This window comes from Cynocephalus volans, chromosome 1 (assembly GCF_027409185.1).
Source record: "Cynocephalus volans isolate mCynVol1 chromosome 1, mCynVol1.pri, whole genome shotgun sequence".
Classification (NCBI taxonomy): domain Eukaryota; kingdom Metazoa; phylum Chordata; class Mammalia; order Dermoptera; family Cynocephalidae; genus Cynocephalus; species Cynocephalus volans.
The window spans coordinates 33475767-33619945 of NC_084460.1; the positions used below are offsets into that span (position 1 = coordinate 33475767).

The following is a 144179-nucleotide window of genomic DNA, read 5'->3' on the forward strand; positions in this document are numbered from 1 at the left end:
ATTCACTTCAATGATAACACTTCATTTTCAGGATTTCTCTTCCTTTTTTTTTTTTTGAATTGACACATTGTAATAATACATACTTATAGGGTATAATCTGATGTTTTGATACATATATATGTTGTATAATAATTGGGTCAGGGTAGTTAAAGTATCAACCTCCTCATGCATTTATCATTTCTTTGTGGTAAAAACTTTCAAAAGCCTCTCCTCTAGTTATTCTGTAATTTACAGAACTTAACTGTTAACCACAGTCACCCTACTGTGCAATGGAACATCAGAACTTATTCTTCCTATCTAATTGTCATTTTGTACCTGCTGGCCAACCACTCCCTGTTCCGCCCCTTTCCTTGCCCAGTCTCTGATAACCACTGTTCTACTCTCTGCCTCTATAATATCAGCTTAAAAAAAAAAGATTCTACATATGAGTGAAGTCTTATGGTATTTGTCTCTCTGTACCTGGCTTACCTCACTTAACATAATGTCCTCCAACTCCATAGGTTGCTGCAAATGACAGGATTTCATCCTTTTCATGACTGAATAGTATTCCATTGTGTACATACACCATATTTTAAAAATACATTCATTCACTGTTGGACACTTAGGTTGATTCCATTTCTTGGCTATTGTAAATTGTGCTGCAATAAACATGGGAGTGCAGATATCTCTTCAACATCCTACTTCATTTCCGGTGGGTATATACCCAGTAGTGGAATTGCTAGGTCAAATGGTAGTTCTATTTTTAATTTTTTGAGAAACCTCTATACGGTTTTCCACAATGGCTGTATAGTTTTCACTCCCAACTACTTAGTTCAAGTGTTCTCTTTTCTCCACATCCTTGCCAGCACTTGTTTTCTTTTGCCTTTTTATAGTAGCCATTTTAACTGGAGTGAGGTGGTTATCTCATTGTTGTTTTGATTTGCATCTCTCTGGTGATTAGTGATGTTGAGCATTTTTTCATATGCCTGTTAGCCATTTGTATGTCTTCTTTTGAGAAATGTCTATTTAGATCCTTTGCTCGATTCTCAATTGGGTTATTTGTTATTTTGCTGTTGAGTTGCTAAAGTTCCTTATATATTCTTGATATTAACCTTTTTTCAGATGTATAGTTTGCAAATATTTTCTCCCATTCTGAAAGTTGTCTCTTCATTCTGTTAACAGTTACCTTTGATGTGCAAAAGCTTTTTAGTTTGATGCAATCCCACTTGTTTTTGGTTTTATTGCTTGAGCTTGTGAAGTCTTATTTAAAAAATCCTTGCCCAGTCCCATGTCATGAATTGTTTCCATGTGTCTTATTCTAGTAGTTTCATAGTTTCAGATTTTACATATAAATCTGTTATCTATTTTGAGTTGATTTTTGTGTATGGTGAGAGATACGGGTCTAGTCTCATTCTTCTGCATATGCATATCCAGTTTTCCAAGCACCATTTATTGAAGAGACTATCTTTCCCCCAATATGTATTCTTGGCACCTTTGCCAAAGATCAGTTGGCTGTAGGTGTGTGAATTTATTTCTGGGCTCTCTATTCTGTTCCATTGGTCTGTGTGTCTATTTTCATGCCAGTACCATGCAGTATGGGTTACTATAGCTTTGTAGCATACTTTGAAGCCAGGTAGTGTGATGCCTCCAGCTTTGTTCATTTTCCTCAGGATTGCTTTGGCTATTCGGGGTCTTTTTTTGTTCCATATAAATTTTAGGATCATTCTTTCTATTTCTGTGAAGAATGTCATTGGTATTTTGATAGGAATTGCATTAAATCTGTAGATTGATTTGGGTACAATGTCCATTTTTCCAAAACATGAACCTTGGATATCTTTCCATGTATTTGTGTCCTCTTCAATTTCTTTCTTCAAAGTTTTATAGTTTTCATTGTAGAGGTCTTTTACCTCCTTGGTTTCAGGATTTCTAGTTGTTTCTTTTTCACATCAGCAGTTAATTCTGGGGCTGGCCTGTTAGCTCAATTGGTTAGAGTGCAGCCTTATAACACTAAGGTCATGGGTTTGGGATCCTAGCACCGGCCAGCACCAGCCAGCTGCAAAAAACCAAACCAAAACAAAACAAAAAACCAGTTACTTCTGTTTTTGTTTCATAACTTTTCTCTTTTTACAAGTCATTTCTTCTTTTGCTTTTGTTAGGCTCTTAAACTTAAAGTCATTTCCAGATTGCTCTATTATTTGCATTTCTTATGAGTGAATCCATCTGTTAAGAGATGAGTTTATTTGTTGTTTTTCTTAGTGTCAGTTTTCTTCTCATGCTTTAGAATTTGGATTTACAGGTTTATTTAGAAGAGGAATATTTCTGCTCTTTTCTTTCTCTGCATATGTCTAAACCCTCAGGACCCCAGTCCCAAATCAAGCTTCCTATTGGCAGCTCAGCATTCCTAGTCTTTGGTAATACCAGAGATGTCACAGATACAGTTAATGAGTCAGGGTGGCTTGGCTCAGGTTCCAGTTGCCAGACCCATGTCTGCTCCCTTCTGTTACATAAGAAATGGTGAATTTGATAGCTAGATTTCCAGCTCTATTAAACCCTTTTGGTCCCCACTTATTCTGTAGGACTTGAATCCCTGGTCTTCTGCCTGTTTCCAGGTCCAAAGTTGGTAGGCCTTGAGGTTTCAACCTTCATCTATCTTTGTATTTCTGTTCCTTTTCTGTTCCAAAAAGAAGCTTATCTTGTTTGTGAGTGTAAATCTTATTTATTTAAAAAATAAAAATTATCTGTTATCACAATGTACAAACAGAGGTCATTTCCCCCCATTAACTCATGGACACTGTTTTTTTTTTTTTACATCAGTTTTATTGAAGTATGATTTACATGCAATAAAACCACCAATTTCAGTGTATAATTCAATGAGTTTTGATAAATATATACGGACATGTAACCACCATTACGATCAAAAAAAATATTTTCATCACCCCCAATAACTTCCCTTGTGCCCTTTCAGCTAATCTGCTTCTCCAACCCCAGTTCTAGGTAATGACTGATACACTTATTATAGATTAGTTTGCCTTTCCTAGAATTTCATATAAATGGAATCATATGGCATGTATTCTTTTGTGTCTGGTTTCTTTCACTAAGTGTAGTGATTTTGAAATTCATTCATATTGTTGTGCATACCCATAGTTCATTTCTTTTTGAGTATTATTCTGTTGCATGGATATGTCACAATTTGTTTATCCATTCTTCTATTGATGGACACTTGAGTTGTTTCCAGTTTGGAGGTGTTATCTATAAATCTGCTATGAACATTCATATACAAGTCTTTCAGTGGACATATTTTTATTTCTCTCAGGTAAATACCTAAGAGCGGGATTGCTGGGTCTGGTAAGTGTACATTTAACTTTAGAAGAAACTTCCGTACTGTTTTTCAAAGCGTCCAGTTGAGGAGAAGAGGTTATTTTTAAAGCGTGAACTCAATGCCTTCCTGACTGGAGGTGATTGTGAAAGCACTTTAGAATAAAATGCCAGGAATGGCGATGAAGGTTCTGTGAGGGCACAGACTCCAGCGTCCTGCTTCCTGCTGCATCTCCAATGCCTCGTGCAGGGCTCAGCTCCTGGCACCCACTCAATAAACAAATCAATGAATAAAAGATTTGTCTTTGACAGACATTAACAGCTTATAAGGGTTGGGTCAAAGTTTGGCTCTATTGCATCTTATTTAATCAAAGGAAGTTTGGGGGCCCTGTTTTCTCCTTCCTCACATTTCACAAGAGGCTTTGTTTTGAACTAGTTGGCATTTCTACCCTATTACTACAATATCTGCCGACTCTTCAGCCTGCTTCTCTTCACAGCCCAAGATGGCCACTCTGCTTACCCATGCTGGGTCTGCATTTCAGCCAGCAGGCAGGAGGAAAAGGTGAGAAGAGCACACACACCCTCTCTTTAAAGATACTTGCCTGAAGTGCAGATCATTTCACTTGTCTGTCATGGGCCAGAACTTAGTCACATGGCCAACTAGTTGCAAGAGAAACTGGACAATGTGGTCTTTATTCTGACTAGCTGTGTACCTAGATAAATACTAGGGTTCTTTTGCTTAGAAGAAGGGAAGGATAGACATGGGATCACTTGTAGCAGACCCCATCCTGAGCTTGACTTTGTCCTGAACTGCTCTAGGTGTTTCAAGCTCAAAATGTTATTTATTCAGAAGACACATTTATTCCTCAACTCTAGGGAGAACGCTTTCAATTCATACACAAAAGAGAGCCAGGATGGTGGGTATAGGATGCGTCTTACTCAGCACCTCCTATCCCTGCCCCCAGACACTCAGGCCAGACACTTTGACTCCTCCCTCAAGGTCTGCTCCAGCTATAAGGGGTGGGGAGCAGGTGAAGGATGGTGCATTCAGAGAAGGGGGTGTTAATAATGGGACTGACGGATGGGCACACACCACTGTCCTCCTTGGGATCTGAGTGGCTGCCTTCTGGGTGACCTACTTAAGGAACCCCTTGTGGGTCCCATGGTTGGTTGAGTTAGGTGCAGAGAGCTGGGTCCACTTGGGTACCCTTCCCACAGTCCATCAAGCTTGGCTTCCAGAAAATTTAGCAGCCTACAGGGTGTAGGTTATGTCCTAGGAGAAAAAGGGGAGAAGAGCACACACTTTCTCTTTAAGGATATTTGCCTGAAGTTGCAAATCATTTTGCTTATCTATCATGGGCCCAATATGGCAGCCACTAGCTACATATATGTGTTTAAATTTACATTAATCAAATCAAATAAAATGAAATATTCAGTTTCCTAATTATACTAGCCACATTTCAAGTGCTCAATAAATGCCTGTGGCTAGTGCCCACCATGTCAGATAGTGCGGATCTACAACATTTCTATCACTGAAGGAAGTTCTACTGGACAGCACTCCCCCCCAAGGAAGGCCATCTCAGGTCCTGCTAACAGAGGCAGAGGACCAAGAAAGAAGTAGGTGATGGGCTGGTCTACACCATGCGAGGCAGACCTCAGCCGGGCCACCATGGTCCATGGACCCACGCTCTGTGAGGGAAACAAATGAAAGAAAGGAGTCCAGGCAAGGGTAACCAGGATGCAGAAAGGGTTTGAAATATATCTGTTTGTTGTTTCAAGGATGTCTTAGTATGGGTTCCTCCAGAAGCAGATGCTGGGATAAATATTTGAGGGCAAGTAGTTTATTTGGGAGGTAATCCCACGGGAGCACCAGCAGGAGAGTTGGGAAGTGAGACGGGTAAAGAGTGCATGGTCAAGCAACTTATACCACTGTGCACAAGTGTGGCTCAATCCTACTGGGGAACTCTGGGAGCTGGCATAGGCCATGCACCTCAAAGTTACCCCACGCAAGGTTGGAGAGCTGGGGATTTTATGCATCAACTTCTATTAGCCATTGGCTGAGAGCGGTCCCGATTTCTACTTAATTGGTCAGGACATCTGGCCTGCCAAGTGTGGAAACAGAAGGCCTTCCTTACATTTAGAAAGCCCTCAAGCAAAGACATCAAACAAGGGGCAGCTAGAAGTTGGCTGGAGGACACTGAAGTGGTAAGGCCTGAGAGAGATGGGCTGGGCACTGAAGACCAATATCCTTGATCCCTAGTCTCATCACACATACTCTCACACCATATACACACATGCATGTGCACACACACACATTCCTTCCACATTGTTCACCCCAGACTCTTCCTTTTTCCTGAGACTCATCCTGTTTGCTCCCACCACAGGACCTTTGCATATACTATTCTGGATCTCTGAACCACTCTTCTGCTCTCTCCCTTCCCCCTTCACCTAGTTAAGTTCTACCTATTCAGATTCTGGCTACCTTCGTCTAGGTAGCCTTCTCTGAGAGACACCCTACCCCCACCCCAGGACGTGATCAAGTCCTGCTATTGCACATCGTCCCTGCTCCCTGTCCTAGAAGTGTGTCATCATATGTTTGTGAGGTTAGTTGATTAATGTCTTCCCCATCAGACTGAGGAAGGGATCTTGCTTATCTTGTTCGCAGTGACACACAGCAGGTACTGAAGATATGTATGTTGAGTGAATGAATGAATGAATTCCAGTCTGAATGACTAAAGCCCCAAGTAGTCAGAGGGAATTTACCAGCTAAAGATCCCAGGAAGAGGAGGAGACTATTTAGCAATTCATTAGGATCCATTCTCACATCTGTAGTCAATGCTAATCACTTGTTTGTTTAAAACAGGAACTTCTGCACTCATTAAATCCATTAGTAAATGAAAATGTTTCTGGGGAAGTCTGGCCTCCCATACTGGGGTGTAAACTCAAGGATTGCACCTCTTCTTTTGTGTAGACTTCCCAGAAGTCAGCAAACCAGGTGCTCACAAGCTGGAAATAACTTGGACTAGGACCCTAGTCCTCCCTCACAGTGGGACCTTAGGAATCTGCCCCTTCAGCTCTCTGAGCTCAGTTTCCGCCCCTGTAAAATGGGCACAATAATCAATCTCATGGCTGGTTGTGTAGACAGGATTGTCTGCTCATATCTTAGTAGTATCCTCCCTGATAGCCTGTAGCAGGTCTTATTTGAGAATGTAGCTACCCAGCAACCCCATGGTCTTGAACTCTGTTGCTCTTGTTAACAGTCTCCTCTCTCCTTATCAGCAGCCCATGATTCAAGGGTGCTCACAGGCCATGCTATGCTCACTCTTGCCTTGCATTAGCTCATTTAATCCTTACAAGCAAGACTAACCAGGTAGCCATTATTACCCGCATTTGCAGATGTGGAAACTGAGGCTTAGAGAGAAGAGGCCCTTGTCCAGGGCCTTTGTTCCTCCTTACAAGGAGTCATCTCCAGGAGACAGAAATGGTTGCTCTCCCTTTTGCACCAGTAGGTGGGGCTGCCCTTCCCTGGGTCTTACTCACCCTCCTATTCCTAGTGATCTGGTGCTCTGCAGAAATGGAACAGATGCCTTTGTTTGAATGCTAACTACTAGCTTTAGTGATCAGTGCTTTTCATGCATGAAATCATTAAGTTCTCCAACAATTCTATGGGTGTGAACTACTAGATTATCCCCATTTTACAGATGAGGACACCGACTTGTCAAAGATCACATGACTGGTAAGTGTGATAAACGGCAAAGCCAGGGCTCGGACCCCGGCAGGCTGTCTTCAGAGCCCATGCACTTAGCCTCTGTGAGGACTATTCGGCCCCACAACAGGCCTCACCAGGGGTGGAGGGGAAGGTTTGGGAGTAGCCTGGCAAGGGTGAGCTCCACCCCTTATCTGACCCTGCAGAAGAGCCCCTGAGAACAACTTCCCCACGGCCATGCTCCCAGCCATTCCTCAGGTACCTACTGAGTGTCCACCAGAAGTAGAGCCCAGGCCCACTTTGGGGTATTGAACAGACCAACCTCCCTTCCCAAAGATTCACCCTTCTCTTCCTCTTCATTGCTCACTGCTCCCACCTCACATCAACACGAGCACACCCTGATATGCTCTGTGAACCTCTGCACCTGCTGTTTGTTCCCTCTGCCTGGAGGGGCCCTTCCCTTTGGGCCTGATGGGCAAATACTACAACCCTAGTTTGATGGCCTCTCCCCCATTAAGCCTCCCAGTCTTCTCTCAGCACAATCTCTCTGCTGCTGCCATTTATACCTTTGAATATCATCTTCATCATGGCATCCAGCTCCTACAGAGCACTTCCCTGTAGCTAGCCAGCCTCTGAGTCTGACACTTTATCAGTCAAGAGAGACTTGCCCAAGGCCACACAGCAGGGTCAGGATTCATCATGGCACCCAACTCCTACAGAGCACTTCCCTGCAGCCAGCCAGCCCGAGTCTGGCACTTTATCAGTCTAGTTTCCACCATGTTCTCAAAGAGGTACTATTTTTATTCCCATTTCATTGAGGCTCAGAGTGATCATGAGACTTGCCCAAGGCCATCCAGCAGGGTCAGGATTCAAAACCAAGCTGTCTCCAGAGCCCATGTGCTTACCTGCTGCTCCCCACCTCCTCCCAGTGAAGACTTGCATTGCTGCCTTCTCATGCTCACTTACCTTGTTTAGCTCTTCTCTAAGCCTAGCTCCTACAGGCAGCACATAGTCAGCCCTCCGTATCTGTGGTTCCCAATCCACAGATTCAAATCACCATGGATAGAGAGTATTAAAAAAAATAAAAAACAATACAATAATAGAAAAACAGTGCAGTTTAACAATAATTTACATAGCATTTACAATACATTGTATTAGGTATTATAAGTAATCTAGGGATGATTTAAAGTATACAGGAGAATGTGAGTAGGTTATATACAAATACTACACCATTTTTTATCAGGGATATGAGCATCCACGAATTTTGTTATCTGATAGGGTCCTGAAACCAGTGGCCCATGGACACCGAGGGATGACTGTGTGCCTTTTTGTCACCTGGCTTGGCACACAGGAAGCCTCAAAAAATGCTTGTTGAATTAAAGCTTCCAACCAGCAGATTTCAAACCCTGTTCCATAAACCCTGATGTAACTGATCATGTAACTGATCAGGCAACGTTAGCAGCATCAAATTCGAATCCTGTCTTTGCTCTTAATGCCTTTGGGTCACTGGATATCTCTTTCTGTCATCTTAACTATGAGACAAACCAGCAAGACACAGCCCTGTCCGAGGTGCTGAAGACACAGGAACAAATACAACCCCTCCATGAGAAAAAGGCTGGAAGCCCCAGACAGAACTGCGGTGGGATCTGGAGCAGAGGGTGGCATTGCACTGCCCTGAGAGCACTGAGTGAGAGCCCTGAATTCAGACTGGGCAGTGGGGAAACCGTCTGAGACCGGTCTGTCTCTCTTGGTGTTCTGAGTGGGCTCAGATGAGCTAGGGCACAGGATGGAGATCGTCTTCCTCCATGGCCATAGGGGTCAGTGGGTGGCTGCCTGCACACGGTCAAACCATTCAGAGGGTCATCATCTCCAAGATCCCTTTGCTTATTTGGATTAAGCATTGCTTCCCCTCTCCCCTGGTTCCCTTGAGAAACACAAAGCCCACGTGAGGGGTCCCCAGTGATGTTAGGCCCCTAACAACAAATGTGAGTTTACCACAGAATTATAGATTCACAAATGCCTTCTATTTTAACAACAATTTTTTTTGTGTGAGCGAATAAGTTGCACACGTATAGGGTGAAAAAAAATGTCAACAGTATAAAGGGTACTTTGTGAAAAGACTCCTCATCTCTGTCCTGCTGCTCTCCCTAGAGGCTGCCACTTGAGTGTCCTTTAAGAGAGATTCCACACGTAACATATTCCCCTCCTCCATAAACAGTAGCACTGTTCCTTTTTCTTTAATAATATATCTTGGAGCTATACACAGAGAACTACCTCATTCTTTTGAAAGGCCACATAGTACACTACACGTGTTTGTGAGGCACTTATGTAGCCAGTCCTCTCCAGATGGACTTTTAGGTTGTTTCCAATCTTTTATTAATGCAAACAATGTGTCAGCGAACACTTTATTCATCATCTTTGCACATGGGCAAGGAAACCTAAAAGCAAGATTGCTGAGTCAAAAGTATGTACATTTAAAATCCGGATAGCTATTGCTGTTTTATTCTTTTAAAATGCTGCATGGCGTTTTGTTATAAGGATGTACCACAGTTCATTTAACTATTCCATCCCTTTCTCCCTCCCTCAACCCCTTCTCTTGCTTTCTTTTTAATTTTGTTACTTTTAGGAAATAGTTAATGGTAACACTGCATGACTTTTGATGTACTGCTCTTCAGTATAATTCAGTAGATCCCACGTTGTGAGGAGGACACAGCGTATTTCAGTCTCTTCTGGATGGACAGTTAAGCACCATGATTAAGCTATTTCCTATCTTTTGTTTTCAGTCTTTGAGATATTAATGTAATGCAAGATGCCTGGCACATATCGGACATTCAATATTTGTGAGGTTTTGTAAATTAGGAACAACATTGTGGTGAATTGCCTATGTGTGTACATCTTTGTGCACATGTGTGAGTTTTAAACACTTAGAGGCAGAATTGCTGGTCAAAAGGTGTGTGCATCTAAATATGGTAGCTATAGTCCAATAGATCTCCAAAGACCTTGTACCAATGTACACGCCCATCTCCCCATGTACTTGCCAACACTGTATTATCAAATCACAGATGTTTTAGGAGGTGAAAAGATGCTTGGAGACCTATTGGTTTAAACCTTTCACCTAGCAGACAGGGAAACTGGGGCCTGGAGAGGGGGAAAGAGTGCCCAAGGTCACCTGTGAACTGCGGCACAGTTTAATTTCCATTTCTAGCCTCTTCGACCTCCTTCAGGGAACTGGAGCAGTGTGCAGGACGGAATGTGTGAGAGCACTGGGTGGGGGCCACCAGGTGGGACAGGACATGAAGATGGCGTCAATGGGGGTCGGGGGCGTAGAGGCCCGTCTACTCCATGTCTGTGCCGAGAGAATGCAACGTGTTTTATTTCATGAAGAAACTTCTGACTCTTCTCCAGTACTTCTTCTCCCCACCTTTCCCCCACACGCCTCTCCCCCCATCTTTTCCCTTGGAAACGGCCTCGGAGATTCTGAAAGGTGCTTTCCTTCCTTCTCAGCCCGCCTGTGTGGGAGGAAGCTGAGGACGTGAGGGTACTGATTGAAAGAGCAGGTTGAGACCCGGGAGCTGTTGTGCAAAAAGAATGGCAAATTATATAAGGAGGGAAAATGAAAGGGGGTGGTGGATGCAGCCATGCATCAATGCTTTTTAACCCTTTCCTGCTGCAAAAGCAGGCAGCCCCAGACGCTGGGATATGGCTGCAGTGAGAGACATTTTCATAAATAGTTGGTGCTGAATGCTTTGAAGCAAGGAGTGTACTGCTCCCTCCGTGTCCTTTGCAGACAGGCTTTGTACTCCAGGTAAAACTGTCGGAAAAGGTAGAGCAGCTCGTAATCTAGGAGATGATTCCTGTGGGAAATCAGGCTGCTTTTCAAGCGTAATTTGAAAAGCCACTGCCTCCAAACTTCAGCGATGGTGGGGTGCGGGTGGGGGTGTGGAAAGAAGCATGCCATTTATAAAGCAATCAACGCTCTGAGAGAGTCCACCATCACTCAGAATTATTTTCTGAAATGTGGCCTCTATTCCTTACTCTGGAGGAAAGGCAATACGGGCACTTGGCTTCCAATCAAGCCCGACACAGAGGACTGGGGTAAACCACACAAAGGGAGAGGGACCCTGCATTGTTCATCACAGCTGGAGCTATGGAAAATCATTTCTAGGCTCCTCAACTCCCCTGAACGAGCCGGAGGAAGCCTCATCAGAGGTTCCATTCATCTCACTTCTTAGTTTTAAACTTTAAAGCATATATTTATGTGCCTCAAGTTGCCCATGAACCACGGCATGTCAAACAGTTTGGGGTTGATGAAAGAGGTACATTTTCTCGTCCTGGGACTTTCAGAAACACAATTTCACTGCGAGTCTCTCTTCCAATTCCTCCCATATGCTACCACAAGATGAATATTCCTAAAATGCCACTTTCAGTGCATTACTCACTTGTTTAAGAACCTTCCAAGGCCACTTTTTGATCCCTTGAGGCTGGGATCCCCAGATTAGCATCCAAGGCCCTCCATAAATGTGGCCTCAGCTCCCACAACCTCCTAACACACACCCTCCCAGATTGCCAGGCCACACTTGTTACAGGCCATAAATGTGGGGTGGCAAATCTGTCATTTTTGCCCTTCCCCACCCAGCATCTCTTTTCCTGGTAACCAAATACAGCACTTCCTTCTGGGGGAAACCATTCCATCAACTCTTTCTCCATGTGGTTTGGGTGAGCTGACCTGAACCTCTGCCTCCAGGTCTGCCCATGAGAATGCTATAGATCAGGGGATGGCAAACCAAGGGGGGGTGGGGAAAAAGCCCCTGGCCTATTTTTTTGAGGCCCTTGCACTAAGAATGATTTATACATTTTTAAAATGTAAAAAAAAAAAAAAAAAACCCAACAAATCAAAGATGACACAGAGACTCTATGCCCTGCAAAGCCTAACACATTTGCTCTCAGGCCCTTGCCAGAGAAATCTGCCAGCGCCTGTTGTAGATGAACAATGTTTGGTTTGGGGCTGGACAGAGAACTGGCTGAGCTGATGAAAACAAATCCTAGGACTTTGCTGGAGCTGTCAGAAGGAGGTGCACATTCTCCTGGGTTTGTTCAGTGGAAAGACTAGAAACCTGAACTACTGATGACCATCTTTAACACTTTATGGTGAGAGGCTGCTGGAGAATGAAGCCAACACTTGGGAAAGCAGAATCAAAGGACAGAGACAGGCTGAGGGATCTGGAGCCAGCTGGGCCTTATGGGTCTGTGTACCAAGACGCTTCTTTTTGCTCAAACCAGTATGAGTCAGGGCTCCTGTCACTCCAGCTGAAGGACTAGTGATGAGTATGGATATTGGCAGGTATGCTTGGATGCCTTTGAGCATATCATTTTCCCTGTCTGGGTCACCCTTTATCCTGCTGCCTGCCAAAGTCTACTTGTCCTACAGGATCTCACCCCCTCCTGGAAGCCCTCTTTAGTTCTCCCTCACTACTGTGGTCTCCTTTACTTTGTGGATGGCTCACGCTGAGGTCTAAACCATAAACTTCCTCAGCTAAAACTGTCTGGAGAAGCATGTATTGCATCCCTGACAAAGCCATGAGCAATGGGTCGAGAAGTGGGAGGGAAAGACACTGTTAGAGCCTCAGGCACAACCCTAGATGCTTTATAAAATCTACAGCATTTATTCTTCCTGATGCAGCTAACTGAAGAGGCAAAGGCAGCAACTCCATTTTAGAGATGGGAAAATGAAGCTCAGAGGCAAAATGACTTGATCAAAGTCACAGTTACTAAGAGGTAGAGTCAGAAATAACCCCAGCTCCGGCGACCTCCAAATCATCCGTGTTCTTTCCACAATACGGTACCTCCTGGGGACCACAGCCAACCCTTCTCCAGCTACCTTCAGAGGATCCCCTGCATCCACCTCTGCACTTTCCTGCTCCCTCCGGGACCTCCTACTGCCACAGATTACTGCTCAAACATTTCAACCTGAAACTTGAGGCTTTTCATCCTTTCCCAACCTCTAACTCCAAACCAATACTCCAAGTGCTGGTGTACCCTGAAAGGAAAGAGAAACGCTCATTGCACCAGCAAGTTTTTTTTTCTTTTTAAAAGATGATCGGGGACCGGCCCCGTGGCGCACTCGGGAGAGTGCAGCGCTTGGGAGCGCAGTAGCGCTCCCGCCGCGGGTTCGGATCCTATATAAGAATGGCCAGTACGCTCACTGGCTGAGCGCGGTGCCGGCGACACCACACCAAGGGTTGCGATCCCCTTACCGGTCACAAAAAGACAAAAAAAAAAAAAAAAAAAAAAAAGAAAAAAAAGATGATCGGTAAGGGGATCTTAACCCTTGACTTGGTGTTGTCAGCAACACGCTCTCCCAAGTGAGCTAACCGGCCATCCCTATATGGGATCCGAACCTTTGGCCTTGGTGTTATCAGCACCACATTCTCCCAAGTGAGCCACGGGCTGGCCCTCACCAGCAAGTTTTAACAGAGGGAAAGGATCACTTTGTGGAGCCTACATTAGCAAGGACTAGATTGAGTCAGCCGGACAGGTTCAAAATTAAATTTACTTGAATATAGTAATAACTGGAAAGGTGCTCTAATTAGTGATTTTGTTTTGTTTTTTTAAATCAAGTGTAACACTCTGCCTGCAGGAATCCAAAAGCAACTCAGGATAACTTAACTCTTTGAGGAAGAGGTGGGTTTTTGGAACACTGTGGCAAATCCTCCTATGCGGATTCTTTCCTGGAGAGCTTTCCCAGAGCCCAAGTTTTATGAGGATGTGTGTGTGCATCTGCCCCTGCCTCGGCCCACCCTCACGGCCTGCCACACCCAGATGCTCTGGGAAGGCAGGCTACTTTAATCTCCTTGGCAGCAGCTATGTAATGCTCAACAAATCACGCCACCTCACTGACCTGTTTTCTCATTTGTCAGGACCTAGAGATTGAATTAGCCTATCACTTTGTGTCCCCAGTGGAATTAGGAACAATGCTGTGAATCCTTTTACATTTCCTCAATTAGAGGGCATTTTCCTCCTTTCCCCAAAGGAAATCATCTGAGAATTTTAAAAATGAAAGAGAGTTAAGTGATTATCTCATTCTTTCAGGGGTTCTTAACTTGGGGTCCCTGCGGGGTCACTAGTGAAGTCTCTGGGATTGTACATAGAATTTGGTGAGGTCAGCTAAGCAGACCCAGCAGATGAGCACTCCTGGGGGTGACAATGGAGGAGCCAGAGCTTGTTTTGAGGAGTCCAGTCCTCAATTTCATCAGATGCCTAGAGTGGCCCAGAATCCCAACAGATTGAGAGCTCATCCTTCTAGCCTAACCCCTCCATTTTATAGGCTGGGGAACTGAGGAACGAAGAGAAGGGCTTCCTGAAGACTCACTGGCAGAGCCAGACCCGAGCCGGACACCCTACTTCCCTGGCAGGGCAGAGCTTAAAAGGAAATGAATGTTGCCCCTCCGGAAGTGGCTGGGGGCCTTACTCTCATAGGTCCCTATGCCAACCACCCTCTGGGTTTCTCAGAGCTTGGGATTATCTCTGTCACTGGAAGTTATCTAGACAGTGCCTCACCACGCATCTGGTGAGGAAGCATTCATCATTCCTGGGATCCTTCAGCACACGTATGTGTGTGTATGATTTACATAATCTGTGTGTTTTAAGTTCCTCAGCTAGAATAAATCAAGTATTTATCTTGCCTCTTCTGTAGAAACTGTACATCCAGGTTACCAAATGGCTGATGAAGAGAAGATTCCCTTACACAAGTACTCTGTCTAAAAGCAAGCTGGCAAGGTGGAATTAGAACAGCATTACTCCATAATCCCTAATGAATGAGTGAATCCAGGTGAGATCACCAATAGCTGCTAATATCACCAGAAGAGACTTGTTGGGATATACCTCCTGATGGAAGTAAATACCACCTATGAAAGGGTACTGCCAAAAAACAAAACCAAAAATATCAAACCTGATCAAGACTCTTGCTCTGCCTCCCAATTTGCAGGAAACACAGGTGCCAGGAGGAGCCTGTGAAATGACCTCTACAGGGATGCAATCAGTAAATCCAGACTGTGGGAAATGCTGTAGAATGGCCTTGCTTCCTCGTCAAAAAACACACAAGGAAGAGAAAAGGAAAGAGGAGGGGGAAATCTATAAATTAAAAAAGATTTATTAAAGGACATATCCATACCAGCAATGTACATAACTGATTTGGATCCTGAATCAAACACAATAGGGATATTTAGAGACTGACTATTTGACAATAATAAAGAATCATTGTTAACTTTTTTAGGTGTGATAATGGTATTGTGGTTGCACATTAAAAAAAAAAGTTGGGATGTGACATCTGGGATTTGCTTCAAAATAATCCGAGGTGGGTGGGAAACCAGATGGCTGGGAAATGAGGAGAGGGGAGATTTACTTTTCATGTTTTCTTTTTTGTACTGCTTGGGTTTTATACCATGATTCTGTATTACTCATTCAAGAACATAAACTCATTTTTTAAAAATCATCCAATTTAAATAACAAACTTCAAAGTGAGCTCTTGATCACACTTTTCATCCATGAAGTGACTTTATTTCATTTTCTTCTGAAAAACAGGTTAGGTGCAACAAATAGTACCATCCCATTATTTGAGAGGGGGGTGTGTGTTTGTTCAGGAAGGGGACTGATCTGTGTGAGGGTGTGTGATGGCAGGGCTGTATTCTGAAGATTCTTACATGCGAGATACTTAAACGTGGCCCTCAGGGTCTTGGAGGACACACACCATGCGTAGTTCAGAACTCTGCCCCACGCATCTTTATGTGCTCAGGGAGTGTGTGTTGGGGTTTATGCCTGTGGCCAGTGAGATAGCTAGAGCCACCTGACAATGTCATCTGAAAACACAAGGAATGAAATATAAATAACAGTCAGCTACTTTCCTTCAATCCAATTTCTAAGCAGTTGTGTGATCGATCAATTTATAAATCGATTGACTGTCTAATCCACCTTCTCTGCTGCCGTTGCTATTGCCTTCGGCCAGGCTGGGGTCAGCCCAACTTCTGGCTGGGAGGGGAGGAGAAGCAGGTGACCTCTGCAGTCCCTGCCTGCCCGGTGGGGAGAGCGGTGTCACTGCAGCTCTCTAAGCAGGTGGAGCACGTTGGCCACGTAGGGGTTCTGCTGCCCAGTGGCTCCCTGCAGACGAACATGGTGGAGGCTGGGGTGGGGAGGTGTGAACTGCACGGGGCAGTAAAGTTCATTCAGGAGGAACCAGGTGGAGTCGGGGTCTACCTTCATCAAGTGGAGGAAGACGCTGTGGGGAGATGGAGAGGAGTTAGTGGAGGGTACAGGGAGGGGAGAGAAGGGAGGAGTGCTGCTGTTTCACCCAAGAGGCTGTTTACTGGGCTGAGAAGAAATTGATAATACTATCAAATCTCTTCAAGTAGCAGAACAAATCCACTTTAGTTCATAAAACAGGGCCACTGGGATGGTCCCAAAACCTACCAGAAGTTAGAGGTAAACAGTTCCACATCCACTGACATGGAGAAACAGAGTAATTAGTTTGAACAGAACAATATTGACATCAAACAAGCTCTTGGTGAAGAAACAGGTTGAGTTCTTGGGTGCAAATCAGGAATTTTCAAAAAGGATGACGACAGGGCCCACCCTTCACTATAGGCTCCGTGTGGCTCACAGGCCCAGCCCGGGGTGGGGGAGGAAGGCCTGTGGGGCTGGACCGGTCCCAGGGTGGGGCCCCATCCTGCTGGGGACCCTGGGCAGGCCTCTCAGCTTGAGTCTCCAGGTCCTTGTTATGGGTCCTCTAGCTTGCTGCTTTATCTATAGCTGGACCTTTCTGGCCTCTGAGAGCAAGGGATTTTCGGTGGTCTGGATACATGCTAATGACTCCCCTGTGAGGAGCCCATTTACCCACAGTGATCGGATCCAACACAACATGCTGCCTGTTGTGGACTGATTGAATTGTGTCTCCAAAGTTCATATAGTAGAAGCTTAATTCCCACTGTAAATGTTGAGGGTGGGAAATCTTATTACGGTAATTGCGAAGTGGAGCCTTAAATAGGTTATTAGATTCTGAGGACCATGCCTAGTGAATGGACTAAAAGTGGTGATCATGGGCATGGTTCTGAGGGCTTTAAAAGGAGAGTGCATGAGGAGCGCTCTCTCACTCTTTCTGTTCCACCATTTTCTACCACCACCAAGACCCTCACCAGATGTGTTCCCTGGACTTCAGACTTCCTAGCCTCCAAAACTGTAAGCAATAAATTTTTCTTTATAAATCACCCAGTTTCAGGTATTTTGTTATAAGCAACAGAAACAGACTAAAATACTACTCTTCGCAGGCTGCCAAAGGGCTCCTTTATTCTCTGGGGGCATGACCAGCTGAGCTCTCCCTGCCCCATGACCTTTGGCAGAGACAGAGCACTGATGTCCTATACACTACACAGACAGAACTCAAGGGCCTGGGCCACTGGCCACCAAACATCCACCAAGGGTGAGGTTATTTATCTTGGCCTAAACTTTGGGGTCACAACCCTTGCCTCTTATCTGCTCAAATCCTGTTTCTGAATGATTAGTCTCATGCCCAGGGCCACTGTACGGGGCAGTTCAAGTGTAAATGTCATACGTCTGGCTGACAGGACTACACAACAATTCAATGCCAGGCCAGATGAGGGTCCCTCCCTCCACACCTGGCCAGCCCCCTCTGGCCAGCCTGCCCACCTCAGCCCATGTGTTGGCTGTTCAGAGAGGCTGGCTTTCCTGGACCATTTTGCCCGCGTGGGTTGCCCTCAGTATTCTTCTTCAGGACACCCTTCCCAGCACATATCACCTACTTGTTTACTGGCTACCTCCCTTCCTCACAGTATAAGCTTCCTGAGGGCAGGGACCATGTCTGTTCTGGTCACTGCTGTATCCTGGGTACCTGGCATGGCACACAGTAAGCATCAGTAAGTATTTGTTGAGTGAACAGGTCCTCATTTTAACAAAGACCTAGTGATTTATTAGCTGTCACAGTAATGACTTAAGATGACATCCCTCTCTGGACTATTTACATTCTATGAAAGGATCTGAAAGAGAGGCCAACTGGTCACCACCAACGAAGGAACATTATTAACAGGATTCACAGCATCAGGCATCACTAGCTATGTGGCTGTGGGAAATTATTCAACTTGTTTCGGTCTCAAGTTTCCTCATTTCTAAAAATGGAGGATGTACTTCATCCAGGGTTTTGCTGAGGTTTAAAACACAGATCAAGCCCTATGCAGAGTCTAGCCCATGTGATCCCTATTTACCAACTAACTTAGTATCTATTTGCTGTATCATATTTTATTCTTGATAATTACTCCTAGAAACCTCTAACATACTTTTTAGCACCAAATAGGAAATTAAACGCTTGCTAAACAGAAATAAATACTGGATTTTAATTTTGTTAATTGAAAAACCTGTGCCCTGAAGGGATTTGGGTCTTACCTCAGTGAAGTGTTTTGCATTCTTCTTTGGGTTTAACAGACATATGCTGAGAGGGTAACGGGGCACTTTGAAAATTTTCCTGGACTGTTTTGTGCCTAAACAATTTAAGTTTTCTTTGCTCAGGATAATCTTGTGTTTATAACCTCCACGGTGGTTGCTGGAGAAGTGATTAGAATATTCTGATTCACAGTTTCCACTTCACCACAGAAAGGAGATAGGGGCTGTGTGGGAGACAATTTTTGTTTAAAAACAAAAATATCTTTGATAATTAGAGTGGCAAGGGAAATTATGAAAAACATATCAAAAATGGGAAGCAGATTTCTATTTACACGTGACAGACACAGTTGACAGTTTTCCCTGGTGCCAAAGACTGTTAGAATGCAAATGGTTTCATTTGATTTTTTCCCGCCTTCAATCCTTCAAGAACTGGAACAATTTCTCAAGCTACAGCACAGCACTCTCCCAGCTTCAAGGAATATTTTTATCTGGCCATCACCCAGCAAAGTGGTGCCACGGCCCAGTTCAGTATAGCTTTGCTCTGACTTACAGGGCACAAAAATGTTGTAACGTTCCCTTTTGGAGTCCTTTTTAACATGATAAATGTGAATATTATAGTCACTGGCAGGAAGCAAAAGGAAAGAAGCCACTCTCTGCTCTGTGAGATCTCCTTGTAAAATGCTAACAGGGATGCACAGGAAAAATGTGTGCAAAGTTCACCTTCTTTTATTAAGAGCCAAACTCCTGGAAGAATTATTTTGGGTCTGATTTCTTCACTCTTAAAGAGGTAGAGGCCCCAGAATGGCAGGCATCTCCTGCCTCTGTGGCTTGGAGCAGATTCTTTTGCCTTATGAATCTGTTTCTTCTTTCTTCAAAGGAAGCTGATCATACCCAGCCCACCCTCCTCACAGGTTTTTTCTCAGGCTTCGAAGAGATGAGGTGCAGGAAAACACTTTGAAGTGTATAATGAAAACACTGTTCCTTCCAGAGAGAGAGAGGGAGGGGGAGAGAGAGAGGGGGGAGAGGGGAGGGGGGGGAGAGAGAGAGAGAGAGAGAGAGAGTCTAAGGAATAATTATCACTACTAACCCAAGCAGCACCACCATGCCATGGATAATTCTCAGACACTCTGAAAAGGGCAAAATGTTTGTCTTTTGTCTCACTCATAATTTCCTCCATACTGCCTTGGTGGGGGTCCCAGTTCTCAGCCAATGGCGTTCTAATTTCACCCATTATTTTCAGAAAGAAAAGAATGCAATATACTTTGCCCTCAGCATGCCTGAGGTGGGAGCAAATACCGTGCCATGCAGCCAGATGGCTGGCAGGCGGAGCTATGCTTTTGCTCAGTGAGCAGCATGCAGCCCACTGAACTCTAAACACGGACAAATTCTGAACCTGGACCCTCAGTGGCTTTAAGCCCCTGGGAGCTGGGCCTGAGGCCCAAGAGGCCTGGTCTGAGTGCTCAGTAGTCAGGCTTTGTTCCAAACTCTGGTACCACTTCATCCTGGGTCAGTTCCTGTCCAGCCTGAGCTGGGAGGAGGGACCCCCAGAGAGTGAACACTGAAAGCTGAAAGCTGAAGTCTCAGAAAGCCTTTTCTGCATAATCGAAAGCCAGAAGACAAAGACAGGACCTCTGCTTTAAAGTGATTGGGGTAACTGCCTGGAAAATGTTCCCAATACATCTTGAGACATGGCAAAGATGGCTGTTGAACATGCCAAATGGCCAGTTGCATCTTTTTTCAAACCCAAAGAGAAATACTCTTCAAGAAATATATGTACACCATTTAACTCCTGAACAAAAATTTCTTTCTCCTTCCCCCAGGCCCAAATCAGTGGCTCCAGGGAGCGTGGTTATCAAGAGATGATCTGGTCTCCAGAGTGTCGGGAGGCACTCAGCTGTGCCTTGTGCCTCTGAGTGTCCTGAGGCGAGTGATTATCTCTCAATAACCTATAGGGCCGTGTAGCTTAAATGATAACTTGACTTTAAAAAATTTAGAACTTGCTGTTAGGCAGTTTCTAAGCAACCTCTGTTTCCATGGCAAAGAAGCCTGGTGTTTATACGGATTTTTCACTTAAAATGCAGTTTTATTGAATTTCACTTCATGCAGGCAGCCATTTCCCCGTACTTCAGCCCTATCTACAATTGACGGGTATCAGTAAGTACCTAATAAACTTCAGATGCCAAGCCAACAGAAGTGGCTCATTCCTTTACGATCAATATTGGGGTGCTCTAAGTGAGCAAGCTGGGGGCAAGGTGGGCTGGGGAGGCAGGAAACATGTCACTGGAATCTGGCCAGCTGGGTTTGGGTCTTATCTCTTCCTGGTTCATCAAATATTTACTAGCACCTGGTCCAGCCCACTGTGCAAGGTGCTTGGTACACAAAGATGGAGGGACAGAGGCTCTGGCCTCAGGGCTCCCGGTGTGGTGGGGAAGACAGACGATCAGAGGCCCATGATGCAGTATGGCAAGGGCCATCCTGGAAGTTGTGTGTGGGGTGGTGCTGGGGAAGGATTTCTGAGGAGGGGCATGGCGAGTTGCTTCTCTGTAAAGAAGGGGGTGGATTAGATCAGTTCTAAGGTCCCTTCCAGCTCTGACAGTCCACAGCAGTCCTCAGTCATGGGTGCTGGATCATAATCCCCTCCCCAAATATGGCAAAACCAAAAAGAAGCACCTCTGCTGTAAAGTATTAGAGTGTGTCCTCACCATCTCTGTCTAGACAACATCTGCTCAAAGGGAGCTCTAGAAAACCACCAGCCAATCAAGGCCCAGTAAAGCTAAATAAACTGTAACTGAAATGCAGGGCTTCCAGCTCTCCTGGGTGACAGGCTATTCTTTCTCTGTCAATTACTTGCTTGAGGGATCTGCTGTTCCTTGTCTCTTTCTGGATTTATAAAATGCTCTCATGAGCTGTCAGGGTAAATGCCAGCAGTAAAGAACTTGTGCCTTTGTGATCTGTTTGTTTATTTATTTACTTGAAGCTTCTAAAGAAGTTATTCAGGGCTGTCTCCTTAGGAACATGATACAGGCTATCTCTACACAGGCATGACTAAATGCAATCAGAAAATAAACTCTCTTGTTGGAAAGCAGGTGTATCCACAATGTTATTTTAACTTCCCTGTTGTTCTGTCTCCGGCAGAACAGCTTCCACACTCTTCTTTTCTTTGGCCATCTTTTCTCCCATTACTCCATACATGCTGATGCTGCAAATGAGGCTGTGTATTTCCTTTCAAACAAATGGATACTCAACGTGTCAATGTGTCCTAGCCAGCAAGCAGTGGGGCAATGTTTCTACACTCAGTAATTTACTCTAATGGGTCTCGGTTCATTGGTTAACCAGTATTTCAAGTTCGTCCTTTCTTGCTATTTAATTTAGCTATCTTTCTCTGCTCGGAGGTCATTTTTTGTTTCTAAATGTTGGAAATGGAGGATTATGATGATTCACTTGCTAAATAAATACGACTAATTACCTTTGCAGTTATACAAACTCGTTAGACTTAACCATATTTATCTGTTCAAAACCATTCATTTATTGATCTAGCTCCAACGTGCATATTCACACAGAGACCCATGTTAAAAAAATCTAAATGAAATGAGGACAGGATTTAAAACCACAAACAGCAGTAGAAGCATACAATGCTAACTGTGCCCCTAAAGCACCACAAGACAAAGTATCATAAATGCGTGGAATGACTCCATTGCTTTGTGCATATTTAAAAGGATATGGCACTGAGAGGCCCAATCTGTTATAGACAATACAAAAATAAGCCAGAACTTAGAAGAGTTTAAATCCCACTGGGGCAGGATTTAAAAGCAGTCCCTTCCATCTGGCCAGTTTTCCTGCCTCCAGGCCCCCTGCAAGCCTAGATCCCATGACAGTGCTGCTAGGCACAGGTTTCAAAGTGGCCTTCCATGCTGAGCACCACGGTGGATGACACAGGTGTTGGTCCTGGCTGGCTGCACTCAGGCCACATTCAGTGTTTACCGCCCCTCTCTGGACGTATGTACCCTTGAAGATAAAGACATCTTCTAGCAGCCTACCTATTTCCCCCCATTTTCCCTGATCTATTCTCCTGTAACGTGTGCTTTGGCACTAAGCCAGCAGCCTCCACTTACAGATGGCTTAAGAAACAGCTCTAGAAAATGTACTTCTGTACATGCTGCAAGGACGCTGAGGATATCAGTCACAACAGTACCCAGTGTTCTTCTAAATGACCCATAGAGAGATTTTCTTAAGGTTCAGTAACAGGGAAAGCTGTGCTTCTTTCTGAAAAGCTTTCTTTTTTATTTTTTAAAACTTTTATTCCAGTATTCACTAGAAATTGCACAACAGATTACATTTCCCTCTTTGCTGTCTGTTAGGAAGCACACAGAAAGCTCATCTCTAGCAAGGGTGCACAGCTTTAACTCTGCATTTTATATATTAACCTCACCTCTAGCTTCATCTTGTTTTTGCTCTTATTATTTCTTCCTTTTATAAATTCTCTTCACTTAGTTCCTTTTTCCCTTGTTGCATGCACTTAGTTTATAAGATGCCCCATGTTGTTTTTGGAATAAGGGGGAAGTTTAAATAATGATTAATGACTACTATTACTGACTATTTATTTTTTTTAAAGATGTCCGTTAAGGGGATCTTAACCCTTGACTTGGTGTTGTCAGCACCAGGCCCTCCCAAGTGAGCTAACCGGCCATCCCTATACAGGGATCTGAACCCGTGGCCTTGGTGTTATCAGCACCACACTCTCCCAAGTTAGCCATGGGCTGGCCCTCTATTACTGACTTTTTTACTCTGTGGTGGTATTTTGTGCTAAAAAATTAATATACATGACTTTACTTCATCCTTATAATAATTTTATTAGGTGGAAAATAATAGATACGCCTATCAGTCTTGCAGATGAGGAAACAAAGACTTTTAGAAGTAAATTAATTTGCCCAAGGTTACACTGCTATTGAACAGCAATGTGAGGCCAGCTCTAACTTGGTATTTATCTTTGAAATCTTCCACTTTCCACTCAGTGCTTGGTTAATAAGAGATCCAATAAAAATCTTTTAAATAAATACACATAAGACAATCATGACCATTTCCCTGGCTACTTTACTCGGTACTGAGACCATCACATTCACTCCAGCCTCTTAGGTGTTCAGAACAGACCACAGGCCTTGCAAAGTGCTGAAATGGCTACCCTGTGCTATGCCAAGGCTTTTGACAGCTGAAAGCCAGTTTGTGCAGGCAGTGAAGCTACCAGGCTCGATCTGCCATCAAGAGCATCCTGTTCCCAACCCAGCACACCCCATGCTTGGCTTTCCCACTGGGTGGTAAAACGGTTGACCCTGGCAGATTATCAGTCACATGACAACACCGAGGAAGGAGAGAGGATTGGTAGCATTTGATTTAAGTAGCACAAAGGTCCTTCAGATCTGAAACCCAGCAACCCACTTTGTTTGTAATCTGCATGGCAGATGTCTCTTATCTTTGACACCATGAAATCATGCCTATATATGCATAGTGAACAGTTGCAGATCTGAGTGTATTTTTAGAACAATGGAACTTGAAAAGAAAAGCAGCAATGCCTGTCAAAAGATGGATAATAGGAAAGCTAACTACTAGGTCTGGATTTGTCAACTATTAATCAAGTGTCAAAAGAAAAAATATTAGGAGTGCTGTCATTTCCATGACGGGTGCAATCCGAGGGGAAAACAGCTTTGCAGTTCAAGCTCAAATAAACTGCCCACACCATTTAAGGGGATGAGCTACTAATTTCAAGCTCAGGTGAACTAATGGATCACCCCTGTGGTTCCTGATCCATTCAAATAGAGTAGGCTCCTGTGTGGGTAAAGAGAGGCGCTAGGGCTCTGACGGGGATGAAATGAACGAGTCTGTGCCAGTCTGTGTTTGTCCAGGGTTTGAAGGCACTGGCTGGTTCTTTGATGGTTTGGGATCCTACTGCTACAAAGAGAGCAGGGAAGTCAGTCTGTAAACGAACCTTCAAACCTAGTCCTGACTTCTCCTGCAAACAGGGGTGGGGAAGGTGGCACAATTAACAGGAAAAAGATCTTTCTGAGGTGAAAACCGCTATTCAGATTTCAGTAAAGATGAAGCAGGCTTATAATAAAAAATACCCTGCTCAAGTTTATGTATATATTGGGAACACATACATAACACATCATACATTCAGTAAATTTATATGTATTCCACATAGATGTGTATACATATACAGGTATGCCTTTGGAACATAAGCACCGTGAGGGCAGAGGCCTCCTCTGTCTTATCCCCTCTATTTTCAGTGTCTAGAACAATGATGCGTGCCACAGGAGCTCCTCAACCGATCTGTAGAATGAATGAACACTGAGTGGACTCACTATTCATATTAAATGCAATTCATCCATACGAAGACCCTCAGAGGAATGTGTTATCACCACCCCCAGTTTATAGAGGAAGGAAATGAAATGCAAGGAAACTAAGTCACTTGCTCAAGGTTTGAACCTAGGTCTGTCCAACTCGAAGGCTGTTGCCTTTTGCCCTCTTATGCAATGGCTAGGCAGAGGAAGCTGGAAGGGCAACCCCCCAACACACATAGCAAGGATCATGGCAATATGGTATACAGTACCTGCATGACCAGAAGGTGTACCAGCTGGTCACACCTGCTGGCACCTTGCATCCTTACCTGGGCTCTGGGCTTGGCAGGTGGGAGTAGGACTACAGGTGGAGACCAAGCAGCCTAAAGGCTTTGTTCCCCTGTCATGAGAATTGTCAGGCATGGACTTCATCTTTTTAAAAAATAGGTATTGCTTAGTTTTGTTTCCTTTGAGCCCGGGGTGGAAGTCTCACTGATTGATATAAAATCTCACTGCAAAAGAGAGGGAGTCTCAGAGGCTGCTAAAAGATTGGCCCAGGGAGTGTAGTTTTAATCAAGCTGAGTTAAACCAGGCTGAGTGCATGTCCTGGCTTGAGGAAAAACAGAAATTTGGGGTATACATTCTCATCTCAAATTCTTTTCATGTATGGAAAAGAATAGCTCCATGGCCAGAAAGGCACAGAACTATGGAGGCCTACTGCATGCTGGGAATTATCTTGGATTCCGGGCTACCTGAGAATTTAAACCAGTTAAGGTTGCCTCTGTAATTGCTGAGATGGAGGTGTGGTTGAGCTGACCTGTTATTCGTAATCCAGCGCTTACCCTCAGGGACTCTGCCTTATTTGCAGTTCCTGGTATGTTGACTTCTCCCACACCCCAAATATGATTTACTCATTTGTTATCCATTGATGTTATTTTACTTTGGGGGAGCTGGTGTTTTTTTTAGCATTGCCAGTTAACAGTGACACCTGGTGGTTGCGTATAGCAAGGTTATACCCTGCCCCCACCTTCACCCCTCCCCCAAGTTGCAAGATTTATACCCCCTCTTTACAAGGCACATTTGCTAGATAAAAGCATTAAACTGGAACGGCATGTCCGTCCTTAGCATTTACAGCCTTGGTTATATCAACCACCCCTTGATCAATTTCCATTTCCAAAGTTTACAGCCTAGATGTAAAAGCCTGCCACAAAGGCTATATTTAATATGACAAATTAAAAAAGCAAACACAGACTTGGTCTTTCTTTGGAGTCAGGAGAAACAAACAGGAGGAAGGAAAAACCCATCCATAATGCACATAAAGCGGAATTTTCATGGTGCTGCCAAGTTGGCCTCTATCCCAACATGACAATGGCTGTCCTCTGAGGTCCTGACCCCCACCTGCCACTGGCCGCGGTGCTCATCCATCTCTCTCCAGAATATGGGGGGCCTCAGAGTAGCCCCTGCCCTCACAGATTCCCTAACCAGCCCTCTGGCAGATGGAGGAGCCACTTCCAAAGCAAGCTGTTCATCTGCCCACGGTTGGAAACTCTACCTCTGAAGGGAGCTGCGTCATCTCTGGACAGCTCTGACTTTCACTGGTTCTTATGAATACGAAGCTGAGGCTTGACTTTTTGTAAACCCCTGGCTGCAGGGCTCTCCCTTGGGCCCTTGCAGAGAACACAACTGCTTTGTCTTCTCCTGTGATAGTGAGTGAGTAAGTGTGTGTGTCACTCTGACCGCTGTGTGGAAAATACTTGGGAGGGGGAAGTAGAAGGGAATGGTGAGGGGGCTTCTGTGGTTCAGGTAAGAGAGGATGGTGGCCTGGCATAGATTGGCGTGGCTTGGAGGTGAAGAGAAGCAGACAGTTTTGAGAGAGATTTTCTGAGACAGGCTTTACTTTTGGTAATGGATATGGGGTGTGAAGGAAAGAGAAGAATGAAGGACAAACAACAGACCAATGGTGGGGCCATTTACCGAGATGGGGACTCAGTCTCCTTCAGGAGACCTGGTGCATCAGTACCAGTAGGCGTGACTTCAGTACTAATCGGGCACCCCCACCTCCCTCTCTTCACACACTAACGAGGCTCACAAAGAGACCGGGTTTCCTATTGTCTCAGGATTCTTCTTCCATTTAGAGAGCTTATTAATTTCTGAATCAAGATGCCAAATCGGCTCTTGATCAAGGGCAACACTGATTTTTTTCCTGACTTCGAAATAAGTTTGCAGATGATGGGTGTGTGAAGCAATCAACCTTGCACTTCTCCACCTCCCATTCCTGTTAAGGGAGGTCACCTGATTCAGCTCCAAGAAGGGAGCACAGTAGAGCAAACGAGGGCGAGCAGCAGTCAGTGCCTGGCTGCCCTGTCCTCCTCCTGTGGCACCTGGAATACCAGCTCAAGATTCAGCAAGGCCCAAATCTGGGTTTAATTGCTTTCAGCAGCAAAAAAGAGAATTAGAAATGAAAAGATAATGAATTGAGAATATTAGCTTGTTTGATGGCTCTAAACTTGAAGGATGGGATGTGGAGTGTGTAGAAAATGTAAAATGAGACAGGGAATGTGAAAATGAGATCTTTGTAACTCTTGGTTGTAACAGGCACCTCAAAGAATTTACTTCAAGATAAATTCATTATGTTCTTGGTTTAAATCACAGCCCAATCAGCTTCAGGGTCACTGCCCAGGGAGGACTATTTTTACCCTATGTTGGTTCTTTAAGGAATAAGAATGCCTGGGGACAAGAAGTTCATTGGGATGCGCCCCTGTGCTCCAGAAACTATGACTGATTCTGGGCCTAAGCGATGTGACGAGAAAGGGACAGAAAGAAAAAAGGGAACTGGGGAAATCAAGAGTCAAAAATTGCAAAGGACAATAAATCAATTCAAAAAGATATTCCCATCACTCTCAGGGAGTGCAAGGTTTATAAGGGAGTAAGTGAGCTCTCCCCATTTCACAGTCAGAGCAGCCTCTTACTGCTCAGGGAATGAGTTGACTACTAACTCCTACCCCAGCAAGGATGATCAGGGATGTGTCTCCAGAAGCCTAGGAAAGTGGAAGGATTCTATTCTAGGACATGGAGCTGAGGAACTGTTGAGCCCAGAGCAGCACACCTAGACAGCCCAGCTTTCGCCCCTGTAGCAGGTATCCAGGAGATGGCAGTTCCAGGGTGCAGGCTGCTCCCAGCTGGAAGAAGGGCTGGGAAATGGGGGCCAGAGTGCATTTTTTGGGTCTCAAGTCTGGGGAATGCTGCTGTGTTCAGAGTTTCAGCTAAAGAGAAAAGTCCTTAGTACTCAAGGAACCATAAATAGCTTCTTCTCTTTGAGGTGGCATAGCTATTCTCTAACAGGCATGGTCAAAACTCTTGGAAATTAGAATCACATAATTTCAGAATCAGAAAAGGCCCTGCAAGCCATCAGTCCAGTGGTTCTTAATGGTTTTTGGGTCACAGACTCCTAATAAAATCGGATGAATGGTGTGGATTCTCTGTCTACAAAAATGTACATATGTGACTGCTTGCACACACACCCAATTTTGCTACAATTTGTGAAGGTTCATGGCACCAATGCCCATATAGGACCCTCCGTTGTGCTGAGGTATGCCAAATCAGTAACTCAGTGCTTTTGCTTTGTCGTTGAGGGAGCTGAGGCATGGTGAGGTGCCAGGGTCACCCGGTTGCCAGAAATAGAGCATAGAAGTGAATCACCCTCTGACCAAGAGAATGCTTCTTGCCATTAGCAAATCATCTGTAATTTAGAACAAACATAAAGAGATGTGGGTGATCAAGCCAACGTACCTCCTGGCAGCCTCTTGTAATTTCATGGGCTGTTTGGCACTGAGGTAAATCACACAGGCATCAGCCACTTTATTCAGGTCACCCTCACCTGCAGAGAGGAAAAACAAAACAAACATCGGCCCTCAGACTTCATCTGGGACAAGCAGTAACCAACTGTTGTCTGGGAAACTGGAACAGCTAGGCAAGATGCCCTGGGCTCTTTACTCCATCCTCCAAGTCAAAGAACACATCAAGATAAATGGACAAATGAGGCCAAAGTAAGACTGAAGGAGGTACACATGAAGGGAGATGAGGGGGCAGGACTAAGTGCAATGGCAGGGGTGAGACAGAATGCAGAGTGTGTGTCCAGGTGTCACTGGTCGATACCCACCTAGGTCCAGTCTCTCACAGAGGGGGCCCAGGCCCTGCAAGACAGCCAGCTGCAACTTGAAGGCCAGCGTGTGCGAGTAGACTGGTCCAGCTCTGGCACTGATGGGAGCCTGGGTGACTAAGGAGCCAGCCAGCTTTGGCAGGACATCTTTGCAGAAGCGGCTACGTAGAAAATCGCCACACTTGCCTCCTAGTGTACGTAAAACCTGTAGAAACAGCCCGACCTGGTGATTGAACAAGGCAAAGCAGCAAGAGAGCTAAAGAATGCTTGGTAATTCAATTTCATCTAGGTCTCTGCTTGGAAAAAAAAAAATAGAATTACTGCTGTTAATTCCTTGCCCATGGTTTGTGATTCTGACAGTTATGAATTCAGAGGTCTTTGCTCCCAAGGCATGTCTGCTTCTATCCATAAATACAGATTACACAGAGAATAATTCAAAGGAATCTTGGGTTGGATGAATAATATGATTAATATCTTGATTTTCCTCCCTTTTTTTTGTTTAAAAAAAAGAGCTTAAAGCAATTCACATAGATCATCTCTTGAATCTTCCTAACATCCCTTGAGAAAAGGCTTGTGCTTTTAACTCTAGCTAGCTCAGCAAACACAAACACTAAGGCCCAGCTGCTGCCCTGTGCAGGCATCAGGAGGGCAGTGACTGGGCGAGATTCCTGGGCTGAGCCAGGGCAGGTCCCCATGTTTGGAGCCAACACGGTATTCCTTCTGTTCAATTGCACAATCTCTTATGTACATCACCCTCATTCTATCTTTCACGACAGGCAGTTTCTTTGCATGTTTCATTTTAAACTTTCTGTAGTAGAACATATTGAAACGTTTTGCCCCGCTGCACAAGACTGAGTACACAGGATAATAGGAATTTCTTTAAAAATTGGTAAGCAAGGCATAACCAGCACATACGGTGTTTGCTGACTTTGCAAAGAATAAGGCACTCATTGCAGGTCCCTCAGCTGGACTGCACAAGGTTTTACAGACCTCAGGTGTCATCAATGTGTCTGCATGTGAAAAAACCAAACTCAATTACAGCATACACATCTTTATATTTTTTCATTTTTCTATGCTGGCTGTCATTTCAGATAACCTATTAATTTTCATAAAGGAAAACTGCACATCTGAATAAGATTTAGCAATCCTGCTAAATCCTCTCCTCCTCCCCCAACCTCCCTCCTTCCCTTTCTCTTTTTACAAACATATATACACACACATAAATACACGTGTCATTTTGTGCATTTTGCTTTGGAAAAAATATTAACAATTTTATATGTTTTAAATGTAAGCTGGTATTTTTGGCCCAGTATATGCTGAAGAATCTTGAAGAAAACCAAACTACCTTTGCCAAGTATATCAGCTGTATTCCTGGCTTTGTTTTACATCCCTGCATATCTCTTTCCTCTGCTTCATCTAGCTTGTCTACTTCTAACTATAGAAATGTATCTCTGCAGGCTGCCTTAAGTGCATTTTAGAACAGAAAAAGATATAAATAAATAAGCTATGTGTGCTAATATAAACCAAACCAAGTCATGGAGAATAATACCTTACATACATAAAGAGCTTTTAGCTTTTCAAAGTATTTCACCAAATAGTCCCATTTTATCCTTGACAACACCAAGAGAAAAGTGGGGCAGGTGTTCCTCAGGCCACCCTGAAGATAGGTGGTCGTGGGCTTTGCCCAAAGTCACTGGCTGGGCAGAGGATGCCCACTGCCAGAATTGAGGCCCCTTCACCCTGACTCTCAGTGCAAACAACAAGGGTGTGAACTTACAGATCTGGATTCTATAACTTACTAGCTGGATGATCTTGAGAAAATTCCTTAACTTCTCTGAGCTTGTTTTCTCCTCTGCCAAAACTGGAAATAACATAGCTACATTGCAAGGCTGTTGTGAGGAGATGAGCTCATGTGGGCCAAAGTGCTGAGCTCACTGTCTGGCTCATGGAGGTACTCAATAAGTACTGGTGGTCCTTTTCACCTACTAGTTTACTCTGTTTCAAATTCAAAAGGAAGTTGACTTTTATTTTCTTCTTGGTGCTTTCTTAGTTTTCTATACTTTCTTCAAGGTATGTGACATTGCAATCAGATAAAAAAAAAGTTGATCCGAAAGGCCCTAGTGAGCTCAGCGCTTACTTACTACCTCCACCCTTATTACAGACATTAGAGGTGTCAGGGCAGTACCTTGAAGGCTCTGAGCACTGCCAGGGGGTCATCATTTGTGAGTCGGTGCACAAGTGAGGGCCAGGCCCGATGAGCCAAGGGAAGGAGCTGGTTCTTGTGGGACTGCAGAACAACCACACACAAATCTAGCACATCCAAGATCTGAAAGAAAAGATATGATTTCAGCAGATGGTAAAGGCTTGAAACCATGTATCTGGGATTGAGTCACCATTTTAAAAGAATAAAATTTAGAAACTCATTCATTGGATAACTGTTTACTGAGTGCTGACTACATGCCAAGTCCTGGCTAGGTACTAGGGGAACAAACAGGGACAAAATACACTTTTCCTTACCTTCATGTGGTTTACAGTCAACCAGGGAAAGACCTTAATTAGATAATCCCAAATAAAGGGATTATTATCAATTGTGACAAGAAGAAAAGTAAAAGGTGAAATGCAAAGAAATTAAAGAAGGATCTAAATCATACAGGCTGTTGGGAAGGCTTCTCTGAGGAAGTAGCTTCTAAAAGAAGACATAAAGGATGAGGAGGAGTTAAGTCCTGTGAAGAGTGACTGAGTGTTTCTGCAACTGGAAGCTGTAACAAGTAACACCCAGAGGTGACAGGGTTCCCAGTGCTTAGGAAATGAAAACAAGGCAGTGTGGAATGCTAGAGAAGGGATAAGATGGGGCTGGAGCATGGAGCGGTCACATTAGGAATGTTTTATTTTGTACTAAGTGCAGTGGGGAGACACTGAAGTGTTTTAAGCAGGAAAGTGACATGATATGATTCAAGTTTTTAAAAGGTCATTCAGGCTGCTGAAGAAAGAAGGGATTTGAAGAGGGAGAGAGAAGTGAGAAGGCCCTTTAGGAGTCCACAGCACATGTCACATGAGAGGACCAAAGTGACGGCCAGGTGATGGCAGCAGAGGTGGAGAAGTGAAAGAATTTGTTTTGGAGATAAAATGGCTTAAATTTTTGAAGGACTGGATATTGGGGAGAGGAAAAGAATCAGAAAGAGCTGTGTGGGTGCAGGTGTAGCAAATGAAGAGATGCAGGTGCCACTGAATGAGAAGGAGTCATGTAGGAGGAGCAAGTTGAGAGGCTGGGTGAAGTCAAGTTCTGTCACTGCTACCTGACAGGCTAAGCAGACAGCTGAGGTACCGGCCAATTGCATAAGGCAGGTTTGGGCTAGCTGAGATATAAATTGGTTTTTTACCTTCCACATCCCAAAGCTCACTATAAACAGATGGCCTGCATCAGTGTTTTAAGGCGGTGGTCAGTATGATAACCAATGAGGGCTTCCCTCCCACACAGATGGGCAGTCTTCACAGTTGCATGTTTGCATCAGAAAGACAGAGCGGAGTCTGCCACATGAAGCAGTAAACCCTTATTGGGTACCTGCTACACACTGGTCCTCACTGAGACTGGAACTGAAACAAAAGAACAGAAGAGGCCCTGCCCTTGAGTGGTGAATAGTTATGCAGGGGAACAAGAGAAAATTCAGTGGTACACAGGAGAGCAGAGTACTAAAGTGGAAATGCCTTTGGTATCACTGACTGGCTTTGAATTTCAGTTCTGTCATTAACTGGACAAGTTACATCATATTTTACTGACTCAATGGTGTATATGCCCCCATCCCCCTCCACCCCAACTGGAATGGTCTTCTCCTGCCTTTGCACCTTTGCATGGCTAGCTCCTTTTCAATCTTTAGAAATGTTACCACCACCTATGCTATCCACCCTAAGGGAATCATTGTGCAGCATATGCATATATTAAAACAACACACTGTACACCACAAATATGTACAAATAAATATTTTTTAAAAAAAGAAATGTTATCACTTCAGAGAAGCCTTCCTAGACAGCCTAGTCTAAATCAGTATGTAAACTCTGTCTTATTCAACAGGGTTTGGTACAGAGTAGATTCCCAATACATATCTGCTACATGGGTGAATTACTGAATTACTATTTTCCATCACAGAACCTGCTTATTACCTTTATAGCATTTCCTCGACTTGTATATGTGAGTCTGTGTGTTGCCTCTCTCCCCCCACAACAGACAGGAAGTTCCAGGAAGACAGACATTATATATGCATCACTCCCTTTCAGACACCTTTTGCCAGACCTATAGCAGTCCTCAATAAGCATTCAGTGAATGAATGAATGAGTGTATATGCCATACCTCATGCTAATTGTTTTATATTTATTATCAACAACCCTGAGAGGTTCACCTCCATTTAACAGATGAAGACACTGAGGCTCAAAAAGGTGAAATTAACTTTCTCAAGGTCACATGGCTAATAAGAGGCAGAGCCAGGATTTGAACTTAGGTATGTAGGTCTGACTCCAACACTAATGCTCTTAGTCACTATGGTGTGTATACAGCTGCTACAAAGCCTCTATTAAAAGGAAGGTCTTAAAGGGTACGCAGAAGTTTGCTGAATGGATCAACAATGCACCTACATTAAAGCCTTGCATGTAACAGGCACTTGAAAAGTGCTTGCTGAGTGAAACAACAGATGAATGCTAAGAGGTATCTTGGGAAGACTAAACAAATTCCACAAAGCACAGATCCTGAGATTTGGGATATTCTGTGGATCAGAGTTTCTTAGCTCACCATCCCTGGGCAAGACAATGCTTTCTCATCACTAACAATGAGTCACTAAGGGAGTTGAGTTTCTTACTCCTGCTGGGGGTGGGGAGGAGTGTTGTTTTCCTTTGGGTATAAGATCTTCTTCTGGGTAATTCTGAAAGCCCTGCCCCCCACTACCACCTCACTCTACTGTCCTATTATTGGAGTCACTACTGTATATTTTAAGCCCTTGCTGACGGGGGTAGTGCTTGGGAAACTCCCAGCAACTGAGGATGTAATATTATGAAAAGTGTTGGAATTTTTTCTAGGATGAAAATGGAAACAGAAAAAGATAAGGGCTAGTGTCAGGCTTAGAAGAATGGCACTTTAAAGTATTAAAGCCTGCATTCCACATTAAGTCAGCTCAGAAAATAGTATCTTTTCCAAAGCACCTGACTTTCTTTCCCTTGGTTATTCAATGAATTCCCAAAACTTTGTGGTTTTGGATGCAGGGAACTCAGGTCCCTTTTAGCATATAAGCTGATACAGAAAGATGTAAAACTGGCATCCCACAGATAAACTCCTCTTGATGCCTTCTCTTGGCCACTACACATAAACCAGGAGATAAGGGAAGCTACTTGCTCATCTGCGTAGCCACTGCCAACCAGACCACACCTCAGTCCTGCTGCTCTGTGAATGAAGAGAAGGGGCCACACACTGACCTTCAAGCGGATTTTCAGATTTTTATCTGACAACAAGTGGATGCAGCGCTCCATCACGTCCATGGCTATTTGGATCTGCACTGGTAGTGCTGGCTCCACATCTGGATGGGTATCATTCTCGTCCACTTTGGGAGGGACTGACTGCTCCTCTGGAAAGAGAATAACTGGGGTTAGTGCCTTATGGAACATGCACCAGTCCAGCTTGATCCCCACCTTCAGACTCAGAAACAGGACTTATAGGAGGAATGTGGCTAGGAATGCATCCTAAGAAAACCATCTGAAATTTGGGTCAAGCTGTACAAATTAAGACGTTCACAAGCTGTAACAGCTAAAAACTAGGAAAAACCCTTTGCTATGGTTTGAATGTGTCTCCTCCAAAATGATGATTTTAAGAGGTGGAGCCTTTAAGAAGTGATTAGGTCACGAGGGCTCCTCTCCTCATGAATGGGATTAATGCCCTTATAAAAAAGGCCTCATGCAGTGTTCGGCTTGCTTGCTCTTCTGCCTTCTGCCAAGCGAGGACACAGCGTTCCTCCCCTCTGGAGGATACAGCAACACAGTGCCATTTTGGAAGCAGAGCATACCTCACCAGATAACCGAACATGCTAGTACCTTCATCTTGGACTTCCCAACCTCCAGAACTGTGAGAAAATAAATTTCTGTCCTTTATAAATTACTCAGTCTTAGGTATTTTTTAATAGCATCATGGATAGACTAAGGTATTTTCCATGTCCACTCAAGGGGGTATGATTATATAAACCATGGTACATCCACACAGTAGTATGTTATGAGGTCCCTAAAGTTTGTGTTTAGCAAGAGTTTTAATGACAACCAAATATGATTATGAAATGTAATATTGTTTTAAAAAGAGAAAAAGTATGATACAAAATTATATATGCAGCATGAGCACTATTATATAAATTTTTGCACAGGAGGAAGTATAACAAAATATTAAGTGACAGAAAAAAACCCCAAACAAAACAGTGACAGGGTCCTGAGATAAGACCATTTTAATTTTTTCCCTATACCTTTGGTCTTTTCTAAATTTCCATAAATAAATATTTAAAATAAAAACATAAGACAGCAGTGTTCTAATTTGGAGCCCTGAGGCTGGGTAGTTCCCTGGCTGGCTTTTGTGCTGCCCTTTGCTCTTTCCTTTCCTTTTGGTTCATCTTTGACTAAAGCGGGTACACGTCTTTCTTGTCCACCAGCCTGTATGATCTTTTGATGGTCAGGATCAAGCCTTACTTATCCTTGTAAGAGAGATAATACTGGGGAAGGTTGGTACAATACATAGGGCATGGGGTTTGGTCAGAGGAGGATGGTTCCAGTCTCACCTCCACAACTTATTAGAAACTTCTCTCATCTGACATTACCTCATCTGGAAAAAAGGGATAAAGCATATATACCTCATCTGCTGTAGAGAGGGTTAAATGAGATGAATGTCACCAGCTATTATCATTCTTTCACTGCCTAGAGTGCTGCATTGCATAAGATAGGAATAAGTTTGTAAATTAAAACAACACGTAAAAGACTTGAGAATTGCATGAAACCCAGACCAAAACATCCTGAAAAATTTTCCTCTATTTAAGCCCCCACCCCCAAACCCCAATTACCAGCTGTGTTCATTTCCATTGAGCTGAACGTTGCTCCCTTAACTTTTTCCCATTCATTTCCTCTGCTGAAAAGACAGAATCTTACAGTAGAGGATGCCCCTGTCTCTAATAGATATGCTGAAAAGATAAATGAAAATGGATTTGCAGAATGCTTGGACCTCTTGGAGAAAGGGACCTCGGATATACAAAGTGCTTTTACGTGGTTAAAAAAAAAAACCCATGTCAAACCAACATCAAGCTAAACATTCTTTATAATGCCAAGTATGTGGTGTGTACTTAATAAATGATAATTATAAGAATGATAGGGCTGTGTTTTTCTTCCCAGAGGAGGATTTGTTGTTTGAAATTCACCTACTGCAGAATGTTATTTGAGGGATGTGGATTTTCCTGTTATTGGAAGAAGGGTTTATTCATTCATTCTGTTTCTAGTGAACATCAACTAGAACCAGAAGATCCTAATCATTAAGGAATAGATTCATTGACAGTGCTCAGATTTTAAACAAGAATGGCAAATCTGGATTATGGGGGATCAGGATGTCTCCCCTTCTTCAGGGTTTCCACGTTCAAGTTAGGGGTGTAGTTCACAAGAAGGAGTAGGTTGGCTCAAGAAACAAACCTGAGAAGTAAAAGCCTGATAGATTTCTGATCAGAAAACTGTCCTTGGGGAGAGCAACAACTCAACCCTGCATAAATCATTATTTGGGCCCTGTGATGCTTCCCTGCAATTTAGAAGGAATTTGTTGTAGTTAGCTGCATTGAGCTACTATTTTCTGTTATCTTTGACATACTGGCTTCAGTTCACCCGAATCTCAAAATAGAGATCACCAAGAAAAAAACAAAAAGAAAAGAGAGAAAAGAAAAGAAACCTGCTTGATTCCAACCTAACAAACTAATTTGGGACTCAGTTGGATTTAGGATAGTTCTGAGACCACCAAGCTCATTATGACTTGGCATTTTATATTTGCAGAGGAGATTCTAATAATTTATTAATCCTTCTGTGACCTGAAGCTCCAGATTGAGCTTGTGAATAAAACAACAGGCCAGAGCTTCAACTAGCCTGAACTCCCTTCTTTATCATATAAATTGGTAAAACATTGAAATATCCTCCCACCAATAAATAAATAGACAAAGCATATGAAGAGACAATGGGCATAAAAAAAAGAACTGTTAGGAAAGAAGCATATAGAAAGATGTTCAACCTTGCTAGTAATCAAAGAAATGCAAGGTGAAATAACAAGAACCATTTTGTACTTATTAATTTAGGAAGAAGTAAAATCGGTAACAGACAACATTGGCAAGGTTGTGGTGAAATCAGTATTAATCCTGCACTGCTGAAGAGAAGGTATAAATTGATACTACCTTTTTGGAAGGCAATTTGGCAAACATTAAATAATGTTCATATCCTGACCCAGAAATCCCACTTCTGGGAATTTATAAAGAAATATGTAAGAAAAGGAAAGGTCACATGCACAGAATCATCCACTGCAGTACTGCTTATTAGAGTGAAAGCTAGAAGCAACCTAAACATCCCACAGGGGAATGGATACTCAGTAGCAGCTATTCAAACATTATGAAAACTCTATAGCAATATGGAGAGTTGCTTATAACTAAACACAAAAAGGATAACCATTTAAAAATAGGTTTGTAATAAAAAAAGAATATACAAAAAATGAGAATGGCTATGTTAGAATGTCAAGGTTACGAGTGATTTTTCTTATTTCCAAACTTTCTGAGATATTTCATTGTTTTTACAATAATCTGTTTCGAAAAGAAAAAAAAAAAAGTTAGGCCAAAATAAACAATAGTTACCATCTCCATTATCAAAATCCGAGATATTTCCATCTGCCACATCCTTTTCTTTGAGGTAGTTCAGCAAAAACTGTTCAATGTCTTCAGCTGTGGTGCTATTCTCAAGAGTTGCTGGTCCTCGGCTCAAATGACTTCCCTCCTCCCTTAGACTTTGCTCTTGGAGTTGCCCGAGATGACCTTTGTCTGGGAACCATTGGGCTGTAAATAAAGTTTTATATCGATCACGTTGGTCATTAACAACAGGCATTAATACTTCATAAGTAGGATAATTTCTTTGCCATGGCCTGCATAGCCCCAGCATGATCTAGTCTCAACCTGCCTCTCCAACCTCATCTTCTACCACTCCTAGTTGCCCTTTAACTACCCTCTAGTTCCTCCAATGTGCCAAGTATTTCCCTGCCTCAGAGCTCTCACATATGCTGTTCTCACTATCTGGAATACTTTCCTACCTACTTTACATCTGGCTAATTCCAAGTCATTTTTCACATCTCAGCACAAGTAGAACTTGCCCAGTAAAAGCATCCCTTGATCTAACTTAGGTCCCTCATATAGCATCATGTTCTTTCCCTTCATATAGACTCATCACAATTTGTAATTATATATTTATTTTGTGCATATTTTTTAGTGTTTGAATTCTCCCATTAGACACTGTTCTCCATTGTTTATGGGAAATCCCATATACCCAGTATAGAGTAGGTGCTCAAAATACATAAATGCTGAATGAAAAAATACATGATTGGAGAGCACGTACAGGTGACAAAATTCTGAGTACAGGATATACTACTCAGCAGAAGACAGGCTCTACAAGGCCTTAAGAATGAACAGCCCTCTCATGTTAAATATCTGACATAAAATACTTCAGAAAGCTGGCCATTTTCTCTCCAAAGCTTTCCCTTCTTTGGTGATGCTCCGATACCTCTAACATGTCACCACAGAATAGACCTTAAACATCACTCAGTCCAGTGATTTTTAAATGGTGCTTTGAGGAGCCTTAAGGCTCTGTGGAAATGTGTCAGCGGTCTCAACAGGGAGGACACCAATAGACGGCAGGCCAACGGGGTGGGTTCCAGGTCTCTATCCTTTCTTCAACCACAGCAGCTCTAATTTCAACCATGTTTGTATACTGGGGTCCTCCTCAAAGGCTTCATTTCAAAAAACGCTCTTCATACCTAAAGAATGAAGCAACAACAACAAAATCCCACAGCCTGAAAATTGCTGCTCGAGTCCAGTGCCTTCCTTTTGCAGATAGCAGGGAAAAAGACTCTGATAACCTTTAGCACCTGCTAATCTCCTTTTCATCAAAGAGCATCTGCACAGATCCAGAGCAACAGCAGATGGGAGATGACAGGGCCAGGTAACTGGGAGCAGCGGAGAGCAAATGCTTGCGAAGAGAGCTTCTAATCAGGTATCTGGAAGTTCTCATACACAGTGATCAGTTATGACATTTCTTCAATGTCCCACTCCCAGATGTAAATCAGGTACTTAGTGTACTCTAAGGGATTGGCTCCCAAATAGTTAAAGCATGGATCCCGGACTTACTCTGCTGAGACTAGAGCTGCAAAGATTATTTCTAGATTCAAGGCTAATGCCAGACATTCAAATGTCTTTGCTCACAAATGCCTTTTAAACATAAGAAAAGAAGCTCAACCCCACTCTTAATGCATATTAAAACTATAATAAAGTGCTATATTTCTCCTATTGGATTAGCAAAGATCAAAAGCTGTGTGGGTGAGGGCGTGGCAAAATTGGCACTCTTACATTGCTGATGGAGTTTAAATTGGTACAAGCTCTTAGGAGAGCAATTTGATACTCTTTATCAAAAATTTAAATGTAATATCCTTTAAACTGGCATTTCTTTCAGGAATTCATCCTATTGATATACTGAGGCATGTTCAAAATGACCTACAAAGATACTCGTTGAAGCATTTTTTTGTGGTGGCAAAAGATTGGAAACAACCAAAATGTCTACAAAGAAAGGAGTGGTAAATAACCTTGGTGCAGCCATAGGATGGAATACTATGCAGCCATAAAAAAATGCAGCAGCCCTATATGTATGGATACAGCACAATTCCCAAGTCCTGAAGTATGTGACATGAAAGCTATCCTATCTTTTTCTTGTTAAGAATAATCAGTCAATTGCTAGTTGGTGCTAAGCAGTAATTTAACCGATGGGTCTTGCCCTCACTGTGGCACCTGCAGGTTTTTAGTCAATGCATGTGAAGCACTGTATTTATGGTAACTCAATTTCCTAAAACATGTACTGGGTTCATTAAGACTCTTCAGAAGTTCTCTGAGACCACACTTCTGCTCCCATCTGAGAAGAGTGGCCATCAGTTAGATAGTGAAATGACAAGCAGAAATGCCAGCATAAAGTGCTACTTTGATTTGTGACTATACCCATTCCATCTGAGTACTACTAACAATTCAAAAAGCAAGTGTATTCTGGGTTATTTTAAACCTTTCAGAAAAGCTGTCTCCAATTTTGCTTCTGTTCCTAGGATGCTCCAAAGTCAATGTTAACCATCCTCATTTTCCTTTCTGCAATGGAGACTCCCCCAACACCCCAATTTTTTAAAAAATGTGCTACAAAGGATTTCTTGACTTTCCTACTTTTGAGATGACCAGACATCAGCAATCTAAGGCAATTCAACTTTCAAGGCCCAAACTGAGGTATCTCCTGAGAGGATATATTTCATAGAACTTTTCTTAACATCTTTTAAAATTTCAAATAGAAATGTAGCATATTTCCCCAAAGCAGTAAAGGTGGGATGTTTTTGGCCCATGGAAGCCAAACATTGTCTGCAATGTATAATCAGCTAGTCAGTTTTAGAAGGGCCTCCACGGGACAGGCCCATGTGGGTCTTGTTCACAGATGACTCTCCTGTGACTAGCCCACTGCATGGGCTTCCGAGTGGCTGGCTGCAAAATAAAATCCAAACTCCTTCCCTCGTTCTATAAGACCTTACAGGATTTGTCCTTGCTCTCCTTTCCAATTTCATCTTGCACCACTCTCTCCACAATAAACTCTTTTCCATTCTCCAAACACCCCAAGACCCTTCTTCCCTTTGGGCCTCTGCACCTGCTCTTCCAATTGCCTGTTTTTAAAAATCATAAAAACAATGTGACAGCCTCGTACGTACAGATGGGCCTTTCTCAACCTTCAGGCCTCAGTTCTAGTGGCACTTCTTCAAAGAGGCCCTCCCTGACCACTCAACTTAAAGTATCCTGTCCCTGTCACTGCCTTGCATCAAAGTATTTATTTCCTTCATAGTGCATATCAGAATCTGCAATGAGCTTGTTTAATGATTTGCTTATTTATCATCTCTCTTGCCGAAGCAGGAAAGCTCCATGAATACATTTGTCTTGTTCTTTGCTGTACCCTCATTACTTAGTACAGTGTCTGACACATGGTAGGTACTTTATTGAATAAATTAATGAAATAACATTTATGCTGCATGTGAATACTCATGAATAAATGAAAGAACACTGGAAATGGCATCAGCGACAGGGCAGAGGACTGTCCCTGCCCCAGTCACCTCCTGTAAGAAAGTTTCTTACATGGTCTTGGCTTTTTCAACTGACAAAATGAGGTCAGCAACCTTTCCACCTGCCTCAGAGGCTATTAGCAGTATTGAAATAAACACTGGAGATATACTCTTTGGGTAAAAGGAGCCCAGGTATATAACTCATTATTTTTCATTCAAAGATTGTCCAGTTGATGAACTTTTCTTATAGTCTGAAATTTTGCCATTCTAATGGTAGCTAACATCTCCCAGCAGGCACCCAATAGAATCGAAGGGAAGAAGAGAAACTTAAACCAACTTATACAATTAAAAATTTAAAAGAAAGTTTCTAGACCTGCTCTGTCCAATATGGTAGTCACTAGCTACATAATTAAATAAAATTAAATAAAATTAGTGCTACAAAAATTAAATAAAATGAAAAATTCAGTTCCCCAGTTGTACTAGCCACATGGGGCTGGGGGCTATTGTATCGGACAGAAGGTAGAACATTTCTATCATCACAGAAAGTTCTACTAGACAATACTATTCTAGACTATCTGTGGGCTGAATAATTCATGTTATTCCCATTCTCCATTAGCATAGATATTGCTAACTCAGTATTATCAGAAGCAGTTTGGTATGCTGGAATGAACAAAATTGTCATAAATCCTGACTTTACCCTTTATTAATTGTATGACCCTGGCTAATAGGATCTCATTGAACCTTAGTTTTTACTTGTAAAAGAAGAATAATGTTTACATTTAGTCTGCAGGATTTATATCCCTGGCATAGAGCAAGAGCTTAACAAATAGGAGAGATTACTAAAAGTATAAAAAATAAACAATGGAACCCTACCATAACATGTGGGACTGGAGAGACAACTATTCAAATGTCCTCCACAGCATAACCACAAAAAATGCAAAAAGTAGGTTTACACAAACTAGGATATTGAGTCCTATCCCCCAAATCAGCATTAAAAAGTGCTCTCAATGTACCTAATGCTGCCAGCAGGGCATGCAAAACACCGACAAAGGAAGCAGCTCTCTTATCGTAAAATTGGTCCAGGGTGGCCAAGACATCTTGAACCACATCTGCCACCAAAGGAAGCAGGCTAGCATCTGAGTTCCGCAGCATAACTTCTAAGACCTTTGGGGTATGAGGGTGCAGAGCCAGATGACGCAGATTTAAAGAAATCCCATTCACCAAATAGTCTGAATTTTGATTGATCAGGTGCCGTGGGGAGTCATAGCCACAAGCGTGACAAATGTCCATCATGGTGCTGGTAGCCACCTGCCTAATGAGCAGAGTTTGGTCTCCAGCCTTCTCCAGTACTGGATAGAGGGCTGACATTAAGAGTAAATGGAAGTCTTTTCCTAGTGCAAATGCAAATTGGCCAATACCTTCCAACTGGATGCATATTTGCCAGATGTTGCTGTTCATGGAGCAAATAGTGGGACTTGGTTTTGAGAAGGCTGGAAAAGATGTAATTTGGCTGGTGTGTGCACCAGATGTGATGGCCTGGAGTCCTGACTGCTTCATCATTAGTTCCTCTCCCATTTCCTCAGCTTCAATACAGGTAACCAGATACCAGTTTTCTTGGCTTATGTATTCTTCAAGTATAGATGTCACGATCTCTCTCAGTTCCTCTGGGCTTGTTTTATTATGTTTTTCGTGAAGATCCTCCACCTCCAGCCCAGCAGCCCCTGTAACCAATTCATTAAAGATCATGGCAGCTTGCTTCCGGTAAACCACAGATTCACGGTACAGTTCCATAAAGTGATCCACAAGCAAATAAAGGTTCCCATAATAACCAAGAAGCTGACAAACCTGCCGCAAGAGTAGGAAAATCCTCTCATCAGTGAAGAAGCGGAAATATCTCCTCTGAATTTGGTTCCACGGCTGAGCAGCTGAGGTCTTTGGAGAAGCACTCAGATCATCAGAGTTCCAATGCCGCTCTTCAACAATTTTGATGTCAGCCACATCTAGTTCTAGAACTTGGATGAGTGCTTTGGAAAGGCGCTGGAGGTGGGCCACAGAGTTGAGGACAAAGTTTACTTTTGGGCCCAAGAGTTTCAGATAACCAAGTAACAAGGAGAGAGTACAGAATTTGCCCTGATCATCTTGGTAGTTAACTAAGCGGGGAAGAGACGTGGCAAGGGAATGCAGGCTTTCTGACAAGATGTCAGCAAAGGCCCTGTTGCCTACCACGACTTTCTGATCTGCAAAATATTTCAGAACTTTATTGCATTGGGCTTGGACTTCAGGACTCTCATCATTTACTAGGCCCACTAAAGCCTTCAGAAGGGGACCAGCAGATTCGACCAGCGACTGACTGCACTTCAAAAGAAGGGCCTCCACAAGTTCTACCAGTTCCAGCCTCACCTTCCAGTGTGGGTGAACCGAAACACTCTCAATGATCTTTTTAATAAGGATAGTCAACTTGTCACCAGTATTTTTTACCCAATCTGCTTCCCTGTGAACCATTAGCTCTGCTACTTTGTGCTCAACTGCAGGCTTTGCTTGGACCTTTGAGATTCTTCTGAGCTGTTCATCAGCCATAATGAAGCCCACTGTCTTGTAAAAGATCTTTAGGGAAGATATGACAATGCTGTGACCTTGTTTAAAGTCTCCTGTGATAACCCTTGTCAGTGCAGTTGAGATTCCAGGTAAAAAAGAAGCAAACAAATCCCCCAGCTGCTTTTGCTCAAGCTCATCCAAAGGCCTCGGATGGTCCTGACAATCACATTGAAAGAGTAGAACCTGTAAACATTTTAAGGCAGCAATTTTAATTTGCCTTGATTTCTCCTGTTCTGCTAGCCCTAACAATAAAGATACAGCAAATCCTAAACGAGGCAGAATGGAGGGCTCATAAAAAGTCAGAAGGATGTCCCCATAAGCTGAGTGCATTAATGTGCTGAGTCCCTGGATCACAGCCAATTTCAACTCCTCTGACACAGCTGCGGGTTTTGGGGAGTTGGGTGAATACAGACAAGCAGAGAGTTCCGAAAAGAGTTCCTGGAGAAGCTCTTGTTCTTTCACACATGTTGAAGAGAGGACAAATGTGAGGCATTCCACCACGCTCTGGATCAAGCGCTCTCTTTTGGGACCGGGGGTCTTCAGGGTAAATCGCAAAGGGAAGAGGATATACTGCTGAAGTTCCTGAAGGGCAGTGTCACTAACGGCCTGTAATTGTGTCTGTAGATGTTCCACATTCTCCACCGTCTGGGTCTTTGTGAGCTGAACACAGACCGGACGTAAGACGCCAAAGGCCTCCTCAGGAGTATCAAAAACTGCCATTGTGCAATAGCCTTCACTGAGGACACATCCTGCAGGCTGAAGGAAGGAAACTTTTTTGTAAAGGTCAAGTTAAAGCAAATACAAAGTGAGCTTGCATTCATTCATTTAACAGACATTTATTGGGGGCCTATGTGCTAGACACTGCACAAGCCACTAGCGGAGCAATGAAACTGAAGAGAGATGGCTCCTATTCTTAGGGAACCCCCAGTCTAGAAGCAAATATACAGTTATAATACAGCCTCTTATGGATTAGGCCAGATCTATGGTCCTTAGTGAGTGTGGAAAAGTCATATGCCTAGGAAAGCAAAATGGGTTTTACAAGAAGATGCTTGAGCCAATACTTGAGGGAGGAATAAACAGGATTCTGCAGGCTATTCTAAGAAGTTTGGCTTTTCACCTGTGGTGGTGATAGCCACTGAAGGTTTTGTCTCTCCTAAATTAAGGTATACATAGAGTAAAATGCACTATCTTAACGTATAGTTCAGTGAATTTTTATCTGTGTATAGACCCATGTAACCACTACCCAAAGCAAGATAAAGAATATTTCTAGTACCCCAGAAGGCTCCCGCATGCCCTTTTGCAATCAATTCCTATTCCCCCTGCCCAGAGGTAACCACTATTCTGACTTCTATTACTACAGATTAGCATGGGAGAAGAGCGATTCTGGCAGGATGGAAAGATGGACAGCACGCAGGCAGGCAGTTAGGTAGGCAAAGGAGACAGGCTTATAGGTAAGTGAAGAAGCTGACCAACTTAATGCCTGAGTCTTTCTTTTCTCTGTGAAGAGAAATTCAAAGTCACGGGCTGACAGTGAAAAAGAAGGGGGATAAACAGAGGGCTTGAGGAGGGAAATAAAAGTCTCAAATATTCCCCTTGGGGAAGCAGAGCATGCTGAGAAGACATAAAGGGGTGGCCCAAGGGTACTGAGCATTGAGCTGAAGCTGGAGACCATAAATGTATACAAATGTAAACTGTTGGCACTGGGTAAAGGCTCAGAGATCATGTAGTCTGGTGGTCTCTCTTTTTTTCTCTCTACTTCCTGGTAGCCTCTGAAAAGATAATGACAAGAAAGTGTCTCTGCTGCCTCTCTTCTACCCCTAATTCAATAAACGCTCCTGAACGCAGTGGCTTTAGGACTGGCAGGCAAGTGGTGCCTGGCGGGTGTGCGCAAGACCTGCTCAGTCCAGAGAGAGAGGGCTGGTGCCAGATTTTCCCAGGGCACAATCGAGATCCTGATACCTTAGAGAAAACCTGGTCCACTGAACTCCATGGACCCCTGTGAGGAAGGGTACTGATGGTCTCTGTAAGGCTTCTTGGGGGAGGGGGAGGTATCTCCTGGTCTCTGTTGCTCCAAGAAGCCAGGGAAGAAAAGAAGCTCAAATCTTCCCAATCCCAGGCTTGGAAAATGCAAGGTGTGTATGCTACTAAGCTTGGCCAGGGACTAATGACACCCCACTGGTGCTGGCTCACACACTGATGATCTAGAGGCTGCTGCACCATCCCCTGCCTTAAGTACCAGTAGTTGGACTAATAAGTAGGAAATAGAGATAGCTGCTTAATGGGATCCAGCAGTGAAAGGTAGGAAAAGTATTTCAGCACTCTTGGGATGGTGAATCTTATATTAACAAAACCACTAAAAGAGGCAGACAAAAATGTGAATAATAATAATAATAACAATAATAATAATACCAATTAAGGAAGTTCAGTTATAAGACAAAAGATATTTCTTAGAATTAAAAACATTATTTCCCACACTAAAAAAGCTCAATCAATGATATAAAAAAAAAAGATAGTTAATTACTGAGTCCCAATTAGTGGTCTGGAAGATCAAGTACAGCTACCTTAAAATCAGCAGAAATACAAAGAGGTAAAAATTGTGAATCTTTGAGAACAGATCTGGAGGAACTAAAATGTAAATAACTGGGAATTTGGAAGGAGAAAAAGGAGCAGATGGAGGAGCTAAAGCAAACAAATAACTGAAACATTTCCCTTAGCTACAAAAAGATTTATATGGAGATTGAAAATCCTGATGGATATACACCTTGTCACATGCTGGTAAAATTCTTGAACCTTAAAATGAAGAGAAAAATCATACATGTTTTCAGGAAGAAACAATAAATAACTCAGAAAAGAAAGAGACTAGCTTTGAACTTCTCATTTGCAACAATGGATGCTAGAAGACAGTGAATAGCATCTACTGACTGCAAATAAAGAACTGTGGCCCCCAAACCCTATATACAGCTAGATAGTCACCTGTCAAGGTGGAAGAACAATATGCAAGGATTCAGAAAAGGTATCATCCATATATCCTACCAGAGGAAGATAAGTAAGGACTCTGTTCAAACAACTCAAAACGGAGGCTGAAGATGGGATGCTGAATGAAAATATAAACACTGGTGAGTAATTTTTTTAAATTTTAGCATGGAAAACTTTCTTCAAATAAAATGTTTGAGTGGAAGTCCAGTACGTTAAACAGACAAAATCAGAGGGTCTCTTGTTAAAGCTGGGGTAAGGGCAATGGCCCAGGGGGCTGCGTCTTGCTTCTTCACCTTAGGAGTTTCAAGAAGATAATTTGGGGTTCTCTACGGTGGTGGCTCCTAAACAGTGTTCTGAAACTATATGACAAAAACTGTAACAGAGCTAATAAAATGAGAACACGTGATAAGTTCAAAACTGAACTTATCTGCTTTCTACTGCATTCCCTTTTTGATATATGGTCCTCACCCAAGCTGGAAACCTTGAAATCTCTGCTTTCTTTCACCTCCCTCTTAATCCCACTATTCCCTACATTTCAAGGGTTCTATCCCTTTGACATCTTTCAAATCTGTTGATAGTGATAATTATGTATTTAACACTGGGCTGACTACCAACAGTTTCCTCTCTGGCCCCTTGGCTTGTATGTCTGTCTTCCTGAATCACATTTCACACTGGACACTTAAGTAATTTTTCTTTTTTTGTGACCGGTAAGGGGATCGTAACCCTTGGCTTGGTGTTGTCTGCACGGCGCTCAGCCAGTGAGCGCACCCGGCCATCCCTATATAGGATCCGAACCCATGGCCTCGGCGCTCCTAGCGCCACGCTCTCCCGAGTGAGCCACGGGGTTGGCCCCTTAAGTAATTTTTCTAAAACAAACCCTGATCACTCTTCTCCATGCCTAAAATTCTTCAGCTGCTCTCCAGAGCCTGCCTAAAGTATGAACACCTTTTTATCATGGCCTAAAGGGCCCTTCACCATCAGGCCTCTGCCTATTTCACCAACCTCATCTCTCACTGCTTCACCCTTTTCACTCTAAACTGCGATCATATAAAATTATAAGACTTGCAATTTCATAAACAGGTGGTGCTATTTCACATTGTCTCCTTTTTCCTACCACTGTACACAGCTCTATTATGGTATTTAGCATGTTATATTGTTTGTATATACATCTGTCTTACCCAGTTTAGAGTGGGGGCTCTTTGAGGGCAGGGGCAATCCTATACCTAGAAGCTAGAAGGGCAGCTGGCATGCACTCAAAAATATTTGTACAGATTCTGCTTTCAAGTAGAATACAGTAGGGTGTGGCAGGCCCATAGTCCTGTTGATGACTAGAAAAAGCCAAATAAATTACAAAAAACATTTCTTAAAGCACCTAATACTTGCTGTTGGAAGCAACAATCATTAGCTTTTTTTGGTATATATATTTTTTTTCTGAGTGCATTTGCTTATACTGGATATTGGCTCAGGATTAGAGTGTAGCTGTCATTGGGGAAAGATCAACCACAATGGCCATGTGGGGCTGGTGAGACATAATTGGAGTTTTGAGGGACCTCAAAATACATGACTTCTGGAAGACGGCTGCTGCTGGGAACAAAGAAAACAGTAGAAATTTTGGTGTTTTTCAAAGCTAGAGTAACAAAGCTGGAGATTTGAGGGCTCTTAAACACGTGGATGGTGTCTTTCTCAACACATTTGACAAATTTTGAAGCTATGTAAAGTGGTAGGCTAAAGAACTAAGATGAAAACCTTTGAAGGGCAGAACTGCATCTCCCACAGTCTTTTAAGTGTGAGAAGATAAACAGCCCGTTAGGTTTTCAACTGAAAGCCCTGGAGAACCACACTCTAACAACTAGGATGAACCAGTGTTAAGTTTGAGCCTTACCAGGATTGCAACTATACCACTATGATTTTTTCATACAATATCTGGTATACCATAATAAGTTATTTTAAGCTTGTGAAGAGGCAAAACCACAAAATTGGTAATCAAGAGAAAAAACAAACAACAGAAGCAGACCCACAGATGATCTGAACATTGGAGTTAGCAATTGAGGCCTTTGAAATAACCACAATATAGTCAAGAAACAGAGGAAAAGATAGACAAAGTAAATGGAAGGATAAAGAATTTTACAAAATTGAACTGGCAAGTTAGCTCAATTAGTTGGAGCACAGCCTTGTAACACTAAGGTCAGGGGTTTGGAACCCTGTTCTGGTCAGCTGCCAAAAAAAAAAAAAGACTTTTACAAAACTGGTTGTACTCTATTATAAAAAAAGTAAAATGGACACTCTAGAACTGAGAAATACAGCATAATTAAGAATGAAATGTAAGGTTTTAACAACAAATTGAACAGAAGACAAGATTAATGAGTGGAAGGCAGGTAAATAAAAAATACCTAATCTCAAGCAAACAAAGAAAAAAAGTGGTAAACACAGATAAGAACATAAAAGACATGTGGAATATACTGAAAGATTTCATATGTAAATAAATGAGGCTCAGAGGATAAGACAGCATAGAGCAGAAGCAAGATTAAAATGTCCAACCCACAGATTCAAGAAACTCAGCAAACCCTAAGTTGACCAACACAAAGAGAGGCACACAGAGACACATCACAGTCAAACTGAAAAACCAAAGACAAAGAGAAAAATTTTAAAAACAGTGGAGCAAAAAGACAGAAAGCTGACTTCTCAACAGAAATGATAAAATCCAGAAGTCAAAAGAATGGTATCTTTAAAGTGCTGAAAGAAAATAACTACCAACCTTGAATTTTATATCTTGATTCCATCTCATACCAGATTTAATGTAAAATGTAAAACAATAAAACTTTCCAAAGAAAACACAGAACATCTTTGAAATAGGCAAATATTTCTTAAGCAGGATATCAAAACAGGATACATAAAAACTGATAGGTTGGACTACGTTAAAATTAAGAACTTCTGTTCATCAAAAGATACTGTTAAGAGAGTGAAAAGGTAACCCATAAAGTGAAGAAAGATATTTGCTATATTTCTGACAAAACACTCATATCTGGAATATACAAAAGATTTTTTTTATAAGTCATTAAGAAAAAGACACAACCCAACAGAAACATGGAAAAGGATTTCAATAGACATATCTCAACAAAGGATATACAAATAGTCAATAAACATATGAAAGGACACTCAACATCATTATTCAGGAAAAATGCAATTTAAAACTGCAATGAATTATCATCACACACTCACCACAACAGCTAAAAAAGAAGAAAAAGAAAAGAAAAAAATAAAAGAAAACTAAAATACTAGGTGTTGGCAAGGATATGAAGCAATATGAACTCTATTCAGTGCTGGTGGGAGTGCAATTGGTACAACTACTTTGGAAAATTCTACGGCACTATTATTCTAAAGATGAATATATGTATGCTGTATGATCCATCAATTCTACTCTTTGATATATTCCCAACAGAAATGCATATTTAAGTTTACCAAAAGATGTGTTCCAGAATATACTACTCACAATCACCCTAAAATGAAAACTACCCAAATGCCCATCTACAGTAAAATGAATAAATAAATTGTGGTATATTCCCTCAAAGCAATACTACGTAAACAAAGATTTACCACAGTCAGAGATCTTCTGAAGAATGGGTTATAGGCTCAGAAATATATAAACTCACTTTCTGTAAAGACAGTATAACACATTGCTACTTTGACATGACTATAAAAGGCAATCATATAGCTTTATGGGATGGGCATGAAATCTCACTTGTGTAACAATATGTCAATTACAGAAGAAATTGTTTAGACATTTAGAGACTTAGGAGGCCTAGGCTCTTAAGAGTCCTATTCCAGTAAGATGCAAACCTGATTATTTAAAGAGGCGCTGCTGCAAAGTTTGGTGTTTATATAATTAACAGCAACAGGAGCATTCTGGCCCAGAAAGTGAAACTGGGATGAGGCATTTAGAACAAGTTGACTCTCTAAGTAGAGAAAACAACCCAGGGTTCAGATAGTGACAGAATAAACATGAATAAACATAAGCATGAATAAAAAGTTCTTGACTATTAACGGCCATCTAAACCCTTCCCAGTTTAGTGTACCCTGTCTGTGGTCCTGGAAAGTAGCCACTGGAGATGTGGGAGAAAAGATGTGCAACTAGACAGTGTGAATGAACTCATCCCTTCTCACCCCCCGCCGACAAACCTCTTCCCTTCCTCCCCACCTCTGCTGCCTTGCCACAGGCTATATAAGATCCCTTGGCTATGGTGTACAGGTGGTGAGGACAAATGGCACAATCTGTACAGGATAAGGTGTTATAGACACTTAAAGGATAAGATGGTAGATCTCAAGGTACTTACTGTATCACACAACCGAGAAGTAAAAAAGGAACAACAAAAAAGAAGTGCAAAAGGAATGTGGAAAGAGAATGAATACCATCAGGGACATGGAGGGAGTATATATGTTGGGGTGGGGGGACTATATACTTGGGGCTGTGTGGGAAGGCTGTTCAAGGTAAAAGTCCTGTCACAACAAAGGCTAAAAGGCAGAGAAGCTTTAGCACCTTATAAAGGCAGAGACAAGACAGAGATGTCATCGTGGCAAGTGAGCCAGGCCTCACACATGATGATACTCTGATGAGATCACTGGCTTGGGGCCTTTGCACTTGCTGTTCCCCCACATCTCCTCATGGCTCACTCCCTTGCCTCTTTTAGGGCTTACTCAAATGTGACTTCTGAGAGATGCCTTCTCTGATCATCCCTATTTAAAACTGCAATCCATCCTCTCTACTCCCCATGCTGGCGCTTCCTATCTCCTTTCCCTGCCTTTTAAATTTTCCTCCATAGCACTGAGAACCATCCGTCAAATGAGATTATCTGTCTGTTTGTTATATCTCCCCTCTCACTAGAATATAGGCTCTATGAAGTGATTTTTGATTGGTTCATTTATTGCTGGCACAGAACAGGTATTCAATAAATGCTTGTTGAATAAGTGGCTGTAATCCAAGATCTGGCTCTCTCATTGGCTGAGCTTTGATATCAACTAGATTCTGTGTAAAAACTGCCATACTCCTTTTCTCTGTGGGAAACTATATGTAGTTGATCTCATCCATTACAGTAGGATCTGGCTAGATTCATTTTTAGGGGGCAATCATAGTTCTAGATTCTGGCTTTACCCTAGTCCACTTTTAGATCATTTTTAGGACAGGGACAGAGTGAGCATGAGAACAAAAATCTGATGATCTGGGTTCTTGTCCTGGCTCTAGCAGTACCTGCCTGTGTGATTTCCATGAATTTTAGCTTTTTCAACATAAAATAAACTTGATGGATAAGATGATCTCCAAAACTTCCAACTCTGAATAACTAGCCTATGGAAAGAAAGACTGGGTTTAGATCCCAGAGACAGAAGTTCTAACACAAGTTCTTGAATAGGAGGAAGAAAATTACTATATATTTTTTTAATCAAAAAAACCTATCATATGCCAGACAATGTGTTAGGTATTTTATGTATATAAATTCCTCATCCATAAGCTGAGTAGCCCAAGGCTCAGAGAGGTTAAGTGACACCCATATAGCACGCAGGTGTCAGACACAGTATTTCATCTCAAGCCTATCTGATTCCAAAGGTTTTATGTACTCTTCCTACAGAGGTTCTCGACCTGGCTGTTTATCAGAATCAAGGGGGAACAATTTAAGTACAGATTCTTGGACTCCACACCAGATCTTCTGAATCAGAATCTATATGGGGGCTGGGGTGGACAGCTATGCTTGGGAATCTATGATTTTAAAAGCTCATAAGGTCAGCCTGATGACCAGCCAGGTGTGGGAATCCTGTACTATCAACACTCTACATTTGCTCTCCCTTCTGAAGAAAAGTCACATGATGAAAGATAATCCACCTGGCAGTTGTGTTCAGAGTACACTGGAGGACTGCTGTCTTGGGTTAAAAAGACGGTTTATTTGTCTGTCTCTCTAACGGGAGTGTGTACTCTTCTAGTGTTGCAGCTTTACTTGAGGTTTCTCCAGTATCTGGTACAGTATCTGGCAGGCAGTACCTACTCACTGTATGTTTAATAAATAAGTAAAAGAAGGTGGATAAACATGAAACCTTTAGCATATTCTGAAGTTTTGCTGCTTCCTACTCATCTCTCCTTCTACCTAGAAATGTTTCCTTGCCATATACTATGTGCCATACACTGTACTAAGCTCTTGAAGAGGGAAGGGAGATAAAAGTTAACCAGAGGGGCTAGCCCTGCAAAGGAAGTACTGCAGAACTGTACTGCAGAACACTAAGCACACACGATAGAATATGGAAGAGGGGAATCAGGGAGACTTCCCATACATCCTTCCAGAAATTACTCTAGGCTCACTTAGTACTTCATTTACAACTGTCCTCTATAGAATACTTGTGAAACTGTGCCTTGTATTATACTAATACTATGTGCCTGTCTTCTCTACTAGACAAGAAGTTCTTTGGTAGGCTTAAGTGGTTCTTAACTTAGGAAAGGGTGTACATCAGAATATATATACTAAGCAGCTTCCCCCACACCATTTATGACCTTGTATTGAAAATTAGGATAAGCTCCCCAGGTGATTGATATGCATATGCATACATTCCATTCATTTATAAATAAATATTTATATAAATAAAAATTCTGTTTATTTATATACATACACACACACTCACATAAATAAAAAAAAAAGGGCTTCTGCTTCTGGGGAGATGGAGTAGACATGCATTTCCCTATTCTTTCCATTAAGTGTAACTAAAAACCCTGGAAATTATATATAAAACAAACATAAGACTCTGAAAGGCAGAGGGAAGAAAGCAGGCTGGTTAGAGACCTCAGGACTTGAGGAACAACCCAGTGCTGAGTTCCCTGTGTTTTCTTCCTGCCTCACAGATCCCAGTCTTGGAATTGAAGAAGCTGGCAACCCAGAAGCACCAACATGTAGAGACACAAAAAGCCTCAACAAAAACCTGCTCTCTCTAGCCAAAGGACCAGGAAAGGGCAGACTGGCAAGACAAAAAATTTTTAGATAATAACTGTTCTATTCTAGCCAAACACTACAGAAAATGCTGTGGCTCCACCAGCAAAGGCTGATTGGGTAGCCTAGACTTCCACTCTCATGAGTCTGTAATGAGGTGCTCCCAATACTCTTGCAGGGACGGTGTCAGAGAAGGCCAAGTAGGAGCAGGGAATTCCATCTCCATCAGCCCTGGTAATGAGCCTCCTCCCCACGTCCCCAGCACAATGTAGTATCAGTGGACACCACATGGGCAGCCTAAACTTCCACTCCCACTTGGCAGTAGGTACTCCTCTCCCTACCCACTGGAGTGACGTCAGAGGCGGCATAGTGGAGAGTTAGGGCTTTTACCATTGCCCAGTGGTAATGAGGCCACTGGCACTGCAGTGTCAGTGGAGATCAAGTGAGGAGCTGGAACTGCCACCTCCACCCAGCAATAATTGGGCACCCTCCTTCTTGGGTCTCAGTGGGGGCTGAGTGAGGAACCTGGCAGGGCCCCCCCTTCTACCAGGGTAGGAGTGGTGTCAGAGAAAGCCAGCCAAACCAGAAGACTTAAATATGATCTGGGATCTCAGAATGTAATAGAAAAATGTCCAGATTTCAATAAAAAAAAAAAAAAGTCACTCTTCACATTAAGAACCAGGAAGAACTCAGACTGAATGAAAAAAGACAATCAACACATTAAAACCTAGATGACAAAGATGTTAGAATTATCTGGTAAAGATATTAAAGCAGCCGTGATTTAAATGTTTCAACAAGCAATTATGAATGTGCTTCAAACAAATGAAAGAATAAAGGCCTCAGCAAAGAAATAAAGAAGAAACAAAAGAAAAAAATCTAATAACAGAGAAAAAGCTCAGCAGATGGACTCAACACAGAATGGAGGGGACAAAGGAAAAAAATCTTTGAGCTGAAAGACAGCACAGTAGATATTATCCAATCTGAACAACAGAGAGAAAACACACTGAAAAAAAAAATGAACACAGCTTCAGGGACCTGTAGGACCATAACAAAAGATCAAAGAGTCCCAGAATGAAAAGAAAAAGAGAGCAGGGCTAAAAAAGTACTCAAGGAAATAATGGCTAAAAACTCACTTAACTTGGCAAGAGACATAAATCTGTATATTCAAGAAGGTGAAGTTGAGTGAATCTCAAATAATAAGAACACAAAGAAATTTGTATCAAGACACATCATAATTAAATTTCTGAAAACTAATGACAAAGAATCTTGAAAGCAGCCAGAGAAAAATGATACCTTGCCTATAAGGGAAAAACAATTTGAATGACAGTAGATTTCTCATCAGAAACCACGTAGGCCAGAAGGAAGTTGCACAATAATTTTCAGGTGCTGGAAATAAAAAAAGAACTGTCAATGCAGAATCCTATATTCAGCAAAAATGTTCATCAGGAATGAAATGGAAATCAAGACATTTTCAGGTAAAGGAAAACTAAGAGAATTTGTCACCAGCAGACATATTGTAAAAGAATGACAAAAAAGTTATTTAAAAAGAAAGCAAATGATTAAAAAAAGGAATCTTAGACTATCAGGGAGGAAGAAAGGATATGGTAAGCAAAAATATGTATAAATATAACAGGCTCTCCTTTCCTCTTGAGTTTTCTAAATTGTGTTTGACAATTGAAGCAAATATTATAACACTGTCTGATGTGGTTCTAAATGTATGTAGAGGAAATTTTAAAGACAATTATAAATGAAAGCGTAAGGAGACATAAAGGGAAGTAAAGTTTCTATACTCCACTAGAACTGGTAAAGATAAATTATGTACACATAATGTAATACCTACAGGAACCACTAAAAAGGTTACAAAGAGATACAGTCAAAAACATTATAGAGGGCTGGCCTGTTAGCTCAGTTGGTTGTGGCACAGCCTTATAACACCAAGGTCATGGGTTCAGATCCCCGTACCAGCCAGCCACTGGAAAAAAAAAAGTAACCCAGAGGAAGTCTGGAAAAAGAAAACAGAAATAAAAACAGAATAAACAGAAAATAAAAAAAAAAAGGAAGACTTAAGCTCTAACATATCAATAATTATTAAATATAAAAGGTCTAAACACACCAATTAAATGAAAGATTGTCATAGTAGATTTAAAAACATGATCTAACTATATACTGTCTACAAGAAACTCACTTCACATAACGATACAGGTAGGTTGAAAGTAAAAAAAAATAGAGAAAGATATTATCATGCAAATATTAATCAAAGGAAAATATTAATATCAGATATAGTAGACTTCAGAGCAAAGAAAATTTACCAGAGACAGAGAGGGACATTATATAATGATTAATGGGTAAATCCAAGAAAGCAGCAATTCTAAATGTATATGTAAAACAACAGCCACAAAATATGTAAAACAAAAGTGGATAAAACCGAAAGGAGAAGTAGACAAATCCACAAGTACAGGAGGTAACTTTAACATTCTTCTCAACAACTGATAGAATAACTACACAGAAAATCAGCAAGGATATAGGAAAACTCAACACCACTATCAGCCAACAGGATCTACGACATTTATAGAACACTCCACACCACAATGACAAAATACACAAGTACCTATAGAACATATACAAAGACAGACCATATCTTGAGCCATAAAACAAACCTCAACAAATTTTTAAAAATTGAAATCAATTTTTAAATTGAAATCATACAATTTCTGAGCATGTTCCTCAATCTCAATGGAATCCAGCTTGAAATCACTAACAGAGATAATAGGAAAATCACCAAACACCTAGAAACTAAACACATTTCTAAGTCATCCATGAATGAAGAAACCTTAAGGGAAATATAAAAACTATACATGGATTTATATATTAATTTTTAGCTCCGACCAATAAGTGAGAACATGTGGTATTTCTCTTTCTGTGCCTGACTTGTTTCACTTAATATAATTCTCTCAAGGTCCATCCATGTTGGGGAGGAAGATATAACAACCACAATTACTTGAAGTTGATACGACAAGCAAACAGAGGGGACATCGGTGGGGGGAGGGGGAGAGGGAGGAGGGAGGGAGGTTTTGGTGATGGTCAACAATAATCAGCCACAATGTATATCGACAAAATAAAATTAAAAAAAAAAAACTATACATGGAAATGAATGAAAATGAAAATATTAGAACTTATCAAAATCTGTGGATACAGCTACAGCCATTCTAAGAAGAGGTAAACTTATAGTACTAAATCATATATTAGAAAAGGGAATGGTCTCAGATCAAAAATCTAAACTCCTACTTCAAGAACCTAGAAAAAGAAGAGCAAAATAAACCCAAAGCAAGCAGAAGGAATGAAATAAAGATCAGAATAGAAATTAATAAAATTGAAAACAGAAAATAGAGAAAATCAATGAAACAAAAAACTGGTTCTTTGAAAAGATCAATAAAGTTTGAAAAGACAAAATTCTAGCAAGACTGAGAGAGAGAGAGAGCAAATGAGAGCAGACACAAATGACCACTATCAGTAATGAAATGGGATAGAACTACAGAACCTGTTGCATTAAAAGGATTATACGGAAATATAAAAAGTCCTTGGTTTATGATGGTTTGATTTGTGATTTTTTGACTTTAGGGTGGTTTTATTGGGGCACTAAATGCATTTTCAACTTACGATGTTTTCAACTTTGACAATAGGTTTATCAGGACGTACCCCATTGAAAGCTGAGGACTATCCATACCACAAATAACTTTATATATATGAGTACAAATTTGACAATTTAGATGAAATGGTTAATTGCTCAAAAAACACAAACTACAACTCACACAATATGAAAGAGATGATTTGAATAACCCTACAATTCTTAAGGAAATTGAATTTGTCATTTAAAAACTCTACACAAAAAAACAAAGGAAAGACAGAAAGAAAGAATGAAAAAGAAAAGAAATCTCCAGGCCCAGATGGTTTCATTGGCGAATTATACCAAACATTTAAATAATTAACACCAGTTCTGCACAATCTCAACACTTTCTAAGCTAGTACTACCTTGATACCAAAACCAAAGACAATACAAAAATTAAAAAAACTATAGGCCAATTTCCTTCATCAATATAGATGCAAAAATCCTTTAAAAAAATTAGGAAATATAACTCAGCACTATGTTAAAAGAATTATACACTATGACAAAGTGGGGTTTATTCCAAGGATGCAAGGCTGGCTCAATATTTGAAACTCAACCAATGTAATTAATATGAACAGGCTTTAAGAAGAAAAAAGACGATAACATACCATCCTCATCTTTCAGACGTCTATATGTTGAAATGTCCTAGAACTCAGTCTCTTTCTACACCCATTCCTTATGACTCCCACATTGTATCTCTAAGCCCAGATCCCTCCCTTGAACTCCAGACCTACAAACCCAACTGCCTATTGACATCTATAGTTGTCATTTCCAACTGGACAAATCCAATTGCAGAAAGAACAGGTTTGAGGACTAAGAGCGGGAGTTTGGAGTCCAAACTTTTTGCAAGTCAGTAAACGGACACTCCATTCTCATAGTTGCATAGGCTAAAACCCTTGAGGCCATCCAAACTCTTTTCTTTCACACCTCATACCTAAACTATCAGCAAATCCTGTTACCTCTTCCTCTAAAATATCCCCAGAATCTGTTCTCTTCTCACAACCTCCACTGATACAACCCTGGCCTGAGTCATCCTTTTGCCTGGGTTATTACAACAACCACCAAACTAGTCTTCCTGATTCTATCCTTGCACACTGTTTTCTACCTAACAGCCACAACACTTCTCCTTTACTCAAAACTGTCCAATGGCCTCTCATTTCATTCGGACTAACATTCAAAGTCTTTACTATTGCCTATAAATCCACACATAATGTGGTCCCTTGATACATTTTTGAGCTCATTTCCAGCCACACTCTGGTTCATATTACTCCAGCTTTTCTGTTTTCCTTGCTGTTCCTCAAAAATGCCAACAGTGATCTAAACCTGCCTGGAATGATTGCATAAGGCTTGTTCTCTCATTTCTTCAGGCTCAAAAATGCCAACAGTGATCTAAACCTGCCTGGAATGATTGCATAAGGCTTGTTCTCTCATTTCTTCAGGCTCCGATCAAATGTCACCTTATCAGTGAGGCCTTCTCTGACCAGCATATATAAGACTCCTCTCTGCCCCCACACATACATTCCTCATCTCCCTTACTCTCCTTGATTTGTATTCAAAGTAGTTATCACTTTCTGACTTATAGTAAGACTTGCATGTTTGTTTTTCTATCTTCCCCTCAGAAGGTAAGCTTCTGAGGACATGGATTTTGTCTGTTTGCCTAGAATAGTGCTTCAGACATAGGTGCTCAAAAATTGTTTGCTGAATGAATTAATGAACCACTGTCTGAAGACTGAAGAATTTGGGATCAGACATGAGATAACCTTTATTTGACTGCTGGCTCTGCCATTTCCTAGCTATGTCTAAGTAACCTTGGATAGGTTACTTACCCATGTTTCCTGTTTTCTCATCTATCAAATAATAATAATAATCCTCATCTCCTAAAACTGATGTAAGGATTAAATAAAAGAATGTATGTAATGTGCTAAATACATAGTAACTTGGTAGAAAAGTGCTCGGTATATGATAGTGTTACTTCACACAGAAAAATGGTCTAGATTTGGACTCAAAACCCCTCAGTTATGATTATGACTAGATACTGACTTTGTGATTTTAGGTTATTTACCTACTTTATACTAATTCACTTAATCAGCTATGAATCAGGGGCTAGGTCAAAAAGATGGCTAAGATGCAGTCCCTTCCCTTGAATCTTAGTTATGTGACCTTGGGTCAGTCACTTAACCTCTCTGACCCTCAGTCTCCTCATTTGTCAAATGATAATATAATACCTACCTCATAGCTTTGTTGTGAGAATTAAGTTAGTTACTACATAAAAACGCTGTCTAGCTCATAGCAACCACTCACTATGTTAGCAATGATTATGATGATTCTAGTATGGAGGGGTAAAAACATCTAAGCACAAAGAACTACAATACAGCACAGTAAGAACAAAAACAGGCATCAACTGGAAGAATGTCTCCTAAACTGGGTCTGCCCACAACTAGGAAGTTCTATGATGATCAGGAAAATGTTAAATTCCGTTACATCTATGATAACCTAACTTCTTATCTCCATCCCTGTAGCAGATAGACAAAAATTTTTCTGCTAATTTGATAACTGGGATGTAAAACTTAAAAAAGAACTGGGTCAGTGTTTACAGTCCCAAAGAGTGTTTCTCAAAAAAAGTCAACGGACTTGGTAAGGTAAGATAGTTTCTTTCTCCCTGCCCCTTCCCCCAAAGTTAACATGTCACTTAAATTTGAGAAACAGTCAACTGGACCCTCAGACGGCAAGGGCAGCATGTAATGCCCTGAAGGAAGCAACCAATTAAGAGCCGAGAACATAAATGTGTTTCATGGAAGCACTGTCAAAGACTAAAACTCGGAAATGGACATTAAAGTGTGAGCCTGGAGGCTGAGTAAGAGCTCACCAGGTAAGAAAGAGGGCGTCACCTTCGGTGGAAGAACAAGAGCCAAGGCGTGGAGGTGTGAAAAAGACACGTGGGTGGGTTGGAAGAACCAAAAAGCTTTTTTTTTGTTGGAGGGGGGGCAGTCAAGCAGTAGGACATGTAAGAAGAAAAAGTGCGGCCTGGGTCCTGCCACATGAGGAAGGAAGCCCCCTTCCTATACGCAGGTCATGATCTCTTAGCCTCAGTGTCCCCTCAGGATCCCCTTCTAAGGGCTCCTAGCTGCTGGTCTCCCTTTTGTTCCCGCCACTCTACTCTTACCTCGTCTTCCAGCCTTTCCCTCACTCTCCCGCCTCATCCGCTCCGTCGGAAGTGACGCACTAACTAGCGCGCCGTACCGCGCCAGAAAGGTTCTGCGGGAGCGGGAGAAAGGGTTCCGCTGAGACTCACTGCGCCGGCGTGCGGGCGCGAGCGGTCAAAGCGCCTTCCGGGGACCGAGGAACTGGGCTCCTTCCCTCGGTCTATCTCCTTCAAAGTTCTGTGGACGAGGTTTAGAGAGGCTGCCGCCTCCAAAGGGACATTTTTCTGCCGCTCCGACGCCTCTCGGTGCCCAGCTAGTCCGGCCCTTGCCCTTTGACCCCACTCTCGCGGCGGGTGAGAGGTCAGGTGGCCATCTTGTGGCGGCGGCGCGGGCTGTTGTTACTGCGGAGACCCATCCCCTCCCCCTCCTTGCACCTCTGACTACCTGTCAGTCGGTAAAGAGTCCCGCACTCTGTCAGGTGAGGCCCCGGCCTCGTGCCGTCACTCTTCCCGCCGCAGTGGGCGGCCCAGGCCGCTCCCTGCTGGGCTTCACTGCCACCATGTCCTCCTTCTCCGAGTCGGCACTGGAAAAGAAGCTCTCGGAGCTGAGCAACTCTCAGCAAAGCGTGCAGACACTGTCCCTGTGGCTTATCCATCACCGCAAGCATGCAGGACCCATTGTCTCCGTGTGGCACCGCGAGCTCCGCAAAGGTAAACACTCTCTTCCCACCCCCTGGGCCCTCCCCCGGACTGTCCTCTCTCCCACTCACTCCCCAGACCGCTCTAGCTTCTTAGTTGAGCTTTGCTTTCCAGGCCCGGGCTTCTGATCACGCATCTGAGGTTGGAGACAATGTCATCCCATTTCTCAGATGGAGACTGAGGCCCCGGGAGGGTTTAAGGCACTTGTCAGAGGTTCCACGGACCAGGGCTCAAGTGCCCAGGCTTCCAGTTCATCAAGCCGTTTTCCCCTTCAGGTTCATCCTGACACTTGTGACTCATATTCTTTTGGCTGCATTCAGTGCCGGGTGGAGGATACTGGCCGTAGTTTGTTACGTGCCAAGCCCTTTGCTGAGCATTTGGAGTAAGAGCCAGTGGGCTCTGGAGTCAGACAGCCTAGATCGAGTCCTACCTAGCTCAGCCACTTACTAGCTAAATGATACTGGGAGAGTTGCTTGATCTCCTTGTGCCTCTGTTTTCTCATCTGTAAGATGGAGACAAGGATAATTGCCCCTTACAAAGCCTATACTTCATACCGGTCACTATAGTAAGACCTTTGTATATATCCTCGCTCTCACTTCTCAGAACAGCCCTGTGAAGTGGGTAGTCTCTCCCATTTTAGAGATATTAAAGAACCACACCATCTAGACCTTCCCTTTCAGGCTCCTTGATTTCAGGCCCTGCTAAGGGTCTGACAGGCATTCAGTGAGCTTAGCCCGATATTTGGCAGACACTGGGTTGGACACTTAGTAGCATTTTGTTTCTGTCACCTGCCTGGAATTTAAGCCTTACTTTGCCACTTAGTCTCCCTGGCAACTTAACATGACTTCCTCTTGCTTTCCTTATCTATAAAATGAGATGATGATAACTGATATTTACTGTGCCTTTTATTATGTGCTAGGTGTACTGCTGGTATCTTCGTATACATTGTTATTTTTAAAATTCTCCTATGAAGTGGGAACTTTGCAGCTGAAGAACTGAGGCTTAGTAACTCATGGTGAGGAGTAAACAGGCTAATGCAAGTGAACATTGAACATGATGTTGGGCACAGTGTAGACATTCAGTAAATCATGGTGAGATGAGACTCTTGGTTACTCAATGTGCTGCATGGTTTTTGCTTTCAAGTTGCTTATAGTCTGGTGGGAAAAGATGGGCACCTACATTGCTGTTTGATACTTTGATGAGTTCCATAACTGAAGGATGAAGAAATGAAGCTCAGAACTGTTCTGGACACCCTCTGTGCAGTAGGCCCTTTATACCATAGGATATGACTTTACGTGTGTTCTTTACTATCTATGAGTTGGGAGATGTCACCCTGTTTTACAGATGTGGAAACTGAAGTGGCTAAGTGGTACTTTCAAGGCGTTTGAACCGGTAAGGCTTAGTCAACATTAGGCTGGCATATATACCAAACTCCAGGAGACTTCCAGGAGTACTGAGATAGTGATCCCCTTATCCCTGTGGGCAGTTGTAGGGTAGAGCTTGGGACTCCCAGAGCCTCCTTCATGTGCCCCACTATGCCATTCAAATATTGCAAAATCTGCTGAGTTGAGGAAAAAATGGGAATTGCTTCTTTGAAGAATCCTACTGGGTCAGAGTCCATCTCAAATGTTAATTTTGTGAAGCCTTCTTGATTCCTCACCTCACCCTATTTGAGTTATTGTAAAATATTGTAGAGAGTGCATTCTTTCATGAAGCTCCTTTATCTCTAATCTCATATGACAGAGCCTTATGTTTAAGTAGTCCGGCATTATCTCCGTTTTATAGGTGAGAAGGTAAAGATATAGATTAAGTGCTGTGTTTGGGGGCACACAGCTAGGACATGAGCCTAGGGCTGTCTGATGCCCAAACTTGTGCTTTTTCAAGTACCAGTGCCTCAATGTACTTAATAAGTGAAGGTGGTCATCTGACTCCAACCAAACCTGAGTGCTTTCATTTATTGGCATTAATCACTCCCTCCCACCCCATCACACCAATTTAGCATTTATTTCATTCTTACTAGTTATGCCTTTTTCACTAAATTATATTTTGAGGGAGAAACTGGACGTTCTTGTTTCTGTGTAACAAACACCATGTTATTTAGCATGGTGCCTGCTACACTGTTAAAAATAGCTTGGGAGTTAAGTTGTGGTCTCTGATACCATTTGCGTGGTTGAGTAAAGAATCTGAACAGCAATGTCCAATACAACTTTCTGTGATAATAGCAATGTTTTATATCTGTGCTGTCAGATAGAGTAGCCACTTGCCACATGTGGCTATTGAGCACTTAAAATGTGTGATTAAGGAACTAACTTTTAAATAAATACAATTGAAAATTCAGCCCTCAAGTTTTATTAGGCACAGTTCAAATGTTCAATAGCCACAAGTGGCTAGTAGCTACCGTAATGGACAGTGCAGAGCTAGAGGATTCTCTTCCAAGCATCAAGATGCAGCTTCCTATGATACAGGCTTCCGTCATGGATTAAAAATGCTCCCACACTGGGCTGAGCCCGTGGCGCACTCGGGAGAGTGCGGCGACGCTCCCACTGCGGGTTCGGATCCTGCATAGGAATGGCTGGTGCACTCACTGGCTGAGTTCCGGTCACGAAAAAGACAAAAAAAAAAAAAAAAAAAAAAATGCCGCCACACTAAAGCGGAAAAGGATTTTGTGCTCTAATGTTCAGATTGATTAGGCCTTTATGTTCTAGCCTATCCCGAGTCTTTAAAAGTGGACATTTCTATCGATGGTCAAGTCATTTTCCATATCTAAGATGTAAGACTGTCTCTGAGTTGCCTTCAAAATATGACTTTACAAAAATTACTTTTTCTCTCTTAAATACTTTTCTTTTATTCCTGGTTTGTCATTTTCATTTCCTAGGAATAATTCTTAATTTATCCCTTTCATCTCTGTTTTAAATAGAACTTCTCCCATGTTTATGGAATAGTTTGGTGTAAAACACTCTTAGATGAGTATTTTTTAATGGTCTTTTGTATCTTTGCCTGAATGTAGGTAAATAGGCCTTTTTTCCCAAAATTATTTTGAGATTTTCTCTAAATGTTAAAACCAAGCAAACAAGTGAAAATTTTTGATTAGCCAGTTGTTTAAACTTTGCTCAGCAACTAGTCTGACCAGTTTGAAATAGATATAGGTAGAGGGTGAAAGGATCTATTTTGTCATATTGGAAAGACATCTGAACAAGTGACTTGTCATCCAGAGTTGGAATGGAGGGGTATGTGTTTTATAAGTATGTGTGTTCAAGTGCTCTTTATTGAAGATCTGTTTTACTTTTGAATCTGCTAACTTTCATGGCATTATAGGCTTGGTAGTTTTTACTTACTGCAACTTCCCAGAAGTTTGCTTGGAAAAAAGCCTTTTGCCATAATCACACCTTAGTAGCAACAGTAGGATATTGCAACTACTGACACTTTTGTTCTGCTTTGAATAATAATTTGAACGGCTAAAGACAGCTCCAGGTTTTCAATGTTCTTATCAGTTGGCCATCTAAACTAGGTTATTACCGGGAGGTTAATACAATTCAAGATATCCATATTTAATTTTATGAGCATTTTAAGAGCAGTTTAAACTATAATGTGCTCTAAAAATCTTGTTTTTAACTTGGGTTATTCTCCTGTAGCTACATTTTAAAATGTCATATCTTTGTGTGTGTGTGTGTGTGTGTGTGACCGGTAAGGGGATTGTAACCCTTGGCTTGGTGTCACCCGCACCGCGCTCAGCCAGTGAGCACACCGGCCATCCCTATATAGGATCCCAACCCACAGCCTTTGGCGCTCCCAGCGCTGCACTCTCCTGAGTGAGCCACAGGGTCGGCCCTTAAAATGTCATATCTTATGCCTGCTGTGTCAGAACTTACATGTGCTGTGTGCATTTCAGAAGAAACAGAAGTGGTTTCTGAGAGAAACGGAGCAAGGACTAGTTATTCAGGTGTATAAAGGTTGACACAGAGCTTGCTTGAGTTTTTCAGGTACTTTAGCATTAGAAAAAGAAAACTGGGACCAACAATAGTAGTGATGTAACTTTACGGTTGAGAAGTTATGTGCATAGAAGCCAGGAAATTCAGTAATGTTCCCCCAAACAACTGTAACTCAGACATATTGCATGAGATTTTTATGATTTAATATATAGTACCATACAGAGTAATAGAAAATACTACATTTCATATGTATAAGAGAGAAGAATTATGGGTTTTGTGGGAGTCATAATTTTGCATATCCAGATTTCAGATGTGTAAATTTTCAATAATAATGTAGTGTTAATATATATTTGTATTTGAGATACATATCCATTGGTTTATCTAGAAATTCCTCTGGATTGTAGAGTAGATATCACTGACCAATTATGGTTACTGAGTATCAGAGAGAAATTCTCAGTTTAGGAGCATAAATTACAAGAATGTACTTTAAAATTGAAAGTTAACTCAGTCTTTCCTTACGGAATATTTTATAATTAAGTGTGAGTTAGAAATGTTCATCTTTGCAAGAGAGTAAATGAAAGCCTTGGTTTTAATATTAATGTTGATTGCTTATTCTTTAGGAATTTTCTTTGGATTATCTTCATTTTTGCTGTTGATTAATTTCCTTGGTTAAAATAACACAGAAATGAAGATGGCCATTTTTTGTTCTTTTTCAAAATTGTATTCCCAAACCTGTTGTGTTAGAGACCTCCAGGAGTTCCTTGAGTTGTTTTTTAAACATATCTGCTTGACTTCAAGTTGATAAAGCTTGTCTTAATGTTATTTAGGAGTAGCTTAGGACCAAAAAATTGTGAATTGAGAATTTCTTTGGTGTAAGTGAAATTTCTGTCTTTTCTTTTTTTCAGCCAAGTCAAATAGAAAGCTTACTTTTCTGTACCTAGCAAATGATGTCATCCAAAACAGTAAAAGAAAAGGACCTGAATTCACTAGAGAATTTGAATCTGTCCTTGTGGATGCTTTTTCTCACGTTGCCAGGTATGTTGTCTGTTTTTTTGTTTTGTTTTTAAGTGCATTACCTTTTCCACCTTTTTGTTCTTTCCTTTTCTTTGATACCTTTTGTAAACGGAGGCCAAATTGTGGTTTTATGCTTTGCTGGGCCCTATCTCAAACATGTCAACATTTTGATGCATTAAAGAGATTCAGTCTAGCACTTGAAACACATCTTTTCCCCCAGATGTATTCATTTATTGAATTTATTTCTTGAGTATGGCATTTTCCTTGGTTTGGCTGAGTTGTCTCATTAGTTTATGGTGAAGAAACAAAGGTAAATAGTATAAGGGAAGCTTTTAGTAACATAACCTTAGTAGCAAGAAATTAGTTGCTTATGCCTTCTTTTTTACTTTCTTCCTTCTGGATTTCTAGATGTCTAGTTTGCTACACATAGTAGTCATTACTGTAACTGCAAAAATAGTTATTATTAGTGTGGAAAGTAGGTGTTTGCTCTGGCTGTGTTGTCTGCTACTATTGTGTTTTATGGTAGAGAGGACTGGAACACAGAATACACAGCTAATTTAATAGAAAGCAGACTTTCGATTAAAAGTTTTATGAATCATTATTCTTCATTTTAAAGCAAAAGCTTTCTGTAGGAACAAGTTAGGTGCCCAGGAGGAGCTATTTTCAGTAGAATATTATGTTTATAAGTAAACATAAAAATAAACAGATCTTTGCAGAAGGAAATTGGGAAGGGCGAAAAGGAGACTGGTGGATTGAATAAAAATTGTTCTAGGGTCTAAAGTGTAAGTGAAAGACTTTAAATATGAAATTAAATTTAACATTCCTTGAAGGATTTGAAAAGTTTGAAGGAATAAAACTAGAAATCCAAAAGAAAGAAATGGCATCTAGCTTTGTAGAGGTGGAAAAAGGTTTTTGTTTGGCAGCTATGTAGCTGGCTCTTCTTTTGATGAATATGGACACTGAAGTAGCTGAATATGTGAACTTGAAAAAAATACTGAATCCACATAACAGAAAGTAAGCTTAGAAGAGACTACTAGAGTAGGTATCTGAAATTAGAGACAGGGATTTTCTTGTTTTGGTGAAATTTAGTTCAGTTTCTTAGATGTTGGGTGTGGCTATGCCCATTACTGTCTGAGTGACCTTGGATGTGTTCCAAGATTCCTATTGGTAAAAAGGAATGACATCACCTATCTCACTAGAGTTGTTACGAAGCTGAAGTAAGACAGTATGTTGATAAGTACATAGTATAATGCCTGACCCACATTCTTTGCTCATTAATTGGACTGTACAGTTGTCCCTCAGTAAGGGATTGCTTCCAGGACCCCTGCAGATACCAAAATCCACGGATGCTCAAGTTCTTTTTATAAAATGGTGTAGTATTTGCATATAACCCACACATCTTCCTGTGTACTTTGAATTATCTCTAGACTATTTATAATACCTAATACAACGCAAATTTTGTATAAATAGTCGTTATACTGTATTGTTTAGGGAATAATTGCAAGGAAAAAATTCTGTACATGTTCAGTACAAGCACTTTTTTTTCCTAAATAGTGTTGATCCTTGGTTGGTTGAATCCACACATACAAAACCCGTGGATACAGAGGGCTGGCTGTATTAGATTGTAAGCTCCATGAAGGAGAAGACCATTTTTTTTTTGTTCTTTGCTGATTTCCAAGCACCTAGTTAAGTGTCTGGCACAGAGGTGCTGGGTTACATAGCTTTAGGGAATGCCATTTATGAGGCTATATCAAAAAGTTCATGGAAAAGGCCGGCCCTGTGGCTCACTCAGGCGAGTGCGGTGCTGGGAGCGCCGAGGCTGCGGGTTCGGATCCTATATAGGGATGGCCAATGCTCTCACTGGCTGACCATGGTACAGACAACACCGAGCGAGGGGTTACGATCCCCTTACCAGCCACACACACACACAAAAAAAGTTCATGGAAAAATTGAATTAAAACAATACAAATCTTTCCATGAACTTTGTGAAGTATCCTCATATATAGTCTTGATCTAAATGGTGTCCCGAGAACTGGGCAACATCATGGTCTGTTCTGGCACAGAGTAGGGATTCAGTAAATATTTGTTGAATGAGTTAATTAACATTAACTCATTGGGGAAAAGTTTGGTCTCGGGAATTGGCTGAAATAATTTCCTGTAGAGATAATACATACACTTTTATTTAAAAATTGATCAGTAATCTTTAGCTGCCCCCAAACCAGAAAAGGGTAAGTAGAAAGGATTGGAAGAAGGGGGTTGGGTAACACCAGGATTAAAAATTCCTTTTCTACTTGGGAACATCTTAAAACCTATCCAGGAGACACTATGAAAATGGCTTGGTGCATTCCATGGTAGTATGGGGAAAATAAACCTGGTCTTTTTCAATAAAAAAAGCTCTAATTATTTTCTGTTTGCATTCTTCTAGTTCTCTTGAGGTCTTGTTTGGGTACTATATTCAGGATACCCATGTTTCTAAGCTCCTGTCCCCCCACCCCATTCATTGTTGAACAGAAAGTCCAACAACTCTACTTCAATCTTGATGCACCTTATCAACAGTAAGAGTAGCCTGATATGTGCTCTGTGTGTGCTTTTTTACATGGCCAGATAGTTTCCAGATAGTTGATCCATTAATATTGATCAAATTGATTAAGAATATCTTTATGATAATCCCCTATCCCTAAGACAAACAAAAAAAAAAAACTGTCAAATCAGAGAAAGCTGCCAAGTTCTTAGGGTAAATTTGATTTGAATAGCAATTTAATTAACCAGACCGCAAACTTGTTTTCCATGCAAGTGCCTTTTTGTTTTCTTCTCAGTTTGGAGATAGTGTGCATGTCATTTTCCATTCAACATCTGTTTGAGTGTCTTCTATGTGCCAATTACTAAGGGAGCAGCAGTGAACAAGGCAGGCAAGGACAATTAAATGAACAAGATACTTTCAGAGAGTAATAATATGGACATAATAAGACAGAATGATGTTCTAAAGTGGGATCTCTTCTAGGCAGTATGGTTAAGGAAGGTCTAAGAAAATGATATTTGAGGTAATCATGCGAAGTAGGAACAGCTAGCAAGAACTCAAGGTAGAAATAATGTTGGAGGTTAAGAAAAACAGAATGAAGGCCAGTGTGGTTAGAACATAGTGAACAGAGAGAAAAGTGGTATCCAGATAAGATTAGAGAGATAGACTGGTAGCAGTCACATATGCCCTGTGAGTCTTGGGAGAGAGTTAGGATTTTATTCTGATCAGATGTTAATGAGGAGTTTTAAGCAGGGGAATGATATATTTTAACATACATTTTTAAAACATCCTTCTTTAAAAATGGCTTGGTGTGAAGAATGGATTATAAAGGCCAAGGTAGGGGCAGGACATGAATTTGGAGGATATTGCTGTAGTAAATAAATGCTAGAGGTGACATTGGCTAGGACTCAGAAGCATTGAGAAGATAATAATGACTTCCAGTTACTTAATGCTTACTTTTTGTATGGATCTTTTTCCCCCATGTAAAACTGATAGGATGTATAGGAATTGAGCAGGAGCTGGTAGTGAGGGAAAAGAGAAATCAAAGATGATTTCTATGTTTTTTACCTAAGTGGGCGGCTGATGATGTTGTTTACTGAACTGAAGATTGGGGAAAAGATTTGGTGGAGGAAATCAAGAGTTTTGTTTTAGCCATGTTAAGTTTGAAATGGCTCATAGATATTCCATGGTGTGATGCCAGATAGGCAGATGGATAAAATTGTCTGAAGCTCAGTAAAGAATTAATTTCTATAGAAGTAAATTTGGGAGTTACCATCATACACGTGATATTAGTTTATTGTTATATTATGGGTCCCCAAGACCAATCTCAGGTTTGGTGACTTCTAGGAGGACTCACAGGCCTTCTCATATAGTCATACTTGCAGTTGTGATTTATTACAGCCAAGGAATACGAAGAAAAATCAGCAAAGGGAAAAGGTGTATGGGAATCCTGGAGGATTCCAGGTATAAGCTTCCAAGAGTCCTCTCCCCAGTGGAGTCACACACAGACATACTTAATTCCTACAGCATTGAATTGTGACAACAGTGTGAAGTGTAATCTACCAGGGAAGCTTGTTAGAGACAGTGCCCTGAGTTTTTATTGGGATTGGTCACGTAGGTACCCTCTGCCAAAATTCCAGGTTCCCAGAAAGAAAGCAGGTGCTCATTATGAACCATATTTGCACAAACAGTTTAGGCACAGTAAACCACCCTTATGAGTTGGAAAATGGTGTGAACACTTCTGAAATTCCAAGTTTTCAGATGCCAGCCAAGGGCCAGCCTTGTCAGCAGGACTTTGTAAAGGTAGCAGCTGCTGGCTTTCTATGTTAATTCTTACCTGAACAGTTGCAAAGGAACATTTCTGTTTGAGCGTAATTACATGAGGTGCTATTGGAAGTGCTGGGACTACTTGGAAAGAATTTCTGCTCTTAGTAGGCTTACCATAGGCCTGCTGTGCGTGGAATACGATGAGAAATGCACAAATTACAGCAATTGTAGCAGGGAAGCGCCATAGAACTTCAGAGGAAGAAAGGCCCCCAAGGCTGGTGTGGCAAGGCCTCAGGTATAGAGCTGACACTTCAAGCAGCCGCCATCTGTATTAGAAAAGTGAGCAGTGATTGAATTTATATAATTAGAATTAAAATACCCAGTGTATTCAACATAATATTAAGTTGTGCAGGTATTATTTATCATCTTTCAGTTTATTCATAGATTGGTGGCAAAGATTTTTTAGTTTTTTTTCACTTAAAGATTTCTCAATTTATCAGCACCACACTCTCCCAAGTGAGCCACGGGCTGGCCCAAGATTTCTCAATTTAGAACGGAGTTAGAGCATCCTGAAAAGATAGCTCCTTCTGTTATGGAACTGCTTGGTACTTTAGTTGTATCTGATTCCAGGTGCTAAAGTGACTTCCAGCTCATTGGAGCTACTTACTTCAAAGCCTCATCAGTAAAAACATCTCTTGAATATTTTATCTGTAACTTTGAAACTTATCTAGCAAAACCTTGATTTATTATAATGCTCAAGGAAATAACCTATCCTGGTTAATTACATTCACTAATTAAACTAGAGCCCCTTTTTTGGCTCTAGCCTTTAGTGGTGAACGCCTTTTGAAATGTTTTGTGGTTATAACAGGTTTGAGCATCAGATTCTGCGGTATAGTGATATGGCTAAAAATATACTCAAAATCTGTCTTAGTCTTAATTAAGTTCCACATATCCCCAGGAATGGAGGGTGGTGGGTGGGTGTTTTCCCTTCCCACCCTCACCCTTTTAAATAAATCCTTGATGAGAATTTGTTCTCATGATTGATTTCTCTTCCTTCTAAGTGAACAGAGACTCTGTAGAGAACAGATTTCATGTTAAAAGTACCAGCCCATTAATTAGTTAAGTAGATTAGTTGCAGTTTGGTTGTATTAGTTATAATGACTTTATTTTTCTAAACCATACATTTGATCACATCAGAAACTTCTTGTTGCCTGCAGGCCCCATGTCTAATGTGGCATTCAGGACCCTCTGTAATCTAATTCCACTCTATCTTTCCAGATTCTTCTGCTGTTTCCACACACACCCTGTATACTTCAGCTACCTGAATTACTCACAACTTTTGCTTTCTCTTCGCCTTGTTCCATTTTGAGGGATCTATTCAAATGAGAGGAGGTAGCATGAACAAAGGCACAGCCACAAGAGGGAACAAGTTCTGAGTAGGAATACACATGGTTGAGTGTTGCCGGAATGCCGAGCCCCAGGTAGGGTATCACAAGAACATGAGGCTAAAGAGGTCTGAGGGGCTATTGGGTCAAGCCCTAGAGCTTAGCACCTAGGCTTTAGGCCTTATTCTTTGTATTCCAAGCACAGTGTTTCATACACCTTCATTGATTGAGTGGATGAGTGCTTGGTTGATTTCTGATATGGATGACCTTGATGCAGTAAGATGACTGTGGAAAGTTAAGTATCTGTATGGCCTACTGAAACCTATGTAAATTTTTTCAAAAAAAGATTACAGTTAGACAAATATTTATTGTGCTTTTTCTAGGGTATATAGCAGTGGGGGGACAAGACAAATTCCTGTCCTGTGGAAATTACATTCAAATAGAAAGAGTGTAAACAACAAGTAAACTATGTAGTGCATCAGAAGATAAATTGTATAGAGAAAAATTAAGGAGGGGCAGGTGTCATAGTTTTTATCATGGAGATTAGGGAAGGACTAACTGAAAAGGGGATGTGTTACTAAACATACACCTGAAGGAGGAGAGGGAATGAGCCTTATGGCTCATCTGGGAAAATGTGGTTCTGGGCAAAGCAAACTTTAAGTGCTAAGGCCCTGAGTCTGTGCCAGGGTAGCTGTTGTGGTAGGAGGGAGGGACGGGAAGAGTGGATTGGGCAGGAGATGAGGCCAGAGAAATAATGCGCTGGGTTAAGAAAGCCTTGAAGGCTTTATAAGGACTTGCACTTGTATTCTGAGGGAGAATGGGAAGAAACACTGGAAGTTTCGAACAAAGGAATGACGTGATCTGCCTTAACACAACAGCTAGAATTACATTTTTAAAACTCGAGTAGATTGTAGGAGGACAAGGGTAGAAGTGGGGAGACCTGTAATGAGGCTGTTGTAGTAATCCAGGTAAGAGATGACAGTGGCTCGGATCAGGTTGATAGTGGCAAAAGACGTGTGAAGTAACTCATTTCTGGATATATTTTGAAAGTAGAATAAGTTTTATCACAAATATCAAATAATTAGGTTATATTTTTAAGCTTTACATGATAAACTTAGTTGTAGAAATGTTTCCCTTTTTTTCCAAACTCTCACCTCTGACTTGAAAAATAAAAAAGTTTAACAAAGAAAAAGAATTAATTTGTGTGTACCCTGATTTAGTCCTTTGACCCCAATTCAGTGAAATTTGCCACTATTAATTCATAAGTAATACAATTTGACTGGGCTAGAATGAAACATCACCTCACCTTGAGTGTTAACGTAAGCTTGAGAAAAGTGCTGTAAGGGTTGGGGATGGATAGAATTCCCATCTCAGTTGAATTTGGTATGGTTTCTTCCTAAAGTTCCTATTAAAGACATTTGACTTAGAAGCTAAGAAGTCAAGGTATCCCTTCTTGTTTAAAGTTTCTCAGTGTAAGATTATTGACATCTAGACAGCCTCACAAACAGAACAGTTTGCAGTAACATGTGGGTGGTGAGTGAATTAGTTTTTCGTTCATAAAATCTTCCCACACTCTTGTACTTGTTGTCTGACATTTTATGGTAGGCAGCTCATTCACCCTGAGTGCTAGTTATAGTCATCTCATTGAAAAATATTCTTTTCCAAGAATGTAGTTGTAATATGTCAGGAAAAAAATTATCTAACTTCTTTTAGATATAAATGATAAACAACTACATTATTTTCAGTGTGTTCTAATATTGTTGATTACATCACTTGTGTGAACATAGAATACATACTTCATCCAGAATTGAAATAATTATGAGGTAGTTAAAGTTGAGATCAGTCTTGGCATATATGTGTGTATGATTCTTTTTATACATGTAGAGGTGTTGGTGTATTAGCATTGGTGAGTTATAGTGAATTTTTTTCCCATTTTAAACACTTGTGCTTTTTAAATCATTTTTTCTGTCCTAAAAATTTTGGCCCACTATAATTTCCAGCAGAATGTTTGGCACTGCATTTCTGTTAATGTCTTTCAAAAAGCAAGCTATCACGATTGATATGATCAATTTTTGGTAATTCTCTGTCTGTAAAAATCAGCCATTGGCTTTTTGCCCTATTGCCCCTTCTTTCAAAGAGGAAAAAAGAAGATTCCTTCTATGACATGATCCCTCTCTCTTCCCCATTCACCACAGAAAGAATATAGTTTTGGGTCAAATTTTGGTCAAACTATCACAATACGTACCTTACCCTTCCTTCTGTTTTTAAATATGTAAATCATTTAGTGAGGTTTTTGTTGTTGTTGTTGCTGTTTTATTGGATCTGTCCTAATTAAAAATAAAAAATCCTAAGCTTATATATATCTTTTCATCTTTTCTGGGCAGAGAGGCAGATGAAGGCTGTAAAAAACCTTTAGAAAGATTGCTGAACATCTGGCAAGAAAGAAGTGTGTATGGCGGCGAGTTCATACAGCAGCTGAAGCTGTCTATGGAGGACTCCAAGAGCCCTCCTCCCAAAGGTAGAAACATCACCACATGTTTACAGCTCTTGGTCTTTGCCTGCTTTCGAATCACATATGAAAAGCTGCAGTGGGGGTTGCTGTGAACCACCAGCGATTTTATGATTCTTCAGAGAGAGATGATCATGAATGATGGTGAGAATTTATGTAGTGCTTGCAGCGTGTAAGCCCAGTTCTAGTGTTCATGATGTTCATCCTCTCACACCCTAACTTTTGCTCTTTATTTATTCTCCTTGACTCTCTTCTGACTTTCAGAGACTTTCCTTGCACAAGGGAAAGGATCGACAAAGTTGTTTAGAGTTGTGGTGAAACTAGGAAATACCCTGGATTAAGATTTTTGTCCTAACCCTGTCATTAACTACCATAGGATTTTAAATAAGTCCCTTAACATTTTTAGAACTTGGTTCATGTGGTTTTGGAACATACTCTTGTGGTTTTCAGTTTGCTGTCTAAAATTGATTTTTGGTCTTTGCTGAACATAGGACAGGTAGTCTTCAGAAAGTATTTATGTGCTTGTGTGAATTTTACCAAGTCCTTCGTAAGAGTTTGTGTTATTTTTTTCTTTAAAGAGTAAGATCAAATGTTATTTGGTTATTTGGCTTCTGGTTTCAGTTTTATTCTAGTTGGCATGACATGTTTCTAAGCTACAGACCTGATCTGACTGCATATATACATACTCATTGCCTGGAGGATCAAGTCCAAGTACTAATAGTATTAAAGAGCCTTTCTAATCTGAACTAGCCTCCTTTTCCAGAATCTTCTCCTGCCATTCCCTCACGTACACCATCTTCGTTAGCCATGCAGAATTACCAAGTTTCCCCTCTGGATGCTCTGTTGGCACTCCTTCCTTTGCATGTGCTGTTACCTCTGCCTGGGATGTCCTTCTGCCCCTTTCACTGTGTGGTGAACTCATTCTCCAAGAACGCTGCCCTCATTCTGACATCTTCCCTCACTTTTCTGGGCACATGTAGTCATTCCCTCCTTGTTCTCTGGTACTTCGTACATGACTCTGCTATAGAACCTAACTGTGAGTAGCATACATGGCAGTATCATTCATTCAGCAACTCTTTATTGTGTACCCTTCATGATCTCTTTCAGGTTTAAAGTTATATACATTTTACAATGCATAAAGCCGTAACTTTCTAAAGGTTAGAGATTTCTAAGAATGACATAAGTGCTTTCAGACTGCAGGTTATTGTTTTATTTAAAGTTGATAGAAAATAATTTTATGGTCACTCTTGTGATAGCTTCTGAAAAGCAAAATATTTCCTACTTTGGATTCCGGTAGTGTTTGCATTGTCTCCTTTGGAAGTATTCTATACAGCTTTGGAGAATTATCAATATTCTTTTCTCTATTCTGCCTTAGAGTTCATTGGTAAACAGTGTGGATTTTTAAAACACCTTTGGGCAAGTAGAGCTCTGAAAGATGTTTGAAGCTAATGTTGAATTTCAATTCAACAAGCATTTGCTAGACATGTGCTTTGAGTAAACAGCTATGCTAGATGCCATTGGAAAGAGCAAGAGAGCTGTAAGAGACAGTTCTGCATTTAGGGAGCAGGCAGACAAATTGGGGAATTGTGGCAATGGTAGTATTGGAAATAGCTCTCTTGGGTTTCTGATTTTCTTGAGAGTCTAGACAGACATTAACAATAACAGAGGCAGTATTCTGCTATGTGTAGGATAATGCTGATTTAAAGATAATTTTTCTTTCTCTAGTCTATAAAGATGAAAACATGTATCAGAAGGTTCCAATATGTTTATTAGTCCTTACTAACTCACTCTGTCTTCTCACTGAACTCTCTGGACCTAAGTTATCAGAATATTTTGCCACAATCCTTTCAAAATATTGAAGGGTTCTCCAGAAGTTTATTTCCAAATTTGAATAGTCCTTTTATATTTCAGCTCTGATTCATGGGTAATTCTTTGTCTTCAGGCAACTTCATAGAGTTTACCTTTGAAATAAAGATTTTCCTGTGGAACTTTGACAGTTCTTATAACATTGGAAAACAAATGAGCTTAGGAATTCTGTTAGAACTGGAGATTTCTTGAGTTTATATACCTGTCTCCCCAGGTGTAAGACTCAGGTGTTCTAAAGTTGTCTCTCTGTTCTTGGAAATACTCAAGCTATTGCTTGACTGAATAGAACTTTATTATTTACTTGTCACACATGAATCATGTAGTATCATTCAGTTATACAAGAATTTAGAAAGGAAAAGAAGAGACAAAGGAGCTAGTATTTATTGAGCGCCTGTTATGCGCTGGCCTCTCCGCTGTTTGCTTATCATGTTAATTTATTGTAGATCCTTACACTACTCTGTGGATTTGGTATTATTTTCATAATTCAGATGAGGATATTAAGGCTCAGAAAGGTGTAGTAATTTTGCCTGAGATATAATTGATAAGTGCAGAATTATAACCCAGGTCTGTATGACTTTAAAGCTGATGTTCTTCACACCGTACTTTTTCCTGAAAGTACGTGGATTCAGTAGAATTGAATTATGGTGTTAATTCATGAGCAGGTTACCCCACTTGCCTGGATCTTAGCATAATTTAGATATTAGAGTTTGAATCCCAGCTCTGTGTGACTTTAGGCACAGCATTTTACCTCTCTGAGCCTCAGATCCTCACTGTACAATATGGCTATTAGTAGTAATACCTCATCGGGTTGTGGTGAGGATTACTTGAGATAATGCAGGTAAGATGTTACCAGTGGGGCGATAACAGGATTTTCAATTTGCCCCTTTTAGTTCTAATATCTAGTATTCTGGTTCCTATATATGAACCAGTCGCAAAAGTAGGAGGAGACTTTTAGTATTTTCACTCTCCCAGGTTTTGTGCAAAGCTGGAGAGCGTGGTCGTTAAGAGCATGAAGTCTAGGCCCAGCTTTCCCGCGTTCAAGTCTGGCCTTGGCCACTCAATTCAGTGAGACAGAATAAAATGCTTTTAGACCCGTGCCTCAAGTGTTAGCTCCTTATTAGTTGCAGGCTCCTTTTTTTCCAAAAGTAAAGTGTAATGTCCTTTATTTTGCGGGGAGGGAACAAGAATGAGGGAACTGTGACAAACAGTATCTCCTTATTCTTTTCTCGTTATAGAAGTAATATAAAATCTGTGTTTTTTGTTTGTTTGTTTGTTTTTAATCCTAGAACATTTCAAGTGGATCCTTTAGAAAACCCAACTTTACAGGGAAATGGCTGCATTTTGTAATGTGATTTCGGAGCCTTCAGGCCAGCTTTTTGCCTTAAGATTTGTTTCATAGTCTGCCATAGTGTCTGAAATTCTACTACAATCAGGTCTTTTAGAGGCATGCTACATAAACGCTTAGGTAACTAGGATTACTTGCAGGTTAGCTGAGTACAAGGCCCCCTGAGAGATAGGGACAAGTTAGAGGATAGAATAGAAGGTGCACAGTATGAGGACAGAAGGGTGTTGGCCAGCCATAGTGTTTGCCCTGTCTGTAAAGAGTGGTTGAGTGAGTAAAAAAGGGAGAGTAAGTAAATACCATAGGCAGAAGCTGAATTGATAGTGGTAGCTTATCTCAAATTCAGATGTAGGAATGGAACTAATAGATTTCCTAGGGTATTTTTAATGGCTGATTGGATTGAGAATACTGGGCATCATAACTGCTAACTTTGTAGCAATGATAGTCATTCTGGCATAGCCCTAGCACTTTCAAAGGTCTCTGACTCCTCTGCCTTCAAGAAGTTTCAAATTCCAGTCTCAACCCTTTTAGAAAAGTGTTGTAGGAATGTGGAAGAATAAGACACTTAATGTGTCTGTTGAAGGGGAAGACTTACCAGTAGCCATACAAAGTAGCAAGGCCAAGTGCTTTAAAGAGTGGCCCAGGCGCTGTAGGAGTTAGAGGGAGTGTAAGACGGTATTGCCATTACCACCGACAGGCTTTGAACTTAGGAAGAAACTGTGAAATCACTAGGGGCCATTCCAGGTTTTTGTATAGAGACGTAGCAGAGTGAGAGCTCAGCTTTAGGAAGATGAATTTAATAATACAATATAGTGTAAGCTGGAAAAGGAGCAACTAAGGCAGGGAGACCAGCTGGGACAGTGGTGTGGACAAGCATGATAAAGGGCAGATTGCTTCTAAGAGGCTATGTGTGGGAAGGAGCAGAGAGAGGAGATATTTAAGATCTCCCTCAGAGATATGGAATCTGCTAGAAGTTGGGACTTTGGAATAGATTCGGTAGTCTCCAAGGCTTTGTACTTGGAACATGGGGCCAGTGGAAGTGTTCATAATAGAACTAGGTAGCTCAGGGAATGGGGACCCTTAAAGGGGAAATGATGAGGGATTCATTCCAGAAATCCTAGGTTTGGAACACCAGTAGTTTCTCCAAGTGAAAATAGGAGAAAACTGGAAAAGTAGGATGATAATGATTAATATGTCCTGTTACACTCTGTTCCGTCAGGATGGCAAAGGACATAAATGGCACTAAAATTATTTTTATCAGTTTGATTTGAGTCCTGTAATGCTGTGAGTTAGTGGCAGCAGGAAGTGGTGAGAAAAACTCCAGATGAGGAGTCTTGGGCTTGTAGGACCCAGATACAGACTAACAAGCTTTCTGACTAAGAACAAACCACAACTTGTGAGCCCTAATATTCCTGTGAAAATGAGTTGGGAAAAGCAAAGGCATAGGTCCAGCTAAGGCCTTCCAGTGCCAAAATTTAGTAATTCTAAGTGTCCTAAGGTAGTGAGTTTGGTTTCTATGTATAATAATTTCTGCATGAGAGTTTGAAAACTGAAGGATTTCAAGTTTTATCATTTTTTCCTACCTTATTTAGTGTATTTAACAATAATTTATTGAGCACTCTTATAGGTGCGTGGAAACAAACCAAACAATATTAAATTTTTTATTTTGTGTTTATGTTCTGATGGGCACTCCTTACACATGGCCACTTTGATTTTGTAGTGGCTGTGTCTACGTGAGTCATATGACACATCACACATTAATTAGGCAGCAACTAGCAAAGTACTATTAAATATTTCATATGTATATATTATATCCTAATAGATTTTCTGTTTAAAAAATACAGCAGTCCTTGCTTTGCAGGGTAGGGCAGGAGTATGAAAATGACTATGCAAGCTGAAACCATGCAAAGCGATCTTAATCAGTGGGGAAAACTGCAATTGTTCTGTGACTTTAAAAATTTTTTTCTCAAAGAATTAAAAACTCACTGTTGATTATAAATGTACAGGGAAACAAAAAAGATAGTAAAACTAATAGTTATTTAGTATTCTATAACCTAAAAAATTAGACACATTGAGAACTAAAGTGTGTTTTCTTTGTAACAAACTTATCAAGAGTGGTTTGAACAATGCTTGTCACCTTCTGGTATAACTTATGATACAGAGCAAGTGTCTTTTCTCTGCCTTACCGAATTGTCATATTTCTTTTTAAGTTAGGATCATTTTCCAACATTTTATCCTTTGTTGTCAATTTGTAAAATATCTCCCAGATTTCCCTTTAGTATGAAGGTTTTTGTCAGCATCTCTTCCTGCAGGACGTTCCATCACTTTCTTCATTTGTGTGGATAAGTTGGCCTTCACCAGTTCTTCTGGCTGTGGAGCTAAAGTCTCCATAAAGGTGGCAGGGGCAGCATGCCACAGCCATCTCTTTCTTCTATAACTCCATTTGTGTGCCATTCACATTTCAATTTCAGCATTAGCTTTAGTTTTAGTTCTTTACTGAACTTTCATCTTTGTGGACAGTTCCCTATTTCGATTATTCATTTCAATAAAATGTCACGTGGATTTTATCACTGGTAGACAAGGAGGCGGCACAGCTACACACTCTGCTGTCCTTGTGTGAACTGAGTAATGGATGTGCAATGATCAGTCACTGACAGACTTTGAAGAACTGATGTTATTGGTCACTGATCATGATTTGGGGGCTGAAGTTAACAGTGAAATTTTTTCTTTATATAATTACTCAGAGTTACTACGCCACGGTAACTGAACCATGTTGTTTGAACCATGTTGTTGGGGGGACTGGTGTCATTTAACTAAGCTGTGGTAACAAATCTGTGCATAATTAAATTGTTCAAAGTGAGGACTGCCTGTATTGCAAATGTTGCTGTTTCTTTTTTCAGTAGAACAGAAAAATATAAGAAAGTATAAAACCCATGATATCAACTTGGCTTCCACATAGTTTGGTCAGTTAATGTGTAAAGTAGAGAACAGGAATTAAATGCTTGGTTCCAGAAGAAAAACGTTTAAGCAAAAAAATATGTATATTCTATCACAAAGTTTTTGTTTTATTTAATTTTATTTTATTTTGTCAATATACAATGTGGTTGATTATTGTGGCCCATCACTGAAATCTCCCTCCCTCCTTTCTCTCCCCCCTCCCTCCCAACAGTGTCCTTACTGTTTGCTTGTCATATCAACTTCAAAGAATTGTAATTGTTGTGTCTTCTTCCCTCCCCCGAAGTTTTGAGGCAGGTGCCTTCTGATCTTCTTTTTTGACAGATGAGAGGGTATTTGTGTGGTGCTAAGTAATTTGAGCTCAGTAGAAACAGCACAGGTTTTGGAGTCATACCTAAGCTGCATTATTTAAACTCCTTGGGCCTTTGTTTTCTCACCTGTAAAAAGAAAATACTACATCTTAGAATTGTTGGAAGATTAAATGTAAAGGAACCATTGCAATTCTTGGCACATGTTAGGTGTGCCATATTTCTTTACTTTCTAAACCAGAATTTATCATTTAGATTTATTTTCCACAGTTGTTTGGCGTTTATTTTGTATTGTCCAATTTGATGCAAAAGGAATGATTTTGGAATTAACACATCTATCATAACAACGTAAAAGCATACAGTACAGATAAAAGATGTAACCTGTCAGCCTCAAAAGTGGTTAATTCTAAAATGGTAACGTAAGTAATTTCTCTCTGTAGTATCAATCATTTCTCAGTAATTGTTATTTCTGATTTTAAGGTAAAATTTGCTGTGTTTTGTTTTTAAGAAGTAGTTTAAAGGGTATTTGTGTAGAGAATTTTTGACGCAGTTTTATTGATGAATTTCTGTCTCCTATTTATTTTCTGAAGTGATCCTTGGAAAGCATAAAATATCTCATTTTATACACAATATGTTCTCTGTAAACCCTTGATCACATTGGCTTGCTTCATTATATTGTTTGGGTTTCTTACCATTTTACTTCTTTTAATTTATTTTTTTTAAGATAATGAAGTTTTTAATTAAATGTAGTAGTTTGGTAAGGTTCACTTTTAGATGCTTGTTTTTGATAGTATTTTTCCAGGGTTGATCTGAGGTGACAGACCAAGACTTTTTGACTGTTTTTAGTAATCTGGGGAACTACAGCCAATTTGTAATAACTGTCGTAAAGCCATCTCTGGAAAACATATAGCCCTTCTGCACTCTTTTTACATGTAGCCCATTGTGCATAGCATTTGACTCTTACCAGTGCAGGACATGTGACTCAAATTTGGCACTTTTTTCTTTTCTGTAGCAACAGAAGAAAAGAAATCTCTGAAGCGAACTTTTCAGCAAATACAAGAGGAGGAGGACGACGACTACCCTGGCAGCTACTCTCCCCAAGATCCTTCTGCAGGACCCCTCTTGGTATGTCTCCACACCCAGATTCTAAGGAGAGCGGCTAGAAGAGTCCTCTAGTTGATGATTATGGCCACAAGATGGCACCGGCGACCCATAGTGTGGAATTGCCAGAGGGCAGCTCTGGGGTCATAGGGTGCAAGATCCCACCCAGTGAAGCTTGCCATGCAGTGGACTTGGCTTTGTCCTTACATGCCATGACTCCAGGATGGGTTTATGATTTATAAAGTACATGGGTTTGGTTTTTTCACTCCTCGAAATAAAAAATAGTCTTAAAAAATAGATTTTTGTGAAAGGGGTAGATGTTACAAAGACATTCAAAAATCTTCTGCCGTGGCTTTTCTCCAATATAGCATGGTTGTTTTATAGTAAATAACTTATTAATATCTAGGTACAGTCTGTGTGCCAATAGCAAATTTGCTACACTATAGCCTGTTTAAATATTAAAACAGGGAGTTAGTTTTTAACCATGTGTTTGTGTCATTTAGCCCTTTGTACAAGCTAGATCATAAACTCTGCATTGGTTCATTTTATCTACTTACAGTCAGAGGCTCAAGGAGACAGATTAAGTAACTTGCCTGATGTCTTAATTTGAATCCAGGTCTGTCTGACTTCAGAGTTCATACTTTTTTCTGTGGGTATTACTGCCTCCTGTTATTTTGTCTAAATCTGCTTACTTTATTTCACATGGATGTGTTTAAAGCCTATGTAAATAGGAAACATGTCTATTTGTGTTCTGTAAAAATGTTGGATTAGACTGGGTTATGTGATAGCAGTGTTAGGTCATATGTTTTTGCATTTAAAAACTTTAAAGAGAACAGCCTGGATTATCAACTTTTAGGGTAATCTAACAACCATTTGTAGAGTCAGCCACTCTCAGCTCATCATGGACTCGTTAACCTGTCAGCATTCTGTGTTAGCAAACCCAAGAAAGAATTGAAGAAGGTGGTGTACATTTCATTTAATCAGTCAACACACAATTGTGAAACATCTGATGCCTTTATTCTATACTGGAAATAACACAACATTTGAAATTAAGCAACATGAACCAGACTCCATTTTCTTAAGTTGCCAAAAACACACTCCTATAGAATTTTTAAAGATAATTATGCAAAATTTTATTCATGTCTTGTCATGAACTTAGAAAAATTAATTTTGTACATTGTCTTAGAATCCATGTTATTGACTTCCACATAAACTGTGGGACTAAGAACTTTTTTTTAATGTCAGGAGTGACCATTTTTAGAATTTGCCTCCACCTCATTTAACTCCAACTAATTTTCTTTAAACCACATATGTTTTAATGAATAGTATTGTTTGCGTTTTCATTTTACAGACTGAGGAACTAATCAAAGCTTTGCAGGATCTGGAAAATGCTGCTTCAGGGGATGCTACTGTCCGACAGAAAATTGCTTCTCTGCCCCAGGAAGTTCAAGATGTTTCTCTCTTGGAAAAAATAACAGGTGAGAAGGTAGAGTTTGGGTGAAAGATGAGGAAAGAGGGACATATCTGTAGTGCATTAAGCCCTAGGATATGCCTCTGTCTGCAAGTATACACTTTCCATGTAGTACTGGGTACTCTGCCATCTTGGGATTTGCCAACATAACTCACATGCTCAACAAAGAAGCTCTTGAAATAGTCAAAACCTTGAATAGTTGATTCTAGGAATGATTGCAGAAATGCTGACATGTCACAATCTGTGGCACTCTAAGATCTGTTTAAAATGGTACAAACTGTGTGGGCAGGGATGGGAGGGATAGGCATTGAATTCATGACTCTCTTACTAAAAGAAGAAACATTTATGATTCAGGGCTGTGTGATTTATGCACTGTGTACTGACAAACCCTGTAGATGACAGTGCCTTTAATACCAAGAATCTCAGGTGTGTGTCGTTAGTCATGTCATTGTGCCCTGATGGTGATCACCCCGAGTTAAACAGGGAGGAGCGGTTTACATTATTCCCACTTTCTGAAAGGAAGGAGTGAAGCATGAACTAATCTTTGTAGAGTATGCTCTGTGCCAGGTATGTCCCCACATTGCATAGGAGGGAATTGAGGCTTTGAGAGGTTAGGTGTCTTGCACAAGGTCACACAAGTAGTGGATCTTAGGTCTCAAACCTAGGCTGCAAAGCCTATGTTCTTCTCATTACAAAGCCTCGGACCTTTCTTCCAGTCTCTTCCAAAGGCCACCCTTTTTCCCCTCCATTCCATTGACTTGGCTGCTTCTTTAATTCTTCCATATCCATCTAAAGGAAATCAAGGTCACTCATGAAATATTTCCTTCATTCAACAAGTATTTGAGGCCCACTGTGTAGAAGATGCTGTTGGTTTCTCACCCAGGGGTTAAATGCCAAGAAGAAAAACAAAGCAGGAGTGTGGGGGCAGAAGATGATTGATGGAGATACCATTTTAAAGGTGGTCAGGGAAGACTTTTCTGATGAGGTGACCTTTGAGCAGAGACCCTCCAAAAGTAGGAAGCACACTGTGAAGATACCTGAGGGAAGGAGGTGCCACCAGGCAAAGGAAACAGTATATGGAAAGACCTTAAAGGCACGGAGGTGCTTAGTTGGAGAGTACAGCATGGAGGCCTTCTAAGTCACACGAGAAGCATCTCAGCTCTCTCACTTGGCTTTCCCAGCCCCAACAATTCATCTGTACTGAGAACTACAGTCTATTGATTCTTCCACCTCTTCCTAGCCCTCAAGTCCCCATTTTCTTCTTTACTCAGCTTAGAGTCTTTATCATTACTCTCTCAAATACACGTTCAACCTCTTTTCTTCTCTTTCCGCCTTTACTATATCTGCTGGAAAAATCCCTAAACTGGTTAAATCCAAATTTTAAAAAATTATTATAATATAAAATTATTATAAAAAATTTAAATAAAATTATTCTGTCTAAATCACAATCTGCAAAAATTGGAAGTAAATTAATATAAAGCTAGCAGTGTGTGTGATTTCATTTCTCTGTTTACACTGACCTAAAGTTTCTTTTAAAATAGTTATTTATTTTGATTTTTAATTATGGTAAGATACAGTAGTGTTAAGTACTTTCACATTGTTGTGCAACCAGTTTCCAGAACTCTTTTCATCTTGCAAAACTGAAACTCTAAACACCTCATTTTTCCTTCCCCTAGCCCCTGGCAACCACCATTCTTAAACTCAAGCTTTGATCTGTTCCTTTTTTGTAACTGTGCAGCTGAGTATGGCAGGTAACACCCCTTAGCTGACCTTTCCTCTTATTTCTGTGGATGCATATGCTTTTTTTTTAAACCCACCCCTCTCCCTATGTGTTAGACCTGCTTCTTCTCACCTACTCAAGGACATTGCTTCAATAGTGCTCCTCCTTTCTCCTTCATTTTTTTTCTCTGCTGGATTATTCTAAATAGCATGAACCCATGATGTGTTTTTTTTTTTTCCACATGGGAAAATTTTTTCTTGATCCCTAGCCTTCTTGTAGCTATTCCTCCATTTCTCTGTTCTTTTTAGGAAAACATCCTGAATGGATTGTCTATGCTGTTTCTACTTCCCCTCCTCCCATTCTCTCTTGATTCTACTTTATTGAAACTGCTCTTGTTAAAGTTGCTGATGAATTAGTGGTGGATTCTCTGCCCTCATCTTAACTTGACCCCAGGAACATTTGGCCAAATTGATTATTTCCTCTTCTTGAAAATATTTTCTTCACTTGAAGTGGGAGACAGAATAATGGCTCACCAAAAATGCCTGTGTCCTAATCCCCAGTACCTGTGAATATGTCACCTTATATGGTGTAAAAAGACAAAATTACAACAAATTTAGTTTAACGATTTCAACTGGCTTTATTTGTGATTCTAGACTCAGGCATTTCTTCATTCCATAGAATAGAATAATTGTTCCAATGAGTTGAGCAGAGCTTTATAGATAGAAAAAGGGCTGAAGAAAACAAACAAAAAACAAAAAAATGGATTTGTCATTTAAAAGTTACTTTTCTTGTAAGGCAGGGACAGGGAGACAGCAATAGAAAAATAACTGGTTAACATCAGGTTACTTCAGGATAAGGATTAAAACAGAACTTAATTATCTTGTTTGGAAGATTAGGCTATTTTCTCTCCTGAGAAATTTTCTCTCAGAAGGTCAGATAACAACTGTTTCAGTTTGGTGATGGGAAACTTTACCACGGATGACTCCAGTTTGATTTTTAGTCTGGTCTGTTGGGGTGTAGTGCAGTAGTTTAGTCCAAAACAGTGGCCTCCTATAATTTTTATGTAACAGTGGCAAAAGGGACCTCGTAGGTGTAATTAAGTTAAGGATAAACATCCTGGTTTATTTAGAAGTGGGCCCAATTTAATCACAGGGTCCTTATAAGAGGGAGGTAGGAGGGTAAGAATCAAAGAAGGAAATATTACTAGCAGGGGAGAGGTTGGAGCGATGTGCTTTGGAGATGGAAGAAGTGGACACGATAATAATTAATAAGATAATACGTTTGTGATGTTTTAAGCCACTAAATTTGTGGTAAGTTGTTACAAGAGCAGTAGAAAACTAGAGCCCCAAATTATCCTAGCTTTCTTTCTTCCTCTCTCTCTCTGGCCATGTCTTTTCAGCTGCTTTGCTAGTTTCTACACTTCTCCTTGACCTCTTAATGTTGAATTTTTACCCCTCTTCTCTAGATAGTTTCACTGACAGTTGGTCTCATCCAGTGTCATGGATTGTTTTAAATAACAATTTTTATGCTGATGGCTCCCAAATTTACATCTCTAGTGTTGGCCTCCCCCTTGAACTTGAGACCCATACATACAGCCTATTACTCATTATTACTAGTTGTTGTCTTGATAGGCATTTCAAATTTAACCTGCCCCAAATTGAACTTCTAATCTCCCCTCCAAAACTCATTTCTCTCATTGTGTTCCCCATCTCAGTGAACGGCCCCCTCATCATTCCTGTTGATCAGGCCCAAAACTAATATCTGATAACTTGTCACCACCTCTACTGCTGCCACCTGGTGCAAGTTGCCACCATCTTCACTTGGATGATTGAAGTAGCCTACTACTGAGTCTCCCTGCTTCCTCCTTGTCCCACATCCTTAGCCATCATTCTATTCTCAACATAGTAACCAGAGTGATCCTGTTAAATGGAAGATGGATCATGTCTCCCTCTGCTCGGAACACTCAGTGACTCTCCCACATCACCTAGAGTAAAAACTAGTCTCACTGCCCTCCACATTCTGGCCTGCATTACCTCCTACATAGACTTACTACTTTCCCCTTGCTCAGTGCTCAAGTTATCTGGGCTCCTTGCCAAGTGCTCTTCCCTCTTAGGGCCCTTGTACTTGCTGTTCCCTCTGGAATGATCTTCCCCAGGTAGTCACGTGGCAGGGTCTCACTTTCTTCAGTCCTTTGTTTACATCTCACCTCAATGAAGCCCACCCTGATCACCTTATTGAAAATTGCTGTCCCCTCTTGCAGTGCCCAGTTCTTTCCCCTCTTCCTTGTTGGTCTCTATAGTTCTTACCTTCAGCTGATAAACAAGTATAATATTATATATTGTTTTTCTGCCTACAGAGGGCAGAGAGCTTTTGTCCTTTTGGTTCCCTGTTGTCTCTGAGAGCCTAGGCACACAATAGGTTCTCAAATATTTGTTAAGCTAATTGGGAGGTTTTGAGCAGAGAATTGGGGAGCATAAAAGCCTAATTGAGGTGGGCTTAGGAGGAGAGGAGGTGGCTACAGGAAGTATAGACAGCTCTCTTGAATATTTATGTAAGAGGAGAGCAAGAAAATGGGACAATAGCTGGAGAGCGGTATGTGGTCAGAAAATGTAGCGGCATGTTTATATTCTTTTTTTTTTTTTAATTTTAATTTTAATTTTAATTTTTTTTAAAAGATGACCGGTAAGGGGATCTTAACCCTTGATTTGGTGTTGTTAGCATCACGCTCAGCCAGTGAGCTAACAGGCCATCCCTATATGGGATCCGAACCCGTGGCCTTGGTGTTATCAGCACCACACTCTCCCGAGTGAGCCACGGGCCGGCCCCGGCATGTTTATATTCTGATGGGGGTGCTTTAGGAAGGAAAGAAATTGATGAAGTGGGGGAAGCACAGGGGACAGTTGCAGAAATTGAGTTCCTGAGAAAGCAAGGGGGAATGAGATGCCCATGCACAAGTAGAGGGCTGGCTAAAAGAGGCTCACAGCCACTCATCTGATGTGTCAGGGAGGGCAGAGAGCATGAGTACCCACAGGTAAGTCCCCTGAAGTGAGCATCTTGCTTCTACATTTTGACTGTATTTTTTGTATAACTCATTAAACTGTTACAGGTTATTTTTCTGGATTGTAATTATATGTGTAAATGAATTATTTCCCTTGAACAAGATATTGAGGGTGAGAATTGATTTTTTTTTTTTTTTTGTAAAGATGACCGGTAAGGGGAACTTAACCCTTGACTTGGTGTTGTCAGCAACACACTCTCCCAAGTGAGCTAACCAACCGTCCCTATATAGGGATCCGAACCCACAGCCTTGGTGTTATCAGCACCACACTCTTCCAAGTGAGCCACGGGCCGGCCCGAGACTTGATTTTTTAAAAGCTTTAGGGGGTTTTCAAGATGGCGGTGGCTGTGGCGGTTGGCGCGGAGTAGCTGAGGTGGAAAAGTAGCTGAGGTGACCACTGGACCTTAGGAAGCCGGGAAACTTGTGGACCTTCCTCTTGCCATCTCTTAAGGGAGGACCGCTGCTGGTGGCTGGTCATGGGGGCTGACCGCCACTTTGCCCACGGCAGGAGAGGCTGCCTCATTTACAGGCAACAGCTTTGAAGTATGGAGCAGGAAAAGAACTGTTTCTTAGCTGCAAAAGCGAGTCTCTAAACAGGGAACACGGCTTCAGGGCTGCTGTGGATGCAGACAGGATCCCGGAGGCCGGGGCCGTGCTGAAGGCGGCCAGCTGCCCTATTCATGATTCGAGGTCTCAGGCCGGCATAAAAGAAGATTCCTGGGAGCGCCCAAGCCACGCCGCGGGACCGAGCGAGCAGCCCGAGGCGGCGGGACCGAGCAAGCAGCCCGAGGCGGCGGGAACCGAGAACAGGGAAGGTGACAAACCAGAGGCAGAGAGTGAGCGCCCGACCTGGCACAGCCCTGTGAGTGACCCTCAACCCGACCCTGCTCGGGGGGCTGACGCCCACCCGGCTTCCGCCTGCATCACCGGGCCACTCACTGCCCCGGGGCTGCCTCCATTTTCTCAGGTGGGGACAGCTCTGGCCCGGCTCAGCCAAGCCTGTCCTCCTCGCCCGGCTCGGCTCCTCACTGAGCCTTCCCACTCGCTTGCCCCGGCGCGGGGCTTCCCGGGACCTGTGGGCTGGCCTCCCCTCCCACTCCCTCTGCGGTTCTCTGGTGGGGCTGGTGGCGTGGGGCATCCCCGGCCAGCGTCGGGAGGGCAAGGAAGTACGGGCGGGGCCGACTGTCACTCCAGCACACCCTGGACTCCGGCCCCCGGTAAACTTCCTGTTACTGGGAGGCAGATACCATCTCTGCGGCCACCAGTTCGGAAAAACGCATAACCAATTTCTGGTTAGGAATAGTGTGGTAGGAGAGTTCCCAAGTCCACTTGAACATGCCGGAGAGCTGACTGCAGGAGGGCACCGGCCTCGGTCCATGCTGGGGGGATACAAAGGTGAACCGTGTGCTGCGGGCTCCTCCCCCGAGGAGCTCACGCTCTGGTGTGGGAGATAAGACAAGTACACAAATAACTGCGATACCAGGAGGAAGCTGAAAAGTCCCGAGAAAGATCTACACAGTGCTACAAAGGCACCCAGAGTGACCGGTCGTCTGTGCCTAGCAGAAACCTGGTAGACTTCCTGGGCGAGGTGGTGCCGAGCAGGGTCTTGAAGGCCCAGCTGATAGACGAGGGTTGCAGAAGACAGGTCCCAGCCCAGTCCAGTGCGCACAGAGTGGGGAGACGTCCGGCCAGGGAGGCGGAGACTCGACAGAAACCACACACCCTGTGGGGTCGCCACTGCACGATCCAACAGCCTGGGCCAGAGCGCAAACAGGGAGAAGTCCTGCACAGGAAGTGAAAGCTCAGCAAAGATCACACACCCTGTGGTATGTGATCCAGCAGCCCAGCAGAGTCCAAGCTGACCAGAGAGTTGGCTCCCCGGAGAGGCCCAAGACCCGAGGCAACCATACACACAAGGCACTAGAGGCCAACTGAGCAGTCACAGAGGTAGCCATACCAAATTGGTAACCACAGCAACATCTTAGTTAGTCAATAGTCTCAAACTGGTGGACTGTGAAACCCCCTGCCACAATGAATAAACATCAAAAAAAGATACCAGAAATACAAAAAATCAAGAAAGTACACCACCAAAAGTTAATAAATCTCAAACTCTAGATCCTATAGAACAAGAAGCCCTTGAAATGACTGACAAGGAATTTCGAGTGATAATTCTAAGGAAACTGAATGAGATACAAGAAAACTCAGCTAGACATCATGATGAAATGAGTAAAAGTATACAGGACCTGAAAGAGGAAATGTACAAGGAAATCAATGTCCTGAAAAAAAAATGTAGCAGAACTTGGTGAACTGAGGAGGTTATTCAGCGAAATAAAAAACACAACGGAGAGTTTAACCAGCAGGCTTGTCGAAGTTGAAGAGAGAACCTCTGAACTTGAAGATGGGCCGTTTGAAATAACACAAGCAGACAAAAAGAAAGAAAAAAGAATCAAAGACATTGAAGAAAATCTGAGAGAGATATCAGACAACCTTAAGCGCTCAAATATCCGAGTTGTGGGTATTCCAGAAGGGGAGGAAAACGGAGATTGCATTGAAAACATATTCAACAAAATAGTGGCAGAAAACTTCCCAGGTATAGGAAAAATCACAGATCTTCAGATCCAGGAAGCTCAACGATCTCCCAACGTATTCAACCCAAAAAGGCCTTCTCCAAGACATGTTATAGTCAAATTGGCAAAACTTAGAGACAAAGAGAGAATCTTAAAAGCTGCAAGAGAGAAGCGTCAAATCACCTATAAGGGAGCCCCAATCAGGCTAACATCAGACTTTTCATCACAAACCCTAAAAGCTAGAAAGGAATGGGATGATATATTCAAAATACTAAAAGACAAAGATTGCCAGCCAAGAATACTTTACCCTGAAAGGCTATCCTTCCGAAATGAAGGGCAAATAGTATGTTTCTCAGACAAACAAAAACTGCGGGAGTTCACTACCACATGACCACCCTTACAAGAAATCCTCAAGGGAGTACTGGGTTTGGTTCCTGAAAAATAACTACCACTGCCATAAAAACCCAAGAAAAATCAAAACCCACTAGTATAATAAAAATGGCATTCATGAAGAGAAAACAAACAAATAAAAACGCTATCTACAACCTAAGGAACCAACAAACACAGAAACCAAACAGTAAATCAGAAAGCAAGGAACAAAAGACACCTAAGACAACCAAACAACCAATAAAATGCTAGGAATAAATCAACACCTTTCAATAACAACTCTTAATGTAAAAGGCTTAAATTCCCCAATCAAAAGACACAGACTGGCTGACTGGATCAAAAAGGAGGACCCAACTATATGCTGCCTACAAGAGACCCACCTCACCCATAAAGATTCACATAGACTAAGAGTGAAAGGTTGGAGAAAGATTTACCATGCAAACAGAAAAGAAAAATGAGCTGGAGTAGCTATTCTTATATCTGACAAAATAGACTTTAAACTAAAAACCATAAAAAGAGACAATGAGGGACACTACTTAATGATAAAAGGACTGATCCATCAAGAAGACATAACAATCATAAATATGTACGCACCCAATGTTGGAGCAGCCAGATTTATAAAACAAATTCTATTAGACCTAAAGAAGGAAATAGACACTAATACCATAATAGCAGGGGACCTGAACACCCCACTGTCAATATTAGACAGATCATCTAGGCAAAGAATCAGTAGAGAAACACAAGATCTAAACAAGACTCTAGACCAATTGGAATTGGCAGATATCTACAGAACATTCCACCCAACAACCTCAGAATATTCATTCTTCTCATCAGCACATGGATCATTCTCCAGGATAGATCACATATTAGGTCACAAATCAAGTCTCAATAAATTCAAAAAAATTGGAATTATCCCATGTATCTTCTCAGACCACAATGGATTAAAACTAGAAATTAATAACAAATGAAACTCTGGAAAGTATACAAACACATGGAAATTAAACAGCATTCTACTTAATGACATATGGGTCCAAGAAGAAATCAAGCAGGAAATCAAAAAAATTTTTGAAACTAATGAAAACAATGATACATCATACCAAAACCTGTGGGATACTGCAAAAGCAGTATTAAGGGGGAAATTTATTGCATTAAATGCTCACCTCAGAAGAATGGAAAGATGGCAAGTGAACAACCTAACACTTCACCTTAAAGAACTAGAAAAACAAGAACAATCCAAACCTAAAGTTAGCAGACGGAAAGAAATCATTAAGATCAGAGCAGAACTGAATGAAATTGAAACCAAAAAAACAATTCAAAACATCAATGAATCAAAAAGTTGGTTTTTTGAAAAGATAAATAAAATTGACAAACCATTAGCATGGCTAACAACAAAGAGAAGAGAGAAGACTGAAATAACAAAACTTAGAAATGAAAAAGGCGATATTACAACTGATTCATCTGAAATACAAGGAATCATTCAAAACTACTATAAACAACTATACACCAACAAATTTGAAAATCTGGAGGAAATGGATAAATTTCTGGACACACACAAGTTCCCAAAACTGAAGCATGGAGACGTACAAAATTTGAACAGACCAATAACAATAAAGGAGATTGAAGCTGTTATCAGAAGGCTCCCAACAAAGAAAAGCCCAGGACCAGACGGATTCACAGCAGAATTTTACCAAACATTAAAAGAGGAATTGACACCGATTCTGTACAAACTATTCCAAAAGATTGAAACAGACGCAAATCTCCCAAACTCATTCTGTGAAGCAAACATCATCCTGATACCAAAACCAGGTAAAGATATAACCAAAAAAGAAAACTACAGGCCGATATCCTTGATGAATATAGATGCAAAAATCCTCACTAAAATACTAGCAAACAGAATACAGCAACACATACGTAAAATTATTCACCACGATCAAGTGGGATTCATCCCAGGGATGCAAGGTTGGTACAACATACGCAAATCAATAAATGTGATACACCATATTAATAAAATCAAACACAAGGACCATATGATCATCTCTATAGATGCTGAAAAAGCATTTGATAAAGTTCAGCACTCATTCATGACAAAGACCCTCTATAAGTTAGGTATAGACGGAAAGTATCTCAACATAATTAAAGCCATATATGACCAGCCCACAGCCAGTATCATCCTGAATGGGGAAAAGCTGAAAGCTTTTCCTTTAAGAACAGGAACTAGACAAGGATGCCCACTCTCACCACTCCTATTCAACATAGTGTTGGAAGTACTAGCCAGAGCAGTCAGAGAAGAGAAGGAAATAAAGGGCATCCAGATTGGAAAAGATGAAGTCAAACTGTCCCTGTTTGCAGATGACATGATCCTATATATCGAACAGCTTGAAACCTCTACAAAAAAACTCTTGGAGTTGATAAATGATTTCAGCACAGTAGCAGCATACAAAATCAACACACAAAAATCAGTAGCATTTCTTTTTTCCAATAGTGAACATGCAGAAAGAGAAATCAAGAAAGCCTGCCCATTTACAATAGCCACCAAAAAAATAAAATACTTAGGAATTGAGTTAACCAAGGATGTGAAAAATCTCTATAATGAGAACTACAAACCACTGCTGAGAGAAATTAGTATACAAGAAGATGGAAAGATATCCCATGCTCTTGGATTGGAAGAATCAACATAGTGAAAATGTTCATACTACCCAAAGTGATATACAAATTCAATGCAATTCCCATCAAAATTCCAAAGACATTTTTCTCAGAAATGGAAAGAACTATCCAGATATTTATATGGAATAATAAAAGACCACGCATAGCCAAAGCAATGCTGAGCAAAGAAGATAAAGCTGGAGGCATAACACTACCTGACATTAAGCTATACTACAAAGCTATAATAATCAAAACAGTATGGTACTGGCATAAAAACAGACACACTGATCAATGGAATAGAATACAGAATCGAGAAATCAACCCACATACTTACTGCCATCTGATCTTTGACAAAGGCACCAAGCCTATTCACTGGGGAAGGGACTGCCTCTTCAGCAAATGGTGCTGGGATAACTGGATATCCATATGCAGGAGAATGAAACTAGATCCATACCTCTCACCATATACTAAAATCAACTCAAAATGGATTAAGGATTTAAATATACACCCTGAGACAATAAAACTTCTTAAAGAAAACATAGGAGAAACACTTCAGGAAATAGGACTGGACACAGACTTCATGAATACAACCCCAAAAGCACGGGCAACCAAAGGAAAAATAAACAAATGGGATTATATCAAACTAAAAAGCTTCTGCACAGCAAAAGAAACAATTAACAGAGTTAAAAGACAACCAACAGAGTGGGAGAAAATATTTGCAAAATATACATCTGACAAAGGATTAATATGCAGAATATATAAGGAACTCAAACAACTTTACAAGAAAAAAACAAACAACCCAATTAAAAAATGGGCAAAAGAACTATGTAGGCATTTCTCAAAGGAAGATATCCAAATGGCCAACAGACATATGAAAAAATGCTCAACATCACTGAGCATCCGGGAAATGCAAATCAAAACCACACTGAGATACCACCTAACCCCAGTTAGGATGGCTAAAGTCCAAAAGACTCTGAATGATAAATGCTGGCGAGGTTGCGGAGAAAAAGGAACTCTCAACCATTGTTGGTGGGACTGCAAAATGGTGCAGCCTCTATGGAAAATGTTATGGAGGTTCCTCAAACAATTGCAGATAGATCTACCATACGACCCAGCTATCCCACTGTTGGGAATATACCCAGAGGAATGGAAATCATCAAGTCGAAGGTATACCTGTTCCCCAATGTTCATCGCAGCACTCTTTACAATAGCCAAGAGTTGGAACCAGCCCATATGTCCATCATCAGATGAGTGGATATGGAAAATGTGGTACATCTACACAATGGAATACTACTCAGCTATAAAAACAAATGAAATACTGCCATTTGCAACAACATGGATGGACCTTGAGAGAATTATATTAAGTGAAACAAGTCAGGCACAGAAAGAGAAATACCATGTTCTCACTTATTGGTGGGAGCTAAAAATTAAGATATAAATTCACACACACACACACACACACACACACACACACACACACACACACACACACACACACACACACACACACACGAAAAAAAAACCGGGCGGGGGGGGAGAAGATATAACAACCACAATTACTTGAAGTTGATACGACAAGCAAACAGAAAGGACATTGTTGGGGGGGGAGGGCGGAAGGGAGGGAGGTTTTGGTGATGCGGAACAATAATCAGCCACAATGTATATCGACAAAATAAAATTTAAAAAAATAAATAAATAGGGCCGAGCCTGTGGCACACTCGGGAGGGTGCGGCGCTGGGAGCGCGGCGAAGCTCCCAGCGGCCGCGGGTTCGGATCCTATATAGGAATGGCTGGTGCACTCACTGGCTGAGTGCCGGTCACGAAAAAGAAAGAAAGAAAGAAAATAAATAAATAAATAAAATGAATGAATGAATGAATGAATGAATGAATGAAGCTTTAAATCTTAAAAATTAGTGTTTTCCTTGCCATTTTTTTTGCCACAAGCATTCAAACATCTTAATTAACCGTTAAAAAAAAAAAGATCAGGTAGTCAATCAACAACAAAGCTAAAACCTAACCACCCCAGCAGCCTGTTCGCAGACCACACCACCAATGTAGAAGAAGTATTGCAGTCCTCTTTACCCTCTGTGACTAATCTCTTTTCCTCACTCTTTACCTTTCACCAACAACATCCGTTTGTTCCCTATCCCCAAGGAGGGTAGAAGTGCCTGATCTTTGGCATCAGGCCTGATTTTGAATCCCTCAACAGTTTATTTTCCCCAGTATTCACATTAAGACATCTAAAAGCCAGGTGAGTATTTGCCAAACAGAGACACAGTGTTGGGAATTCTTAAATCCCAGTGACCCAGGAGAGTGCTGAGGTCTCTTATCTCTGACAATCTACATTCATAGGGAGCAACAGATTGTATCAATGTGTAACTCAGTTTTTACTTTGTCACATAGAGCTGCTGGAATCTCTGGTGCTCTTTGTTTCACATCACCAACCTTCTGTTTTGATCCTTAAAGGCCTTTATAAAATGAGATACACATATTTCAAGTTTTAATCTCACCACCACCCATACATAGTTAATTATATCAGTTCTTTATAAATTTAAACCTGCCTTTTGTTTCTTCTTCTCATTTCCTGATGTTGAGCCTTTGTTCACCACTTCTTTCCAGGAATATCCTTTCTTATACTTCAGCACAGTTTGGTTTTGTTTCCAAAGCATGAGTTGCAACCCATAAATTGTACATCACATCAGTCTGGCAGGTAATGACTAACATTTTTTAAAAAATGGAATATAATAGAAGATAGAACACTTTGCAGATAGTAAAGATAAGTATTGTTTTATGAAACTTTTTTATTTTTTATTTTTATGTGTTTACATAGTGTATTTCTACTGTGGATCAAGTCCAAAAATATATGAAAGCCTCTTTTTCTTATCAGACCCTATATTTTTCTGAATGCAGAAAGAGAGCTCATACTCAGGTTCAAAACTTACAAGAGGTTGAGTCCTATAGATCCATTTTCGAGATGGATTCTGGCTTTGAGTCCTAACTCCTCAGCTGCATACATATCAAACCTGTCATGTAGCACTTTTTTGTCTTAGTTTCCACACCTAAGAAATGAGTGTTTGCTTTTTTATTTCAGAGAAATGTAAAAAGAATACTTAATTAAATAATATAAATGAAAGGACTAATTCTCAGAGGCAAGGAAAAATTATTTCATGATGACCTTAAGTATCTCTTTCTGTTTTTTTTATTTGTAAAGCTTTTACAGGAATAGGCATTTAGAAAGCCTTTGCCAGGTTCCATCCCCTGTACAATTGCTTCACTTCAGGTAACTCAGAATAATGTTCCATCTTGTTGACAGTGTGAATGCCTTTGGAGTTCTTGATAAGCCAACCAATTGTTTGTCCACAGGTTCTGGCTTATTCTCAGACTCTGTATGTTGCGAGAGAAACTGTTAACCTCCTCTGAAATGTTCGCAATTGTATCTATGTGATTTGTATATCGTCTCTCTTTTTTTTTTTTCTTTTTTTTTAAATCTCATGTGTACTTAGACAAAGAGGCAGCTGAACGTCTTTCAAAAACAGTAGATGAAGCATGTCTGTTACTAGCAGAATATAACGGGCGCCTGGCAGCAGAACTGGAAGACCGGCGCCAGCTGGCTCGGATGTTGGTGGAGTACACCCAGAATCAGAAAGATGTTTTGTCAGAAAAGGAGAAAAAGCTAGAAGTGAGTACACTGCAAGGCAGACCCAGACTGCCGAAGTTTCCCTTCCAGTAGCCCACATTGGGAAATTTTTATTATGCCTTAATTAACAACATTTTCATCTTTTAAAAATTCATGAGATGGGAACATCAATTAGATATTGTAATTATGTGAGCATAGTTAAAAATCGAAGTCATGTTTTTATATGTCCAGGAAAGAACAAATCAGATTATAGGAAACAATGAATTCATAATCACAGCATTTAGGATCTTAATGTTGCTTTAGTTTGAACTCACATTAAAAAAAAAATTATAAATTGAGGTACAAAAAAAACACAAGGTCATTGAAACCAAAGAATGTTTATTTGGCAGTATTTGGGAAATGCTTTAAAATGTCTTCCTTTTGAGTCGTATGGACGTTTATTTCTGACTTGTATCCATGCTAAGCTAAGACCAGTAAGTCATCTGCCTCCAAGCTCTGTCTGTAGTCAGTTCTAAAATCTCATGGTAATGTTTGTGGAGCCAAGTTGTTGAGAAGGAACTCATTTCTACCTGAGTGGAGGACTTTAGTTTGGAGGCCCTTGGGGAGGGAGTTCAGAAACATTTCCTCAACCATGCACTTGTCTGGCTTCTTAATTAAATACATGGCGGTTTAACCTCAGTGCTTAGTCCCTTGGGATGACAGAGCCAACAGTGTGGATGTTTGGGGACTTTTGCTTGCCCCAAGCTGCTAGGCTTCCTTTTCAGGAATGTCTGCTCTTCTCTTTTTAAGAGAGACATGGAAAAGACTTGGAGCCAGTGGTTTTGTGAAGGGAGAAAGTTTTGGGTTGGAAAACCAGTCACATTATAATACAAGAAACACCTTTTAAATCCCATTCAGTGTAGATCAGCGGGGGAGAGAGCCCTCTCACCCCATACACTCAGGAAACCTGTTCTCTGACAGGGAGAGGGGGAGCATTGAGCTAGCTATTTGCCTTTCAACACAGTCATCTGACTTGAAAGAGGAAATGAGTGGTAGGCACTTTTTACCATATCCTTACCTTCAGTGATTATGGGAGATTTGATGGGTGGTTGTAGTGGGAACTTCATATTCCTAGCCAGCTTGAACGTGAAGATGGGAAATGGCTGTAAAAATAGCATGGCTTGGATTTAGAAATCAGCACTGACCAGAAATCCTAGAGGGATTTTCACAGGCAGTACCAGACGGTCATTTATCTGAAATGCTCATCTTTCACTGAGGAAGCATTTTCAGCACTGTGCCTCGGGACTAATAAGAGAGTGTAATTAATGATTCTGGTTGTAAGTCACCATGCCATCTGTTGAACTGCCCCTTGGCGACACATTAAGGGCTTTCTCTGATCTGTCAGACATTGATTATCATGAGCAGCTGTTGTTGGGTGGAATGTGGCAAGCTACCATGGAAGACAGAGTCTTTGAGAAGGAGGTTGGGTTGGTAGATCGGTTTAACTATTCTGTTTCCTCTCTTCACAATTGCACTTTTCTCCATATATTTCATAGGGAATCATTCTGTTTTCTGTAGGACCAGTGGTTTGCTGGATGCCATGAGACGTCATTAAAGCAGAGAAACAATGCAAAGTTTGGGTCTGTCCTGTAGCTTTCCAGTCCTTATTACTCTACACTGTTCTTTCAGTGGAATGGTGTTGGCATTCCATTGCTTAAGCAGCAAAACAGGAAGTCCCCACCACTGGAAAGTCTGGAGTCTCAACTAAAGTCTCAACTAAAGGTTCTTATCCTAAACTGTGTTTCCCAGCCACTTGAGCAGAGTCATTCATGGTAAAAATAGAGCTAAATTTGCTGCATTAAAAAAAGCAAACAAGTAGGTACTACAAAAGATGAGAGATGGCATTAGTTGTTTCTTTATCCATGCTTGCTAAAAGATGTGGTCTTCTCTCTAGAATCTCAGATTTTTCTCTCACATCTTATAATAGACTGGTCTTATTCCATTATACATATCCCTATGGTGATGGTAAAACTTGATAAGTATGTGCCACTTGAAAGGTGCATTAATACTATGAATTCCTCCACATGTTGCAAAAGTCTCTTATTATTTGGGGTAGTACAGAAGGTATACCTGTCTTTTTAACATTCATTTTTGTAATAGCCAGTCCTTGTTTTAAAACAGTCAAATCAGAATTCTAATTAGATATTTTGCTTATTAATCCTTTCATTGCCTTCAGTGTATACATACATGGAATTCTTAGAACTCTTTGAAAGTATATTTGCTTAGGAATCTTTTCCCCCAAAGTTCTAATACGCTTGAATTTGTGTGTGTTTTCTTTTTTAAGTTTTTATCTTTCTTTATGTAACAAGTATCTCTTTCTTTTGCTTGAGAATTTTATGTTAGATTTCTTACTGGTTTCTGAACTCTGGGACTGGGAGTGTGATGATCCAGAGTCTAGGATGTAGGAGGGGAGTTAAGGCCTCCAGAAGGATTTGTGTTTATGCTGTCAGGGAAATCATATTCTGGCATAAACAGCATTAGGTGGACATCAAACCAAACCGACTGATTGTATGTAATGTAGATTAGGGAAGTAATTGGCAATTCTGATTGTAGTTTAAGGTGAGTTCAAACTTCCCGTCAGGCAATAAAGCCTTTTTGTAAAAGGAAATAACAATTAAAGAAGAGAAATATGTTTATAAATGGGGAACAGCCAGACTGGTCCAGACAGTTATGTGAAGAAAGACAAAAAGGTGTGAGAAGGAGGTGCTGGAGACCGCCAGTGGGGAACTAGGGTCTGTACTCTTCAAGGAACTGCTTATTCATTCATGGAGTCAACAAAGCCAGTGCCAGTCAGGAGATGTACAAAGATGAGCAAGATATAATTCTCCCTTCAAAGAGCTTACGCTGTTGTGGGGGAGAAGCAGCAGCAAACAGAATGAAAGTAGAATGTAAGAAATGTTATATGTCAGGGGAATATTCTAACTCGAGTCTGAATTGAAATAGATCAAGAAAAAAATCAAAACGCTAATAACAACATAATCATTTAATCAGATGTTTATCAAAAATATAAGAATTATCAAGTGCATGGACAGTTCCTGAATACTGTAGTGTCTTTAGCAGGACTTCCAAAGTTTGCTAGACTGTATGCTCTGATTGCACTGACGGTGCCAGGAACAAATTTGTTCCTCAATAAATATTTGTTCTGTGAGTGAAATTCACCTGATGTAACCCTTTTCTTTATAGAAAGGGTTTTTTTTTTTTTTTTTTTTTTTTTTAGTTTGCATTAAAAATTGTTTAACAAATCTGATTTAACTTTTGTAAGGAATGTGTTAGTAAAGGAAGAGGTAACTATTTAATAGAAACTCCTGTGATGGGTTTACTCCTTTGTGCTACTTTTCTTCTATCTTTTAAGTAGAAGCATAATTCATTTTGAGATGATAATCTGTTTCGCACCATCCACTTTTGCTTCTGGGTGTCGTGACTGACACTGGCCTACCACCTTTCCCTTAAACTACAGGCAAGGTTAGAAGGAATGCTGCTGAAAATCTGTTTGTAATGCTTTTGTCATGAACATGAAAAAACCTAGAAATAGAAAAGAAGGCATGTGGAAGGAAGCACAAACAGCAGCCCAGAGGTGAGATTAGGAACGTAAAGGATATATAAGGTTGATCCAAAGAGGTAAAAGGCAAAAAGAACCAGAAAAGCCTCAAACTTCACCCCTCCGCCCTGTGACTGCTAGAAGGCTCACAAGTCTTAGTCTGAGTAGGTGGGAGAGAGTTCCTGTCTTCAGTTTGGTAAAGCATGATATGGTATGTTCTGTCATATTGACCAGGGCATTGTGGAAGACTCTGTGTGTGTGTGTGTGTGTGTGTGTGTGTGTGTGTGTGTGTGTGTGTGTGTGTGTGTGTGTGTGTGTGTGTGTGTGTGTGTGTGTGTGTGTGTGTGTGTGTGTGTGAGAGAGAGAGAGAGAGAGAGAGAGAGAGAGAGAGAGACCAATTTGCGTAAGCATTAAAGAAAAAAAATTTAAAAGGGTCAGGTACCTGCAATTTTACCACCTTATCATGTGAATTATTTTCATTCAGGTCATGGTGTCTGTCAGTGATGTAGAACTGAAAGGAGACAGTCCTGTGTGTGCTACACATGCCTCATAGTGCACACATAAAGATTATATGCCACACAGAAGAACTTGGGTAAATGTATTCCTAGCTGCAGATTTTTTTTTTTAGCTGAGATGAAATTGATATGACATAAAATTAACCATTTTAAAGTGTATGCATTTCAGTGGTATTTAGTGCATTCAGTATTGTGCAACAACCACTTATCAGGTTCTAAAACTTTCATCACCCCCAATGAAAACTCCATTCGTATTAAGCAATTACTCCACATGCCCACTTTCTCCCAGCCTCTGACAACCACCAGTGTACTTTCTGTCTCTATGGGTTTGGATATTTTATATAATTGTGTCCAGCTTCTTTCACTTGACATATGTTTTTGAGGCATAGCATATGTCAATACTTCATTCCTTTTTTATGGCTGAATACTACTAGTCTGTTGTATGGATGTGCTATAGTTTGTCTGTCCATAATCTGTTGGTGGGCATTTGGGTTGTTTTCATCTTTTGGCTATTATAAATAATGCTGCTATAAACACTCATGTACAAGTCTGTGTGGACATATGTTTTCATTTCTCTTTGGTATACCTAGGAGTGGAATTGCTGGGTTATATGGTAACTCTATTTTTAACCTTTTGAGGAACCACCAAACTGTTTTCCACAGTGGTTGCACCATTTTACATTCTCATCAGCACTGTACAAGGGTTACAGTTTCTTCACATCCTTGCTCAACACTTGTTACTGTCTTTCTTTTTATTCTAGCCAGCCTAGTAGATGGGAAGTTGTATTTCATTGTGGTTTTGATATGTTTCCCTAATTACTAATGATGTTGAGAATCTTTGCATGTGCTTTTTGGCCTTTTTGTTTGTCTTTTCTGTAGAATTGTCTATTCTAAGGCCTTTGCCCTTTTTGAATTGGGTGGTTTGGTTTTTTTTGTTAAGAGTGCATTATATTCTGGACACTATAACCTTATCAGATCATATGATTTGCGAATGTTCTCCTATTTTATAAGTTGTCTTTCCACTTCCTTGATAATGTCCTTTGAAGCACAAAAGTTTTTAATTGTTATGAGTTCCATTTTATCTATTTTTAAATTTTGTTTCTTGTGATTTTGGTATCACATAAGAATCCATTGTCAAATCCCAGGTCATGAACATTTATTCCTATATTTCCTTCTAGGAGTTTCATAGTTTTGGCTCTTACATTTAGGTTGTTAGTCCATTTTGAGTTAATTTTTTTATATGGTATGAGGTAGGGGACCAACTATTTTTTTGCCTGTAGATGTCTCAGCACCATTTGTTAAAGAGACTGTTTTCCCCCACCAAATTCTTGGCACTCTTGTCAAAAGTCAATTGGCCATAGATGTATGACTTTATTTTTGTACTCTCAGTTCTATTCCATTGATTTATATGTCTACCCTGTGCCTAATACCACACTGTTTTGATCATTGTAGCTTGTAGTAAGTTTTAAAATCAGGAAATATGGGTCCTCAAACTTTGTTCTTCTTTTTCATTATTGTTTTGGCTATTTAGGACCTCTTACAATTTCATATGAATTTGAGGATTACCTCTTCCTTTTCTGCAACAAAAGCCACTGGAATTTTAATTTAATTTTGATAGGAATTGCAATGAATCTGTAGATTGCTTTGGGGAATTTTGCAATTTTAAAAATCTTAAGTCTTTCAATCCATGAACACGGATGCCTTTCTATTTATTTGTCATCTTTAATTCCTGCTGCAGAATTTTAAAAAGCATCCTAGAGTTCTACTTACAGATGCATTTGACATTATAAAGGCATTGTCTAGGTGCCATAGGTCTCAGGGACCACAGATTGAGGTCAGTAATGTAACCTTTCAGTAGTCTGTGTTAACTCCCACCTCTTGGGGAGGTATGTGTATGTATGTGTTTATGTTCAACAAAGTCAGCAAGGCACAGTCATGATAGCCGGCTTTACTCTACAAAGTGACACACAGAGCCCTGCTTTTCTAGGTAAAGTTGTTAACAGGCTTATTGAGGTGGAAAGAACCTTAGAGATCTTGTGGTCTGACTTTTGGATTGGTGAAGAAACTCAGACCCAGAGGACAGAGCTAGCCACAGACCAGGAATAGAATCCAAGCCAGACATCTGGTATGGTAACCTTCCATCAGGTTTGTGTTTTTGTTTTGTTTTCTTAATATTTCATTCTATGAGATCAACAGCAGCAAGACATTCTACGCAGAAGATTAGCCAAAGTTTACTCATTTAAGCAATTCCCAAGAATCTTGTTTTAGAAAAAAGACATGTTGGAAGGTTAAAATGGTCGCCTGAAAGCATTGCTGAGTGACCTCCGAGAAAGCCTCAGTATGAGAGAGACCACTGTTCCACCTGGGCTTCGGCTCTGATAGGAAGGGAGAAATGGGCTCAGTCAGCTTAGGGCTGCTGCTCTTTCTCCATGGCTTGGCACCTCCCCCTCTGCTGTAATGAATACTCAGGAGAAGAACCTCTGACTTCAGACAACACAATTGGGAAGGAGGAAATGATCCAGAATCCAACATTGCCTGTGACTCTTCATATTTCTTTTTGCACTGTGGTTATAACAACTTGAGAAATTCTTTGGCTACAGCTGAGGGGGCACTAAACCAAATTGCTGGCCATCTGTTGTTTTTGGCAGCATCCCTCACCTCCCTGAGGGGTGCCGATGGTTAAAAGTGTTTGTTTCGATTATGGGACAGACAGTAGATGGAGATAGAGAGCTCCTTTTTTGTTGACTTTGGAGTAAACTCTCCCACTTCCCCATGATGATCAAAGTTGGTATCTTGTTGTCCATTGCTGTAAGGGCCAATGGGAGCAGGTAATCTAATTCTTGTTTTAGATGAGAAAATAAGCTCAGGGTTTAGATGAGCAGTTTGAGGTCACAGAGGAAGTCAGTGAGGACCAATGATGGCCAGCCTCCTGAGTCCAGTGATCACCCACTATGTTCCTCTGGGAGCTGAGAGGCCCTGCCTATTGCTGGCTGCACCTGCCCACCAGTTGTCCGCACTCACCACTCTCCCTTTCTTCCGCAGCATGCAGCTCTCTCCTCCCTAGACTAGCAGTGTGGTCAGCACATGGGCTGTGAGAACCGTTGTTGAATCAGGTCAGTCTGCTTACACCTGTCAAGTGATGGGGATGGGGCTTGTACTGAGATCCTTTCCCACATAGCAGGCCATGGCTTGCTTGCTGTTTTTTCATCCTTGCTTTGATATGGGAACCTTTTTTTCCCTCCAGGTTTCCCTATAATTCTCATATGTGAGAGCTTTTCTTGAAGTGAGGAGTTCTGTGAGTGATTTGGAGTTTAGAGGCTATCTGTTGGGTCCTTGGATACCTTCCATTTCAGTTGCTGCTAACCCTTATAGCTCAGGCCAGATTTACAGCTGGAGCTTGTATCTATCAAGGTGTGTGTGTGTGTGTTTGTGTTTTTTTTTATCACAATGTGAAATAATATTTCTTTTCACTCCAGGAAAAAATGCCACATTATAATGTATTTCACATCCTTGCTGTCCTAAGAGCATGGTTTACCAGCAATTGAGACTTCACATTGAAAAAGTGACATGGTTTCAAAGCTCTCTCAGCATAAATTACATACTTTTAATAATAACTTTGTTTTCATATTTGTAGCCTGACTTTCATATTTGTTTGTTTGTTTTGTAGCCCAACTTTTGTAGGCATTGTTAACCCCTGCTTTTTGGAACAATTCCACTGAGTTTTAGCATGTGTCTGTAGCACTAATTTTTCATATTTATAAAATGCATGTACATGCTAAGACATGGGCCCCTTGTCATGTTTTGCCTGGCAGAAATTCTTATTCAGCGAATACTCAGTTCTTTCTTTATTTCTGATTATAAAAGTAATACAACAGAGGAAGCTTAGCATAAAATAGTTATAAAGAAAAAAAATCATGATCCCATTACCCAGACATAACTATTTTTAATATTGTTATATGTCCTTTATTTTTTTCCTCCTAATTTAAAGTTAAGATTGATGATAATGTGTAGACAGTTTTCTGTCATGCTTTTTCCTTAATGTGATTATTTTCTCTAATTAACGAAAACTTTATAAACATTCAAGTTGCTTAAATACTTGTGGTTGGATAGTCAGTGACTATTTTTATTGAGCATTTATGTTTCTCTCTCTCTTTTTTTTTTTTAACTTTAGGCTAATTTTTCAGTATTGGGATTATTTACTTCCTGTAGATTTCTAGAAGTGGTTGTGTGTATATGTGCAGATGTCTGCTTAACTTTACTTAAGGTCATATACATTTCAAGGTCTTTGCCACCAGTATGCATTTCTGCCATATGAGTTCTTGCTCTTTTTCGAAGCATCTTAGACAGCCTAGGACTTCAGTGAGCTTTTATATAAAACTCTTCACAAATTAAGGAATTAGTCTTTGTTTTATGAAGGAGTAAACATTGATAGTTTAATTAGACAAATGGGCCTCTCTTCTGGCTTTTAAATGATCTTGTTTACACTTGAAACAGCTGTGGAAAAATAGCAGATACTTCGCAGATACTTTTTATTATAACATTGACTTGAGTGAGCATAGTTTTGAGAGCAGGATTCGTATTACAGAAATTTGAGCTGTAGTGTCTATTTGACCCAGTGGGTACATGTTGTTTTGAGTAAAGATCTATTTTAGTCTTTATGAATGTTCCTACTATTATTAAGGTGGGCTTTCTACTCCCACTTCAAGTTGGAAATTTGAAGAAAGTAAAATTGTATTGTGGCATACTTTGCAATCTTGGAAGTTATATCTCTGACTTTGTTTTTCTCTAAAATGTCGGGCCTGAGATAAGATCAGAAAGTCTTTTTCTGTGAATAAGGCAAAAATGTTCTGATTATAATCAAGAGTCAAAATGAAACCTTTGCAAATGCAATCCGTGAGCTCCCAGAGGTATGGCATGCTTCATGTGAAGATGGTATCAGCCGTCAGTATGGCTTTGTATGCCTCCTTACTGTTCTCTTCCTTCTCCACTTTCTTTGTCTTTAAATACCTTTAGGAAGAAGTATGCGCAACTCCTTTTGCTTAATCCGGTCATTAGCTACTTTGAGAATTTAAAACACAAGAATTTTGCAAATTTCAAACTCAAAAATTTTCCAGCAGCCTTTTGAGCATTCTTGGGGTTTGGAAAGTGGTTATAAATGGACACATACTACTGTTTTCTTCATGATGTATGATGCGATATATTAGGTGCTTTTCTTAGTCCTTTTCTTTTACTCACAGTGTTTCTATTCTGTGGGGCATAGACTTAACAGTCTTACCCTTTAGAATAATCTTACCTGGGGCAGCAGGTTCTAAAGCCCTGACTAACCTGAAGTTGTTAGTTTCTGCCTTTCCTTGTCACAGAGGACCTTTAGGGCCAATTTATTTTCCTGTCTGCAGAAGAAGTCTCCAGTAGACTGGCTGAGGGTGTCTCTCTTGGTGTGTAGCATGCTTTGCCTCTCCCAGTTTTGTCATTTTTTAAAAATGACAATATTTAAAAAAAATTACATTTGCAAGAGCACGTCTTCCATGCCATTATCCCTTTATAACTACAACCATATCCTGTTTCCCTGGCTACCTCCGCTTCTTACCCCAATTGCAGCATAGCATGCATATCTACATTCCACTGAAGTGGCTATCATCAGAATCCCCTCACCTTTGGCCTAGTCTCAAAAGCCAAAAGATATTTCTTTGTCTCTGTCTCTTGTCTCCCTTTCTCTTTTTGGCCCACTCTGTAGCATTTAATACTGTTTATTACCCCTTATGCATTTTCCTTCTCTGATTTCTGTGTACCACCTTCTGCTGGTTCTAATCTACTTTTTTGTCCTTCAGTAAGCTTTTCTAAATCCCCACTTTGTAAATTTTGGCATTCCTTTAGACTTTTTCTCATTTTGGACCTTTTCCTTGTGTGATTTATGCTGAAATTGACTTCATTTACCACTTGTACACAGATAGCTTAAATCTAGATCTTTATTCCAGACCCTTCCTTGTACTTCAGACCCATGTACCTTATTTCCAGACACCCCAAACAGTATGGCTGAGACAGACCATCTTCTTTCTCACCTTTCCTTTCCTTGTCTTTCCCTGGTTCGGAGAGTGTCATTGCCGTTCATTGAAATCAGACACAGACCTCATCCAGTGTTTCTCTCTGGTTTTTCCCACCTCCCAAATTGGTCACTAAGACCTTCTCTTGTCTCAATCTCTCTGTCAGTTCCTCTGCCGCACCTCTGCAGATTGACCTCCCATCCCCTGCCTTCCACAGCTTAGTAGTCACCAAGCCATGGTGATTTTTGTTCCTCAGTTTTTCTTGGATCTGTTGCCCTTTTCTCCGTCTCTGCCTCCACTTCACCACCTTAGTCCAAACCGTTATTCCAGGTCTCCCCTGGACCCCTGCAGTAGCTCATTACTGATCCATCTGCATTTGCTTTTATGCCCTGTAATCCATTCTTCACATTGCAGCTCTGTGATGTTTTCAAAATGCACCTCTGAGCATGTCATTCCCCTGTTTAAACATATAAATGTCTTCTCATTGCTCTTAGAATATGGGCCCAAATCCTTGCCTGTACCCCCCGCCATGGTTTGGCCCCTGCTGACCTCATCAGCCATGTCTCTTCTTGTATACCATGGCATTTTGTCCATGCTGGCCTTCTTTTGTCTCAGGCTTTACGTGTCCTGCTCCCTTTGCCTGCCCAGAACACTCTTCTCCCATTCACTTTTTCCACCAGTTACTCTTACCTAGCTCATTCCCGTTCATCATTGTCTCAAGTCAAACACTGTTTCCTCAGGGAAGTTTTGCATCAGACCTCCACCTCTTTAAAGCCAAGTTGTCTCCCTCCCCCCTGCTGCACCAATATACTGTCTCAGCTCCCTGTCTTTTTCCTTCAGAGCACCACATAGTTTGTCATTTCGTTTGTGGATTATTTGATTATTTCCCCAACCTGACCATAAAGTCCTGTCTGTGTTGTCACTCTTGCGTGTCCAGCCATTTTTTCTAATGCTTGGCCCAGCGTGCTGATCTTGGGGTGGCAGGTATGGTTGCAGCTCGGTTCATATCTAGGGAAGGTCAGAGTCTGTCTTTAATGGAGACTTCCTCCACATTGAAGATGTTCCCGTGAGATCTAGGCTTACTCTGTGGACAAATTCCTTCCTCTCTCCGGGCCTATAGACTGATGGATTTGGACTATGGTGCCACCTAGATAAAAAATTCTGACCTTTTTTTTCCCCCAGTCTTGGAGGTAGACCTTTAAAGAAAAAGAGGTGCCCCTGGTCAAAGGCCCTTTTGTTTTCTCAAGGCAGCTTCTAGTAAATGTGCTCAATTTTAAGAACATACTCAAATGGTTTGTGCGAACAAGGATTTTGTATTCTATTAATAATTCTTTTTCTTCAATTTCTGCATGTCTTTTCTTAACATATAAATCAGGAAAATATAAAATAATAAAACCATACTTATAAAATAATAGAACCATGGGAAGGGTGATTGTCTCTCCCCCACCCCCTCCAACCCCTGTCCCCAGGTCTGTTAATTCACATTGAACAGTTTAGCAACAAGTGCCTGGTTTCATCCAAGCCTCACATCCACCCCACAGTATAAGTATTGTTTCCATTCTCATCTTATAAATAAGGGAGCCCAGTGAGGTGAAGTCACATGTCACAACACAGGCAAATGGGAGTAGGATTTGAACTTGGATTTTCCACCTTGGAGTTTTTTCTATTCTTCCATAGCCACGGCCACCTCCCTCTAGTGGGAGGGATGTGATATACTCTTAGTCTTTTGGAGTAACTAGGAAACATTCTCTTCTTTTTTTGTTTGCTAATGGGAAGGAATTGAATTTTTTCTTTTTATTGCTTATAGAGAGAACTGTATCCACATGCAGTGGAGTAACCTCTAGACCACCTTGCCCTAGGCAGACCTATTAGCACTTAAAATTATAATAAACATGGTTTAAAATGATTTTGTGTGAAAACTATCTTTTAATTTGTTACCCTTTGCTTCTCAGCTGCCACCGGGAATGCTTGACTCTACAAATATTTGACTTAAAAGGAGAAACAGTTGTATGGTCTACACCTTTGATGCTTGTCTTCATGTCAGTAACCTGGTTTTCCATTAAAATGAGCACTAAAGAAGCCAGTTTGTTGGGTCTTTGTTACTTGCATAAAGCTTACATTTTTGATGGTTAGCCTTTTCTTTTAAAAAAATAAACTAGGGCTGGCCAGTTAGCTCAGTTGGTTAGAGTGTGGTGCTGATAACATCAAGGTCCAAGGTTTGATCCCTGTACTGGCCAGCACCTCCCCCCACAAAGGTAAATAAATAAAATTTAAAAACTAAACTAAATATAAATTGTTCATCTTATACCATAGTATTTTGGTTTTGTCCAGTTTTATGTAATGAGGGACCTCATTGCATAAATGTAAGCATTTTTGAAGGACCCAGGTTTACTTTTTAATCAATATTTTAAAGCATTTTATGGACATCTGTTAAATTGTAAATATTTAGGTTTATGATTGTATTAAGGTTTGAAAAATTGCCCAGTCCTAAAATTGATTTTGTAGTTTCATTTCTCTTAGATTAGTTATGTGTAGACACTAACTTGTTCTTCTTGCTTCTGCAAATCCCTGTCTGATTGGGGGTTTTCTTGTGGCAATAGACGTTCCCTTACCTCCTTCTGTGTCAGAGGGTCATCTGGGGAGAAGGAAGGACCCTGAAAACACTTTGTGGTATGATTTCAAGTTCAGGAATCACATTCCCATTTGACTCCTTAATGGATGGTTGGATTGCTCTGAGAACGTTTCTCTAATTGTAGCCATTTTGTCGTGTTTCCTTTTGGGAAATACTTTGTGTGTCCCTTTATTATTGGTGTTGGTAATGGAGCTGAGAAGCTCCAAGCACTGGCTTTGGAGCCACGATTTCTTCTTTTCCTTGTATCTTTCCCAGCATCTTACTCAGCAGCTCCAGCCCTGCTGTGATACCCCAGAATGTATCGTTTTGAAATGTCGCAGCTGCCACTAAGTCATATGAGAGCATGGAGCTGGCTGGGGGAGAGGTACAGGTCAGTGCTGGTTTTTTGTTCCCATGTGGATATTTGAAGAAAAATTAAAAGCAGCATTCTTATTTTGAATCCAAAGATGTATGTATTGTACTTTCCAAAAACATGAGTGAATGAACGAATGAGTGAAATTGTGGTGTAAGTAGAGGGTGTGATTTCTAAGTGTAGATCCTGAAGGCCTTAGTGGCAAGGTAGCTCCTGGCAGGATGCTGGGGGCTGAGCGGGGATGTTAAATAATATTTGGGCCACAGTCATCTTTGAAGCCCTTTCAGCTCAGTTCTCTCCGCCTTCATGCAGTAAAGCAGTTCTTTGACTTAAGTTCAGTGTGGCAGGTCATCTTTAAAACAGTGGCCTTCATAAACTGCTTCATGTATAATAATCTTTTATAACTCTTCATTGGGGATAGCCGAGCAGTGTGTGATTTTTATATACCATATGTCCTATAGCATGGCAGGGCAAGATAAAGGAAACCATGAGTCATGATAGTGGAAATTTCATCTCATCAAGTCAAGCCCCTGCCTGTGGTGTTATTTTCTAACATATTTTTTCTTACGTAAATACTTCCTAGCAAGAAAGAAAATAGGTTTGGCAGTGTGTACATTTTGATCAGCATTTCTTTCATGTGTTGCTAGAGGAAACGCTTATAGTTCTGTTTGTTGTGAAAATGGAATTCCTGTAGAAAGGTCATTGCAATGTCAGCCCCTGTCATTTCTAACCCTCTTAGCACAGAACTCCTCTACAGCATGTCAGGTCTGGCTTACTGTTCTAACCAAAAAAGGCAAAGAATGTGTAAGCCCTGCTCCCTTCAGCGAATTATCTTGGTGCTCCGTGATGGTCTGAGTTCACAGTGTCAGCTGGATCCACAGGAAGCAGAGGGAAGTTGTAGACACATTTTCTTCTGCAAGTTAGGAAAGTCTGTGAGGCAAGATTCCAAAGCTTTGCCAAGAGAATAAATCCTAGGCATTATCTCAGAACTGCACATTGGGCCTTACCCTCTACATTTTAAACATTTCCTGGCAGTCAAATAAACCTAGGCAGTTTATTACAGGTACCTCCTGCCTGCTCCACCTCCCCTCCTTGAGGCTCCTGAAACAGAATAGCAGAAGCAAGTCAGATGTGACTCTTACCTGTTTCATGGCTCCCCATGGTCTTGCAGGAGGGTTTGCTGCAGTAGGTACTGGCAGCTGAATGAAAGGTTCAGCTCAGCCCCTCACCTCTCAGTATTAATTATGCATGAGCCAGAAAAAAAAGCACCAGGAGTACTTGAGTTTGCCCTGTCTTTGCTTGCTTAAGATTGGTCATGGAGAAAAGGCCAGAATCCGAAGATGAGCGTGCGGGAAAGAGCCATGTGAACTGTGTTGAGATAAGTCAGCTGGTGGGGAGAGAAGACCGATGGGTAGGAGTGCTGCAGGGGTGTCGTCCTGCTGGTGTAAATGGTGCAGGTCCTCATCTCTGATTCCTGTACCAGGCAGGGTAGCATGAGTGTTAGATTAAAGGTCTAGTCCTGTATTACACGCAAGTATAGGATATTTTAAACAAGGAGCATGTGACCACCTTGCCACATCATTTCTCTTCCTAAGTGGTACTTGTGCTAAAGAGATTGTGGGATGTAGCACACCTGAGTCAGAAGAACCCAAGTGTGTCAGAAGAACCTGAGTGGGTCTCATCACATTGAAGTTGGTATTAGTGGTACCATCAAAAGAGGCCTGGATTTCTTCTGAGAGCAGGAGTTGCTGAGAGCACAGTTTGGAACTTTGTAGCAACAGAGCTCGTGGACCACACTTCTGCCAGAAGGCAGGCTGGTAAGTTGAGACAAGAGAGTCTTGGATTTTCCTGAGATCTATTTCCTTAACCTGTACAGAACCAAAGAGAATAATCTGGAAAGGCAACTAGTGAGGGAGCATAAGAAGGGGGAGGATTAGGAGGCAAGTGATGGCTGGAGTTGGCTTTGGGGGATAGTTTTGTTTGGATTTACTCTTAATTTTTTTGTTGGTCCATGGCGACATTTATAGGTGACTTTGTAAAGCCTGAATCTTTTTTGTTTTTCCAGGGAAGGGGTGGGAGATCACAGTAGTTACTACTGGGTCTATTTAGGAGACTATGAAATTACTACTGTAGCCTCATTCTGACCTAATCAGAGCTTGCGTGAATTACAACCTGCTCATCTCTCCTCACCACATTAAGCTAGATCATTCGACTGTCCCAGTTAAGCAGGTACATGTTTTGACAGTTTTAAAAATAATCTCTACCTGTATTTGACTATTCAGAGTGTATACCCAGTTACCCTTACTAATGTATTTAACCCCGCTGGCCTATAGATCTTTTTTATTCTTTTTACCAGCCTTGATGTTTTTTAATCTGTGACAGTCCCACTCTCATCCTTTTTCTAGTGATGCCTTCCTCCTAGTTCCATGTACCTGCTCTTAAAATAGACATCCCTGTGAGGAGAGTGGCCCTGTGGCAGGAGGAAGGTGTGGGCAGCATCTGTTGACTTTCAGAGTGGCCTGAAGAGAGGAATTTAAAGTGGAACATATTCATTTTATCCAAATGAAGTTTGTTTGGTGGTGTCTGGAACATAATATTAGCCTAAACATGGTAGAATTCCTGCCCTACTCCCACAAAAACCTTCCAAACAGGAACAACTGGGATTTTTTAAAAAATTGTCTAGGATAGAGTTATTTAAATTTAAGATAGAATCTAATTGGATCAGCCGTCTTCTCTTTTAAACTTGGTGAACTTGCTAAGTTAGTCTGATGATCACCCAAGAGAGAGAAACCTTGGATTCTGATCCCAGCTCAGCTTGCTAGTGACTCAGTAATTTTTTTAATGAACAACTCAATATTTATTTTCAGTTTGTCTTTACCATGCATACATAAATTTTAAATATTCTGATATATGAATGTGTTCTTCTTTATAAACAGTTGTATATAACAGATAAAGTAAGTCCCATTGTACCTTTTCCTCCACTGCTGACAAATGCCTTTTCACACTCCACCGTCCAGAAATCACTGCCATGTGCTAGATAGTTCTATTCTTTTTTTAAAATGATACCAGTTATTCCCCAAATTGATTATACTAATTCTCTCTGTCATCAGGGTATTATAGGAACTGTTTTACCATATGTTTGCAACATTTGATATCATCAGCTTTTTAAATATTTTTCCAAATATGAGACACAGTGATTTTCAAATGGTTTTTGAGGGTCTCCTTCAACTGAGGTGCTCTGTAGTTGTCAAAGACGGTTGGCTCTGAGTCAGGGTGGCTATCATTTATCAGCTTTGTTCAGAGAATTTGGGCAGGGACCAGGACTGTTTTACCCTTCTTGTACCTAACATTCAGGAGAAATTTATTAAATGAATCCATGTCCAGAAATAGAGAATTGGTCTTCATGCTTTACATTAATTTCCCTTGAATATACAACCAAGGAAGAAAAACGCTTGTGGAAGAAGAGGCTTGGAACCTTGGCATTTCAGATCCTCAGATTTGAAATTAGTTTTCAATTTCAAGAATGTGAAAAGATGTGAAAGTGACTGTTGACTGAAGTCTAGTCTCAGGAAGATTACTTAATATGGTGTACTTATACCTAATGTTATGTTTTGTATATTTTTAATTCATTCCACAAATGTGCTGGACACCTACTGTGTACTGGGGACTGTGGGGCATGGTAGATGCTGGGTGAAGCAGATGGGTTTGGTCTGGGCCTTCTGAAGCTTACTAGTTTAATAGGGGAGTCATTATTAGTTTACATGAGTCATTGTTTAATTTTAGTTGTGATAAGTCTATAAAGGGGTGCTACGAAGAGTTTACTTTCTACCCTTTTCTCTTCATTTGGTGGCATGTTTGAGGAGCGCTCATTTTGGGTAGAAGACTGACTGTCTACAGTAACTGGCGGGTAGAGCCTGCTTGGCCATATACCTGATTCCCTCCTCCCACTCCTTGCTTGGACTTGAACTAAGTATTCTTTATTTGATCTGTTTCCTGCCTTATCATTCTTCCCAACAGTTCATAAGCTTTTACCCTCAAACCCTCTACCTCCCCAAGTGTGCATATGGTGTCTGGCATCAAGGAATTTAGCACTTGAAGAAAAATTTATGGTCCAGTTTCCCTGCTTTCAGATAAGGAAGGGGGAGGGTACACAATGTGGTCACACAGCAGCTTAGAGGCAGAGCCTGACTAAACCCGGGTCTTTGAGTCTTAGCCCAGTGCTTTCTGTTACATTGCTGCAGGAAAGGCTTTACTCACCAAGGGCCCAGCCTCGAGGACCTCTTTATCCTTACAGAAAGACCTAGAGGGAAAAGATAAGCCCAAGGGGGCTATCAGCCAGAGACCTCACATGGCCTAATAGTTTTCCATATAGATTTACCAAAAGTGCTATTTCATGGGAGCTAAGGAAAGAAAAAATATACTCCATTCTTCTCCTCAGGGGATTCATATTCTAGGGGAAGAGAGAAATCTGACATGAATGCAGAGAGCACAGGGCTCAGGTGCACACCCAGTGTGAGGGAGAGCCTTGGAGCAGGGCAGGTGGGAACAGTCTTCTGGATGAAGAGGAAGGATTTGCCTAGAGGGGTGGGGCTTGTCATGCAGACTGAGGAGTAGAGGCAGGGCTGTGCTAGGACTAGAAGAAAGAGACCCCTTCAAGCTTGAGGAGGATCCGGAACAAATGGCCCATGCATGCCAAGGGGGTGGGAAGTGGTGAAAATACATGTGGGCAGGGACTGATTTCAGAAGACCTTGAGCTCTGAGCAGTCATGGAGATAGTGTGGTACTGGGCTTCACTTTCTCAAAGGAGTGGCTTTTGGAAGATGAGTCTGGTGGCGAATTTAGGGGATCTAAGGGTGGGGAGACTATTAGAAGGCCTCAGCAGGGACTTATTGCAGTTACTCAGGTGTAGAATGAGGTCCTGATCACAGGGAGTGGCACTGGGGTTTTTTTGAACTTCTGTAGTGCTTATTTGCAAAAATGATAAATCTGAGTTAAGAAGCTTTAACATAGAAAGTACAGCTTTATAGTGATTTTTCTAGCTATGTCTAGATGGAGCCATCAAAATAATTGTAAAGATTGAGTATCTATATTTTATATTTTAAAGCATTTTGAAACTTTTGAGAATCAGTTAAAAGAGAATGCAAATACTAAATGTCACTTCTTTTTACTTTCCACATCTCAAGTGCTGAATGTGAATACCATTTAATTCACTGCTGCCAGTATTGCACTCTGCTTTCCTTTTGTGGTAAAGTTTTACCTTTTGAGAGTTTGGAAACCCTAGCCTTGTGATGTAGCCAAACAGAGGAGGAGTAGTCTGGTGAACAGAAAGAAGAGCAGGAGGGTGAGGGTGAGGGTAGCTGTATCTACTCCTTAAATGTGCCCATCGGCACACAGAGAATTAACTGCATTTTCCCTTTGTCTCCTTAGGAGTATAAGCAGAAGCTTGCGCGAGTAACCCAGGTCCGCAAGGAACTGAAGTCACATATTCAGAGCTTGCCAGACCTTTCACTGCTGCCCAACGTCACAGGGGGGTTGGCTCCCCTGCCCTCTGCTGGTGACCTGTTTTCAACTGACTAGGACAGGTGTCATGCCCCAGATTCCCATCTGTACCAGCAGAAAGAAGAGGGCAAGTCATGGTTGGAAATAACCTTCTAGCCCCTGATTCTATCCCTTCTTCTGCCTGGCCCCCTGCCTCAAGAAAGAACCAAGACTCTGATTCCCCAGCCTCTCACCTTGAGCACAATTCAGAAAAGTGGCCAGTGGAGTCCGGTTTAGATTCATATTTGCAAAGGATATGAACTTTTTTCTCCCCCTTGATGTTTTCATACCCCTATTCATTTTCCATTCTTAGTCCTCTCTATACCCAAGAAGTTATGGAAATCATGTGTACTTCTGGAAGTTTTCAAAAGAATCTTGTCCCTCATGGCAGCATTTTGTCATGAAAGCAGCTTTTCCTTTCTGGGCTGGGCTTGTTCAAGTTTGGTACACGCTTCCACTGAGAGACTCACTCTGGAGATGTTGGCTTTCCTGGCTACTGTCTGCCCCAAAAGGTTGGAGGCACAACCATCGAGCAATTTGCCATAAAGAATTTGCCAAATCCCTGATTCTCTCTTACCGTTACTTCCAGCAATGTGTACTCAAAGGTTAGGTGCATTGGTTTTATAAACAGACTAGAGAATCTAGCAATAAGATTCAGAGCTAGTCTGGGACATAAAGTCTCAGTTCAGTGGCAGAATAGGGATCACAAGCATGAGTTAAAAATAAGTTATTTGCTTCAAGTTCCTATGTACACCTTTCTCAGGCTGCTTCTCAAGGGCCCCACCCGTTATCAAAGAGCACGTTACTAAAAACAGGATCCTTTGACCTCTGGTGGTTGCAAAGGCAGTTGTTGGGGTGGCACCGGTGGGTCCCAAAAGATAAAGGTTCCACACACAGGCATGCTGCATCTGGGATCTGCATGGGTGTTGCTTTGACCCTTTCTTTTGGGAGTGGGGCACACACTAACATTTAATCCAGTGTGTGGACGTATGTCCACAATATGGGACTAAACTTGAATGTCTCCCCTAACAGGGTGCTGAGCATTTCCGTCTGTCTGTCAGTTCATGCCACTGCTCGTGCCCTTATTCCCATAAAAGGAGGAGTATTTGTATCAGTTTTTATCAAATAGCTCACCTTGGGCAGAGAAAGGGGGAAGTCAGGGATATTAATTTGGGGTTTTAATTCCATTATCATGCCAGCTGACATTATGACTATATAATGTAGTTAGAGAGGATTTTTATCTTGCTTATTATAGTAAAGCTTTGGCCTGTTAACTGTAAATCATTCTAATTTGGGAGGCTTATTTCTGACATTGGAAAGGGCAGAAAACAGTTTGCCCCAATAATGTAATAGGAATTATAGCCCAGAGGCTAAAATCCAAAAGCTATAAAAAGGAATTCAGTGGAGGGTGCTTTGGAATCTCCATTATTTTGAGTTGCTGTTTTCAGGATCACCAAAACTTACATGTAATTTTACATGTTAAACATGTTAAAAACATAACCTACATTTTAAAAAGTACAGCAGGCTTCTCTTCAGGAAGCTCTCCTGCCTGACATGAAGTGAGAACACTGAAAAGTCATAGCAGGCATTCAGTTTAAGTTCGCGTAGAACCTAGTAGTGTTAAAGCTGTTTTTCAGGTTTCAATATGGACTGTGTGTTGTTTGCTTATTGACACTGCCTGTTGTTTGGTCACTGTTAAATTAATGAGTCTATAAAGTTTTTCTTCCCAAGGCTATAGGGCAGTAGGTGACTTTACTAAAGTTACGAGATATATTTTAATCTTTGCTGTTTCTGCGCATATTCCCCTTCACACATATGGTGTGCTGCTTTAGTCGTATATGATATGAGTTTGTTTTGAACAGACCCATCTTGGACACTCAGTGCTTTCAGCAAGGAAGCAAGATTTCACCAGCCAAAAAGGTATAGAAGATATTTGCTCTGATCAGCAGATGAAAATATTATAACATAATGGGTTTAACTTACTCCTGTGTTTTATACAACTGAGTCTTTGACCAGCAATTGGTGCATAATTATTACAGCAAGAGCAAGGAATGAAACTAGCAATTATGTAAATGATGTGTTGGCCAAACTAGCCATAAGGGTATAGAAGATATTTGCTCTGATCAGCAGATGAAAATATAACATAATGGGTTTAATCTACTACTGTGTTTTATCCAACTGAGTCTTTGACCAGCAATTGGTGCATAATTATTACAGCAAGAGCAAGGAATGAAACTAGCAATTATGTAAATGATGTGTTGGCCTCTTAACACCTGTTACTAGTGGACTTCCTCTGAGGAAGTTAGTTTTGTTTTATTTTAATGAAATGCTTTTCTTTTTTAAATCTTAATTTTTCCCATATCCTCCCAAAGTGTGCTTACTTCATTTTTTTTTTTAATTTAAATGAACCTTTCTCCTTGTATGTATGAGGTGATCTGGCAGGGTGGGTGGGTGGGTGGGTGGTTTTTGTTTTTGTGGGTTTTTTTTCCTTTACTTAGGGCATCATAGGCCTCAAAAGACCTTTACTTTAGGTCATGTTCCTCAGAAAGTCTAGAATCTTCCTTTGTTTTTGTTTTGTTTTTCTTGAAGAATATTTTGAAAGCTTAAATTTGTATATTAATTTAGGACTTTATTTAGAAGTATAGGCTGTCGGTGGCAGCAGTATATTCTGAAATGTCTCATAGATATATATTTTTGAATAAAGATGGTGTTGTTGAACAACGTTGTGTGATGTTTCCTTTCTCTACCCTGTGGCAGAAAATGCAATGCTTTCTTTGTAAGCAATGGGTGATTAGTAATCACCAATAGAGAATGTGCTGTCTGCACAGAATCATGTCCCTTAGGAGTTTTTGTGACTGTAGTAGCAAATAAATACTCAGCATTTACATAGTATTTTCTGGTTCTTTCCAGGGGCTTAATTAGCTTTAATTAGCCAATCACACAGTACCCAGGAGAGGTATCGCCATAGTTTTATCCTCATTATACAGAAGTGGGAACTGGTGGAGAGAGGTTAAATGACTCTTCCCCAGTACCACACAGCCAATCTCTGACAGATTAACACTTGGAAGTTCTTTGATATCAGTGCTTTTGTTCACACCACTAGGCCTCCTGAGAGCTATTTGATTTTTGCAATACAGTGAAAGCCACTCTGAACAGTAAAAAGAAAAAAAATGTGAGATAATTGCAAACTCAAGTGGTATGTCTTTTAAAAACATTTTCATGGGTTTCCTTTCTCCTTTTCACTTTTACATTCAATGAAAGCATACTGACTGGGTATGATTGTTTAAAGTTCTTAAAATAATAGAAAAATAGTTTGAAATAGGTCTTTTGAAGCAATCGGTATGTTTGGAAGGATTGTTGTAACCTTTCCACTGGGTAAGAACAGCATTTGCCAGAAGAAAATGGGGTTACCTGTTTATCTCATGATGCAAAAAACTCTGTAGTAGCTATGGTCCATCAAAACTAACTGCAACTCACATCTAAGTCCAGTATTATGGAAGCTGAGAGTATGCACTACCAAAGTTCTGTCGTAAAATAAAAAGGTTGACTGTAATATGTGAATCTCAGGAGGCAAGATCTCCTTCTATGTCCCCAGGTTTCATGGCCTAGTTAATTTCTTCAGTCCTGCCTATAAATAGTAAGTCTATAATTCCTCTGGTTTAATTAGCACTTTGGGCTACAAAATGAATCTGAGGTCCTCAGAGCTGAGGATGGAACTACCCAAGAGTTCATGAATCTGTCAAAATACTTAATTTTTTTGTGAATAGAGCCATTAACTCTCTGGGAGACCTTCCTGAGCACGGTAGTTTTCTGTCTGGGCCTCAGTTTTCATATCTATGAAATGTATTGAACTAAATTATTTAGCCTCCCTGACAGCTTGAAAAGCTTAATGTTGTGTTGCATAAGAATACGGGACTGAAGTCTATGAAAACTCTGGATGGCATACCTTGAGTTCCCAGTAATATTTGTTAGGTAAATGAATAGTATTACCATTGTGCTATATGCACTTAAGGAAACCCTCGAGATCTTAATCTGTAAGGATCAGGACACAGAGATAATGCCAAGACTAGAAGATGGGGGTAAACACAGTAGTTGACTGGGCACAAACAATCTGCAGTTGGTTTATTGGAAATCTTTAATAAAGAGCCATTTCCTAGACTGATTTTGCTCTTTTAGTTTCTCCTAGAATAACTTATCTGGCTAAACTCATTTCTCACCACCACTTCTGTGGGATTTTACATTTAAAACTCATTCTTCCACTCTGAGGCACATACTCAATTAAGAATCCATTATTCTCCTGTACGTTAGGTTGGGATTCATACAGCTCTATGTAGTGTTGAAAGCCCAGTTTGTTCAATTTTTTAGACTCTGAAATATTTTGCATTAAAAATTCATTTCTACCACTGGTTTGATAAATATTAAAATATTAGCAGTATGAATCAATTTAATATTTTTTTTATGAATAAGAGGCAGCTGCATCAAGTGATAACTCATATCTTCTGATCTCCTCTCACTGTGATGACCTTGGGCAAGTCCCTCAGCCTTTTGGGACCTCAGCTGCTTCTTAAAGGAAATGAGTAGGGTTGATTAAGTAACCTCTGAAGCCTTTCCAGATCTAAAGTTCTATGACTAGGCTTTCAGAATGTTTCTTCCTACTGAGAATCTTATTAATAAATTCAATACCTGCTTAATGTACTCCATGAATTTTTAAGTGCCAGTTATCTGTGTGAATTCTTAGCTATGAAATAGATAAAATAGCTACAAATGTACCTACTAATAACTTTAGTGAGATGTTTGTAAAAAGGGATGCATGCCATGTCTGGGACACATTACAGACTTTTACTGTTAAGTAATGAATATGGGTGTTTACATGCACATGTAACAAGATGTTAAAATAGATGTTTGTTGGAAGGCAGAGATAAATAGCACCTACCTCTACCTTATGCAGTATTTACAGTGGAGTTGGTCAAAAATCTGTAATCCTCTTAACCCCCCTCAATCACATTGAGGGTATAAAAATGTCAGGAGTTAGAGTCGAAGGAAGAGCATTTTTGGTGAAAATTCTTTTGAAGAGAGCCATTGCTGTGTTTGGAGTCTCCCAAGGGGAAGCAGTGGATGCCACCTGCACCTTGCCTCAAGTCTAGGGAAAAGTGTCTCCTTGGAACTTAATATGGGTGGCGATCCAGTGGACTGGAGAGACCTTTGCCTGGAAGAATCTAAAGGATGAGATGCCAGTGGCCGGCTAGGTGATTTGGTGATGCAGCAAGGGGAGGTGGCTGAGCTGGGTGCAGCCTCCACTCCTAGAGTTTGTCAGGGCAAAGGATGCATGTAAGAGAACTACCCTGGGTCCTGGGGTGATCTCAGAGCCTGAACAAGAGGCAAGGGGTTTCTGAAAGAGGTCTACTTCAAGCTCATTGCTGAGGAAGGAGCAGACAGTGAGGAGCCAGAAAGAAGGCATCACCCCGAGAGACCCTTGGGGATGGTGAAACCACCTAGAATTAGTTGAAACTGGTTTATTTTCCCTATCACAAGCTGTTTTGTGAGTGGTCTTGCAGGATGTAAGCTGAGCATACACAGAAAGAAGGACCTTGCCCTCCAGATGACCTCCAGCACCACAGGAATGAAAAATCTTCTGTCTGCAGAACTCAAAAGCTGAAGTTGAGACACCAGAGCCCTTTTGGAAGTGAAAGATCCTTTAGCAAGGAAGACCTGGCATTCAGAAGTTTCATCACAATAGGTGACCTGACCCAGAGCTAGCCATATGGCCTGATTTGGAGCCAGCCAATCAGTTTTGCCTTATTACCTTATGTGGCCTGATTCAGAACTATCCAGCTCACTTTCACTCCATCATATGGCCTGACTCAGAGCTAGCCAGTCAGTTTTGCCTAATACCCCTGAAAGCCTACACAGCCCTTGGACAGGAGAGACTGATTTGAGGGTGCCTTGCCTGCTGTCTCCATGCCAATTGACTTCACGAAATAAGGCCTTTTCTTTCTCAAAAACCAGTGCCATGGTATTGGCTTCTGTGCGCTTCAGGCAGCAAGCCCTTGCTCAGTAGCAATGGGGGATGAGGATGGGACCACTGGGAGAAGGGAGGGGATGAACCTGAAGAGCCCAGGTGAGAAGGAACCTGTTAAACCTTTGCTAAGCCAGCGCCTGGCCACCACCACAACACTGCAAATAAGACTGTCTCTTGCTTCTCCTTCTTTCTCTAACTCTCACTGCTCTATCCCTGGAAGGGTCAGAACCTCAGTAAACAAGGGAGGCTCCCCTTCCCTGATGCTGGCCTCCTACCTGCAGCAGGCCCAGGGAAGTCTCAGCTTCCAACGACAAGCCATGTTGGTTATAACATGGGATTGGACATTGAAATTTGTGAATTGAGTGCTTGCTTTGGCAGCACATGTACTGAAATTGGAACAAGACACAGCTGTCCTGTTAGCTCAGTTGGTTGGTGCGTGGTGTGAGTAACACCAAGGTCAAGGGTTCGGATTCCTATACTGGCCAACTGTGTACAAAAAAGAAAGAAAAAAAAAAGATTTCTGAATCAAGACTATTTTGCACTGTAAGTGTGACTACAGGATTTTTTTTTTTTTTTTTAATTAAATAAGATTGGCTATAGAAGGTGTGGGGACCTGAGTTTTCTTCTAGAGTTAGGGGATGCACTATAGCCCCACAAACTGGATTTCAAGGTACACTAAGAGACAAAGTTGCCTTGTAATTGCAGTCCCACAACTCTCTGTTTATTGCAGTGGTTACACACATGATTTGTTTTAGGACCTTTAATTCTTGGTTCACCTTTCTATTTTTTGTTACTTAAAAAGTTCATTTTCACAGCCTTAAGTTTTTTGTTAATTAGTGAATTCATAGTTATCCTTCTGCGTATATGAACAGTTTTAAAAATTGTGGTAAAATACACATATCATAAATTTTACCATTTTAACCATTTTAAAGTACAATTCAGTGTCATTTAGTACATTCATGATGTTATGCAACCGTCACCACTGTCTAGTTACAGAACATTTCATCCCCCCAACAGGAAACCTCATACCCATTAAGCAGTCACTCCCGTTATCCCCTACTCCCAACCTCTTGCAACCACTAACCTGCTTTCTGTCTCTATGAAATTACCTATTCTGGAGTATTTAATATAAGTAGAATTATACAATATGTGACCTTTGTGTCTAGCTTCTTTCACTTAGCATGTTTTCAAGGTGGTTCATCCATGTTGTAGCATGTATCAGAATTTCATACCTTTTAATGTTGAATAATATTCTGTTGTATGGATATGCAACATTTTGTCTATCCATCAGTTGATGGAAATTTAGGTTGTCTGTACCTCTTGGCTAATGTATGAGAATGTTCACAGCAGCACTATTAACAAGTTTTGGTTAGAACACGTGTTTTCAGTTCTTTGGGGTATATATCTAAGGGTGGAATTTGCTGGGTCACCTGCTAATTCTTTGTTTAACTTTTTGATGAGCCACCAAATGGCTTTCCACAGTGCTTGCACCATTTTACATTTCCATGACCTCACCGTATCAGTTAGGCTTCTCCAGAAAAACTGAACCAACAGGATGAGCGTATGTGTATGTGATACATTTTAAGGAATTGGCTGACACAATTGTAGAGGCTTGGTAGATCTAAAATCTGATGTGGTAGTCCAGCAGATGGAGACCAGGGAAGAGTTGCAGTTTAAGACCAAAGGCAGTCTGCTTGCAGAATTCCTTTTTGCTTAAGGTAGGTCAGTCTTTGTTCCATTAAGGCCTTCAATTGATTGGATGAGGCCCACCCAGATTTTGGAGGGTAATCTGCTTTATTCAAAGTCCACTGATTTAAATTTTAATTGGATTCAAAAAACACCTTTAGGGCCGGCCATGGCTCACTCGGGAGTGTGGTGCTCATAACACCAAGGCCACTGGTTCGGATCCCTATATAGAGATGGCCAATTAGCTCACTTCAGAGAGAATGGTGCTGACAACATCAAGTCAAGGGTTAAGATCTCCTTACCGGTCATCTTTTTAAAAACAAAACAAAACAAAAAAAGACACCTTTAAAGAAATATCCAGAATAATGTTTGACCAAATATCTGGGTACAATGGCCCAGCCAAGTTGACATATAAAATCAACTATCACATTTGGCATCACTTGTTATTTTTCATTTTAAAAATTATAGCTGTATTAGTGTCCTGTAGCTTCATAAGAAAGTACCACAACCTAGGTGGCTTAAAATAACAGAAATTTGTTGTTTCACAGTTCTGGAGGCTAGAAATCCAAAATCAAGGTGTTTGCAGGGCCGTATTCTCACTGAGTCTTTTAGGGCAAAATCCTTTCTTGCCACTTCCAGTTTCTGGTAGCCCCAGGCATTCTTTGTCTTATGGCGACATAACTGTAAGCTCTGCCTCCATCTTCAGACATGGCCATATTTCCTCTGTGCCTGTGTCCAAATCTCCCTCTCATAAGGACACCAGTCATCAAAGCCCACCTTAATGACCTCATCTTGATTAAATCTACAAAGACCCTATTTCCAAATAAGGTCACATTTGTAGGTACTGGAGATTAGGACTTCAACATATCTTTTGGGGGGAGGATACACAATTCAGTCTATAACAATAGCCACCCTAGTAGACATGAAGCGGTGTCTCATGGTTTTGATTTGCATTTCGCTAATGACTACTGACGCTGATCATTTTTTCCTGTGTTTTTTTAGCCATTCATAAATCTTCTTTAGAGAAACATCTATTCAAGTCCTTTGCTCATTTTTGAAATGAGTTGTTTTTTCTTTTTTATTGAGTTGTAAAAGTTCTATTTCTTTTAGGGCTGGCCCATGGCTCACTTGGGAGAGTGTGGTGCTGACAACACCAAGACCACGGGTTCGGATCCCTATATAGGTATGGCCAGTTAGTTCACTTGGGAGAGTGTGGTGCTGACAACACCAAGACCACGGGTTCGGATCCCTATATAGGTATGGCCAGTTAGTTCACTTGGGAGTGCGTGGTGCTGACAACACCAAGTCAACAGTGAAGATCCCCTTACTGGTCATCTTTTAAAAAAAAATAAAATAAATAAAAGTTCTGTTTTGTTGCTTTGTGTTGCTTCACCCCCCACGGATTTGGCACCCCACTTCCCCTGAGTGACGGAGATGCAAAGGATTACTCAAAGCCCATCTCTACTGAGCAGTGAGAAGCCCCAAAGTGGTTAACTTTCCCGGGACCCTCCAGCAAGAGGGATCCCTTCCTTGGGAAAATTAACAACAAATTGGGGTTCTCTTCCTGCATTTATTTTCCAGACCAGACCAGGAACTTTCAGGAAGAGACATAGGTGGGGTTATAGTTTAACAGTATAGGCTGGTAACTTTCAGTGAAACAAGCCAGATGACATTCCAGTAGACAATTAAGTGATCTTATCAACACAAGCTTGATCTTAGTGAACATTTCTTCTTACAGCAATCTCTCAGTATCTTTACATAACAATCAGTAACTAGTCTGTCCTTGAGCCAGCAACCTTGCTATGCCATAAATCTTATCTTGCAACAAAGACTCACTAGCCTGGGGAAAATTTCCTGTCCTTACAAGGTCAATATTTGAAACTACAAGGCTTTGAAAAACCAGGCCCTGTGAAGTACATATGCTTTTTAGGATATACCACACTGTTTCTTTTTTTTGTGGCTGGCTGGTATGGGGATCCGAAAGCTTGACCTTGATAAAAGTTCTTTATATATTATGAATACTAGACCCTTATCAGATATATGATTTTCAAATATTTTCTCCACCCTTGTTTTTTCACTCTCAAAAGTGTCCTTTGATGCACGTGTTTAATTTTGATGAATTCCAATTTGTATACATATATATATATATATATATATATGTATATATATTTGCTTGTGCTGGGGCCATACCTAAGTAAACATTGCCAAATTCAAAGTCATGAAAATTTATTTCTGTTTTCTTCTAGAATTTTATTCTTTTAGCTCTTATATTTAGGTTTTTCATTCATTTGGAGTTAAGTTTTGTATATGGTGCAGGGTAAGAATCCAGCTTCATTCTTTTGCATGTGGTTATTCAGTTGTCCCAGCACCATTTGCTAAGGAAACTTCTTTCTTCTTGAATGGTCTTAACAGTCTTCTCAAAATCTTGAACACTTTAAAATGTGAATTTAAAAGTGAATTAAAGTAATGGGTTATGCTTGCCTTAATCAATCAGGTTGACCTTGAAGCTCTCTTCCCAGATTAACATTTTGTAAAAATTTTGACAGCACTTGGCTTCCTGATAGAATTGTAAAAGTCAAGAATATTCATGAAGTAATTCCAAACACAGTTTTCTTAGAGGTCTTTACCAACCTTTAATGAAGTCATTATCTATTAGTTAAATGGTATTTTGAAGTATAAACCAATAATAAAAACAAGGTTAAAGACTTTCCCTTCCATTCATGAACGATTAACTGCTATGGGAACTGCCCTCCACTATAAAAACAACTAGGAAAGCAGAATAAATATATAAAACAAATGTTTATAGGCTTTGGACACTGTGAAACACAGGACTATGAGTCCCTGAGAGAAGGAAAACAAACAGGGAAAGCTCTATGACTGTAGGATACTTTCAGTCTGCAGCACAGAGGTAGGGAACCAGAGGTCCACTGAATTTAGGAAACAGAGGTCAGAGTTCAGGAAGGCTGAGGTGGCCAGAATTTTTAGGGAGAGATAACAGAGAGGAAGAAGTAGCTGCACAGAGACATAGCTCAGGAGATCTGCAGAGGGTCCCCTTGGCCCTTACGTGAGTTCCAGTCAGTACATGTGTGGAATGAAACAGTCTAAGATCAAACAATAAACAAAGCGTTAGGGCAAATAATTCCCAAATCTCAAACAGGTCTGGGAATATTTGAGACTTCTACTAACTAAAATGGAAAGACCTTGTAATACACAGAGCACTGAGTAAGATCCTCAAAAAGGTCATGCCTTTGTAGTGGGACTGACATCTCTAGGGTTAGGGATGCTCTCAGCCTGCCGTAAAAACAGCTTATTAGAACACCTCAAACTGGTCCATAAGTAATTTAACTGAATGGCAGAACAAAATCCAACACAGTTTAAAGAAGTAAAACCCAGCACTCAATAATGTAAGGTTTACTATGTTTGGCATCCAACAAAAAAATCATCAGGCATGCAGAGAAGTAGAAAAATATGACCCAAAGCTAGGAGAAAAATAAATCAATAGATCCCAAATGACACAGAATTAGCTGACAAAAACCTTAAGACAGCTATTATCAATATTAAAAATACTCAAGGATATAAAAGAAAACATGAACATAATGTAGAAAGACATGGGATATGTATTTTTAAGATCCAAATCAAATTTTTAGAAATGAAAAATACAGTTTCTGAAATTAAACTGAAGAGTATTAATAGAAGATTAGACATTACAGGAGAAATTAAACTTTTTTTTGTTTTTGGCATCTGGCCAGTGGCAGAGGTCAAACCCTGGACCTTGGTGTTATCAGCACCATGCTCTAACCAACTGAGCTAACCAGTTAGCCTCCATTGCAGAAGAAATTAAAGGCACACAAATAGAAATTATTCAAAATAAAGCACAGAGAGAAAAGATTGAAAAGGGAATGAATAGAGCAGCCTTTGGGAAAATACCAAGTGTCAAAAATGTATGACTCTCAGCAGTGGATCAAAAAGAAAAGAAAACAAAAAATGCATACCAGAAGGAGAGAAAGGAGAGAAAAGACAGAAAACATTTGAAGAAATATTGATCGTTCCCCAAATTTGAGGAAAATTATAAAACCATAGATCCAAGAAGTTCAATAAACCTCAAGAAGAATAAATATGAAAAAACCACACACACACATAGACACATCATAGTCAAATTGCTGCACCAGATAACTGAATAAAAAGAAGTATTTTATGCAGAGGAGCAAGGATAAGAATGACTTCAGACTTCTCGTCAGAAGCTACGTAAGCCAGCAAAGAACAGCAGGACATTTTTCAAGTGCTGAAGGAAAAAAACCACTATCAATCTAGAATTCTATATTGAGCAAAAATTTCTTTTGAAAATGAAGGTGAAATAAAGACATTTTCACAGCAACAAAAGCTGAGAGAATTTATCACCACTAGACCTGAACAATAAGAAATGTTAAAGGAAATTCTCAGACAGCAAAATGATACCAGATGAGAATTGGGATTTACACAAGGGAATGAAGAACACTGAAAATGATAAGTTCGTGGGGAAGTATATAATTTTTTGTTTAAATCTCTTTAGATCCTTTTTTAGTTCATAAGCATGGTGATTGGGTTTTCACACTATTGTGTAAGATGTGCCTCCCTCTAAATCTTGTTATGACTTGGCACATTATCCATCTGGCATGAAAAAAAAAATCCCTTTAAAAGATAATTGACTGTTTAAACAAAAATAACTGCATTTGGGGGTTATAACATACAAAAAAGGGAAATGTATGACAACAATGACATAACATTATTGTCAGGTTCTTACAGTATCTGTGAAGCGTTATAATGTCACTTGAAGATAGAATGTGATAAGGTAAGAAGTACACTAAAAAGTCTAAAGCAACTCCTAAAAACAGAACAAAGAGTTGTAGCTAACAAGTCAACAAAGGAGATACAATGAAATTGTAAAAATTATTCAGTTGTTTCAAAGGACAACAGAAAGGGAAAATTGAGTCAAGAACAGATGAGACAAATAGAAAACAAATAGCAAGATAATAAACTAGAACCCGGTCATATCAGTAATCACATAAATATAAATGTTCTAAACATCTCAATTAAAAGTCAGAGATAGATTGGATTAAAAAAAAAAGCAAGACCGAACTCTAGTCATGCACCGCATACTGATATTTTGGCCAATGACAGACCACATATATAATTGTCATCCCATAAGAATAAAATGGAGTTGAAAAATTCCTATCGCCTAGTGACACCATAGATAGCGTAATGTCCTAGTGCAATACATTATTCATGTGTTTGTGGTGATGCTAGTGTAAACAAACATTGCAAAATACGTTGAGGAGGAGTGCTCAGCTTACCTACAGGGTGACCCTCCCAAAGGTAGCTCAGACCTTTAAGATAGAAAGCCAAGTAATTGATACCTTAGCTCTGACACCAAGTGAAAGAGTTGTTGTCTGCTTTTAAATTCTTGTGTTTTTAAATAATAAAACATAGCAAAATAATAGTTAATAATAGTTAGCTACTATTCACTGAGTGCTTGTTGAGTGCCAGGCACAATTCCCTACCTGTAATTTAATTTTCATAACTTTGTGCGGGTGGTGTTATTCTAATCTCCATTTAACAGATGAGGGAAATAAGGCACAGAGAGACTTAGTAACATAATTAGAGGGCCTATGCTCATGCAACTAGTGGCCAGTGTGGATAATAGGATCATTGCTGTTTCCTTTCATGGTACTCTTTCACACAATGACAAAATCACCAATGACACATTTCTCATAACATATCCCCATCATTAGGTGACACATGACTATATATGCTGCTTACAAGAAACCACTTTAAAGACACAAATAGAAAAGGATGAAAAAATATATATATGTTTACACTAGACAAAAGAAAGCTGGATAATAATATCAGGCAAATTGGATTTCAGAGGAAAGAATATTACCAGTGATAAACGGCTTTCATGATGATAAAGGAGACAGTCAGGACATAATAATCTAAAACATTTGTGCATTTAATAACAGAGCTTTAAAATATATAATGCAAAAACAGAACTGCAAAGAAAATAGACAAATACACAATTATAGTGGAGATTTCAATACCCCTTTCAATAATTGATAGAATAATGCTGCTATGGAATGAATGTTTGTGTCCTGCCCTCACCTTCATATGTTGAAACCCTAATCCCCATGTAATAATATTTGGAGATGAAGCCTTTGGGAGGTAATTAGGTCATAAGAGTGGAACCCTAATGATAGGATTAGTGCCCTTATAAGAAGAGCTTACTTCCTCTCTCTCTCCCCACCACATGAGGACACACAGCAAGAAGGTGGCTGTCTACAAGCCAAGAAATGGGCCCTCACCGTAGTCCAACTATGCTGGCACTCTAATCTCGGACTTTCAGCCTCTGAACTGTGAGAAATAAATGCTTACTGTTTAAGCCACCCAGACTGTGGTAGCTGTTAAGCAGCCCAAGCAGACTAAGACAAATAAGTAGGTGGAAAATCAAGGATACAGTAAACTTGTACAGCACTATTGACCAACTTGACCTGATTGACATTTTTAGAGTACTCTACCCAACAATAGCAAAATACAAATTATTCTCAAATGCACAAGTAACATTTATTAATACACCATAAAACAAATCTCAATAAATTTAAGAGGATGCAAGTCATAGAAAGTACGTTCTCTGACCACAGTGGCATTAAATTAGATATCAATGCTGAAAAGATTCCCAAATATTTGGAAACTAAAACACACACTTCTAAATAACACATGAATTAAAGAAAAAAAATCAAAAAGTAAATTAGAAAGTATTTGAAACTGAGTAAAAATGAAAACACAACATGTCAGAATTTGTGGGAACATTCAACAGACTAGGAATAGAAGAAAACTTCAACCTTGTAACAGCATCTATGGAAAACTCACAGCTAGCATCATACTTAATGGTGAAAGCAATATGTTGGAAGCAGAGGAGAGAGAGAGAGAGAGAGAGAGAGAGAGACTCTCCTTTTAAAGCCCCCATAACCACACCCCTGACCACCATTTTTAATCCATTCACTACTGGATGATCCTACAATTTAATCACCTCTTTAAAGCTCCACCTTTCAATTACCATAATAGGATTTCCCACCCTCTTAACAGTCACAGTGGGGGCTAAGTTTCTAATACACAAAGCTTGGGGGACACAATTAAGCTTCAGTGAGTTTTGGGGGGACATAATTCAATCCACTACACAATAGCACCAAAAACAATAAAATAAGTAGGAATAAATTCAACACTAGAAGCACAAAACATACTCTGAAAATAACAAACATTGTTAAAAGAAAAGGACTAAATAAATTGAAAGACATCCCATGTTCATGGGTTGGAAGACAGTATTATTAAGATGGCAGTACTTCCCAAAGTGATCTACAGATTCAATGCAATCCCTATCAAGATCGCAGCATGTATATGGAAATTGTCAAAAAATCTTGAGAAAGAAGAACAAAGTTGGAGGAATCACATTCCCAGTTTCAGAATTTACTGCAGAGCTACAGCAATTAAGACTGTGTGGTGCTGCCATAAGCATAAACTTAGATCAACTGGATAGAATTTAAAGTCCAGAAACTAATCCTCATGTGTATGGTTGATTGATTTTCAACAACAGCGCTGGGACCATTCAATGGGCAAATAATAGTCTCTTCGACAAATGGTGCTGGAACAACTGGAAATCTGCATGTAAAAGAATGAAGTTTGACCCTTTCCTCACACTATACACAAAATTTAACTCAGAATGGATCATAGACCTGAATAAGAGCTAAAACTATAAAACTCTTACAAGAAAATATGAGTAAGTCTTCATGACCTTGGTTTAGGCCAAGCCTTCTTGGATATAACACCAAAAGCACAAACAACAAAGAAGAAAATAGATAAATTGGACTTCATCAAAATTGAAAACTGCAGATCCTTCAATGGACACCATCAAGAAAGTGAAGAGACAACCCCCAGAATTCGAGAAAATATTTGCAAATCATGTGGAAAGGGCTCAAAAGGAGGAGTGAATTTAGTACCTATGAAGTGATGTGCCAGTTACTGTGCTAAAGCTGTAAGTGTTTTTACCATTTATTCCTCACAATAACCCAGTGGCATCATAATGCCCCCATTTTACAGATGAAGAAAGAGTCTCAGGGATGTTGTGACCTGCCCAAGGGTGAGATGCTCGTGTACGAGTGAACGGGTGTTCAATGCCAAGTCCCTCTTGTCTCAATCTCTCTTTTTGTCACCTTGTATTGCTTGTTGGAGAATGCTAGACATAGAAAACCTGCAGCCTTGTTTTATACACAGCGAAACGGGGGTCCAAAAAAAGGAAATGCTTCTCCAAGTTCCTGCAGCCATCTCTTGCATCCTGATTTGTGGCTGTCTATTACAGCAGACAAGAGGGAACCTATGCAATAAAATCTCCCTCACCTGCACTTGTCTAATAAAAGGTTAACATAGGAGAGGCGAGGCAAGATGGCAGATTATAGATGCCTGGGTCATGTTCATCCCACAGAAAAGGACTAGAACAACTAACAGACAGTTAAATATTGACAGGAACATCTGTGGGAGAGTTTGGAGTATAGCAAGAGTCTGGTGAGATCCCCAAGGAGCACAAAAGCCCAGGATGGTCGCATAGGAGAGAGAGGCACATGGCCTCAGCCACCACATTTCCGACACCAGGATTAGCGCAGGAGGGCTTTTCCCTTGCTTTGCATAAGTAGGCAGAGGAACCACACCAACCCCCGTCTTCACCACAGAGGCCAGCAGATCACTTGGCAGGACAAGCCCTGAGCCAAGTGTGGGGAGCAGCCTAGAATACACACACTGCATCCCGCTAGAACAGAAGCACAAACTGTGCATTCCCCACCCACCCTTGTGACCTAAGCCTATGCAGGATGGTGCCGTCTTGAAACCAGAGCCTTTCCAGGGACTGCACCCTGCTCTGGGGCCAGTAACCATGGTGCTTCCCCAGCCTTAAGGCTCTCCCCTCATCCCAGCACACTCGCAGGAGAAGCTACACTGCTCTGATCCCGGTGGCTTGAAGCCTGGGCTCACAGTGGCTGTGACTAGTTCTACAGTCTGGAAAACCAACCCTAGTCCTGCTGAACTGATGCACCCCCATGTCCCCAGCCAGAGATCAGACAGACCCTCCTCAGGCAGACCATCCTCCAATCCTTGTACCCTCTTCTCCCCACCAACTGACTGAGTTGTGTGTGCTTGAGCCCCCAACCTGGAAAAAAAAAAGCTCACACATCTCTACCTTAATGAATACACCCTCAGGCTGGTGGAAATAAAGTGCATCAGTGCCCTCCTGGAGAAGTGGCCAGGAGGTTCCTTCCTGAGCATTCCCACCGAGTGGCCTTGCCAACAGTCCCAGAAGCAGCTAGACAGGCCCACTCACTGCAGGCCTGCCTAGCAGCCCAGGCCACACCAGGGAAGTAACTAGACCTGCTCCCTCACCGCAGGCCTGCCTAGTGGCCTTGCCAACTGTCCTAGAAATGGCTGGTAGGGCCCCCTTGCTGCAGGCCTGCCTAATGCCCTTACCAACAGTCCAAGAAGCAGCTGGATAGGCCCTCTCACTGCAGACCCACATAGTGACCTTGCCACTTCCTGAGAAGTGGCTCAGTAGCTCTACCCTTGGCAGACTAGCTCCTGAACCACCAAGGAAAGAAAGACCTTGCATTGGGCCCCAAGAAGTAGTGCAGTTGGAGGGCCACTGGCAGACTTGTACTCAGCTAGCCAAGCCAAAGTGCACCCATGGCCCTGGTTCAAAGAAACAGCTCAGCTGTCGTGCCCCTGGAAGACCTGCCTCCGAGTCTTTGAGCGATTGCACGCACATGCATCTGAGTGAGTAACAGCGTGGCTGACATGCCTTTGGCAGGCCCACCCCTGGTCAAAGAAGTAGCAAGGTGACCCTGCCACTGGCAAACCAGTCCTGGAGACTCTGACATGCCATCCGCCCACACTCCCATCCTGAGAATCAATCCAGCAATCACATCCCCAGTGAACCAGCTCCTGAGACATCTCAGTCACAGGGTGCATGGGCACACCCCTGGCTTGTGAACCAATGTAGCGATCCCTCCCCTGGTCAAGCTGTGCCACTGCTGCCACAAACCTCCCAAGCATTGGTTGCTGAGTCACTCACAGACATAGCAAAAATGGACTACAGCTGAAGAAACTACACAGAGTCTGTCTATACCACTGCATCCATCCTGAACAAAGCCATTGCACTCCATCCAGTTGACACCCAAGAGTGCACTTGCAGGTGAAAGTCTGTCCCCATCTAAGCCACTTTACAAAACTCAGACGTGACTGTTCTACTAGATGCACAAATATCAATGCAGGGAAACAAGAAATGTGAAAAAACAAGGTGACATGACACCATAAAACAAACAAATAAAATAAACTCCAGTAACTGATCCCAAAGAATCAGAAATTGCTGACTTGTCAGAAAAGGAATTCAAATTAATTACCTTAAGGAGACTCAGTGAGACTCAAGAGAATATAGACAAGCAATTTAACAAAATCGTAAAAACAATTCATAATCTGAATGAGAAATTCAACAGAGATAGATATCATTTAAGAAAATCAAACAGAAATCTTGGAAATGAAGAATTCATTGAATGAAGTAAAAAATACATCTGAGAGTCTCAACAACAGACTAGATCAAGCAAGAAGAAAGAATTTTTGATCTTGAAGATAGCAGTTTTGAAATAACACAGGAAGATAAGAAAAAAGAATGGACAAAGCTTACAAGATCTATGGGATATTATTAAGCAAACAAATATTTGAATTATGGGCATTCCTGAAGGAGAAGAAAAAAAATGTTATTGAAAACCTATTTAATGAAGTAATAGCTAGAAACTTCCCTAGTCTTGGGAAGGATACCAACATCCAAATCCAGGAAGCTCAAAGGTCCCCAAATAGATTCAACCCAAATAGGTCATCTCCAAGACACAGTGTAGTCAAACTATCCAAAGTTAAAGACAGAGAGAGAATTCTAAAAACAGCAAGAGAAAAATGTCAAGTCCCTTATAAGGGAATTCCCATTAGACTAATAGCAGACTTGTCAGCAGAAACCCTATAGGCCAGGAGAGAATGGGATGATATATTCAAAAAAATAAAATAACTGCCAGCCAAGAATATATCCAACAAAGCTATTCTTCAGAAATGAACAGAAATAGGGCCAGCCCGTGGCTCACTCGGGAGAGTGTGGTGCTGATAACACCAGGGTCACAGGTTCGGATCCCTAAATAAGGATGGCCGGTTAGCTCACTTGGGAGAGCGTGGTGCTGACAACACCAAGTCAAGGGTTAAGATCCCCTTACCGGTCGGTCATCCTTAAAAAAAAAAAAAAAAAAAGGAGAAATAAAGTTTTTCTCAGACAAGCAAAAATTAAGGGAATTCATTGCCACCAGACTGGCCTTACAAGAAGTACTTAGGGGATTCCTATATCTAGAAGAGAAAGAACAATAACAACCATCCTGAAAACATCTGAAAATATAAAACTTACTAGTAGAGTAGATACACAAATTAGAAAGAGAAAGGAGTCAAAGCTTATCAATACAGAAAACCACCAAACTGCAAGGATAAAAAATGAGAGGAAGAAAGGAACAAAGGACACACAAAATAATCAGAAAACAAAGAACAAAATGACAGGAATAAGACCTCACACATCAATGATAACCTTGAATGTAAATGGATTCAATGCCCCAATTACAATTTATAGACTAGGTGAATGGATTTTAAAAAAAGATCCATCCATATGCTGCCTACAAGAAACACTTACCTACAAAGACACACATAGACTGAAAGTAGAGGGATGGAAAAAGATATTCCATGTAAACGGAAAACAAAAGTGAGGAGGAGTAGCTAGCTATACTTATGTCAGATAAAACAGACTTCAAATCAAGATCTGTACTAAGAGACAAAGAAGGCCACTATATAACGATAAAGGGATCAATACAGCAAGAGGGGATCAATATGCACCCAACACTGCAGCACCCAGATATAAAGAGCAAATATTATCAGATCTAAAGGGAGAGATAGACACCAACACAGTGATGATTGGGACATTAACAGTCAACTGTCAGCATTAGACAGATCATTGAGACAGAAAATCAACAAGGAAACATCGAATTTAAATCATCCCATAGACCAGATGAACCTATAGACATATACAGAGCATTTCATCCAACAGCTGCAGAATACACATTCTTTTCATCAGCACATGGATCGTTTTCCAGGTCTGACCATATATTAGGCCACAAAATAAGTCTTAATAAGGTCAAAAAAATTGAAATCCTATCAATCGTTTTTTCTGATCATAACCAAATAAAACTAGAAATCAATAACAAGAGGAACTTGTGAAACTACACAAATACATGGAAATTAAACAACATGCTCCTGAACAACCAGTGGGTCAAAAAGAGATTAAGAAGGATATCAAAACATTTCTCGACACTAATGAAGACAGAAACACAACATACCAAAACCTGTGGGCTATAGCCAAGATAGGATTAAGAGGAAAGTTTACAGCAATAAATGTCTACATCAAAAAAATAAAAAGAATTCAAATAAACAGCCTAAAAATGCACCTCAAGGAACCAGAAAGGCAAGAACAAACCAAATATGAAATAAGTAGAAGAAAAGAAATAATAAAAATAAATAAATAAAAAGAGCAGAATTAAATGAAATGGAGACTAAAAAATACAAGACAACAGATTAATCAAATGAAAAGTTGGTTCTTTTATGGTTGGCCCGTGGCTCACTTGGGAGAGTGTGGTGCTGATAACACCAAGGCCAAGGTTTGGATCCCTATATAGGGATGGCCAGTTCGCTCACTTGGGAGAGCGTGGTGCTGACAACACCACGTCAAGGGTTAAGATCCCCTTACCGGTCATCTTTTAAAAAAAAGTTGGTTCTTTGAAAAGATAAACAAAATCAACAAACCATTAGCCATACTAATGAAGAAAAAAAGAGAAAAGACCAAAATAAATAAAATCAGAAATGCAAATGGAGACATTACAACAGATAGCACCAAAATATTAAGGATCATCAGAGACTATTATTAACAACTATACACCAATAAATATGAAAACCTGGAGGAAATGGGTAAATTCCTGGACACATATGATCTATCAAGACTGAACCAAGAAGCAGAAAACCTAAATAGACTAATAAATAAGTAATGAGATTGAATCAGTAATAAATATTCTCCCAACAAAGAAAAGTCCAGACCAGATGGCTTTAGTGCTGAATTCCACCAAACATTTAAAGAAGAACTAATACCAATACTTTTTAAACTATTTTAAAAAATTGAAGTGGACAGAATTCTTCCAAACTCATACTATCAGGCCAGCATTACCCTGATACCAAAACCAGGGAAGAACACATACAAGAAAGAAAACTACTGGCCACCCCAGGCTCTCCCAAGCTGGGGCAGTGGGGGGCCAAGGGCCTCATCTACACCCTCCCCCCACACAAGCAACCAGCCCAGTGACGACCACCAAGCTACTGCAGGAGGTGCCCTGGGCTCTCCTAAGCCAGGCCACTGGGGGTCTGAGGGCCTTGTCCATGCCCCCCCTGCACAAGCAACCAGCCCAGTGATGACCACCGGGCTGCCGCAGGAGGTGACCTGGGCACTTCTGAGCTGGGATTGTGGGGGGTGAGGGCTATTGCCACATCCCCTTGATATCTGCACCCAGCCTGGCAATAACCAAGCCACTGGTGGAAGCCCACCGGTCTCCCCTGTGGGAATGTGGGGGGTGCCACAGGCCTCAATCCCACCCCTTCTCCTCCCTCCTTCTTCCATCCCATTTCCTTCCCCTTTCCCCTCTTCCTCTCCCTCCCACCTGCTCTACAACATTGTAGAATGTAAAAAAAAAAATTATTTAAAATTAAAAAAAAAGAAAACTACAGGCCCAAATCCCTAATGAACATATATGCAAACATCCTCAATAAAATACTACCAAACTGAATGCAAGAGCACATCAAAAAGATTATACACCACGATCAAGTGGAATTTATCCCAGGGATGCAAGGGTGACTCAACATATGCAAATCAATAAATTACATCAATAGAATGAAAGGAAAAATACCATATCATCTCAATACATGCGGTAAAAGCGTTTGATAAAATTCAACATCTCTTGATGAACTCAACAAAGTGGGTGTAGAAGGAAAGTATCTTAATGCAATAAAGGATATATGTGACAGACGCACACCTTATACTGAATGGGGAAAAACTGAAAGCTTTCCCCCTAAGATCTAAAGCAAGACAAGGATGCCCACTCTAACCACTTCTATTCGATATAGTACTGGAAGTCCTAGCCAGAGCTAAATGCTCTGGCTTAGGACTCTTGCCTAATTGGCAAGAGAAAGAAATAAAGGGCATCCAAACTGGAAAAGAGGAAGTCAAGTTGTCCTTGTTTGCAGATGACATGGTTTTATAGAGAGAGAAACCTAAAGACTCTACCAAAAAATTCCTAGACCTGATAAACAAATTCAGTAAAGTTGTAGGACACAAAATCAACATACAAAAATCAGTAGCATTTCTACACACCAACAACAGACTTGCAAGAAAAGAAATCAAGAAAGCAATCCCATTTACAACAGTGACAAAAGAATAAAATACCTAGGAATAAAGTTAACCAATGAGGTGGAAGATCACTACAATGAAAAGCATAAAACATTGATTAAAGAAATTAAAGAAGACACACACACACAAATGGAAAGACAGCCCATGCTCATGGATTGGAAGAATCAGTTTCATCAAAATGACCATACCACCTAAAGCGATCTATAGATTCAATGCAACCCCATCAAACTACCAATGACATACTTCACAGAAATAGAAAAAAAAAACAATTGAAAAGTGTATATGGAACAACAAGAGACCCCCAAATAGCCAGTGCGATCCTGAGCAAAAGAGGCAAAGCATGCACTGTCACATTCTCTGACTCTAAAATATACTACAAAGCTATAGTAATCAAAACAGCATAACACTGGCACAAAAACAGACACATAGACCAATGGAACAGAATAGAGAATTCAAAATGAATCCACCTACCTACGACCAACTAATTTTTGACAAAGGAGCCAAGAACATACATTGGGGAAAGGACAGTCTCTTCAATAAATGGTGCTGAGAAAATTGGTGATCCATATGTAAAAGAACGAAACTAGACCCCTATCTCTCGTGTATACCAAAATCAACTCAAAATGGATTGAAGACTTAAATATAAGACTTGAAACTGTACAACTTCTAGAAGAAAACATAGGAGAAACACTTCAGGACATAGGTCTAGGCAATGATTTTATCAATAATACTTCAGAAGCACAGGGAACAAAATAAAAAATTAACAAATGGGTTTTATCAAACTAAAAAGCTTCTGAACAGCAAAGGAAACAATCAACAGAATGAAAAGACAAGCTGCAGAATGGGAGAAAATATTTGCAAATTATGCATCTGATGGAGTTTGGATGTGTTGTCTCCTCCAAAACTCATGTGGAAATTTGATCTCCAATGTGGCAGTGTTGGAAACTGATTGAGTCATGGGGGCAGATCCCTCATGAATGGATTAATGCTCTCCCTGGGGGAGACGGGGTTAATGAGTGAGTTCTCGCTCTGTTAGTTCCCGCGAGAGCTTGTTGCTTAAAAAGACGCTGGCACCTCCTCTCTCTCTCTTGCTTCCTCTCTCTTGCTTCCTCTCGCCATGTGATCTGCTTGTACCCGCCGGCTGCCTGCCGCTTTCCGCCATGAGTAGAAGCAGCCTGAGACACATGCCAGATGCAGCTGTCCCAGAATCATAAGCCAAATAAACCTCTTTCCTTTATAAATTACCCAGTCTCAGGTGTTTCTGTTATAGCAACACAAAAAGGACTAAAACAGCATCCAATGAGGGATTTATATCCAGAATATACAAAGAACTCAAACATCTTAATAGTAAAAAAAAAAATCCAATTAAAAAATGGGCAAAGGAACTGAATACACATTTTTTGAAAGAAGTCATACAAATGGCCAAGAGGTATATGAAAAAATGCTCAGCATCACTAATCATCAGAGAAATGCAAATCAAAGCCGCACTGAGATATCATCTCACCCCAGTTAGAATGGTTATTATCAAAAAGACAGATAATAACAAATGCTGACAAGGATGTGGAGAAAAGGGAACTCATACATTGTTGGTGGGAATGTAAATTAGAGCGGCCATTATGGAAAATAGTATGGAGATTTCTCAGACAACTATAGTTAAAAGTACCATATGATCCAGCAGTCCCCCTACTGGGTAAATATATCCAAAGGAGTGGAAATCAACAGGTTGAAGGGATACCTGCACTCCCATGTTTATTGTTACTCTATTCACAATAGCCAATAGTTGGAACCAACCTAAATGTCATTCAATGGATGATTAGAGAAAGAAAATGTAGCATATATACACAGTGGAACACTACTCAGCCACAAAAAAGAATGAAATCCTGCCATTTGCAGCAACATGGATGATCTCAGAGAAAATTACATTAAGCGAAATAAGCCAGGCACAGAGAGAAATACTACATGTTCTCACTCATATGTGGAAGCTAAAAAAGTTGATTCATAGAAGCAGAGAGTAGAATAGTGGTTACTAGAGACTGGTGGGGGAAGAGGGATGACGGTAATGGGAAGAGGTTGGTCAGTGGATACGAAATAGTAGAGAGAGAAGAAGAATGGGATCTAGTATTCTATAGCAGTATAGGGATCACGGAAGTACTGTGTATCTTTGAACAGCATTGAGATGAGGTTGAATGTTCCTAACACAAAGAAGTGACAGATGTTTGAGGTGATGGATATACGAAGCACTCTGATATGATCATTGAACACAGTAGAATGTACCCAAATATCATATTGTACTCCACAAATACATAAAATTTTCATGGGTCAGTTAATAAAAATAAAAAGAAAGGGGAAAAGAAGAGAAATAGGGTAGTGGGTGCCAGCAGCAGGGAAAGGGAGTCAGGGGAGGGGGCAGGGAAAGGTTGGTAGATGAGTAGAAAGTTACAGAGTTACGGTTATACAGGAAGAACAAGTTCTGGTGCTCTAGGCTGACAGTAGCTAATAATATTGTATTGTATATTTCAAGATAGCTAGAAAAGAGGTCTTGAATGTTATAACCACAAAGAAATTATAAATGTTTAGGCAATTGATATGCTAACTATTCTGATTAAATCATTATATACTATATGCATGTATTGAAACAACAAACTGTACCCCGTAAATATGTACAATGAAAAAAATAAATTAAAATTAAAAGAAAAACAAAGTTAACGTAAACAATGGACTATTTTAAAATAAATAATTTTATTACTCTTGAAGTTATGAGGGAAGGAATGTTGGGCAGTGGAAAGGACATTCACTTCCATAAGTTGAAAGATGTGAATTTGAGAGCTGACCGTTATTGTTCAATTCTGGAACCTGAGATATGTCTGGTGACCTTGCTGTGCCCCAATATCTTCATATCTCATATTTCCCAGTGTGGGTGGGGTCAGGCAGGAGAGATGCCAAGGTGCTTCGAAGACAGTGGAGTTGGAACAAGTGTGGAGATTGTTTTGTGGCAAGAGTACTCAGGCTAAAATTACTGAGAAGTAGAGCTCTTTTCATTACTATTACTGTATGTGTGTGTGCGTGTGTGTGTACATACACATATATGCTACTGTTTTAATTGAATAAATGGTTAAGGGTTGCTTATCAATTGTGGGCAAGCACATACTGCTGAAGTGTTTGAAAAGTTCTTTTAAGTAGGTTCGGCAATCCATGAGAGCCTGTCTTGTTTATAGTGATGTACCTTTCCCATAGCTTAGTGCAGGGATCATTAAACTTCCCGTGGCCTGTTTTTGTTAATAAAGTTTTACTGGAACACAGCCCTGCCTATTTGCTTACCTGTTGTCTGTGGCTTTTGCCCTGCAATAGCAGAGTTGAGAAGAGACAGAGGCTCTATGACTCACAAAGTCTCAAATATTTTGTTGAGCACATAATACCTGTGACTACCTCCAGGGAGGAGTTCCACTGCAAGAAGGATAGCAAAGAACGTAATCATTCCTGCCACCAGGAGGCGCAGTCCCGGGAAGTCAACCCACTGTATGGTTTGCAGGTGTTGTGTTGCTGAGAAAGACATGCCTCACAGGCACTGGATGGAACAGTGCTTTACTCACATAGAGAAGAGACAGAGTAAGGTCAGCTTCAGCAGTGAGCAGCAGTTCCCATGGCCGGTGGATCTCACTGGGGGACCGGTGCTCACTATGGAGCTACTTCACCATTTCAGCATCCATCTTGCACTGCAGATGAAGGACGCTGCTCCCTCCCCACCAGGAACAAATACAGCAGTGGGGCTGGCCAGGTGCCATATGACACACATGCTTAAGGAGATCACACATCAAGCCCAGAACATGGAAAGGTATTTCCAAACAAGGTGATATGCCTACCACAGGCTGTGAGGACCCCTATCTTCCTGTAAGAAAATGTTCTAGGCTGAGACACGCTCATATGCAACATGCAAGCATTGGCAGGCTGTGCCTTTCTTTTTTTTTTTTTTTTTTTTTTTTTTTTTAAAAAGATGACCGGTAAGGGGATCTCAACCCTTGGCTTGGTGTTGTCAGCACCACGCTCAGCCAGTGAGCAAACCGGCCATCCCTATATAGGATCCGAACCCGTGGCCTTGGTGTTATCAGCACCGCACTCTACCGAGTGAGCCACGGGCCGGCCTTGCCTTTCTTAATATATTTACTATCTGGCCCTTTACAAGGAAGAGTTTGTCGATCTCTGGATTCATTCACTTCAGCCAGCAGAGACAATGATGGCTTCTGAACTACTGGACTATGAATGAATGAGATCTCCATATATTTCCTAACGTGCACTTTCACGGTATCAGATGCTGAGGTTGAGTAGTTCTCCTCTCCCTGGCCCAGGGACCTATAGTGTAATCATGGCCTTTTAAATAGGCATTGGGCTCAAAGCCAGGTTAAAATGCTTTTCACTCCCTGGATAGGATCTGTGTGACATTGTTACCCTGGAGTATTTGTTTCCACTTCAATTGAGTCAGATTAGTCCACTCTGCATGCTCTAGGCTAGGGCAAAGAGCCCTGAATTTGGAATCCCACTCTATCACTGCATAACGGGGTGGCTTTGGACAAATCACATCTCAGCATGGGGCTGACTTATCAGGATGACTTAAATATTCTCAGATCTCCCTGGAGGCCTTCTCCCCAAGTTTCACATTAACATCTTCATGGAGAGGCAGCAGTGGGGTAGTTAAGAGCATCAGCTCCAGATCCCAGTGGTCTGGGTTCAAGTCCCAAACTTTCATCACTCAACTGGCACTTTGGCCAAGTGTCTTTACTTCCCTGTGTCTTGGTTTCATCATCTGTACACTGGGAGCAATAATAATAGGTTCTGTCTCACAGACTTAATGGGGACTTAATGAATTAATATTGCTCAAGGAAGCCAAGCTACATATTTTTTAAATAAACAAAAACTTTGACAATATGGAACAATCTGTGTGCAAACTCTGAGGAATGTGAGCCTGAGATGGGACATAGCTGGAGTCAGCCTTTCTTCTCTGGAGGTCCTGAGCAAAAAGAGTGTCCTTTTAAGGTCACAGCTGTTGTGAGAAGATGCTGAAGAGGGACACTGGCCAATGGCAAGAGGGTGGTCAGGCCTCAAAACCAGGTCCTCTAAAGAAGGAAGGAATGATCTTGAATGGTTTTGCCTGCAGAGGAAAGGACAGCAAGAATGGTGCGGCTCAATGGTTGGAGAGGAAGATGGAGGATAAAAATGGTTCTGACCTTGAGGATAAAACTGGAGGCAAGAGATGGACATTTCAGCAGGGAGAGCTTCTGACCCATTACAGGAAGGCTTACCTACTGAGGCTGGCTGATGCTTCTTGACTGGTGTGCTGTAAGGAGCTCTTGATTAAGGTAGAGAATTGGACAAGATGAAACATACAAGGCCCCTCCAGATCCAATAGTTCTGACTCTAATATTTCTGTTGGCTTTGAGATTGAACTACTGATAAATGTGGTGGGAACAAAGCCATTGCTATTTTTAAAGTTCCAGACTTTGAAGCTTGCCAGGAACTTTTTCAAGAGCATCTGCCCAGATTCCCGAGGCCACTTCCTGATGAAGTGCTCAGTGGCCTGACATTGCTGTCTGACCCATCCCCCTTCTTCCCGTGGATTATGACACATGGACAGTGGTGACGTGGCCAGCCGTCAGCCCAGACTGGTGTGTCATGGAAAGGCAATTTATCTGAGAGCTGTCATTTTTCAAGAACTCAGAGTAG

At 40.9% G+C, this 144179-nt stretch overlaps 2 protein-coding genes and 1 non-coding gene across 6 annotated transcripts; 2 read left to right on the plus strand and 1 right to left on the minus strand.

Moving 5' to 3' along the window:
• Nucleotides 1-15205: 15205 nt before the first annotated feature.
• TTI1 (TELO2 interacting protein 1) lies at nucleotides 15206-60744 on the minus strand. Of its 4 annotated transcripts, none has more exons than XM_063114103.1 (8): nucleotides 60658-60744; nucleotides 42314-44651; nucleotides 37816-38013; nucleotides 34391-34539; nucleotides 31119-31259; nucleotides 28934-29138; nucleotides 28564-28651; nucleotides 15206-16271 (listed from the first exon to the last, which is right to left on the minus strand). In XM_063114103.1, exons 2-8 carry the CDS (start codon nucleotides 44613-44615, stop codon nucleotides 16088-16090), a joined length of 3267 nt encoding a protein of 1088 aa, XP_062970173.1. In that variant the 5' UTR covers nucleotides 44616-44651; nucleotides 60658-60744; the 3' UTR covers nucleotides 15206-16087. The 4 variants fall into 4 exon arrangements, with proteins under 4 accessions (XP_062970173.1, XP_062970164.1, XP_062970193.1 ...); XM_063114094.1 differs by having other exon boundaries at nucleotides 28934-29156; XM_063114123.1 differs by lacking the exon at nucleotides 42314-44651 and having other exon boundaries at nucleotides 28934-29156; nucleotides 60658-60696.
• A 40-nt stretch (nucleotides 60745-60784) lies between these two features.
• On the plus strand, nucleotides 60785-118601 carry RPRD1B (regulation of nuclear pre-mRNA domain containing 1B). Its single transcript, XM_063110966.1, has 7 exons — nucleotides 60785-61347; nucleotides 66170-66299; nucleotides 74333-74466; nucleotides 81941-82053; nucleotides 83381-83507; nucleotides 97379-97554; nucleotides 116056-118601. The coding sequence occupies exons 1-7, from the start codon at nucleotides 61197-61199 to the stop codon at nucleotides 116203-116205; spliced, it is 981 nt and encodes a 326-aa protein (XP_062967036.1). The 5' UTR covers nucleotides 60785-61196; the 3' UTR covers nucleotides 116206-118601.
• Nucleotides 118602-128420: 9819 nt separating this feature from the next.
• LOC134365962 (small nucleolar RNA U13) lies at nucleotides 128421-128524 on the plus strand. Its single transcript, XR_010022218.1, has one exon. It is a non-coding gene; the product is annotated as a small nucleolar RNA U13 (small nucleolar RNA).
• Nucleotides 128525-144179: the final 15655 nt, after the last annotated feature.

What these genes read in the sequence shown, in the direction of transcription:
- TTI1 (XM_063114094.1), bottom strand. Translation starts at nt 44,615, where the DNA reads ATGGCAGTTTTTGATACTCCTGAGGAGGCCTTTGGCGTCTTACGTCCG. An exon ending in TGCCCTGCTGGCAGCATTAG is followed by an intron (nt 38,014 to 42,313) that starts GTACATTGAGAG and finishes CTTTATTTACAG; the next exon opens with CCCAATGGTTCCCAGACAAA. An exon ending in ATCTGAAAATCCGCTTGAAG is followed by an intron (nt 31,260 to 34,390) that starts GTCAGTGTGTGG and finishes CTTTTCTTTCAG; the next exon opens with ATCTTGGATGTGCTAGATTT.
- RPRD1B (XM_063110966.1), top strand. Translation starts at nt 61,197, where the DNA reads ATGTCCTCCTTCTCCGAGTCGGCACTGGAAAAGAAGCTCTCGGAGCTG. An exon ending in GCACCGCGAGCTCCGCAAAG is followed by an intron (nt 61,348 to 66,169) that starts GTAAACACTCTC and finishes TCTTTTTTTCAG; the next exon opens with CCAAGTCAAATAGAAAGCTT. An exon ending in GCTTTTTCTCACGTTGCCAG is followed by an intron (nt 66,300 to 74,332) that starts GTATGTTGTCTG and finishes TTTTCTGGGCAG; the next exon opens with AGAGGCAGATGAAGGCTGTA.